Source organism: Carcharodon carcharias, chromosome 4 (assembly GCF_017639515.1).
Source record: "Carcharodon carcharias isolate sCarCar2 chromosome 4, sCarCar2.pri, whole genome shotgun sequence".
NCBI classification, from domain to species: Eukaryota; Metazoa; Chordata; class Chondrichthyes; order Lamniformes; family Lamnidae; genus Carcharodon; species Carcharodon carcharias.
Genome location: NC_054470.1, coordinates 115765475 through 115909653, shown reverse-complemented (window position 1 = coordinate 115909653; position 144179 = coordinate 115765475). Strand labels below are relative to the sequence as shown.

Here is a 144179-nt window from a genome sequence, read left to right as displayed (position 1 = left end):
CAGAATAGCGGCTGCATTTTTTTAACATAGGATGTGGGCATCAATGACAAGGCCAGCATTGACATTTGTTGCCAATCCCTAACTGCCCTTGATAAAGTGGTGGTGAGCCACTTTCTTGAACCACTGTAGCCCGTCTGATATCTGTAGCTATTTGGTACAACTTTTTTTTTATTCATTCACAGGATGTGGTCTTTGCTGGCTGGGCCAGCATTTATTGCCCATCCCTAGTTGCCATTGAGAAGCTGGTGGTGAGCTGCCTTCTTGAATCGCTGCAGTCCATGTGGTGTAGGTATACCCACAGTGCTGTTAGGGAAGGAGTTTAGGACTTTGACCCAGCGACAGTGAAGGAACGGTGATATATTTCCAAGTCAGGATGGTGAGTGACTTGGATAGGAACTTCCAGGTGGTGGTGTTCCTATCTATCTGCTGCCCTTGTCCTTCAAGATGGTAGTGGTTATGGGTTTGAAAGGTGCTGTCTAAGGAGCCTTGGTGAATTCCTACAGTGTATCTTGTAGATGGTACGCACTGCTGCTACTATGTGTCGGTGGCAGAGGGAGTGAATGTTTGTGGATGTGGTGCCAATCGAGCAGGCAGCTTTTTCCTGGATGGTGTCAAGTTTCTTGAGTGTTGTGGGAGCTGCACTCATCCAGGCAAATGGGGAGTATTCCATCACACTCCTGACTTGCACCTTGTAGATGGTGGACAGGCTTTGGGGAACCAGGAGGTGAGTTACTCGTCATGTGATTCCTAGCCTCTGACCTGCTCTTGTAGCCACAGTATTTATATGGCTAGTCCTGTTCAGTTTCTGGTCAATGGTAACCCCCAGGATGTTGATAGTGGGGGATTCAGTGATGGTAATGCCACTGAATATTGAGGGGTGATGGTTGGATTCTCTCTTGATGGAGATAGTTATTGTCTGACACTTGTGTGGCACAAATGTTACTTGCCACTTGTCAGCCCAAGCCTGGATATTGTCCAGGTCTTGCTGCATTTGGACATGGACTGCTTCAGTATCTGAGGAGTCGCTAATGGTGCTGAACATTATGCAATCATCAGGAACATCCCCACTTCTGACCTTATGGAAGGAAGGTAATTGATGAAGCAGCTGAAGATGTTTGGTCTGAGGACACTAACCTGAGGAACTCCTGCAGAGATGTCCTGGAGCTGAGATGACACTAAGTGGCTTGTTCGGCCATTTCAGGTCTTAGGTCTGGAGTCAGAAAAGGTAAGGACGATAGACTTCCTTCTCTAAAGGACATTTGTAAACCAGATGGGTTTTTACAACAATTCATAATAGTTTCACGGTCACCATTACTGAGATTAGATTTCAATTCCAGAATTATTAATTTAATTTAAATTCCACTAGCTGCCATGGTGGGATTTAAACCCATGTCCAGAAAGCATTAGCCTGGGCCTACCAGTGACACTACCACTATGCTACCATCTCCCCAAAGTGGCAGAATACTACAGTGGTGACTACATTTCAAAATACCTCATTGGCTGTAAAGCACTTTGGAATGTACTGTGGTTGTTTAAAGCACCATATAACAAGGACAAATATAAATGCAAGTCTTTCTGCCCTTCTTTCTTTACAAGATGTTTAGCCTCTATACACAGCTTTCCTTACAGTCCTCATTTTCTTCCCAACTTGGCAGGCAGCAGTTTTACTGTTGACTGGAATTGTTTCAGTGCTCTCATCATTACAGAACAACCAACATTTGAACCTTCAGTCACTAAGGGCACATTCACAACAAGGCTTTATACCTAGAGATTTGTCAGAAAAGTCTACTCAATGCACATGGTACAACTTGCTTAAAGCCCTTATCCCTAGACAGTTTTGTACCTTGGAATGACAGAAGATCCCATTTGTATTTGAAAATTCTTTCAAAGAGATAGATATTGTCACATTTATTTGTGAACCAATCAGGTATTGATTTGTGAAAAGCTTTGCAAAGACTTGAATCTGCATCACAGGAGAGCACAAGGGAAAAAATGCACTTACTCAAGGCTGGAATTTGAAGATAAGAGAAAATTCAGACATCTGCATCAGCCACGCCTTCGGCCCTATCTCCTGAACTCCTACTGAGCATGACTAATCAAAAATGCATTCATCGGAGAGCAAACCACAAAGACTGCTGCCTCCAAACAATTATTTTAAATGCTACAATCTTAATATTTTCTTCAAAATGTCCGATGAAATTTTTGTGCTCATTAAGATGAGGAATCACAATACTTGAAAATGAATATTTTCCAATAATTTTGCAGCAGGAGCTCGTGTCGAGCATGGACCAATTGGACCAAATGGCTTGTTCCTGTGCTGCAAAATTCTATATATCTAGGTGCCCAAATATTCCCAGATCAGGTCCTACTCTGGTGCAACAATACACCTTAACCACAAATTCAGGAATTTAACTCACTGCACTGGCATTAATTTATTTACTCTCAGAGTGTGAGCATAATCGGCAAGACCAGCAGTTACAATGAATGAGGAGAGACTGGGAGATGGACAGGTGAACAGGAGAGGGAGGGGACAATTGGGAGAGGGAGGGGGTGATGAGCAGGGTCTGAATGGCGGGGGTCAGTAATACTCTTTGACACTGCAGCAGAGCCAGGAGGACCATTCCTGCAACTCATTGCTCCGCACTTGGGTAAGTCCTCTCTAAGAAGTGGTTTCGGATATATCACCCACTTTGGCTGCAGCAACAAAACACTTATATTAATGGCTTCCAAAACATTTCCAAATCTGAGAAAGAAACTGTAATTCCCCCACAAATTGTATGCTGCCATTATCATATGTGTGTACATTATATATATGTATGCCAAATATTTTATATAAGTTGAAGATATTCATTATGAAGCTTGAAGATCCCACAAAGGCTGAACCAATCAGTGAAACAAATAACTAGACTATACAGATGATGTAGATCCTAATCTTACCTCCTGGTCCTACAGTAGTTGTCAGGGTGGCAATAGGGGTTAGGGCAGTAGGTTATAATTGGTCCTCATCCTTCTGGGTTATAGGGAGAAACATTGGCTAGGGTGTTTATGTCTGGTCAGTTCAGTGACTGCTACTGGAGGTGCATGTAAATCAGAAGATTTGATCCAGTTGTATCATCCATAACTCAAAGAATAGCACTCTCACCTCTGAGCCGGCTCTGGGTTCCTGTACCACTACAAAGAGTTAAGCACCTAATGCAGGCTGCTGCTCCCAGTGCAGAATTGAGGGAGTGCTGCACTGTTGGAAGTACTACCTTTTGGATGAGGTCCCATTTCCCTTCTCAGGTGGATCCTGAGGTATCCTGTAGGCACTTTTTGGAAGAAGAGTAGGTGAGTTCCTCCTAGTGTCTTGGCCAATATTTATCCCTCAACCAACATCACCAAAACAAACAGATTATCTGGCCATTAGAGCAATGCAGTTTGGGGGGTCCTTCCAATGCGCAAAATAGCTGCAGCCTGGCTACACTTCAAAAAATTTACCTCAATAGCTGGAAGATGCTTTGAGATGCTCCTAGGTTGTGAAAGGTGCTATAGGAATGCAAGCCTGTTTTTTTAAATATAAGTCTCATTGCCAACACCAGATAGAAGAAGGGTTGGGGGGAAAACAGGCAGAAAAAAATGGAAAAAGGGAAAAAACAACATACATCAAGGAATGATCAGGTTAGCTGGGATCTGTTCTGAAATTGACAGCAGTTATATAGTTACGGGAATAATGAGAATTAATTGACTATTGTAAAAGTAATCTTCAAATGATGGGTTGTTTGTGCTGACTTTCTTACCACTCAGAAAAATATCATTGAGATAAAAGGCAACAAATTGATGCAACAGGAAAGCTTAGTACATATCTACCGGCTTTGGAGATATTTGATACAGCGCCTATACTCCATTTTACAGAAGCTACCCGATCACAGAAGCTTTAAATAGGAGCTCGTGTCTGCTACAACTCTAAATTGTATTTTTATAAGAGACATCTCATGTAACCGATTGTTATCTTAAAATGTTAAGTATGACGAATATAATTGTAAGTAGAAATATTTCAAAAGTCACTGAAATAAGACATAAAAAAAAAATGTCAAACTTTATTAATAATCTTACATACGTAGAATTTACAGCACAGAACTATAGGCCATTCAGCCCAAATGGTCTGCGCCATTGCTAATACTCCACATGAGCCTTCTCTCACCCCCCTCATCATCTCCCCATATCAATATGTCTTCTATTCTTTTCTCCCTCCTCTGTTTATCCAGTTCCCCTTAAATGCAACTTTTTGGAAGAGTTTAACTTTTTTTTGGCAACTTTAATCAGACTATTTAAGGCGACTTGAGAGAATAGGAATGTGTATTCCGTAGGAAAGACTAAAAATAAACAGTGCTCGTGGTTAGGAGACACACATCCACCCTAATAATGAACTCATAGGGTGGAATTTTATGGCCCCTCCTGCCAGTGGGATTTTCCAGTCCCACCGAAATCAATGGAATTTTGAACGGCTCGCCGCATTTTTTGGCTCTGTCCCTGCCATGATGGGGCCATAAAATTGCAAACATATTTTCCAACTCTTCCTACTTTTCTCCACCTTCAGAAAAGGAAGAAAGGGCCCCTGGTGTAGCTCCAGTTTGTCCATTGATTGAAAACATCGCTCAGCTAGATCAGCAATCATCATAGATATTTGGCTATTAATTTTGCTGTCTTGCACATTAATACTATTTGGATAGCATCTTTGCTAGTGTTTTTAACAACATCATCATAGAGTCATTTTAATGTTATGTTAATTGCATTGTTAAGGTTAAAGATAAACAGGAGGAGGGTATTGACTGAGTAAGCATTTGAGCACATCTAAAAAGGGACTGCTGGGACACTGGGCCAGTTGGTAGGTAGGAGGCAGGTATATGAAATGCTGCATCCTGTAAATAAACCTATCAAGAAAAGGATTTGTGTTTATATTCATACCTCACCATCTGGCTTAGGATCCAGTTAACAGTCATTAGGGCACAGAAGGAGGCTATTCAGCCCATCGAGTCCATGCTGGCTTCCTGCAGAGCAATTCAGACAGTCCCATTCCCCTGCTCGATCCCCAGAGCCCTGCAGGCTTATTTCTTCAAGTACTTACCCAATTTCGTCTTGAAATCATTGATTGTCTCCACTTCCACCACCCTCATGGATGATGAGTTTCAGGTTACTGTGTAAAATAGTTCTTCCTCATATTCCCCCTGCATTTCTTGCCCAAAATCTTAACTCTGTGCACTGTCCCCACCGCCCACTCCCCAAAAATCCTTGTACGATCAGCTAATGGAAATAACTTTTCTCTGTCTACATTGTCTAAATCTGTCACAATATGATTAATAAAATTTGATAAATTGGCCCTGAGAAAATAATTTTATAATCATGGAAAGCTGATTAATTAGTAAATTTAAGTTATATTTTGTTAACAATTCTTAAAAAAATAAGTTTTTCAGAATATCTTAGTTTCTGCCTTACCCCATGTGTGTGTTCCAGTCTTTAATTTGCTCGATGTATATAAATGTTGAAAAGTGATTTAATTTTACTGTTTTTTGTTTCCTGTTTGAGGTCTGAAAATCCTTTAACGTGATCAGCTGCTGGCAGAGCCTGATGACGTTACATCGGCTCCAGCCTGAGAATCCCCAGTGAATTATGCTACAATCCCTTGCAATACCACTGCAGAGTGAGAGAGGTAAATTCTCACCACAGAAATTGCCAGATCTCTCAGCGAGACTTACTTCGAGGTCAGAATCAAATGCCCTAACATCGTTGCTGATCGCAAACTCCAGCCCAATGTCAATTGTATCCCACTAGACTACAATTGAATAAGAGTGCCCCCTACATGGCAGCCTTGGGTCTGGTATCCTGTGAGACGAATGAGTCATTTAAATTACGGAGAGATGCCTGAATTACTTTATTCCCATGAATGATTAGGGACACTATTGCGCAAGTTTTTTTTACTCGTGTACATAAATTTAGGAGTTATTGTTCTGTTACTTGGAGAGTAACCAGGAGTTTGATGTGATTTTTATATTGAAGAAGCAGCATGTCTGCGTTCAGGCCTCAACAGTTCCCAGCATTTAGTAACAACTCAGGTGCTAGGATACAAAGGCACATATCCAAATTTGCCGATGACACAAAGATAGCTGGCATTGTAAGCAGTGTAGATGGAAGCAGAAAATTACAAAGATAGATTAAGTAAATGGGCAAAACTGTGGCAAATGGGCTTCAATATAGGCAAAGATGAAGTCATCTACTTTGAACGTAAAAACGGCAGAACAAGGTACTTTCTAAATGGTGAAAAGCAAGAAACAGTGGAGGTCCAGGTACACAGATCAAACGCCATGAACAGGTAAGAAAAATAATCAAAACGGCTCTAGAAATGCTGGCCATTGTACGCAGAGGACAAGAATACAAGGGGATAGAAGTCGTGCTTCAGCTATACAAAGCCCTGGTTAGACCACACCTAGAGTACTGTGAGCAGTCTTGGGCACCCTACCTTAGGAAGGATACATTGGTCTTTGAGGGAGTACCTGGCCTTCAAGGATTAAATCACAAGGAGAGTGTACAAACTACAATTGTATACCCTGGAATTTAGAAGGTTAAATTTGATTGAAATTTCTAAGGTATTAAAATGAACAAAAAGGGTAGATTGGGAGAAACTACTTCAGCTGGTAGGGGAGTCTAGTACCTGGGGCATAGTCTAAAAATTAAAGCCAGACCTTTCAGGAGTGAAATTAGGAAACATTTCTACACACAAAGGATGGCAGAGGTTTGGAACTCTCTTCTGCAACTGGGAATTGATGTTAGATCAATCGGAAACTTTAAATCTGAGATTGATAGACTTTTGCTAAACAAAGGAATTAAGGGATATGGTAAAAGGTGGGAAGGAGTTAGGTTGAAACAGGTTCGAAGGCTGAATGGCCTCCTCCTGTTGCCACATTTTTAAGGAGGACAGTCCCAGCATCTTGGTCTCTCCACTTAACTGAAGTTCTTCAGTTTTGGATAAATATTTGCAGGAAAAAAGTTACTGGGCTATGGGAAAAAAAACAGGACAGTGGAAATAATTGGGTGGCTCTACCAAAGAAAACAATAGGTCAAACGGCCTCTTTCTGTGCTGCGTTGTTCATAGTAGAAACCATAATGCGGACACACTGAATTCATGGAATATGATCAAATGCCTTTTGAGAAGTTGTAAGGAAAAAAAATTCTGACATTTTAACCTGGGAATTTTACCTGAAAGTATTGAGCTACCTCAGGAGAAGGGGTAGATTTGGAAGATTCCAGTTTCTGTAAGTTAATTTTGAAAGCTACAAAGGCCAAGGCCCATTCAGCCAACAATGAGAAAAAGGGAAATGTTGGGATAAGTCCTCATAATAGTCTGAGGCTGAACCAGACTCTTCACAATCTTTTTGTTGTATTTCATCTCATGATGAGTTTCCAACCACATAACTACACTATCAGTAAAAGCACCTATTTCCACCACTGTAACAATGCCCAGGTACGCTCCTGCCTCAGCTCATCTGCTGCTGGAACCCTTATTCATGACTTCGTTCCTCTAGACTTGACTATTCCAACACATGCCCAGCCAGCCTCCCACATTCTACACTCTGTAAAGTATTGGTCATCCAAATCTCTACTGCCCATGTTCTAACTGACACACAGTCCCATTCAGCCAGTCCCGTTCACCCATCTTCCCTGTGCTCAATGACCTTCTTTGGCTTCCAGTTAAGCAACACCTCAATTTTAAAATTATTATTCTTGTTTTCAAAATTTCTCCAAGACCTCACCCTTTCTGTAAACTCCTCCAGCTCTACAAACCTCCAAAATATCTGTGCACCTCTAATCCTGGCATCTTGAACATCCCCAATTTTAATAACTTGCCTACGGTGTTTATACCTTCAGCTGCTGAGGCAATAGACTTTGGAATTCCTTCCCTAAACCTCTCTGCCTTCCTTTCCTAATTTAGGAGCCTCCTTAAAACTTACCTCTTTGACCAATATTTTGCTTACATGTCCTAATATCTCCTGATGTGGCTCAGTGTCAAATTTTATTTCATAATGTTCCTGTGAAACATTTTAGACATTTCATTACATTGAAGATGCTATATAAATACAAGTAGTTGTTGTTGAAGCGGTGGCTTGGCAGTGTCAAATTTGGGTTTTGAAATTTGTAGGTGGGAGGTGAAAGGGAGGACTAGGGAAGTAAGTAATTGCAAAGTTCTGAGCTGCCAGGAATGAATGCATTAGAGGAGACGGTTTACTAAAGCTTGTTGGATTTTTACATTCCAACAGTTTCACGGTCACATTACTAATACCAGCCTTTTTATTTTTAACTGAATTCAATATCAGAAACTGCTCTGGTGGGATTTAACTCATATTCCCTGGTATAATAATCCATGCCTCTGTATTATTCGTCCACTAACATAACCACTACACCAACATGATTGGGCCTGAACAAAAACAGAATTACCTGGAAAAACTCAGCAGGTCTGGCAGCATCGGCGGAGAAGAAAAGAGTTGACGTTTCGAGTCCTCATGACCCTTCGACAGAACTTGAGTTCGAGTCCAGGAAAGAGCTGAAATATAAGCTGGTTTAAGGTGTGTGTGTGGGGGGCGGAGAGATAGAGAGACAGAGAGGTGGAGGGGGTTGGTGTGGTTGTAGCGACAAACAAGCAGTGATAGAAGCAGATCATCAAAAGATGTCAACAACAATAGTACAATAGAACACATAGGTGTTAAAGTTAAAGTTGGTGATATTATCTAAACGAATGTGCTAATTAAGAATGGATGGTAGGGCACTCAAGGTATAGCTCTAGTGGGTTTTTTTTTTATATTTTATATAATGGAAATAGGTGGGAAAAGGAAAATCTTTATAATTTATTGGGAAAAAAAAAAAGAAGGGGGTAACAGAAAGGGGGTGGGGATGGGGGAGGGGACTCACGACCTAAAGTTGTTGAATTCAATATTCAGTCCGGAAGGCTGTAAAGTCCCTAGTCGGAAGATGAGGTGTTGTTCCTCCAGTTTGCGTTGGGCTTCACTGGAACAATGCAGCAAGCCAAGGACAGACATGTGGGCAAGAGAGCAGGGTGGAGTGTTAAAATGGCAAGCGACAGGGAGGTTTGGGTCATTCTTGCGGACAGACCGCAGGTGTTCTGCAAAGCGGTCGCCCAGTTTACGTTTGGTCTCTCCAATGTAGAGGAGACCACATTGGGAGCAACGAATGCAGTAGACTAAGTTGGGGGAAATGCAAGTGAAATGCTGCTTCACTTGAAAGGAGTGTTTGGGTCCTTGGACGGTGAGGAGAGAGGAAGTGAAGGGGCAGGTGTTGCATCTTTTGCGTGGACAAGGGGTTGTGCCATAGGAGGGGGTTGAGGAGTAGGGGGTGATGGAGGAGTGGACCAGGGTGTCCCGGAGGGAGCGATCCCTACGGAATGCCGATAAGGGGGGTGAAGGGAAGATGTGTTTGGTAGTGGCATCATGCTGGAGTTGGCGGAAATGGCGGAGGATGATCCTTTGAATGCAGAGGCTGGTGGGGTGATAAGTGAGGACAAGGGGGACCCTATCATGTTTCTGGGAGGGAGGAGAAGGAGTGAGGGCGGATGCGCGGGAGATGGGCCGGACACGGTTGAGGGCCCTGTCAACGACCGTGGGTGGAAAACCTCGGTTAAGGAAGAAGGAGGACATGTCAGAGGAACTGTTTTTGAATGTAGCATCATCGGAACAGATGCGACGGAGGCGAAGGAACTGAGAGAATGGGATGGAGTCCTTACAGGAAGTGGGGTGTGAGGAGCTGTAGTCGAGATAGCTGTGGGTGTCGGTGGGTTTGTAATGGATATTGGTGGACAGTCTATCACCAGAGATTGAGACAGAGAGGTCAAGGAAGGGAAGGGAAGTGTCAGAGATGGACCACGTGAAAATGATGGAGGGGTGGAGATTGGAAGCAAAATTAATAAATTTTTCCAAGTCCTGACGAGAGCATGAAGCAGCACCGAAATAATCATCGATGTACCGGAGAAAGAGTTGTGGAAGGGGGCCGGAGTAGGACTGCAACAAGGAATGTTCCACATACCCCATAAAGAGACAGGCATAGCTGGGGCCCATGCGGGTACCCATAGCCACACCTTTTATTTGGAGGAAGTGAGAGGAGTTGAAGGAGAAATTGTTCAGCGTGAGAACAAGTTCAGCCAGACGGAGGAGAGTAGTGGTGGATGGGGATTGTTCGGGCCTCTGTTCGAGGAAGAAGCTAAGGGCCCTCAGACCATCCTGGTGGGGGATGGAGGTGTAGAGGGATTGGACGTCCATGGTGAAGAGGAAGCGGTAGGGGCCAGGGAACTGGAAATTGTTGATGTGACGTAAGGTGTCAGAGGAATCACGGATGTAGGTGGGAAGGGACTGGACAAGGGGAGAGAGAAGGGAGTCAAGATAACGAGAAATGAGTTCTGTGGGGCAGGAGCAAGCTGAGACGATCGGTCTACCGGGGCAGTTCTGTTTGTGGATTTTGGGTAGGAGATAGAAGCGGGCCGTCCGAGGTTGGGCAACTATCAGGTTGGAAGCTGTGGGAGGGAGATCCCCAGAGGAGATGAGGTCAGTGACAGTCCTGGAAACAATGGCTTGATGTTCAGTGGTGGGGTCATGGTCCAGGGAGAGGTAGGAGGAAGTGTCTGCGAGTTGACGCTCAGCCTCCGCGTGGTAGAGGTCAGTGCGCCAGACAACAACAGCACCACCCTTGTCAGCGGGTTTGATGACAATGTCAGGGTTGGACCTGAGAGAATGGAGTGCAGTAAGTTCAGAGAGAGACAGGTTAGAATGGGTGAGAGGAGCAGAGAAATTGAGACGACTAATGTCGCGCCGACAGTTCTCAATGAAAAGATCGAGAGAAGGTAAGAATCCAGAGGGAGGGGTCCAGGTGGAGGGAGAATATTGAAGATGGGTAAAAGGATCCGTTGAACTGGGAGAGGACTCCTGCCCAAAGAAGTGAGCCCGGAGACGAAGACGGCGGAAGAAGAGTTCAGTATCATGCCGAGCCCGAAATTCATTGAGGTGAGGGCGTAAGGGTATGAAACTAAGTCCTTTGCTGAGCACTGAACGTTCAGCATCGGAGAGGGGAAGGTCAGGGGGTATAGTGAATACACGGCTGGGGTTGGGATTGGAAGATGGGGTGGGGACGGAGGGACAGGCAGGGATGGAGGGTCCTAGATGGGTGTTGGTGTCGATGAGTTGTTGGAGCTTGCGTTCCTTAGCACTTGAGAGAAAGAGAAAAAGTTTCTTGTTGAGGCGTCGGATGAGCCGAAGGATAAAATGAAACTGGGGGCACGCGCAGCTTTGAAAAAGGGTACGGCGGTGCTGCTGGAGGGAGAGGTCGAGTGTGTTCATATGGCGGCGCATGGCACTGAGTGTGGATCTCAGAATGTGACGGGAACAGCAGTCCGAGAAACGTTTTATGTCCCGGAGATACCTGTAATCCTGGGTGGGTTCGAAACATGAGGGGTGGAATTTCAGTTGAAATCCATGTGGGGTAAGTCGGAGACGGAGACAGTCACTGAGAAAGGAGATATGGCTGTGAAAGCGGGTTTTAGTAAACACCTTGTCAAACACTAGGAGAGAAATGGAAAGCAATGAAGGTGAACAAGGCAACAGAGAAATCCGGAAATCTTGTCGCAGAGAGGAACAGAACTTCTTCAAGGAGGTAGGCATTTCTTGAAGAGCAGTGGCAGTCAATTAAACACAGAGATAAAAACAAAAAAACTGCGGATGCTGGAAATCCAAAACAAAAACAGAATTACCTGGAAAAACTCCGGGACATAAAACGTTTCTCGGACTGCTGTTCCCGTCACATTCTGAGATCCACACTCAGTGCCATGCGCCGCCATATGAACACACTCGACCTCTCCCTCCAGCAGCACCGCCGTACCCTTTTTCAAAGCTGCGCGTGCCCCCAGTTTCATTTTATCCTTCGGCTCATCCGACGCCTCAACAAGAAACTTTTTCTCTTTCTCTCAAGTGCTAAGGAACGCAAGCTCCAACAACTCATCGACACCAACACCCATCTAGGACCCTCCATCCCTGCCTGTCCCTCCGTCCCCACCCCATCTTCCAATCCCAACCCCAGCCGTGTATTCACTATACCCCCTGACCTTCCCCTCTCCGATGCTGAACGTTCAGTGCTCAGCAAAGGACTTAGTTTCATACCCTTACGCCCTCACCTCAATGAATTTCGGGCTCGGCATGATACTGAACTCTTCTTCCGCCGTCTTCGTCTCCGGGCTCACTTCTTTGGGCAGGTGTCCTGTCCCAGTTCAACGGATCCTTTTACCCATCTTCAATATTCTCCCTCCACCTGGACCCCTCCCTCTGGATTCTTACCTTCTCTCGATCTTTTCATTGAGAACTGTCGGCGCGACATTAGTCGTCTCAATTTCTCTGCTCCTCTCACCCATTCTAACCTGTCTCTCTCTGAACTTACTGCACTCCATTCTCTCAGGTCCAACCCTGACGTTGTCATCAAACCCGCTGACAAGGGTGGTGCTGTTGTCTGGCGCACTGACCTCTACCACGCGGAGGCTGAGCGTCAACTCGCAGACACTTCCTCCTACCTCTCCCTGGACCATGACCCCACCACTGAACATCAAGCCATTGTTTCCAGGACTGTCACTGACCTCATCTCCTCTGGGGATCTCCCTCCCACAGCTTCCAACCTGATAGTTGCCCAACCTCGGACGGCCCGCTTCTATCTCCTACCCAAAATCCACAAACAGAACTGCCCCGGTAGACCGATCGTCTCAGCTTGCTCCTGCCCCACAGAACTCATTTCTCGTTATCTTGACTCCCTTCTCTCTCCCCTTGTCCAGTCCCTTCCCACCTACATCCGTGATTCCTCTGACACCTTACGTCACATCAACAATTTCCAGTTCCCTGGCCCCTACCGCTTCCTCTTCACCATGGACGTCCAATCCCTCTACACCTCCATCCCCCACCAGGATGGTCTGAGGGCCCTTAGCTTCTTCCTCGAACAGAGGCCCGAACAATCCCCATCCACCACTACTCTCCTCCGTCTGGCTGAACTTGTTCTCACGCTGAACAATTTCTCCTTCAACTCCTCTCACTTCCTCCAAATAAAAGGTGTGGCTATGGGTACCCGCATGGGCCCCAGCTATGCCTGTCTCTTTATGGGGTATGTGGAACATTCCTTGTTGCAGTCCTACTCCGGCCCCCTTCCACAACTCTTTCTCCGGTACATCGATGATTATTTCGGTGCTGCTTCATGCTCTCGTCAGGACTTGGAAAAATTTATTAATTTTGCTTCCAATCTCCACCCCTCCATCATTTTCACGTGGTCCATCTCTGACACTTCCCTTCCCTTCCTTGACCTCTCTGTCTCAATCTCTGGTGATAGACTGTCCACCAATATCCATTACAAACCCACCGACACCCACAGCTATCTCGACTACAGCTCCTCACACCCCACTTCCTGTAAGGACTCCATCCCATTCTCTCAGTTCCTTCGCCTCCGTCGCATCTGTTCCGATGATGCTACATTCAAAAACAGTTCCTCTGACATGTCCTCCTTCTTCCTTAACCGAGGTTTTCCACCCACGGTCGTTGACAGGGCCCTCAACCGTGTCCGGCCCATCTCCCGCGCATCCGCCCTCACTCCTTCTCCTCCCTCCCAGAAACATGATAGGGTCCCCCTTGTCCTCACTTATCACCCCACCAGCCTCCGCATTCAAAGGATCATCCTCCGCCATTTCCGCCAACTCCAGCATGATGCCACTACCAAACACATCTTCCCTTCACCCCCCTTATCGGCATTCCGTAGGGATCGCTCCCTCCGGGACACCCTGGTCCACTCCTCCATCACCCCCTACTCCTCAACCCCCTCCTATGGCACAACCCCTTGTCCACGCAAAAGATGCAACACCTGCCCCTTCACTTCCTCTCTCCTCACCGTCCAAGGACCCAAACACTCCTTTCAAGTGAAGCAGCATTTCACTTGCATTTCCCCCAACTTAGTCTACTGCATTCGTTGCTCCCAATGTGGTCTCCTCTACATTGGAGAGACCAAACGTAAACTGGGCGACCGCTTTGCAGAACACCTGCGGTCTGTCCGCAAGAATGACCCAAACCTCCCTGTCGCTTGCCATTTTAACACTCCACCCTGCTCTCTTGCCCACATGTCTGTCCTTGGCTTGCTGCATTGTTCCAGTGAAGCCCAACGCAAACTGGAGGAACAACACCTCATCTTCCGACTAGGGACTTTACAGCCTTCCGGACTGAATATTGAATTCAACAACTTTAGGTCGTGAGTCCCCTCCCCCATCCCCACCCCCTTTCTGTTACCCCCTTCTTTTTTTTTTCCCAATAAATTATAAAGATTTTCCTTTTCCCACCTATTTCCATTATATAAAATATAAAAAAAAAACAACCCACTAGAGCTATACCTTGAGTGCCCTACCATCCATTCTTAATTAGCACATTCGTTTAGATAATATCACCAACTTTAACTTTAACACCTATGTGTTCTATTGTACTTTTGTTGTTGACATCTTTTGATGATCTGCTTCTATCACAGAACTTGAGTTTGAGTCCAGGAAAGAGCTGAAATATAAGCTGGTTTAAGGTGTGTGTGTGGGGGGCGGAGAGATAGAGAGACAGAGAGGTGGAGGGGGTTGGTGTGGTTGTAGCGACAAACAAGCAGTGATAGAAGCAGATCATCAAAAGATGTCAACAACAATAGTACAATAGAACACATAGGTGTTAAAGTTAAAGTTGGTGATATTATCTAAACGAATGTGCTAATTAAGAATGGATGGTAGGGCACTCAAGGTATAGCTCTAGTGGGTTTTTTTTTTATTTTATATAATGGAAATAGGTGGGAAAAGGAAAATCTTTATAATTTATTGGGTGCCCTACCATCCATTCTTAATTAGCACATTCGTTTAGATAATATCACCAACTTTAACTTTAACACCTATGTGTTCTATTGTACTATTGTTGTTGACATCTTTTGATGATCTGCTTCTATCACTGCTTGTTTGTCGCTACAACCACACCAACCCCCTCCACCTCTCTGTCTCTCTATCTCTCCGCCCCCCACACACACACCTTAAACCAGCTTATATTTCAGCTCTTTCCTGGACTCGAACTCAAGTTCTGTCGAAGGGTCATGAGGACTCGAAACGTCAACTCTTTTCTTCTCCGCCGATGCTGCCAGACCTGCTGAGTTTTTCCAGGTAATTCTGTTTTTGTTTTGGATTTCCAGCATCCGCAGTTTTTTTGTTTTTATATATATATTATTATTGCTTCTATCACTGCTTGTTTGTCGCTACAACCACACCAACCCCCTCCACCTCTCTGTCTCTCTATCTCTCCGCCCCCCACACACACACCTTAAACCAGCTTATATTTCAGCTCTTTCCTGGACTCGAACTCAAGTTCTGTCGAAGGGTCATGAGGACTCGAAACGTCAACTCTTTTCTTCTCCGCCGATGCTGCCAGACCTGCTGAGTTTTTCCAGGTAATTCTGTTTTTGTTTTGGATTTCCAGCATCCGCAGTTTTTTTGTTTTTATGATTGGGCCTGATCCTGATTGCCTACATGAAATGGTCAATCTGAGCGTAGAGACATTCTCCATGCGAAAACTGGGGTGCTGCCCTTGTGCAGAGCTCCATCTCACTAAGACTGATTGTAATGTTCAAATAAAACTCTAATACAGCTTTGTGCTAAAGCACTTTAGTCCTGGCTAATAGGTCAGCCATTAGCTAATGTATAGCGCATCGTGTGTGTGAAGATCTGGAGAGTAATCTATGCCTGATTTTCCAATTTCCAGTTACCACTGGCTGTCTGATTTCTCCACACCCCCACCCCCACCATCCGACATCCCTGATGACCTACATGTAGTCACTGTCTTGTGAAAGTAACTGAAAAATAAGATAGGCTGATCAATGTTTCACTTTCCTTCAAGGTTGCGATTCCAATTAAAACTATACAAGTGCATCAGTAAATTTTAGCTACCCAACCAACTTTATCTCTGTGAGATGCTTTGCGTCTGCACTTTAATGAAAAGTCAACAAGTTATATATTATTGTAGACAGAACTGTCTCAAGTCCCACTACTCGGCCATGAGAGAAGAAAACCTTCCTTTGTTCGATTTGTACCACTTGCACTCATCTCAGGTTCAAGTGCAGTTTAACTTGCTCTACAGTATTAAAAGCGTAAGGAAGTTAATCTTTCTGACAACATGTCTGTTAACTAGTGCACAGGCAGGTATCACAATCCGTGTAAAAATATCTCCAGCATCTGCAGAACTTGCTTTAAATTTAGTGTTTAATTCACTGCCACTTCACCTCCAGGAATGCCTGCTTTGAAGTTCTGTTCTTCTCTCTGACAGGATTTCCATTTGTCTCTTTTGCATTGTTCGGCTTCCTTGCTGTCCATCTCCTTCCTGGTATTTGATAAGCCATATACCAAAATTCACTTTCACAGCCACATCTCCTTCCTCAGTTTCACCCCTTTCTTGGACTCACTCAAGTTCTGTCGAAGGGTCATGAGGACTCGAAACGTCAACTCTTTGCTTCTCCGCCGATGCTGCCAGACCAGCTGAGTTTTTCCAGGTAATTCTGTTTTTGTTCTCCTTCCTCAGTGACTGTCTCCAGCTCCCCACACGGATTCCAACTGAAGTTCCATCCTTCATGTTTCGAATCCAGCCAGGATTACAGGCCTCTCTGAAACATACAGCGTTCCTTGGACTGTTGTTCTAGCCGCATCTTGAGATCCACACTCAGTACCATGCGCTGCCACATATATACTTTCTCTCTCTCTCTCTCCAGAAACCCCAACTTACCCTATCTCAAAGCTGTCCCCCATTTCATTTTGTTCTTTGGAGTTCCAAAGAAGAATCACATTGGATTCGAAATGTTAACTGTTTCCCTCTGCTGCCAGACCTACTGAGTTTTTCCAGATCTCCAGCACCCACAGTATTTGATTTCAACATCCTCCATCCCAGGTCCCTGATGGAAAGAAGGAGGACACCTCCGTACAGAACCCCCCCAACGGGGACCTCCGCCACCGGACGGCAACAAGGCATGCCAGGGCGTGTCCGGGCGGCGGGCGAGGGCAAGGAAGTGAAGGGTGTGCAGCAGCAGTCTGTACGGAAAGCTCCTCCGTGCCGTGCTAAAGGACACAGAGGGCATTTCCACGAGGCAGCTCATATTGCAGGGCACCGGCTCCTAAGGGAGGGTTCGGGGCTTGGGGCCAATGTGGAATTCCGTTCGAACAGGGGAACGATCAGACGGAAGAGCCCTGCGCACCTGCGCCACCTTGAGGCCCAGTATAATGTCAGTATAATGCTTTTATTTCAGCATGTAAAAAGAAATTGGGGCAGATTAAAATTAAAGCTAGGCAGTTCAAGGATAATGTTAGGAAGAAATTCTTCTCACAAAGGCATGTGGAAATATGGAATTCTGTCCCCATAAATCTGTTGAGATTATGGCCAGTATTAATTGGATAAATTAAGGTTAAGGATATGTAGGTGAATGGCATTAATTAAATAATTACTTGAACACATAAAGGCTGTCCTGCACTTCAGGGCCTGGAGTGCATCATCAGTCCTGGAAATGACATTTTGATTTTGTAAGTTACTTTTCACATTCTTGTTTTAGTTACAGTGCCCCACCAGCAGCTATCACCTCCTCTGATTTATTGATTTTTAGTTTCATTTATTGAATTTTTGTTTCTTAAAAAGAGCCTATAAAGGATGTCCTTCCACGTGGTTTACTCAAATGAGTATAAAGGGTGTCCTTGCCCTGTTAAGGGGCTTTCAATTAGTTCATTTGTTTATTGATTTTAAAAAGAGCATATAAAGGGTGTCCTTTATAGACCTGAGGGGCCTTCGTGGCTCCTTGCAGACGTTGCCCGTCTTTTACCAGGGCCTGATCAAAGTCTGGAACATGGTCACCTCGCGACACAGCTCTCCCTCGTCAGGATTAGCGGCTATCGTCAGACAGCTGCTGCTCAGGAATCCGCCCTTCCGTCCTTTTCAGTGGCTGCCGGGGTGACCAGGATCAGGGACGTGCTGGGTGGCGGAGGAATGGGCTGGATGCTTCCACAGGAGTTGGCACGTCCGTGGGCGTCCGGCTCGCGGCTGATACCATTCATGTCCTCAGGACGGTCGTGCTCGGCCCCGACATTATACTGGGCCTCAAGGTGGCGCAGGTGCACAGGGCTCTTCCGTCTGAGCGTTCCCCTGTTCGAACGGAATTCCACATTGGCCCCAAGCCCCGAACCCTCCCTTAGGAGCCGGTGCCCCGCAATATGAGCTGCCTCACGGAAATGCCCTCCGTGTCCTTTAGCACGGCACGGAGGAGCTTTCCGTACAGACTGCTGCTGCACACCCTTCACTTCCTTGCCCTCGCCCGCCGCCCGGACACGCCCTGGCGTGCCTTGTTGCCGTCCGGTGGCGGAGGTCCCCGTTGGGGGGTTCTGTACGGAGGTGTCCTCCTGCTTTCCATCAGGGACCTGGGATGGAGGATGTTATATGCAGCAGTCTCCTATAATTATAGAATGTGTCGGTTCATGGACTCCCAAGATACCTGCCCTTTTTGGGGTCTTGTGGAGTCTGTGGACCATGTTTATATTGGGTATTGTAGGCTGCACTCCCTTTTCAGTTATTTAAAAAACCTCAGCAGGTTTGCACTTCAGTCCCATGCTCCTGATCTACAGACACCTGATGTGCAGGGGAGCCGGGAAGGAGGAGGACCTCCTCGTGAACCTTCTCCTGGGCCCGGCCAAGTTAGCCATTAATAGGTCCAGGCAGCGGGTGATCGAGGGGGTCATCCCACCCAACTCTTTGCCCCTCTTCTGCAGCTACGTTCATGCTGGGTGTCCCTGGAGAAGGAGCACGCGGTGTCTGCCGGCACCCTCGAGGCTTTCCATGCCCGGTGGGCACCATGGGTGCTGGGGTGCTTTATCGACCCTCTTAATCACATTTTGGTTTGACGTTTGTAAGTTTCCTTTAAACTTTGTCTTTGGTTTTGCAGTGACCCTAACTTAGGGGCTGTGTTTTATTTTATCCCTCATTTTGTTAATTTAGTTTAGTTGGTGGGCTTTAAAAAAGCTAAAGCGTGTCCTTAATCTTTGCAAGTTTCCTTTGTGGTTTTGTCTCTCATTGCAGTTCCTCTTTAAGGGGCTGCCCCTTCAATTTGGTCATTTGATCTTTTGTTAATTTATCCCCTTTATTTGTTAATTTGATACTCAAAAGATTATAAAGGATGTCCTTGGAGAGGGAGCATGTGGTGTCCACTTGAGGTCTTCCATGACCAGTGGGTGTTGCAGGACTGGAGTGTAACTCTTTCGAGTACAAACCCGTTTCCGATGAAGTTACATTGTTTCATAGTTTGCCATTGTGAGATTTAAACTCTTGATCTTGGGGTTACAAACCCAGTACCATAACCACTTGGCTATTTAGGCCAAGCTAGGGCTGGAGTGTATTATCAGGCCCAGGAGCATTATTTTAGTTGTCAATAATAAAAACAGACAACACTGGGAAAAACTCAGCAGGTCTGACAGCATCTGTGGAGAGAGAAACAGAGTTAATATTTTGAGTCTGTATGACTTAAAGGGTCATGCAGACCCTTAACTCGTGTTTCTCTCTCCACAGTTGCAGTCAGACCTGCTGAGTTTCTCCCAGTATTGTCTGTTTTTATTTCAGATTTCCAGCATCCGTAGTATTTTGCTTTTATTTTACTTGTCAAGTTGCCTTTTGTTTCTTTTTGTTTCAGTGCCCCTTTAAGGGGCTGTTTATTAGTTAATCTGATCATTAATTCATTTGATTATTCTACATGGTGTACTCAAAAGAGTATAAAGAGACATTTGTGCCTGGGTGTCCTTGGAGAGGGAGCATGTGGTGTCAATAAAAAAAAAGTATGCTTGAGGTCTACTGCTACTGGTGGGTGCCACAGGGGCTGGAGTGTTTTTGTCAGTCCTGGGAATGACATTTTAATTTGTTTCCTTTAAAGTTTTTTTACACACTGCCCCTTTAAGGGACTGTCAGTTAATTAATTTGTTTTTAGTTTATTCAAAAGAATATAAAGAGACACTTTCCCTTTAAAGGGTGGCTAATTAGTTAATTCCTTTATTTGATACTCAAAAGAGTATAAAGAGATGCTTATTGACACTGTTGTGATCACCTGGTGCAGAAGGGGGTCGGGAAGGAGGAGGACCTCCTCGTGAACCTGCTCCTGGGCCTGGCCAAGTTGGCCATTAACAGTCCAGGTAGCGGGCGATCGACGGGGAAGTCCTGCTTGATTGTTTACCCCTCTTCCGCGGCTACGTTCGCGGTCGGGTGTCTTTGGAAAGGGAGCACGCGGTGTCTGCCGGCACTCTCAAGGCATTCCGTGCCCAGTGGGCACCGCGGGGACTGGGGTTCTTTATTGACCCCCTTAATCACATTTTGGTTTAAAGTTGTAAGTTTCCTTTAAATTTTGTCTTTAGTTTTACAGCTGACCTAAATCAGGGGCTGTGCTTGATTTGTCCTTCATTTTGTTGATTTGGTTTGATTGGTTTAACTTAAAAGATCCTTTGACACTGAGGAGAGAAGGTGTGTTGTTGGTGTTGCTCCTGCTCCTCAGTGTTTTTCAACCTGTTCCCTGCTGCTACTGCTGCTGCTTTTGGGGTTGCTGCTGTTGCTGTGTTCTGCTGCTGCTGCCGCTGCCCCTGCCCCTGTAGGGCCAAAGGAGAGAGAGGGACACTGTTGTGACACTCCTTCAGTTCTCTGCCCAAAGGCAGATCTGACCTACAATGTCACAATCTCCACCATGGATAGGGCATGGAGGCAGTGACAAATCCACTCCAGCTGGAACAGAGATTGAACCCTGTTCTGCTGGCACCAACCTGATACACATCAGCTGTCCAGCCAACTGACCGCAACCCCCCCCTTCCCCCACAAGGAGTCTGAGTTGCTATGGCAGCATACACTTTTACATGCATGTGGGAAGCATGGAGCTATGGATAGTGATGGTAGAAGCTCCAATTTTCTTTCCATCATACGGCTGACCAGGAACCCTTTCTGCTCTTACTGCCTGCCACTGGTGTGTGTTGGGAGGATTTACAAATTGATACTCAATCTGTTATTAACACCTTCCTTGATTATCAGGCCTGGAGTGGGACTTGAACCTGGAACTTCTCAGAGGCAGGGACGCTATGACGACATCCCAGGACCTCCCCAGTTAGGAGCTATGCACATATAGTGATTCACTTTGTGAATAAGTCTAAAATTGAGTAATGATTGACTTCTGGTCACCTCCTTTACCAACTGGCTGCCAGGAGTTTAACAACCAGGTCAACTGAAGGCTTCAAAACTGAGATTGTTAGATTTTGGTTCAGCAAAGGATACTGAGGGCTACGGAAACAAGGTGGATAGATGGAGTTAAGATATAGATCTAGATCAGTCATGACCTCATTGAATGGTGGGACAGGTTGAAAGGCCTTGAATGGCCTCCTCCTGTTCCTATGTCCCTAAATTTTCTTGTTGCTGCATATTAGCAGATTGAATCTCCTGAGCTAAGTGCATACAGATAAATCATCTGAGGAAGGAAGCCCATCCGATTGTCAATTCAATTTGTCAAGGCACAAGAGCAGTACGATTTTCCCCTGTATGCCCTCAGTTTTCTAAGGAACTAAGGCTGGGATTTTCCGGCCCTGTTGGTGGTGAGGAAGTGCCCCAGCCAGAAGTCCGTTGACTTATGGCGGGACCAGATGATCCCGGCAATGAGCGGTTGAGGAAAATCCCCACCAAACTATAAATTATTTTTAAAAACAGGCTGCATTATCATAGAAAATAGAATAGGAACGGCACAGGATGCCATTTGGCCCATTGTATCCATGATGGCTCTCTGCAAGAGCAACTCGGCAAATCCCACTCCCCTGCCAGTAGCCCTGCATTTTTTTTTCCTCATAGTTACACTCATATCTTATTTTTTTAATATAAAGTCAGCCCTTTGTGCTGATCAAAAGGATGTCAATTTGGAGGAATGGAAGATCTCCACTTTTGAAAGTCAAACCCAAATTTTGCAAAGATTCTACTGAACCTTTCTGGGATGAGTGAGAATCACAAAATTGACCATGCAAGTTAGCATTCTCAGTTTGCAGTGAAGAAAAACTTTGGACATTTTAAGGCTGTTTCAGTGAACAGCACATGTCTCATTATACCTAGTCATTTGATTAACATGGTTCCCAGGCTGGATTAGCATTATACTTAGCGCCTTCTTTCAAGTAGCACTGTTTTCCTATATATGAAACAGATGCAGCTAAGTGGATGGTATGAACGGTGGGAGATGACTGAGGGTGTAAGAATGCAGTAATCCAGAGTTGGAAAAATGTGATTTTGATGATGGACACGATGCCAGGTTCAAGGAAGATATCAGAATTACATAACAGTGGGTTTAGCCTGAGAAGGCAGACAAAGAGGTTCATCACATCAGTATCAATTACATATAGAAACTGGTGCATGATTAAAAGGAAAGCTTTGGTCTTAACTCTGTAACCTCCTCCAACCTTACAGGATCTCTGCATTCCTCCAATTCTGGCCTCTTGTTCATCCACAATTTTAACTGCTCCATCATTGGTGGTCATGCCTTTGATGGCCGAAGTCTGAGGGTCTGGAATTCCCTCCTGAAAAACCTCCACCCCTCTTTCCTCCTTTAAGTCACCCCTTAAGATCTACCTATTTTGATCAAGTTTTTTGTCACCTATCCTATGGGTCATTGTCATACTTTGTTTGATAATGCTCCTGGGAAGTGCTTTGGGATGTTTTACTGTGTTAAATGCACTATATAAACGAAAGTCAATGTTGTTGAACTTCCACTGGTACAACAGGAATATTGATATTTCGATTCCCATTCCTGAAATGTTGAGAAACAGTTGACTTCACTGTGCTTTCAACTTCCAGGCTGGAGAAGAGATTGGGTTGAAATAGAATTTCCATCTGACACAGCAAGTTTTTTTCTAAATTTCTTCTTTTTTCATTTATTCATGGGATGTGGGCATCGCTGGCTAGGCAGCACTTATTGCCCATCCCTAATTGCCCTTGAGTAGGTGATAGTGAGCTGCCTTCTAGAATTGCTGCAGTCTATATGGTGTTGTTACACCCACGGTGTAGTTTCAGGGAAGTAGTTTCAGGATTTTTGACCCAGCGACAGTGAAGGAACGATGATATATTTCCAAGTCAGGATGCTGAATGGTTTGGAGGGGAACTTCCAGGTGGTGGTGTTTCCATCTTTCTGTTGCCCTTGTCCTTCTAGATGGTAGCAGTCGTGGGTTTGGAAAGTGCTGTCTAAGGAGCCTTGGTGAATTCCTGCAGTGCATTTTGTAGTTGGTACACACTGCTGTTACTGTGCGTCGGTGGTGAAGTGAATGTTTGTGGATGTGGTGCCAGTCAAGTGGGTTGCTTTATCCTGGATGGTGTCAAGCATCTTGAGTATTGTTGGAGCTGCACCCATCCAGGCCAGAGGAGAGTATTCCATCACACTCCTGACCGGTGCCTTGTAGATGGTGCACAGGCTTTGGGGAGTCAGGAGGTGAGTTACTGCAGGATTCCTAGTCTCTGACCTGCTCTTGCAGTCACAGTATTTACATGGATAGTCCAGTTCAGTTTCTATCACAGTCAAAGTATCACACTGTCTTTACAGTGCAGGAGGCCATTCGGTTCATTGAGCCTGCACTGGCTCTCTGATAGAGCATTCTACCTAGTCCCACTCCCCTGCCTTATCCCCGTAACCTTGCACATTCTCACTCTTCAGGTAGCAATCCAATTCCCTTCTGAATACCTCGATCGGACCTGCCTCCACTACCTTTTCAGGTAGTTTGTTCCAGACTCCAACCAACCTCTGGGTGAAAAAAAATTTCCTCACATCACACTTACTCCTTTTGCCAATTATTTTGAATCTGTGCCCTCCAGTTCTTGATGCACTCTTGCTAATTACCCTGTCCATACCCCTCAGGATCATGAATGTCTCTATCAAGTCTCTTCTCAGCCTTCTTTTTTCCAAGTAAAAGAGTCCCAACCTCTCCAATCTATCCTCATAACTACAGTTCCTTATTGCTGGAATCATTCTTGTGAATCTCCTCTGTACTCTCTCCAAAGCCTACATACTCTTTCTTAAGTACTGGACACAGTACTCCAGATGAGGCCTAACTAGTGTCTTATACAAGTTCAACATGACCACCTTACTCTTGTACTCAATGCCCTTATTAATAGCCCAAGATACTATATGCTTTAGTAACTGCTCTCTCAACACTCCCTGCCAACTTCAATAACCAATGTACGTATACACTGAGGTCCCTCTGTTCCTGCAGCTCCTTTAGAGGCTCTCCCTTTATTTGATACTGTCTCACCATATTTTTTCTGCCAAAATGAATCAGCTCACACTTCTCTGCAATGAACTTGATCTGCCACTTGTTTGCCCAATCCACCAACATGTCTATGTCCTTTTGAAGTTCAAGATTGTCCCCATCACAGTTGACAACATTTCCAATCTTCGTATCGACTGCAAATTTTTAAATCATGTCCTGCACACCACAGTCTGGGTCATTAATATATATCTGGAAGAGCAAGGGTCCCAACATTGTCCCCTGAGGAACTGCACTACAAACCTTCCTCCAATCTGAAAAACAACCATTAATCACTAGTTTCCTGTCATTCAGCCAATTTCTTATCCAAGTGTCTACTTTCCTTTTTATTCCATGACCTAGAATTTTACTCACATTTGTTGTGTTGCACTGTATCAAATGCCTTTTGAAAATCCATATACACCACATCAACAGCATTTCCCTTTTCAACCTTCTCTGTTACCTCCTCAAAAAACTCCAGCAAGTCAGTTAAACATGATTTCCCCTTAATGAATCCATGTTGGCTTTCCTTAATTATCTTGCACTTGTCTAAGTGACTACTGATTTTATCTCGTACTATAGTTTCCCTACCACTGAGGTCAAACTGACTGGTCTATAGTTGCCAGTTTTATCCTTGCATCCCTTTTTGAACAAGGGTGTAACATTCTCAGTTCTCTAGTCCTCTGGCAGCTCCCCGGTGTCTAAGGAGGACTGCAAGATTACCACTAGTGCCTTTGCCATTTCCACACTCACTTCCATCGGTACCCTTGGATGCATTTTAAGTAAAGATAGCTTTTACTTAACTCCTTCCTCTTGATTGTAAGTTTTTCTAGTGTACCAGTTACCCCCCTCTCTCACCTCAGCATGGGTAGCTTCTTCTTCCTTTGTAAAGACAAATGCAAAGTACTCATTCAACACCTCAGCTGTTTCTCCTGCCTCCACAAGCAAGTCCCCTTTTATTGTCCCTCTTCTTTCTTTTACTCCCCTTTTTTATTTACATGCTTATTGAAGACCTTGGGATTCCCTTTTATGTTCACTGCCAGCCTCTTTTCATGCTTCCTCCTTGCTTTTCTTATTAATTTCTTCACTTCCCCTCTGGTCCTTCTATATTCAGCCTGATTCTCCATTGTATTTTCTACTTGACATCAATAATCCGCACGCCTTTTCCTTTTCGTCTTTACTTCTATCTCTCTCATCATTCAAGGTGTTCTGGACTTATTTGTCCTACCTTTCCCCTTCAGGGAAATATTCTTGACATTGCCTGCAATATTTTTTCTTTGAAGGTGGCCCATTGTTCAGCCACTGTTTTTTCTGCCAACATTTGATTCCAAATCACTCAACTCAGATGCATTCTCATTCTATTGAAGTTGGCTTTCCCCTAATTAATTATCCCTGCTCTGGATTGTTCCCTTCCTTTTCCATGATTAACCTAAACCTTATGATATAATGCTTACTGTCCCCGAGAGGCTCTCCCACTGATATTTGATCCACTTGGGCCAAATCATTCCCCAGAACCAGGTCCAAAAGTGCTTGTCCTCTCGTTGGACTGAAAACATACTGCAGCAGAAAATGATCTTGAACACATTCCAGGAACTCTTGCCTCTTGTCCCTTTGCACTATTCCTATTCCAGTCTATATTTGGGTAATTGAGGTCCCCCATTATGATTACTCTATAATTCTTGCACCTCTCTGTAATTTATTTGCAAATTTGTTCCTTCCCATCCCTTCCACTATTTGGTGGTCTATACACTACACCTATCACTGTTATTGCACCTTTTTCATTCTTTACCTCTAGCAGAGAGATTCCATCCTTGACCCCTCTGAAACATCCTCTCTCTCCAGTACTGTAATGCCATCCTTAATCTATATTGCCACTCCACCTCCCCTCCCCCGCCCCACCCCTTTTCTTCCTTTACTGTCTCTCCTAAACAACTTTCACCCAGGAACACCCAGTCCTGCCCTTCTTTGAGCCAGGTCTTTGTTATAGAAATAATATCATAATTCCATTTGTCAACCTGTGCCTGCAGTTCACCAATCTTATTAACCATCCTCTGTGCATTCACATACATGTGCACATTTTTACTTTTCCATTTATTCTGACCCCATCTAATGACTTCTGGTCAATGGTAACCCCCAGGATGTTGATAGAAGAGGATTCAGCGATGGTAATGCCATTGAATGTCAAGGGGTGATGGTTAGATCTCTCTTGTTGCAGATGGTCATTGCCTGATACTTGTGTGGCGCAAATGTTACTTGCCACTTGTCAGCCCAAGCCTGGATGTTGTTCAGGTCTCATTGCTTTTGGACATGGACTGCTTCAGCATCTGAGGAGTCACAAATGATGCTGAACATTGTGCAATCATCAGTGACCATCCCCACTTCACAGATTTGTTAAGGTGTAGAAGGAGGCCATTCGGCCTATCATGTCTGCACCGGCTCTCTCGTAGGTAAAGGCAGGTGCAAAGTAGTCATTTAACACCTCAGCCATGCCTCTTGCCTCTATGTGTAAATCCCCTTTTTGGTCCCCAGTCGGCCCTAATCCTCCTTTTACCACCCTTTTACTATTTATGTGCTTATAGAATACTTTGGGATTTCCTTTTATGTTAGCTTCCAGTCTTTATTCATAATCCCTCTTTGCTTCTCATATTTGCTTTTTCACATCCTTTCTAAACTTTCTGTATTCAGCTTGGCTCTCAACAGTATTTTCTACCTGACACTTGTCATAAGCACACTTTTTCTTCTTTAACTTAATTTCTATCTCCTTTTCATCCAGAGAGCTTTGGATTTGTTTGTTCTACCCTTCCCTTTGAGGGAACATACCATGACTGTGCCCAAACCATCTCCTTTTTGAAGGTAGCCCATTGTTCAGCTACTGTTTTTCCCGCCAACCTTTGGTTCCAGTCTCTCCAGCTCAGTTCTTGCCCCTTTAAAGTCTGCTCTCTGCCAGTTGACTATTCTTACTCTGGATCGGCCAATGTAATTTTCCGCCGTCATCCTAAACCTTATGATACAATGATCACTGTCCTAAATGCTCCCCCACTGTCACTTGATCTACTTGGCCCAACTCATTCCAACTTCTGACCTTATGATGGAAGGAAGGTTATTGATGAAGCAGCTAAGGATGATTGGGCCTAGGGCACTACCCCGAGGAACTCCTGCACTGATGTCACAGAACTGAGATAATTGACCTCCAGCAACCACAACCATCTTCCTTTGTGCTGGGTGTGACTCCAACTACTGGAGAGTTTTCCCCCCGCTTGCCATTGACTCCAGTTTTGCCAGGACTCCCGGATGCCACACCCAGTCAAATGCTGCCTTGATTTCAAGGGCAGTGACTGTCACCTCATCTCGGGAGTTCAGCTTTTTTGTCCATGTTTGAACCAAGACTATAATGAGGTCAGGAGCTGGTGGAACCCAAACTGGGCATCAGTGAGCAGGTTATTGCTCAGCAAGTGCTGCTTGATAGCATTGTTGATGACTGATGGGGAGGAAATTGTCTGGGTTGGGTTTGTCCTTCTTTTTGTGTACAGGACATATCTGGGCAACTTTCCACATAGCTGGGTAGATACTAGTGTTGTAGCTGTACTGAAATAACTTGGCTAGGGGCACAGCAAGTTCTGGAGCACAAGTCTTCAGTACTATTGCCGGAATGATGTCAGGGCCCATAGACTTTGCAGTATCCAGTGCCTTCAGCTGTTTCTTGATAACATGTGGAGTGAATCGAATTGGCTGAAGACTGGCATCTGTGATGGTGGGGGCCTCCAGAGGAGGCCGAGATGGATTATCCAATTGGCATTTCTGGCTAAAGATTGTTGCAAATGCTTCAGCCTTATCTTTTGCACTGATGTACTGGGCTCCCCCATCATTGAGGATGGGGATATATGTGGAACCTCTTCCTCCAGTGAGTTGTTTAATTGTCCACCACCATTCATGACTTGATGTGGCAGGACTCCAGATCTTAGATCTGATTGTTGGTTGTGGAATCTTTTAGCTCTAAAACTTGCTGCTTATACTGTTTGGCACAAAGTAGTTCGGTGTTGTAGCTTCACCAGATTGACACCTCAGTTTTAGGTATGCTTGGTGCTGCTCCTGGCATGCCCTCCTGCACTCTCCATTGAACCAGGGCTGATCCCTGGCTTGGTGGTAATGGTGGAGTGGGAGATATGCCAGACCATGAGGTTACAGATTGTGTGTGAGTACAATTCTGCTGCTGCCCCACAGTGCCTCATGGATGGCCTTGAATTGCTAGATCTGTTCGAAATCAATCCTGTTTGGCACACACAATGGAGGGTATCCTCAATGTGAAGACGGGTCTTCGTTTCCACAAGGACTGTGAGGTGGTCACTCCTACTATTACTGTCATGGACAGATGCATCTGGGGCAGGCAGGTTGGCGAGGACAAGTTGGTTCCCTCACCACCTGCTGCAGGCCAAATCTAGCAGCTATGAGATTTGGCCAGCTTGGTCACTGGAGGTGCTACTGAGCCACTCTTGGCAATAGACTTTGAGATCCCTCACCCAGAGTACATTCTGCACCCTTGCCACCTTCAGTGCTTCCATCAAGTGGTGTTTAACATGGAGGAGCACTGATTCCTCAGCTGAGGAGGGTGGTATGTGGTAATCAGCAGGAGGTTTCCTTGCCCATGTTTGACCTGATACCATGAGACTTCATGGGGTCCAGCTCGATGTTGAGGACTCCAGGGCCACTCTGTCCTCACTGTACTGGATGGCGATGTCTGGGACATTATCTGTGATTATTATGATTCCGTGAGGATGACTATGTAAGGCTGTTGCTTGATTAGTCTGGGAGACAGCTTTCAATTTTGGTCCACCTGGTTTCATTCCTTGTTGACTTGTGGTTGATTCTGAAATCAAACTAAAAACATCAATCACATTGCTGTGGGGTTTGGAGCCACTGAGTCACTTTATTAGTGAACCAGATGGGTTTTACAACAATTGACATGGTTTCAGACTTTTAATTCCAGATATTTTTATTGAATTCTAATTCCACCATCTGCTATGGTGGGATTCAAACCCAGGTCCCCAGAGGATTACCCTCAGTCTCTGGAATACTAGTCTAGTGACAATACCACTACGCCACCACCTTGGTGTTTTTAAAAAAATAACTGTAACTATTGTAATGTTATTTTGCTATCTGCAGTTGGTAATACAATAACACCCATTGATTTGTGATGTGGGTTCAGGTCATTTCAATCCTGTAACAGGCGGAAACCTGATTGAAGAGGTTAAAACAGGAGAGTTGAGGGGAAAATGGCCACAGATTCAGGAGGTGTCAATATGTTTAAGGTATTAATCACTATGCTGTTTCCTGTGTTCTTAAAAAATGAAAGTACACATTCAGAAACTGTTGCTAGGAGAGATGAGCAGTTCTGATATAGTGCCTACTGCTGTCATTGCAAAATAGACAATACTAATGCAATATATGAAATCTGATTTTCAAAACACAACTCCAGAAGCACAGATTCGCAAACTATAGTCAAATTAAAAGGTGCATTATTAGTTTCCTTTTTTTTCTGAAATCCAGGGTTCACAATGATTTAGTTAACAATAAACCTACTTTCTTAAAATAAGAATGTAAGAAATAAGAACAGGAGTAGACCATAACAGCCCCTCGAGCTTTTCATGGCTGATCTTCTGTCTGCACTTTCCCGCCCACTCCCCATATCTTCTTTTCCTCCGAGACCCATAATCTGTTTATCTCAGCCTTAAATATATTCAGCCACGGAGCATCCACAGCCAGGGCTAGACAATTTCATAGATTCACACAACCCTCGAGTGAAGAAATGTCTCATCTTCTAAACGATTAGCCCCTTACTAAAGCTACACACTCTTTAATAAGGGGGGGGGGGGGGAGAAAGAGAGAGAGGAGGAGGGGGTTAAATCTATGTCGGAGATTTGATTGTTTCAACAAACCAGCCTGTATATGAAATCGACAAAGCAGCTACTGTCTCCTCCAGGAGTGGGTTCATTTAGTCTCCTGCCCTTGATATTTTGTCATACCAGTACTATCGCCTAGAGGGAGTTCGCTCGAAGTATTTGCTGACGATTGCATTTGCAACTTGCAAGGAGGACAACGTAGCTGCAAAACATGGCATCGAACGCTTGCGTCGGGGATGCAACATGAGAGCTGCTGATTTCCCCTCCCCCGCCCCCCACTACCGTTTTTGTACAAACTAATGCACCGATCAAAAGCGGAGAACCCCCCAAAAAACAGAACGATGCAACAACAACAACAAAAAAAAACCCTCGAGAAGAAGTAGTTTCTGAAGCGGGATCCAAATGGCCAAAGACTGGAGATAGGCTTGTTGCAAGAGGCTGCGGTTTTCACATGCAATGATCGCACGGAGATGCAAAAATCGATTTTATATGATTCATGCTGCACTGGTATTCGTAACAATTTATATTAAAATACCTTTTTTTCTCTAAATAGATTAACCCATTCTGTGTCCAGTCTGCTTTTGTATGGTTATGTAATAGATTTTTATTGCATGCTTTAATAAAATTCTGTGTAATGGCGCGTGATGGTCATGTGTTTGATTGACAGGCGTTCAGAGATCTACCTTAATCGCTGTGCCTTTCCTTGTAATAATTCCTTGTTTTGTTTGCAACCAGCTTTTTAACCAAATAAATGTTGACATATGGAGATTGCACATTTTCCAAGTGCTGAAATGATTTAATCAGCTGCAATAATTATAAAATGACAGTGTTCGTCCGCGCAGATTTTCAGTGAGAGAGAGGAGGGTTTAATGAACATATTTTATATTTCAGCCACTGATGAAGTGACTAATGCCTGGATGGAGTCAATGTAATTCACTATGTACGAATGTGTTAGTTTTGCTTACGAACATAACATTAAAATGTCATATCCCTCCCCCCCCCCCCCCCCCCCCCCCCCCGCGGCCCGGCCAACAAAAAGCAACTTGTACACATTTCAATCCTATCTGATCTAGGGGGAAAAAAACATAAAATAGAGCTAACTAAAGATGGTTGGAAATAACTGCCTTTCGATTCTTATTAATGACTTGCATAATTTATGGAGTCTTTCAGTGCAAGAGCCTCCATATTTCACAACCTCTGGCGAGATGACCCTGTTTGTAAAATTGAGAAATCCTTCCCATTGAGAACAAACAGCAGAGGAATTTCCCGCCTAAAGCTTTAACAGGCTTTATTTCCCGTCCCCAGGAGAGTTTTGCATTGCATTCCTCTCGGTGAAAGTTATTTTTTTAATATTCATTTGGTTTGAAATAATCAAGTCATCAATTTTGTTTCCTAAAATTAAAGAATTTCTATTCAAGGACTCTGCCCTGGATTGTAACACATGGAGTGACCATCTTGAGCAATTCCAGTGTTATTTAACAATCCATCTTTCTCAATAATTCACTGCCTGTAATATCTAATATCAACGCAACAATCCTGATATAGTAATAGTAAATAATACAAACACGCTGGAAAAATCTCATTGTTCGGGAAAGCACCTGTGGTTTTTATGGTGGAGTTTGTTCTCCTTATTTTGCAAGTGTTGAATTTTAATTAACTTCCACTGCCCCATGGGTGAGCTCAAAAATGCCCAAATGATACTTTTTGTGCTAGCATTGGCTGCAGGAATGTCAAGGTTGCTGGGTCGGAGCCAGCAAATTTTGCACTTCTGTGGATGCACCGTGAGGTGGCGGCTGCTGAAGGTTTTCTGAAAGTAGGTCACTTTAGTTCTGTCCAGCTAATTCTATGCAGCTAGGAACCCACTTCCATATAGACAGCCTTAAAACATAATTCAACTTAAATCGATTCTGATTTCATGGAAGTGGTATCGAGCAACATCGTCTTCACATCCCCTCCAAATATCCAGCGCAGTTCATCGAGCCCACTTTCCAATGACATTATCTTAACCCAGTGCATGTTTCAATGCAAGGTGCTGGGTTATATTGATGTCCCCCGGCTGAATAATACTTGCTGAAAAATTATTACACCAATAAAGTACACATCATCTTCCAAATTATCTTGAAGTTCTACAAAATGACCCGGAAAAAATCGATTGCGGGCACAGCTGTTTATATTCACAATCAGGTGGTGACTTGTTTGGTTTTGAAACTATTAAACTGTACTGCGGACCTGAGTTCTTGAACAGATAGTTCACTACAGTCAGCTGAATTTTACCCGTCTCAAGATATTACAATGAATGGACAGTGTTTTTTTTCTCTTGAGAAGACAGATGGCAATTTTCCCTCTTATCCTTGCACTCCTCCTATTGCCTATTGGGTCAGCACCAGTCAGTGAGTGTAGTAGCTCTTTCGCATATCCATTAGTCCTCCTAACTGAATTAGAATAAGTGAGTAGATGGCCCAGAGTCCCTTTCGACCTGCTGTGGTTGATGGAGCAGATGGTGAGTGGGCTGAAGTGAAAGAATAATTGGGATGATTATTTTTTAAAGAAAATGGAGAAGTAATTCCTAAATACTCCTAAATGAGCATTAGGACCTTTGAATGGGCTCTTTTCATTTTTGAAATGAACAATCCCTCTATGTCCACTACCAATTTCCCTGTAGATTCATTGATTACCAGTGGAAAGATATGGACTTGAACAGGTAACCCAGTTGATAAATTCATCATAATGTACATTTGAAAATTTTTTTTAAAGATCAGACATTTTTTCTGTTAAAAATACATGTTTTGTACACATTTATTTTCTAGCCACGAGAATTATTAATCTCAGTAAGGAAAATTGCAAGTGTACTTCAAAAAAAATCCAAGCTTTAAAAATTCTTGATGGGATGTGGGCATCAATGGCAGAGCCAACATTTGTTGCCCATCCCTAATTGCCCCTTAAACAGGGTGGCTTGCTAGGCCATTTTATGGGCTTTCACAACAATCAATTCATGGTCATAATTATTGAGACTAATGTTATATTCCAGATTTCTTAATTGAGTTTAAATTCCACCAGCTGCCCATATAGAGATTTGAACCCATGTCTCCAGAACATAAGCCTGGATTACCAGGCTAATGATATTACCTGTACACCACCATTTCCCTCCCAACTTTTGATTACATTTTATTACATGTACTGAAAGTAACCTGTTCTTTTGGAACCACTACTTACCTAGCCTATAATTTAATATCAATAAAAGCCAATTATCTCACTACCAGAAAAAAATACCTAATAAATGATTTTTACAGATATGGAAATAAAGTTGATGCTTGAATTTGTAGTGAACATTTTAATTTTAAAAAACTTATGGGTACAAGAGAATTGTTTGTTGAGTAGTAGCTCCATAGCTTTATTGGTAGGGAGGTGGACTCATTCCAATGGAAACAATTGCCAGCTGAGAACAGGATTGGATTCAGACATCCAAGGCACTGTTATTGAGGATTTATTGCCAGTTCTTGTGTTAGGTTGCTACAACGAGCACTGTGTAGTGGCAGAACTAATGGAGCCAACTTACATTTCAGAAGCATATATCTTGTTACCCAATCAAGAACCAACATTGGTCACATCTGTATAAACGCTTGCACCAGGATCATCCTATCCTATATGCAGATAAAGGAGCACAGTAGCAAGAGTTTGAATCAAGACCTGTTTGGGGGAAAAGGCCAAATATGTAGATTTGGTACTGATGCCATGCAAACCTATTTGGGTATGTGCAGAAAAAAAAAGTATAGTTTCTCAAGCTTTAATGTTTAATGTGTTACACATGCTTAGGTTCTTTAAGTTCTGTTGTGATAAAATTTTACAAATCAAAATGATTATTCAAAGAAATGGTAAATCAACAAACCAAATGTATAACTTGAGCTTCGAAGGAAGGTCAACCCTTTGATTCTAATGGGGTAGTAAAATGAGTATATTAGTTTAGGTTACATTGATTAAAAACTTGATGAACATCTGCTTGGGATGAAAATGGAATTGAAGATCATAGAAAAAAAATACAGACAATGATCAAATGGTGTATAGTGTGAATGCTGGGGTCTTTGAAATGCTCCATCAAGGCAGGCTTCTGGTCAAGGATGAATTAAGTGGGATTGTATTATTTTGCACAAACCAATACTGGGAGGTGGATAACATTGGAGTGATCAACAAGAAGAGTTCCCATTTACAGGAAGGACAGAGTCATATCGATTAAAATTTTTCAATTGAATTCCACCCACACAAATTTAATACTACAATAAGTTGTAAGTAATTTTCACACGTAACTTACCAGTGTCATATTTTTACTGTGGTAATTGTTACCTGTGTAACAAAATAGAAACAATTCCAACATTTTAGCATCCCGGCATGTGCAGCTTTTGTTTATGTTTGAAAGTGTATGATAACCAAAGCAGTCCATTGTGATTTTAGAGGTTTGGAGAACCAAGGTGGGTTTAATTAGAAACAATATTTTCTAGACTTACTCTTTGCAGTTCACACCAAGGGATCCTTATCACTCAATTGGACAATCAAGAGAGTGACCTTAATTTACACTTTACTGGAACAAAGATTCCTCCAATAGCCCAGTCTCCTTTCCTATGTGAGATCTGTAGTTCAATGGTTCTGAGGTGAGACCACAGCTTCCTTGGAATGAACTGCTGGAATGAATCTCAAGGAGGATTATCTGACCACCCCTGTGGCTGAAATAAGGTGGAATGATTTTGCTTGGCTAAGAATTGCTTGGTGTTAGGAATTGGGCATTTAGCGTTGACATCAACGCAGGTTGCTGGCTGAAGATGTAAATTTAGGATGATTACAGGTACATAAAGGTGCAAAGTGGCAGCTTAATAATTTGGAGGCGGGAGTTTGTTGAAGGGATGCAACACAAATAAGATTTTTTAAAAAAAACATTTTTGTCCATGGAATTCATTTCCCTAGAAGGAAAGCACTGCTCATTGTTTTTAAAATAAAAGTGCAGATTTTCATTCAACGTTGGCAGAATTTGGTCGCGAAGTGTATTTGTTGTAGAAATTAACTGGTGGCTGGCTTTGGGAAGGGAATGCTCCTTTAACATTCTGTGATGTGGGTGTGTGTTTCCTACACTTGAAAGCCATCGGAGGCAGTAGCGAGTCTTTATTGCCACCCATGGTTCGCTCGCTCGTTCACAGGCTCTGCTCCTGTTTGGCGCCGGGGAGAGAACTTGGCGTTTGGTCACATTACCGACACACTGAGAGTAGATCGTCAAACTGACTCCTTGCCTGGAGTACAAATTCATCATTTTAAGCAATTGAGAATATATATTTTTTAAAAATGGATATGAAAAGGAGAATCCATCTGGAACTTCGGAACAGAACACCGTCTGATGTAAGCTTCCCAACCGCTCTCCTCACTGTAATTTTGCAACTAAGATTATTTTTGGTGCTAGTTTTGTTGGCGTTACTTTCTTTTAAAAAAATTAAGGTAGCCGTGACCCTTTGGTGACCACATAGTTTCCATTTTGTTTATTTTGTAGCGGTAGCGCCGTCATGTTATTTTTGAAATGCGTGTTCTTGAAGGGGAAGGGGGGGAAATTTAAAAATGTGTATGTAGCCATAAAATATATTTTTGAGTGCGAGTAGAGAGCGGTTTAAGCGAGGCGGGAGTTGCTGTTATGTTGCAGTTTAACTCTTTGAAAGCTGGATTTTTTTCCCCCTCCCCTGGAGGAGCAGAATAAATAAGAACTTTCTACTGTAGTGGGAGGCGTATCTCATCTCAGGACGTGGAGAGATGTTGAAGAGATGGTCTCTCTCTCTCCCTGGAAATTTTGTGCACTGCTTTGGAAGCCATATTTGTAACATACAGTCAAGGCGCCCTTTTAAGAGTATGGGGGAGGGGTATTTAATCTCTATGGAGAGTTATATTTTCCATTTAGAAAAAAAGTTCTTGCATTTTCTTGTTGACAAAGCTCTGTTCTTCAACGAATTTTCCAATGGAGTTCGATTGTAACATCTAATCTAAAAATCACCAGGCTATTTCCACGAATATTTTGTAACAAGGGCCAAATATTAAATATGCAGTTTCGACTTGGGTTATCCAGGGATAATTTGTTACATTAAAAAAAACTTTCAATATCGTCCGATTGCTTCCAAATGCGGAGAGAAAAAGAGGTTGTAGTTTAGTTTATTCATTGTGGGGTCAAATCATTTGCAAAAGGTAGGTTTGCTCAGTGAACTTTTCTTTAAAAAAGAATTTCTGTATCGTTTCTTCTGGCGTAGGAAACGGCGGAACCCGTCACACGCGGCATTCGGTTTCCAACCGTGTATTGCTCAGGAAAACAAGGCGGTTATCTTACAGCCAATAACCAGAACCGAATACACGAGGCTGCCCCAAGTTAATTTTTCTTTTATTTAGAGAATCCGGATTTTTAAATTAAAAAAAATTAAACTAGTGGCGGTGGCAGGGGAGGCAGAATCTCCAGCTCTGTACTTTGAGAGTTCGCCATGTTGGTGGCACGTTTTTCTCACCCAGGCAGCACTTTAAAGTCCTCCAATTCTTGAGCGAGGGGAAAATTGCAATGCAACATTTTTTTTAAAGTTTCCTGGAATTTAATTAGAAGATGGAGGGAGGGACCGTATCTTTTTAAATAAACACAACACATGATTGTATATAATACATGCTGCTCGCTTGTTTGTGGCGAAGCAGCTTTTCTCCTCTGCTGTGTCCAGGCCGTGTGATGATGGGCTGATCACCCGCCTTGACAGTGCTGTGGCAGCCCCGGAGTCCAAGGGGAGGGGAGAAACCTTTCCAGGGAGGCGAGTGAGCGGTTACTTTGTAACCCGCGGGCGGGCTCGTCAGTTTCCCCATTGTTTCGCCCTTATTTTTTTGCTACATCACGTTCCGAAATGGAACCTTCAGAGGCGCCGCTAAACTATACTCAGCGGAATGTATCCATTCTGCAAATGTCGCCGTCTTCCAATCGTTACTTTAAAGGGAAGTGTGTGTGTGTGTGTGTGTGTGTGGTGGTGGGGGGGGGGAGGGAAATGAGAAAAAACTGACGTCACTGGAGAGGAAAATAAAATTGACGTTTTATAAACTCGGCCCTTTTCGTTTTGCTTTTCAAGTTTATCTCTCTGAACCTCTTATTTTTCTCCCTCCCTCCCCCCTCCATACTCCTTCCAACGACATAACACCCTCAAAGTTTGCAATTGAAAGACGATCTACAAAGACTTAAAAAAACATCAGTTCAAGACCATGATCTGGGGACGCATAGTTAGGGCTAGTCAGCGTCTGAAAAGGCGAGGTCAAACCTTTTGGGGATGGAGTTGGCTCGTCAGAACGAATGTGAAGGGAATAAAAGCAAAATACCGCGGTTGCTGGAGATCTGACATAAAAACGAGTGCTGGGTGGGGGGGGTGGCGGGGGAAGCTCAGCAGTTTCGGCAGCGTCTGGGAGTTAACGTTTGGAGTTATGACCTCTTCGGAACCAGTGTAGAGGGATTTGGGAATGAGCCTGTCATTGATTGATTAGTCCTTGACATATTGCACTTTTTTTCTGAAATGGCGCTGTTTTTCAAATGAAGAAATTGTCTTTTTAAACTTGAGGTCTTCAAGCTGGAGCCTGAGACATGGCGCGGCCCAGGAGTGGATCCTGCAGTGCACAGTGGCCATTCCTGACATCAGATTTGTATTTGTTTGTTTGAACATTATTTCTGGAAATGTGTATTAATCAATGTTTCCTTCAAGGATAGGAGTCTCATTTCCTCTTTTAGAGAGCTGGCATTGTCAGATGTTCAGACAGGTTCCACAGGAAGTGTCAATGTTTTCTCTCCAATCCACAGATCTCTGCACTCCTCCAATTCTGACCTCTTGCATATTCTCAATTTCCATCGCTCTGCCATTGGCAGCCAAGCCTTCAGCTGCCTGGGCCCCAAGCTCTGGAATTTTCTCCCTAAATCTCTCTCCTCCTTTAAGATGCTCTTTAAAATCTACCTTTTTCACCAAGCTTTTCGTTTTCTCCTAATATCTCCTATGTTTTGGCTGGGCATCAGATTTAGTTTCATAGCCTTCCTTGAGATGTAATTACAAAGTAATTTTAGTATAAAAAATAAAACAAGTTGTTTTAACTCTTTGTAACCAGGTTTATAAATTCAGCATTGAATGATGCTGAAAAAAGACATTTTTTGTCAAAGCTTTTCATCTTGCACTCATCAGGACAATTTGCTAAAATACCAAATGTAAGGGAAACAACAAATTTATACTCTGCGAAGAGGGTGCTGATTGGTTGGCGATGCTCAAGCTCTGTAGTACAAAATGACTATAAAGTCAACATTGTTCATTTGGATTTCTTCCTTGAATGAAAAAGTTTAATTCCAGCTGCTTGAAATCTGCACCCCTGCCAAAGTTTTTGTGGTTCAGTCCAGTGACTGTATGAAAATAGTGAAGCTGCTAACAAATTTCATAGTGTAAATCATGGCCCCTTTTGCTTAGAGCCAGTTTTGGTCAAACTGTCAAAAATCCAGGCTGATACTTCCAGTGTAGTGCTGAGGGGGTGCTGCACTGTCAGAGATGCTGTATTTCAGATGAGACGTTAAACTGAGACCCCATCTGCCCCCTCGGGTGGATGCAAACGATCCTGTGGCACCATTTCAAAGAAGAGCAGGGGATTTCTCTCCTGTGTACTGGTCAATATCCCTCAATCAACATCACTAAAACGGGCTATCTGGTCATAATCACATTGCTGTTTGTGGGAACTTGCAATGTGCACACTGGCTGCTGTGTTTCCTGTATTACAACAGTGACTATGCTTTGAAAGTACAGTAAAATTTCTGCCATCAGGCACTCGACCAACCGGACTCTCCATTAACCAGAATTCTGAGGTTGGAGCTAAAAGCAAAATACTGCAGATACTGAAAATCTGAAATAAAAACAGAAAATGCTGGAAAAACTCAGCAGGTCTAGCAGCATCTGTGGAGCGAGAAACCGAGTTAACGTTTTGAGTCTGTGTGACTCTGCTCTGAAGAAGGGTCATACGGACTCGAAACGTTAACTCTGTTTCTCTCTCCGCAGATGCTGCCAGACCTGCTGAGTTTTTCCAGCATTTTCTGTTTTTAATTCTGAGGCTGGGCCTGTTTTTTGATTGGAGATACCAAACTCACCGGTAATAGTAATCGATGGGCCTGCCCTCACTTCGGTCTCAGCCTCCCGCTGCTCTACAGCAGCATGTTCCCTCAGTGCCACCCACTCAGCTCACGCACTCCTGCACCTCTCACAAGACATCAGCACCCACGCGCTCATCCTGGAGGTTTCTAGCTGGATTAACAATGGAGAACTCACCTTGCATCCTGGTTAACCGACAGATTTGAATAACCAGCGCCTGCCATTCCCAGAGCATGCTGGATAACAGCGATTCTCCTGTACTTTATTGGTCGTAAAGCGTTCTGATACATCCAGTGTTTGTGAAAGATGCTATCGACATGCAGGTCTGTCTTTCTTCCAAAGTTTATGCTAAACGTAATTGTACTGGTAGGCAGAGGTCCTTCTTGCCCCTGGACAACAGCTTATATAGTGCCTTTGATGTAAAAAGTTCCAAGGTTCTTCACAGGTTATCAAATAAAATTTAACACCAAGTCACATATTAGGGACAACTTGGTCCAAGAGATGGGTTTCTGAGGAACAGCCAGAAGGAAGAACGAGAGGTGGAGAGGTTTGGGGAGGAAATTCCAGAGTGTGGGGCCCAGGCAGCTGAAGGCATGGCCGCCAAAGGTGGAGTGTTTAAAATTGGGAATGTTCAAGAAGACAGAATTGGGGGAGCACAGAGATCTCGGAGGGTTGTAGGTTTGGAGAAAATTGCAGAAGGCATTGGCCATGGAGAGATTTAAGGACAGGAATGAGAATTTTAAAATGAAGGCATTGTTTAAACAGGAGTCAGTGCAGGTCAGTGAGCTCGGGGGTGAATGGGAGTTGGTGCGAGTTGGGACATGGGTTTTGGATGATCTCAAGTTCGGAGCATAGAATGTGGCAGACCAGCCAGGTGTGTGTGGGAATAAAAGCAAAATACTGCGGATGTTGGAAACCTGAAATAAAAACAGAAGATGCTGGAAAAAATTGGCAGGTCTGACAGCATCCATGGAGAGAGAAACAGAGTTAATGTTCCAAATCCGTGTGACGACTCTTCAGAGTGTATTGGAATAGCCAAATCTATAAGTAACAAAGGCATAGATGAGGGTTTCAGCAGCTGATGAGCTGAGGCAGGTGAAGTCGAGTGATGTTACAGAGGTGGGACCAGGTGGCCTTATTAGCAGCATGGGTATGTGGTTGGAAACTCAAGCCAGGATCATATGTGACACCAAAGTTGTTAAACAGTCTGGTGCAGCGTCAGACAGCTGCCAGGGAGAAAGATGGAGTCAATGGTTAGGGGTTGGCTAACGCAATGTAAAATTTTCCAAAATTAATGGCTTGAAGTAGACCATTCTGGCCAGTCTAGTAGATGTCAGCTGAATCTCAGTGGCTAGCACTCCCATTCCTGAGTCCAAAGGTTGAGGATTCAAGTCCCATTCCAGAGATTTGAGCACAAAATCCAGACTAATATCCCCACTGCAGTATTGAGAGAGTGCAGCACTGTCGGAGGTGCCGTCTTTCAAATAAGGTGTTATCCTGAGACACCGTCTCCCCTCTCAGGTGGATGTGAAAGATTCCAAGGATTCCTAGTATTCAAAGAAGATCAGACCAACATTTATCCTCGACCAACATTACTGCAACAGACTTTTAGTGTCGTTATTGCATTTGCTGTTTGTGAGATCTTGCTGTGCACAAATTGGCTGCTGCGTTTCCTACTTTGCAACAATGACTTCAAAAGTACTTCATTGTACCTGTAAAGTGCTTTGGGACATGCCGAGGTCATGAAAGGTGCTATAAAGATGCAAGTCTTTCTTTCCCCACTAGATTCGGTGTCACAATGGCCGTGGTAAAGGGGTTGACACTGAATCATTCTGATGACACCTGCCAATTCCCATGTTCCAGCTGTTCCGTATGGCATATCCTTTTTTATTCTTTTCATCATTAGGTGTGGTGCTGCTGCAGTTCACTCTATTTTTGACAATGCATAGCTTTCTGCTTTATTGGATTGCTGCCACAAATCTCCCTTGTACATTCCCTGTGCTGAGGATGCAAATTTATAGCTCTCAGAATAACTGGTAACAGAAAAATATTCCACCAGTGGGTTTCTAAAATTTTAACTTTAGAAGGAGCTGGCATTTATGTAACACCTTATCACATCTTCAGAACATCCAACAGTATTTCATGTGTGATTAATTCCTTTTTACGAACAAAAGTAAGTTATTCAGCTCCTCAAGTTCACCCAGTGTTTATCCCTAATATCCACACCATCACTAAGATCATCTGTGTCCACCTCTATAACATCACTCAACTTTGCTCTGTCTCAGCTCATCTGCTGGACAATCCCTCATCCCCTTTGTTACTCTAGACTTGACTATTCCAATATACTCCTGGCTGCTCTCCCACACTCAACCCTCCCTAAACTTGAAGTCATCTAAAACTCTGCTGTCTGTGTCTCAATTCACAGCAGATCCTGTTCCCTATCACCCCTGTGCTCGCTAACCTACACTGGCTCCTGGTCAAGCAACGTCTTAGCCTTAAAATTTTCATCCTTGTTTTCAAATCCCTCCATGGGCTTGTCCCTCCCTACCTCTGTAATCTCCTCTAGCCCCACAACCCTCTGAGATCTCTGCACTCCTCTATTTCTGGCCTGTTGAGCATCCCCGATTTTAATTGCTGTACCATTGGTGGCCATGCCTTGAGCTGCCTGAATTCCCCTCCTAAAGCTCTCCACTCCTCTCCCTCTCTCCTCCTTTAAGACACTCCTTAAAATGTATCTTTCTAACCAAGCTTTTTGTTATCTGACCAGATATCTCCTTATGTTGTACAGTATCATATTTTGTTTTATAATGCTCCTGTGAAATGACTTTGGATGTTTCGTTATGTTAAAGGCACTATATGCTGTAAATTTAAGTGTTGTTAACAAATATTACCAAAACAGATTATCTGGTTATTATCACAATGCTGTGTGTGGTATCTTGTGTGTGCAAATTGGCTGCTACGTTTCCTACATTACAACAGTCAGTACACGCTCTAGCATGGACTCTTTGCCTGTTTAAACAGCTAGATGGGAAACTGGATTTCACCATCACTTTTGAAAGTAGACACCATTCCTGAAACCTTGCATTGAAACTTGTTTCTAGATTATATGTTTTAAGACCTGAAGTGAGGCTTAAACCCACAATCATAGAAACATTTTTTTTTATTTGTTCATGAAATGTGGGCGTCGCTGGCTAGGCCAGCATTTATTGCCCATCCCTAATTGCCCTTGAGAAGGTGGTGGTGAGCAGTTGCCTTGAACCACTGCAGTCCATGTGGTGTACGTACACCCACAGTGCTGTTAGGGAGGGAATTTCAGGACTTGACCCAGTGATGATGAAGGAATATAACAAGACCAGAACAGACAAATTAGGAGCATGAGTAGCCACCCTTGAGACCATTCAACAAGACCATTGCTGATCTGACCTTGGCCTTAACTTCACTTTGCTGCCTGTTCCCATAACCCTGACTCACCCATAGCTCAATAAGCTGCCTAACTGAGCCCTGAATACATTCAATAACCCAGCCTCCACTGTTTTCTCAAGTAGAGAATTCCAAAGATAAAGGACCCTCCCAGAGAAGGAATTTTTCATCTCCATCTTGAATGGGAGACCTGTTATTTTGAAACTGTGCCCCTAGGTCTAGATTCCCTCATGAGGGGGAACATTCTCTCAGCATCCGCTCTGTCAAGTCCCCTCAGAATCCTATGCTTCAATAAGATCACCTCATTCTTCTAAACTCCAATAAGTATAGGCCCAGCCTGCTCAACCTTTCCTCATAAGACTACCCCTTCATCCCAGGGATCAGCTTAGTGAACCTCCTCTGAACTGCCTCCAATGGAGGTATATCCCTCCTTAAATAAGGAGACCAAAACTGCACACACTACTCTTGGTGTGATGTCAACAATGCCCTGTACAGTTGTAGCAGGACTTACCTGCTTTTGTCTTCAGTTCCCCCTTGTAACGAAGGCCATTCTATTTACTTGCTGTACCTACATGCTAACTTTTTTGTGTTTCACGTATGAGGACACCCAAGACTCTGTACCACAGCAATGGCAATATATTTCCAAGTCAGGGTGGTCTGTGACTTGGGAAGGCGGGTTGACGGGGGGGTATTTTTCAAGTGGTGGTGTTCCCAGGCATTTGCTGTCCTCCTTTTTCTAGGTGGTTGAGGTTGCAGCTTTGGAAGGTGCTGTCAAAGAACCCTTGGTGAGTTCCTGCAGTGCACCTTGTAGATGGTACACACTGCTGCAATTGTGAGCTGGTGTTGGAGGAAGCGAATGTTTAAGATGGTGGATGGGATGCTAATTCAGAGGGCTGATTTGTCCTGGATGATGCTGAGTTTCTTGAGTGTTGTTGGAGCTGCACTCATCCAGGCAAGGGGAGAGTGTTCCATCACACTCTTGACTTGTGCCTTGTAGACAGTGGACAGGCTTTGGGGAGTTGGGAGGTGAGTTACTCACCAGAGAATTCCCAGCCTCTGACCTGCTGTTGCAGACTTTGGCTGGTTCAATCATGTATAGAGAATGAGGCCATTCAGCCACATCCCTGCTGGCTCTTTGAAAGAGCTATTCAATGAGTCCCCATAGCCCTGCAAATTTTCCTTTTCAAATATTTATCCAGTTCCCTTTTGAAAGTCAGTATTGAATCTGCTTCCACCATATTTTTGAGCAGCACATTTAAGATCAGATTTTTAAAACCTCTCATCTCCCCTCTGGTTCTTTAGAATTTCTTCTTTTACCTTCCAAATTACTTGCTGTACCTTGCTGCAGATTTGGTTCAAACATGGATAAAAGAGCTGAATACCAGAGTTGAGGTGAGAGTGACTGCCCTTGACATCAAGGCAGCATTTGACTGAGTGTGGCATCAAGGAGCCCTAGCAAAACTAGAGTCAATGGGAATCGGGGGGAAAACTCTCCACTGGTTGGAGTCATACCTATCACAGTGGAAAATGGTTGTGGTTGTTGGAGGTCAATCATCTCAGTTCCAGGACATCACTTCAGGAGTTCCTCAGCGTAGTGTCCTCGGCCCAACCATCTTCAGCTGCTTCATCAATGACCTTCCTTCCATCACAAGGTCAGAATTCAGGATGTTCGCTGATTACACAATGTTCAGTACCATTTGCTACTCCTCAGATACTGAAGCAGTCCATGTCCAAATGCAGCAAGACCTGGACAATATCCAGGCTTGGGCTGACAAGTGGCAAGTAACATTTGCGCCACACAAGTGTCAGGCAATGACCATCTCTAATGAGAGAGAATCTAACCATCACTCTTGACATTCAACGGAATTACAATTGCTGAATCCCCCACTATCAACATCCTGGGGATTACCATTGACCAGAAACTGAACTGGATCAGCCATATAAATACTGTGGCTACAAGAGCAGGCCAGAGACTAGGAATCCTGCAATGAGTAACTCACCTCCTGACTCCCCAAAGCCTGTCCACCATCTACAAGGCATTAGTCTGGAGTATAATCAAATACTCTCCACTTGCCTGGATGAGTGCAGCTCCAACAACACTTAGGAAGCTTGACACTATCCAGGATAAAGCAGCCCACATGATTGGCACCAAATCCACCAACATTCACTCCCTCCACCACCGACAAACAGTAGCAGCAGTGTGCACCATCTACAAGACGCACTGCAGAAACTCACCAAGGCTCCTTAGGCAGCACCTTCCAAACCCAAGACTGCAACATCCAGAAGGACAAGGGCAGCAGACACATGGGAGCATCACCACCTGGAAGTTCCCCTCCGAGCCACTCATCATCCTGACTTGGAAATATATCACCATTCCTTCACTGTCACCGTGTCAAAATCCTGAACTCCCTCCCTAACAGCACTGTGGGTGTATCTACACCACAGGGACTGCAGTGGTTCAAGAAGGCATCTAACCACCGCCTTCTCGAGGACATTTAGGGATGGGCAATAAATGCTGGCCTAGCCAGCGACACCCACATCCCGTAAATGAATAAAAAAGAACCTGCATGCTAATTTTTTATGATTCACACAAGATCCCTCTTTACCACAGTGTTCTGAAATCCCCATTTAAATAGCATGTTGCTTTTCTATTCTTTCTGCCAAAATGAACAAGTTCACGTTTTCCCACATTATACTCCACCTGCCAAATTTTTGCCCACTCAGTTAATCTATCCATATTCCTTTGCAGACTCTTTGTACCCAGGTCACAACTTACCTTCCCACCTATCATTGCATTGTTAGCAAATTTGGCTACAATACAGTCGGTCCCTTCATCCAAGTCATTAATATAGATCCTAAATAGTTGAAGCCCCAGCATTAATCCCTGTGGCCCTGCACTAGTCACAGTTTGCCAACCTGAAAATGACCCATTTATCCCGACTCTGTTTCCTATTAGTTTGCCGATCTTCTGGTCATGCCAATCTATCACTCCACATGCTATGAGCTTTTACCTTGTGCCGTAACCTTTTATGTGATACCTTGTCAAATGCCTTTTGGTAACCAAATACACTACATCTGCTGTTACCCTTTATCCAGCCTGCTTGTTACATCCTCAAAGAACTCTAATAAATTTCCCTTTCCCAAAATCATCTGTCTGATTGTATTATGATTTTCTAAATGTCCTGTGACTGCCTCCTTTTTAATAGATTCTAGCATTTCCCCAATGACAGATGTTAAGCTAACTGGCCTATGCTTTCTGTCTCCCGCCTTTTCTTAATAGAGGTGTTACGTTTGCAGTTTTCCAATCCAGGATGACTAAAAATAGAGGGAAAAATTAGTGAATGAGGGAAAGCAAACAAGAAATATAAAAGCAGACAGTAAAAGCTTCTACAAGTATATAAAAAGGAAAAGTGTAGCTCAAATGAGCATTGGTCCTTTAGAGGATGAGACTGGGGAATTAATAATGGGAAACAAGGAAACCACAGAGACTTTGAACAAGTAATTTGTATCTGTCTTCACTGCAGAATCTAGGGAATTTTGGAAGATTGCAACCAATGGATTCACTATATCTGTAGCCACTTCCTTTAAGACCCTAGGATGCGGCCATCAGGTCCAGAGGACTTATCAGCTTTTAGTTTTCTCAAGTGATCGTGATTGTTTCACATTCCTCCCTTCCTTTTGCCTCTTGATTTTCCTCTATTTTTGGGCTGCTTTCTGTGCTTTTTGCTGTGAAGACAGATACAAAATATTTGTCCAAAGTCTCTGTCATTTCCTTGTTTCCCATTCTCACCCCCTAAGGGACCAACGCTCACTTTAACTGCACTTTTCCTTTTTATATACTTGTAGAAGCTTTTACTCTCTTTTTATATTTCTTGCTAGTTTTCCCTCATTCTCTAATTTCTCCTTATTTATTATATTTTTAGTCATCTTTGCTGGTTTCTCGGTTCAAGAAGGCAGCTCACCAGCACCTTCTCCATGGCAATTAGGGATGCTCAATAAATGCTGGCCTGGCCAGCGATGCTCACATCCCATGAATAAATTTTTTAAAATTCCCAATCTTCTGACCTACCATTAACCTTTGCAGCATTGTACACCTTTTCTTTCAATTCGATACTATCCATAATTTCCTTAGCCATGGCTGGTGCATCCTTCTCATACAGTCTTTCTTTCTTTCTCAATGGAATATACTCCAGAATTGAACACAACGGTCTAGCTGAGGCTGAACAAGTGATTCATAGAATTTTAGCATAACTTCCTTGCATCTATACTCTCTTCCTCTATTTATAAAGCCATGTTGTGAGTCTAGATTCAGTAAATGACCATGAAACAGCAATGGTGCGAACTCTGATGGATTTCTTGCTATGTCTTAAACTCTTTATTTTATAAGTAGTGACAAGTAGATCACATTCTTTGCAATCCAAGGAGTGTTTCCTATTGAAATACAATGTGGCACATGGATGGTTATTTTTGTATCCACAGTATAAAGTGTTACCCCACTACCGGCCCTGACCCCCCACCCCCGTCTGCTTCTATTCCTTATTACATAATTAAGAGGCCAGGAGTTGGCTTCTTCCCTCGAATGATGTTGTTTTGTAATTCACCGTTTGATAGTGTCTAGTTTATTTTTACTGTACATACATTTATACTTTAATTTATTATATATTAAAGAGAAAAAAGACTTGTATGCGTATAGTGCCTTTCACATCCTCAGAGCATCCCAAAGTGTTTTTCAGCCAATGAAATACTTTTAAAGTGTGGTCATAATTGTAATGTAGGAAATGCAGCAGCTAATTTACGCACAGCAAGCTCCCACAAACAGTAATGTGTTATTGACGAGACAATCTGCTTTCATTAAAGTGATGATGATTGCACAATAAATATTGGCCCAGGACACTGGGAATAATATTGAATATTTTCTTAAATAGTGCCATGGGATCATTTATAAGGGCAAATGTCTCTTTTGAAAGATGGCACCAGCAACAGCGCAGCATTCCCTCAGTACTGGCACTCCGACAGCATGGTGCCCCCTTGCTTTGGGCCCCCAGACAGCGCGGCGCCCCCTCGCTTCTGCACTGGAGTGTCAGCTTAGGTTTTGTGTTCAAGTCTCTGGAGTGGGGCATGAACCCACAACCTTCTGCCACAGTAACCCAGGCCTGTTAATGTACCTGAATGGAATATTATTCTGTTTCTGTTCTCACATAAATCATCATTATTTCGATGAAACCCTGCAGGGTCTTTTGTTGTGTCCTGGCCAAGATTTATCCCTCAACCAACATCACTAAGACCAGATTACCTGGTCACTAACTCATTATTTGTGGGATCTTGCTGTGCACAACTTGGCTTCTGCTAAATTTCCCTACATTAACAACAGTGACTGCACAATAAGTGTACCTCTTTGGCTGTAAAACACTTTGGGATGTCCAAAGTGTTGCAAAAGGGCCTTGCATGAATGGGAGCATAGTCTCAAAATAAAGGGATGGCCACTTAGGGCTGAGGTGAGGAGACATTTCCTCATAGAATCATCGAATGGTTACAGCACAGGTAGAAGCCCATTGAGTCTGTGCTTGCTCTCCAAGTGCAATTTAGCAAGTCCCACTCCACCGTCCTTTCCTCGTATCCTGTGCACACTTTTCTCTTCAGGTGTTTATCCAATTCCCTTTTGAAAGCCACAATTGTTTCTGCCTCAACCACACTCTCGGGCAGTGCATTCCAGATCCTAACCACTCGCGCATAAGTTTTTCCTCATGTCCTCCCTGGTTCTTTGTCAGGTTGGTAGATGTTTTGAACTCCTACAATGTTGTGAGATCAATTATAAATTTTAAATTTGAGTTTGATAGATTTTTGTCACCTTTAGTTAACAAAATACCTTTAGTTAACAAAATACTTTTACTTATTAAGGTGTATGGGATAGGTGGGTGTATGGAGTTAGGTCGCAGATCAGCCATGATCTCATTGAATAGCAGAACGGGCTCAGACTGAATGGCCACCTCCTGTACTTATATCCCTTACTTCACTTCAGAAGTGATTTTGTACTTGCACCATCCTGTATATATTTTTAGGAGCATTACATTTATTGTAATACTGCTTAGGTTTCCTTCAAACCATGGTATCCAATGGCTCATCTCATTGAGTAGCAGTTGACAGTAAGGTAGTAGCCTTTGCAAAATCAAATTGTTTGGTTACAAAATATAGCAAATAATACCCCTCTCAAAGGCATCAGGTTTGTTGCCATGTGACTGTGCACCAGCAGTTAGTTTTTCCTTCACTTTGGAAGCAGTGAGGTTTATTTATAGCACACCCAAGGCTGAACAGTTAAAATTGGTTAACTCGGTTACAGATTTAAGATCAAACAAAAATAACCTGCATTTATATAGCACCTCTAACGTGGTAACATCTCTGAAGGCACTTCACAGGTGTGTTATCAAACAAAATATGATATGAGCCACAAGAGATTGGATAGCTCTTTCAAAGAGCCAGCAGAGGCATGATGGGCGGAATGGCCTCCTGTGTTGTAAGATTCTATGCATTTGTCACTAGCTAATGCACCCACAAACAGTCCCAGAGCCATACCTGCCTGACGGGCAAGATGGGGCAAATGCCTCTGTTCCATATCTTTTTGCAAATTCCAAATGCCTTCATTTTTACACATGAAGATATAGTGGGGGCATGGCACCTGATCTGAGGATAATCCTTCTGCGGGGATTGTAACAGGATGAAGGAACATTAACAGTCTTATAAGCAGTAGGTTCATTTCCTTGTGGTTTACCCAAAGAAAATTCATAATTGCAGGATTTTCCATATTTGCTTTTTTATTGCTGCTTTAAGCTATCATCTGATAGGTTTAAAATTAACTTGAAGAATGGAGAGAACAGATCCTATTAAAGAAAATCAGTCACTGCAGCATGAGTCCAGTAGGATTTAACTTCTTCAATTCGCTACCTGGAGCCGTGGGAAGGGTGGGATTGCTTTCAAAATTGGAGAATCAGTCATAAATGTTAATGTTATTCTCTTTTCTCTAGAAAAGAGAAGGCTGAGGGGTGACCTGATTGAGGTTTTTAAAATTCTGAAGTGATTTGAAAGGGTGAATGTAGAGAAGAGGAGGAGTACAAAAATGGAGGCCATAAGTGTAAGATAGTCACTAATAAATCTAATAAGCAATTCAGGAGAAACTTTTTTTTATTCTTTCATGGGATGTAGGCGTTGCTGGCAAGGCCAGCATTTATTATCCATCTCTAACTGTCCTGTACTGCAAAATTCTAAGTAGTTCTTAAATCCAGATTAGACGAGATTAATTTCCTATTTTATAATTGCAAGCTTTTGAAGGCATTCTCGATAGCAAGCTTAATAAATCAGTCCAAAGCCGAGCTGTAAGTCACCAGGAAGATAGCTGGTTTGATTTCTGATCTCAGCTGTAGTAAAGTTGACATAAGCATTCGAAGGTTAAGGAAGAGAGTACCCGTCCGGTTTCCTGTTCCTGAGCATTATTGCAAGAGGATAACATGAGGAAGGTTATTTGGGTTATCTTAGGTTTGCATCCAGAACAACTTAAAGAAAAAAGCAAAATATTGCGGATGCTGGAAATCTGAAACAAAAACAAAAATTGCTGGAAAAACTCTGCGGGCCTGACAGCATCTGTGGAGAGAAAGACAGAGCTAATGCCTCGAGTCTGTATGATTCCTCTTCAGAACTAAAGAGGAGTCATAAGGATTCGAGGCGTTGGCACAACCTGAAGAACTCCTCCAGACAGCACCAGTGACAAGCTTTGCTGTAAATGCGCTTGTGTGGATACTGGGTGGGACTGTTGTCAACGCTGTGGAAAAGCAGCCTTGTTTCAAAGGTGAAAGAGTTATCTAGCACTGCTCCACGCACCCGTGGATCTGTAATCCAGCAAAGGATTGGTGTTTTTGGAAAGGAGGAGCAATTTTGTCCCAGCCAAGTGGAGTAGGTATTCTGCTCCAGGCCTGCTCCCTGTACAACTTCAACAAGAAGCCCAGAATGACTCATAAAATCATAGAGTCAGAGAGATCCACAGCACAGAAAAAGGCCCTTCGGCCCATCGAGCCTGCGCCACTCAATCAAGTACCTAACTATTCTAATCCCATTTTCCAGCACTAGGCTGATAACTTTCTATGCCATGGCATCACAAGTGCACATCCAAATATTTCTTAAATGTTATGAGGGTTTCTGCCTCAACCACCCTTTCAGGCAGTGAATTCCAGATTCCCACCACCCTCTGGCTGAGAAAAGTCTTCCTCACATCCCCTCTAAACCTCCTGCCCCTTACCTTAAATCTATGCCCCCTGGTTATTGATCCCTCCACGGAGAGGAAAAGTTCCTTCCTGTCTATCTTATCTATGCCCCTTATAATTTTATACACCTCAATCATGTCCCCCCTCAAACTCCTCTGTTCCAGGGAAAATAACCCCAGTCTATCCAATCTCTCTTCTTAACTAAAACTCTCCAGCCCAGGCAACATCCTGATAAATCTTCTCTGCACTCTCTCTAGTGCAATCACATCCTTCCTCTAATGCAGATTCCAGAACTGTACGCAATACTGCAGCTGTGGCCTAATCAGCATTTTATACAGTTCCAGCATAACTTCCCTGCTCTTATATTCTATGCCTCGGCTTATAAAGGCAAGTATCCCATATGCCTTCCAAATCACCTTATCTACCTTAAGGACCGGTGGACATGCACACCAAGGTCCCTCTGAGCCTCGGTACTTCCCAGGGTCCCACCATTCATTGTGTATTCCTGTGCCTTGTTTGTCCTGCCCAAGTGCATCACCTCACACTTATCCGGATTAAATTCCATTTGCACTGATCAGCCCACAATTTTCGTGTCAACCATCACCCTTTGCTTCCTGCCACTCAGCCAATTCTGGATCTGATTTGCCAAATTGTCTTGGATCCCATGGGCTCTTACCTTTGTTATCAGTCTCCCATGCGGGACCTTATCAAAAGCCTTGCTGAAGTCCAAGTAGACTATGTCAAATGCATTGCCCTCATCTGCACACTTGGTCACCTCTTCGAAAAATTCAATCAAATTGGTCAGACCTGACCCCTTAACAAAACCACGCTGAATGTCCTCGATTAATCCCTGCCTCTCCAAGTGTAGATTAATTCTGTCCCTCAGAATTTCTTCCAATAGTTTCCCCACCACTGAGGTTAGTCTGACTGGCCTATAGTTCCCTGGTTTATCCCTTCCTCCCTTCTTGAATAATGGTACCACATTGGTTGTCCTCCAGTCATCTGGCACCTCTCCAGTGACCAGAAAGGTATTGAAAATTATTGCCAGCGCCCCTGCTATCTCCTCCATAGCCTCACTCAACAGCCTGGGACACATTTCATCCGGGCCTGGAGATTTATCTACTTTTAAGCCTGCCAGACCACTTAGAACCTCCTCCCTTTCTATGCTAATTTCTTTAATTATATCACAGTCCTTCTGCCTGATTTCCATACCCACGTCGTCCCTCTCACTTGTGAACACCGACACAACGTATTCATTTAAAACCCTACCTACGTCTTCAGAATCCACACACAAATTACCACTATGGTCCTTAATGGGCCCTACTCTTTCCCTAGTTATCCTCTTACTCTTAATGTACTCGTAATATAACTTTGGATTTTTCTTTATTTTACCGACCAATATTTTTTCATGCTCCCTTTTTGCTCTCCTAATTTCCTTTTTAAGTTTCCCTCCTACACATTCTATACTCCTGTAGGACTTCTGCTGTTTTGAGCCCTCGGTATCTGCCATAAGCCTCCCTATTTCTCTTTATCCAATCCTGTATATCCCTCGACATCCAGGGTTCCCTGGATTTGTTGGTCCCACCCTTTATCTTTACTGGAATACTCTCCCTATTTCCTTCTTGAATGAGTCCCTCTGCTCTGACACAGATTTACCTAAAGATAGCTGCTCCCGGTCCACGCTGGCCAAATCATATCTGATCTTATTAAAATCGGCCTTCCCCCAATTTAGAACTCTGATTTCTGGCCCATCCTTGTCCTTTTCCATAACAACCTTGAATCTGACTGAGTTGTGATCACTATCTGCAAAATGTTACCCCACTGATACCTCTACCACTTGTCCCGCATATTTCCCTAAAATTTAAATCCAGGACCGCCCCATGTGATGAACTGACTCATCAGTTCACTGACCTTCCACTGAAGGTGCAAGCTCACCATTTACTCTGTGGGCTGCCTTGCTGGCCAACGTCTGGTGCTCCTGCACAGCCTTGTAATGAACTGTTTTCACAGAAATGCTCTTCCCATCCACAACTCCTCACCTTGTTATAAACTCTGGATCCCAACTGAAATGGGTGACAGCAACCACAGGCACCTCATCGCCTTTCTCAACACCATGTTGAGGTGTGTTAGGTGATGGAAGAGGCCACTCGGCCCCTTGAACCTGTTCCATCATTCAATGAGATCATGGCTGATCTGCAATCTAAGTCCATATACTCGTTTTTCCCCATATCCCGTCATACCTTTTGGATAACAACTTTAAACATGAGATTGATAGATTTTTAACCGTTGATTGAGCATCAATTGCCATTTGTGGATGGGAGTTCCAACTTTTAGCACCCTTTGTGTGTAGGAGTGTTCAGCAGAATATTGTGCTCTCACTGGTGGTGAGCTTGAAGGCAGGAAAGTCCTGTAATATAATTCGGAGAGATGGTGGCGTATCAGAAACCCGCTGCCTTCCTGCCTCCCCTGAATTAAGTTCTGGGCGGGACAGCCCATGGTTGACCTTCCCACCCCACCGCCTATTGAGGCCCTTAAGTAGCAAAGTAATGATCACTTAAGGGCCTTGTCTCAATGCTGCTGGTATTGGCTCTGCTGCAAGCGGGCCTGTGGCTATGCAGTGTGCACGTTAGGTAAAACCGTGCATCTCAAACATAACGCTCAAAATTATAGTTTATGGCTGTTGTTTAAAGTTTGCCTCTGGGATTTTTAATTAAATCCGTTTTTAAAAAAAAAAACGTGCATCCAGCTGGTCACCTTTGGGGGTGAGGGGGTCCCTTAATGAAAGGCACTCAGTGCCTGAATGAGGGACTTGACAGCAGGAAGAGGGGACAGAGGACATCTCCCTGCGCTTACTGCTGACTCCCCTACACCACTCTTCCCATGACACTCCTTCAATACCTCCTCCCCACCCCAACATTACTTACCCGTGGCCTGAGTTGCTCTGCATTCCCTGGACTCCAATGCCTGTCCTTCCAGCAGCAACAATGGTGTCCAGTGGTGTTGCTGAGCACAACAGCAGCCAGCTTCTGATTGGCTGGCAGCTCTCTGTAGGCTAGTCATCCGCCCTTTGGGTCTTGATTCTGCCGACGGCCTCGCCATTGCCTGATTGACTTATGGTTCGTTGGGCCTTCCCAAAGACGAGCAGGCCAGTCTCTCACCAGCTCTGCAACGGCAGGCGAGACCCCTGACACCGCAACAAGATTCTGCCCCATTTTTATTCCTGAAAGGCTTGGCTCTAATTTTTAGACTATGTCCCCTAATCCTAGACTCCCCAACCAGTAGAAAAAAGTTTACTCCACTCCGTTGGTTCTCCTTAATATCTTGAAGTCTTCAATTAAATCACCCCTTAACCTTCTAAATCCCAGGGATGCACCTCTAGTTTGTGCCGGCTCTCGTTTCTGATCTACACAAGCCTCCTGCCACGCCTCTTCACCTCCCCTTATCAGCATATCTTTCCATCCCTGCCTCCCCCAAGTGTTTATCTAATTGCTCCTTAAATGCATCAATACTGTTTGTCTCCATGTGATTATGCGTTCCACATTCTGAATGAAGATGTTTGTCCTGAATTCGTTATTGGATTTATTAGTGACTGAATGTTTGAGGACTCTGGGTCTATACTCGATGGATTTTAGAAGGATGAGGGGGGATCTGATTGAAACTTACGGAATACAGAAAGGCCTGGATAGAGTGGACGTGTGGAAGATGTTTCCATTAGTAGGAGAGACTAGAACCCGAGGGCACAGCCTCAGAGAAAAGGGAAGACCTTTTAGAACCGAGATGAGGAGAAACTTCTTTAGCGGGAGAGTGGTGAATCTATGGAATTCAATGCCACAGAAGGCTGTGGAGGCCAGGTCACTGAGTGTATTTAAGACCGAGATAGATAGGTTCTTGATTGATAAGGGGATCAAAGGTTACGGGGAGAAGGTGGGAGAATAGGGTTGAGAAACTTATCAGCCATGATTGAATGGCGGAGCAGACTTGATGGGCCGAATGGCCTAATTTCTGCTCCTTTGTCTTATGGTCTTATTTATTTCCAGTACTTTTACTCTTCCCCACAAGTAGAAACTACTTCTCTAGATTCACACATTGAACCCCTTCATAATTTTAAAGATCTCTTATCAGGTCACCCCACAACCTTGCCTATTCCAGGTTGTGATGTGCCTCTTGAGGTAATTTTTATTACAGAGTGTACCTGTGGAACAAACAATGATGTTTGCTGTTTAGCCTTTCAACTAGGAGCATTTTTGAAGAAAGGGACATGTCGAAGCTTTTTGTCTTGCACTCATCAGGTTGCTTGCCAAGAATACCAATATGGGGGAAGACAACAATTTATACTGTATGTGAAGAGAGTGCTAATTGTTTGGCAAAGTGGCTTCTGGTAGGGGCGTTGTCATGGAGAATGCACCAGTGATGGTGACTGACAGTGAACTGACAGCCAAGCATTGTTTGAAATTTAAACCAGGTAGCTTGACCATGATTGGTCAAGACATTGCCCTGAGTAATGAGTCAGCGAATGGCTGTCACTTATTTTGTTTAGCTGAAACAGGTGCAATGTGTGTACATGTTCTCTGTTTGCAAAGAACAGGGCCTTGTGTGTTAATATATATGGCTTCCACTACACGCAAATGTGCCACACCATGAGCCCGGCTGACAATCTGAAATTGGTGTCAGTGTAATTCTTAGCACGTTGAGGATTATTTAGAAAATGTTGTCCAATCGCAGAATCACATCTAATGTTGGACATTATGTTTTGAGTTTTGCAAGCACAGGTTGGTTGGATAAGTTCTGAACCTTGCCCGTTGTGAACAGCGACTGGGACATGCTGTTTGATACGATCCGCCAGTCTGTGGGACATACGGTCTACACACCTAGCATCACACTGGCACTGAAATTCATACACCACATCACTCATTTGTGTGATGGGCAGAATGTCTTTTTGGCTTTGGCAGCACCTTGTTAGTGGTGAATACCACTAAGTGATCTGAGGTAGTCTGGGCACTTTTCAGGGCCAAAAGTGACGGCCTTAGGCCCGTTCGTGAGTATGCGTGATATACAGCACAAAATGATCCGGTCAGGGTAGCCATTATCCTGCAGGATGCCTTTGATGCTCCTATTTCAGTATCAAGCTTGCATGGTGAGCAAATGGCTCAGGCCCTATGTACAAGGTTGCTGATAAGACCAATCTTATATCACGTGGAACTGTAAGAATCCCAATGTGTATATTGACCAGTGAAGGTGGGCTTGCAGTCAGCCGTGGTTGAGAACCCCCCTGGCAGATTTCTCAACTAGTACATCAAGTAAGGGGAATTCATTTGACTGCTCCATTTCAAAGGTGAATTTGAGCGCAGGATGGAGCCCCATTAAGACATGTAAAGAAATGCAGCTGTGGATTTAAACATAGCAAAGGTATCATCCATATCAGAAATATGCGAGGGGTAGGAGGTTAGGTGTCATTCCATCAAAGACATGTTTCTCATGGAACCCAACAAAGATGTTTGCGAGACTGGGTCTCGAAGGGATCCCTTGGCAACGCCATCTATTTGGATACACACAGGGTGATTAAAACTGAACTCAACTGTATGAGTTGCTGAGTTCATGGGGTGAATTTTTAGGTCAGCGAGTGGGGGCGGGACCCGCTCACCGACGTGTAAAATGATGTGGGGTAACGTCGGGCGGGCGGGAGTTCCAACATCACCTCAACGTCATTTAAATTTTCAGGTCAGCGGAAGTGGAGCCGAGTCAGCTGTGTGCCCGCCAACCTGTCAATGGTCACTTGAGGCCCTTTAAAGAAGTAATTGAAGTAATTAATGGACCTGCCCGTCCAACCTTAAGGTTGGCGGGCAGGCCGGGAGCCCATGGCGGGCTTCAGAAAAAGCATCAAACCTCATCCATGGGCGGGATGACAGTGTCACATGAGGGGACATGTCAAAAATATTTTTTCTCATCTTTATTCAATGTTTGAAACCTGAGCCGACCTCCCTGAGGCAGCACTTAGCCTCAGGGAGATCTGTGCACTCTCACGTGCATTCCTGGCTCAGGGAATCCACTCCCTCCCCACCACCCCCGCCCCCCCCGCCCCCCCGTCCCGCCCATACAGGGAGTGCATAGCGCCTCCTACCTAAAATGGGGAACAAGCCCACTCCCGCACAAGCCACCTGAATGGGATGATCCTGCCCCATAAGTTTGAAGAATACTGAATAATGAATACTGATTCACGCTATGGTGGCAGGTCTAGATCGCCATGATATAGTGCTGCAGCCCACTACCTATGGCTTCCTTAAGTGGAATGTTGGTGAATAGGCTAGCAATGTCAAATCAGCACATGGACCCAGCATTGCCATGGATATGCAAGTCCTGTATGGCCTTTGCAAATGTGAAGGACTCCTTTACTGTGTTTGTGGAAAACTTGGTCAAAACTGGTTGCAACAATTCACCCAACTATTTGGCCAATTCATGTTGTGCAGAACTGGTCACAGAGCGTAAAGAAACATCACTTTTGTGTGTCCCTTCGGCACCCATACATACACAGGCGTAGTGAACTGTGAGGACGAACCCTGTCATATGTATCACACGGTAGCTATCACTCATTGCCTCAAGCCTCAGAGCTGAAGACCAAAAGCTTGGTTAGAGAGATAGCTTTTATTGATCCTCTTAAAAGAAGAAAGAAGTAGGGAGGCAGGGAGATTTAGTGTGGGAATTCCAGAACTTAGGACCTAGGCTGCTGAAGTCACGGCTGCCAAGCGTGCAACAATTAAAATTGGCGATTCGGAAGAATCCAGAATTGGAGAAGTGCAGCAATCTCAGAGTTGTAGGACTGGAGGAGGTTACAGAGATTGAGGGGGTGGGGGTGGAGGCCATGGAGGGACATGAACATAAAGTTGAGAAATTTCAAAATGCGGCTTTGCTTAATTGGGAGCTAATGTAGATCAGCGAGCACAGGGGTAATGGATGAATGGCACTTAGGATGCAGGCAGCAGAGTTTGCATGGATCCGGTTTATGGAGAGTGTAAAGTGGGAGGATGTTTTTCTGACCCTTATTTTGACTCTTCTATCTATGTCGCTACTTTGTAATACTGGAAACCTAAACGCAATAAATCAGGATGCAATTTTGCTAAGCAAAACGCATCAGTGTGGGTACATAGCCACAGCCTCCACATGTACACACTGTAAAGAGTTTTGATAGAATCAATAAGGAGAAATTATTTCCAGTGGCAGGAGGGTCAGTAAGAGGGACACAAATTGAAGATAATTGGCAAAAGAACCATAGGAAACAATGAGGAGCTTTTCTTACATAGTGAGTTGTTGTGGTCTGGAATGTGCTGCCTGAAAGGGCGGTGGAAGCAGATTCAATAAGAATCTTCAAAAGGGAATTGAATACAAAGGGGAAAAAAAACTTGCAGGGACACAGGAAAAGAGCTGGGAAAGGGGGATTATTTGGATAGCTCTTTAATATACTGTCACAGAGTCAGTGGGCTGACTGGCCTCCTCCTGTGCTCTATGTGGGTTGTTTTACTTGTCTTTTTAACAGATGTATTGCAGTATGTGGTGTAGTAAATTCAACACTAGGATTAACTTTGCTACAATGTCAATGCTGGAAAGCAGGTTTGAATTGCATTTAAACCCCAGACACACTGAACCAGTACAAACTAGTACAGGCATGATGGGCTGAATAGCCTATTTCTGTGCTGCAATGATTCTCGGTAAAGGCACAAAAATATAAGATGAATACGTCTTTGTCTGCTTACTGAATTTTGACCCTAGTGTCAGAAAGCTTGTCGTGAGACAGTTTTGTGTTTGGGCTTTATTTTTACAGCAATGGCCTTGTTTGCTAAATCATCTTTGCTTTGTTCCAGGTGCGAGAGCTTGTCCTTGACAACTGCAGATCGAATGAAGGTAAAATCGAAGGGCTGACGGCTGAGTTTGAGAACTTGGAGTTCCTTAGCTTGATAAATGTTGGGTTGATGTCCGTCGCAAATCTCCTTCGCCTTCCCAAACTGAAGAAGGTGAGTCTTGGGCATGGCAGCCATTGACCTGAGTTGGGGGAAAAGGTGTCTTTGTTATGTCATAACAGTGTAATATTTAGGATGTGGTCAGGTATGATTAGCTTATATTTTTATGTGAGGAATGGTCACTCGAGATCTTCTAGCAAGAGGCATCTCAATCCCACCCTCTCTTGTAAGGCCATTAATTGGACCGCCCGCAAAAAAAGAAAGACTTGCATTTCTGTAACGCCTTTCATTGCCTCAGGACGTCCGAAAAGCGCTTTGCGACCAATGAAATATTTTTCAAAGCCAGTCACTATCGTCAGCCCAATTTTCATGGAGTTGGTCATCTCCGGAGCCTTTAAATGGAGGGGTATGAGGGCACAAGGTTATATGAGGGGGCATGGTGGTAAGAGGGGGCATGTTGGGTGGGTTGGGAATGAGAGCTAGAGGGCCGAAGTCTCAATGAATTGAGGCAGGTCTTTTAACCAGCTTGCCTTGGCAAGCTCCATAGTTGCCCATGAACAGCCTCCAGAGGCAGTAGGCCCAACTTGTTCACAACCCTGCTAACCTGAGTTAATATCGTGTGTGTAGGGGTCATTTCCATTGGAAATGTGTCTACTGAGTCAGCAGATTTCCCAGATTTGAGTTTTGCACCTCAATGTTGAAAGTCCAGTCCCTAATGTAGGAAATGCATTTGGGCATAGCAAGCTCCCAAAATAGAAGCGTGACATTAAGCTAATCTTTGTTTTTTTTTTAGTGATGTTGCTTGAGGGGTAAATATTGGTGAGGACACTGGGAGAACTCCTTTGCTCTTGTTGAAAACAATGGCCATGAGATCCTTTACATCGACCTGAATGTGCAGGTGAAGCCTCAATTTTAAGTCTTATTAAAAGACGGTATCTCCAACAGTGTAGCACTCCCTCAGTACTACACTGGGAGTGTTATTTTGGGTAATGTGCTTCATTCTGTAGACTGGTGCTGTAAACACATGATGACTGACTAAAGCTACAGCTCCTGATGGTGACTCCAATCTGTGTATGTGTTGGGGTGAATGGGGAGGATAAAGGTGAATCTGATCTGTTTCTGGAAAATACCACCTGCGTCTATGAAACTAGTGGACGGATTAATAACGCCTCATTTTCATTCGCCCAAACGCCCTCCTCCCCCTTCATTTCCTCCACCCCTTCGTTGAACACCCTCTTCCCCCTTCCCCTCCTACCCCCACCGCCGAGCGCCCTCGTCACCCTTCCTCCCACGCGCCCTCGTCACCCTTCCCACCGCGTGCACGCCCTCTTACCCCCTTCCAACCTCGTGCGCGCCCTCTTACCCCCTTCCAACCTCGTGCGCGCCCTCTTACCCCCTTCCAACCTCGTGCGTGCCCTCTTACCCCCTTCCAACCTCGTGCGCGCCCTCTTACCCCCTTCCAACCTCGTGCGCGCCCTCTTACCCCCTTCCAACCGCGTGCGCGCCCTCTTATCCCCTTCCAACCGCGTGCGCGCCCTCTTCCCCCCTTCCTAGCACGTGCGCGCCCTCTTCCCCCCTTCCTAGCACGTGCGCGCCCTCTTCCCCCCTTCCTAGCACGTGCGCGCCCTCTTCCCCCCTTCCTAGCACGTGCGCGCCCTCTTCCCCCCTTCCTAGCACGTGCGCGCCCTCTTCCCCCCTTCCTAGCGCGTGCGCGCCCTCTTCCCCCCTTCCTAGCGCGTGCGTGCCCTCTTCCCCCCTTCCTAGCGCGTGCGCGCCTCTTCCCCCCTTCCTACCACGTGTGCGCCCTCTTACCCCCTTCCTACCGCGTGCGCGCCCTCTTACCCCCTTCCTACCGCGTGCGCGCCCTCTTACCCCCTTCCTAGCGCGTGCGCGCCCTCTTACCCCCTTCCTAGCGCGTGCGCGCCCTCTTACCCCCCTTCCTACTGCGTGCGCGCCCTCTTACCCCCCTTCCAACCTGCGTGCGCGCCCTCTTACCCCCCTTCCTACCTGCGTGCGCGCCCTCTTACCCCCCTTCCTACCTCGTGCGCGCCCTCTTACCCCCTTCCAACCGCGTGCACGCCCTCTTACCCCCTTCCTACCACGTGCGCGCCCTCTTACCCCCTTCCTACCGCGTGCGCGCCCACTTACCCCCCTTCCTACCGCGTGCGCGCCCTCTTACCCCCTTCCTACCACGTGCGCGCCCTCTTACCCCCTTCCTACCACGTGCGCGCCCCTTACCCCCCTTCCTACCGCGTGCGCGCCCTCTTACCCCCCTTCCTACCTCGTGCGCGCCCTCTTACCCCCCTTCCTACCGCGTGAGCGCCCTCTTACCCCCCTTCCTACAGCGTGCGCACCCTCTTACCCCCCTTCCTACCACGTGCGCGCCCTCTTACCCCCCTTCCTACCGCGTGCGCACCCTCTTACCCCCCTTCCTACCGCGTGCGCGCCCTCTTACCCCCCTTCCTACCGCGTGCGCGCCCTCTCACCCCATTTCCTAGCGCGTGCGCGCCCTCTCTCCCCCCTTCCTAGCGCGTGCGCGCCCCCTTACCCCCCTTCCTACTGCGTGCGCGCCCTCTTACCCCCCTTCCTACTGCGTGCGCGCCCTCTTACCCCCTTCCTACCGCGTGCGCGCCCTCTTACCCCCCTTCCTACCGCGTGCGCGCCCTCTTACCCCCCTTCCTACCGCGTGCGCGCCCTCTTACCCCCTTCCTACCGCGTGCGCGCCCTCTCACCCCCTTTCCTACCGCGTGCGCGCCCTCTTACCCCCTTCCTAGCGCGTGCGCGCCCTCTTACCCCCCTTCTAGCGCGTGCGCGCCCTCTTACCCCCCTTCCTACTGCGTGCGCGCCCTCTTACCCCCCTTCCTACTGCGTGCGCGCCCTCTTACCCCCCTTCCTACTGCGTGCGCGCCCTCTTACCCCCTTCCTACCGCGTGCACGCCCTCTTACCCCCTTCCTACCACGTGCGCGCCCTCTTACCCCCTTCCTACCGCGTGCGCGCCCACTTACCCCCCTTCCTACCGCGTGCGCGCCCTCTTACCCCCCTTCCTACCACGTGCGCGCCCTCTTACCCCCCTTCCTACCGCGTGCGCGCCCACTTACCCCCCTTCCTACCGCGTGCGCGCACTCTTACCCCCCTTCCTACCGCGTGCGCGCCCTCTTACCCCCCTTCCTACCGCGTGAGCGCCCTCTTACCCCCCTTCCTAAAGCGTGCGCACCCTCTTACCCCCCCTTCCTACCACGTGCGCGCCCTCTTACCCCCTTCCTACCGCGTGCGCGCCCTCTTACCCCCCTTCCTACCGCGTGCGCGCCCTCTTACCCCCCTTCCTACCGCGTGCGCGCCCTCTTACCCCCTTACTACCGCGTGCGCGCCCTCTCACCCCATTTCCTAGCGCGTGCGCGCCCTCTCTCCCCCCCTTCCTAGCGCGTGCGCGCCCCCTTACCCCCCCTTCCTACTGCGTGCGCGCCCTCTTACCCCCCTTCCTACTGCGTGCGCGCCCTCTTACCCCCTTCCTACCGCGTGCGCGCCCTCTTAACCCCCTTCCTACCGCGTGCGCGCCCTCTTACCCCCCTTCCTACCGCGTGCGCGCCCTCTTACCCCCTTCCTACCGCGTGCGCGCCCTCTCACCCCCTTTCCTAGCGCGTGCGCGCCCTCTCTCCCCCTTCCTAGCGCGTGCGCGCCCTCTCTCCCCCTTCCTAGCGCGTGCGCGCCCTCTTCCCCCCCTTCCTACCGCGTGCGCGCCCTCTTCCCCCCTTCCTACCGCGTGCGCGCCCTCTTCCCCCCCTTCCTACCGCGTGCGCGCCCTCTTCCCCCCTTCCTACCGCGTGCGCGCCCTCTTCCCCCCTTCCTACCGCGTGCGCGCCCTCTTACCCCCTTCCTAGCGCGTGCGCGCCCTCTTACCCCCCTTCCTGCCGCGTGCGCGCCCTCTTACCCCCTTCCTACCGCGTGCGCGCCCTCTTACCCCCTTCCTACCGCGTGCGCGCCCACTTACCCCCCTTCCTACCGCGTGCGCGCCCTCTTACCCCCCTTCCTACCGCGTGCGCGCCCTCTTACCCCCTTCCTAACGCGTGCGCGCCCTCTTACCCCCCTTCCTACCGCGTGCGCGCCCTCTTACCCCCCTTCCTACCGCGTGCGCGCCCTCTTACCCCCCTTCCTACCGCGTGCGCGCCCTCTTACCCCCCTTCCTGCCGCGTGCGCGCCCTCTTACCCCCCTTCCTGCTGCGTGCGCGCCCTCTTACCCCCCTTCCTGCCGCGTGCGCGCCCTCTTACCCCCCTTCCTACCGCGTGCGCGCCCTCTTACCCCCCTTCCTAGCGCGTGCGCGCCCTCTTACCCCCCTTCCTAGCGCGTGCGCGCCCTCTTCCCCCCTTCCTAGCGCGTGCGCGCCCTCTTCCCCCCCTTCCTAGCGCGTGCGCGCCCTCTTCCCCCCTTCCTAGCGCGTGCGCGGCCCTCTTCCCCCCTTCCTAGCGCGTGCGCGCCCTCTTACCCCCCCTTCCTACCGCGTGCGCGCCCTCTTACCCCCCTTCCTACCGCGTGCGCGCCCTCTTACCCCCCTTCCTACCGCGTGCGCGCCCTCTTACCCCCCTTCCTACCGCGTGCGCGCCCTCTTACCCCCCTTCCTACCGCGTGCGCGCCCTCTTACCCCCCTTCCTAGCACGTGTGCGCCCTTTTACCCCCTTCCTACCGCGTGCGCGCCCTCTCACCCCCTTTCCTAGCGCGTGCGCGCCCTCTCTTCCCCCTTCCTAGCGCGTGCGCGCCCTCCTACCCCCTTCCTAGCACGTGCGCGCCCTCCTACCCCCTTCCTAGCGCGTGCGCGCCCTCCTACCCCCTTCCTAGCGCGTGCGCGCCCTCCTACCCCCTTCCTAGCGCGTGCGCGCCCTCCTACCCCCTTCCTAGCGTGTGCGCGCCCTCCTACCCCCTTCCTAGCGCGTGCGCGCCCTCTTACCCCCCTTCCTAGCGCGTGCGCGCCCTCTTACCCCCCTTCCTAGCGCGTGCGCGCCCTCTTCCCCCCTTCCTAGCGCGTGCGCGCCCTCTTCCCCCCTTCCTAGCGCGTGCACGCCCTCTTCCCCCCTTCCTAGCGCGTGCGCGCCCTCTTCCCCCCTTCCTAGCGCGTGCGCGCCCTCTTACCCCCCTTCCTACCGCGTGCGCGCCCTCTTACCCCCCTTCCTACCGCGTGCGCGCCCTCTTACCCCCCTTCCTACCGCGTGCGCGCCCTCTTACCCCCCTTCCTACCGCGTGCGCGCCCTCTTACCCCCCTTCCTACCGCGTGCGCGCCCTCTTACCCCCCTTCCTAGCACGTGCGCGCCCTTTTACCCCCTTCCTACCGCGTGCGCGCCCTCTTACCCCTTCTTACCGCGTGCGCGCCCTCTCACCCCCTTTCCTAGCGCGTGCGCGCCCTCTCTTCCCCCTTCCTAGCGCGTGCGCGCCCTCCTACCCCCTTCCTAGCGCGTGCGCGCCCTCCTACCCCCTTCCTAGCGCGTGCGCGCCCTCCTACCCCCTTCCTAGCGCGTGCGCGCCCTCCTACCCCCTTCCTACCGCGTGGGCGCCCTCCTACCCCCTTCCTACCGCGTGGGCGCCCTCTTACCCCCTTCCTACCGCGTGCGCGCCCTCTTACCCCCTTCCTACCGCGTGCGCGCCCTCTTACCCCCTTCCTACCGCGTGCGCGCCCTCTTACCCCCTTCCTGCCGCGTGCGCGCCCTCTTACCCCCTTCCTGCCGCGTGCGCGCCCTCTTACCCCCTTCCTGCCCGAGCGCGCCCTCTTACCCCCTTCCTGCCGCGTGCGCGCCCTCTTACCCCCTTCCTGCCGCGTGCGCGCCCTCTTACCCCCTTCCTGCCGCGTGCGCGCCCTCTTACCCCCTTCCTACCGCGTGCGCGCCCTCTTACCCCCTTCCTACCGCGTGCGCGCCCTCTTACCCCCTTCCTACCGCGTGCGCGCCCTCTTACCCCCTTCCTACCGCGGTGCGCGCCCTCTTACCCCCTTCCTACCGCGTGCGCGCCCTCTTACCCCCTTCCTACCGCGTGCGCGCCCTCTTACCCCCTTCCTACCGCGTGCGCGCCCTCTTACCCCCTTCCTACCGCGTGCGCGCCCTCTTACCCCCTTCCTACCGCGTGCGCGCCCTCTTACCCCCTTCCTACCGCGTGCGCGCCCTCTTAACCCCCTTCCTAGCGCGTGCGCGCCCTCTTACCCCCTTCCTACCGCGTGCGCGCCCTCTTACCCCCTTCCTGCCGCGTGCGCGCCCTCTTACCCCCTTCCTGCCGCGTGCGCGCCCTCTTACCCCCTTCCTGCCGCGTGCGCGCCCTCTTACCCCCTTCCTGCCACGTGCGCGCCTTCTTACCCCCCTTCCTGCCGCGTGCGCGCCTTCTTACCCCCTTCCTACCGCGTGCGTGCCCTCTTACCCCCCTTCCTAGCGCGTGCGCGCCCTCTTCCCCCCCTTCCTAGCGCGTGCGCGCCCTCTTCCCCCCCTTCCTAGCGCGTGCGCGCCCTCTTCCCCCCTTCCTAGCGCGTGCGCGCCCTCTTCCCCCCTTCCTAGCGCGTGCGCGCCCTCTTCCCCCCCTTCCTAGCGCGTGCGCGCCCTCTTCCCCCCCTTCCTAGCGCGTGCGCGCCCTCTTCCCCCCTTCCTAGCGCGTGCGCGCCCTCTTCCCCCCTTCCTAGCACGTGCGCGCCCTCTTCCCCCCCCTTCCTGGTGCGTGCGCGCCCTCTTTTCCCCCCCTTCCTGGCGCGTGCGCGCCCTCTTTTCCCCCCCTTCCTGGCGCGTGCGCGCCCTCTTTTCCCCCCCTTCCTGGCGCGTGCGCGCCCTCTTCCCCCCCCTTCCTAGCGCGTGCGCGCCCTCTTCCCCCCCCTTCCTAGCGCGTGCGCGCCCTCTTTCCCCCCCTTCCTAGCGCGTGCGCGCCCTCTTCCACCCCCTTCCTAGCGCGTGCGCGCCCTCTTCCCCCCCCCCTTCCTAGCGCGTGCGCGCCCTCTTTTCCCCCCCTTCCTGGCGCGTGCCCGCCCTCTTTCCCCCCCCTTCCTAGCGCGTGCGCGCCCTCTTTCCCCCCCTTCCTAGCGCGTGCGCGCCCTCTTCCCCCCCCTTCCTAGCGCGTGCGCGCCCTCTTCCCCCCCCCCCTTCCTAGCGCGTGCGCGCCCTCTTTCCCTTTTTCCCTTGCTCTGATGTGTGTACAGCCCTGTGCCCGTACTGGCACACGCGTGCTCCCTCCCCCATGGTGCTACAAAGGCCCACCCACACGCACACTTTTGTCGATGGCCACCCTCTCCCTTCCGCCCCTCAGCAGTGAGAAAGCTTTCTCAGCATGTGCTTCACGCTGGCGCGCGCTCCCTTGCCCCCTGCCGTTAATTGGCTAGCCAGTGCGAATTTGCGCTGGGGGACGATCCAAGGTGGAAGCGCATTTCTTGTCCACTTACAGGCCTGCCGATCGCCTGCGCACAATTAAACATAAGATTCAGACGCTTGTATTTTTTTCAGCAATACTCAAAGTCAATATTTTTAGCTTCTTCACTTGTAGGAGACTGAGGGGATGACCTAATAGAAGTCTTAAAGATTATGAAAGTGTTGGATATGTTTGGTGTAAATAATACATTTCCATCTGTTAGAAGAACTATGATAAGATAGTCAATATAAGATAGTCACTAATAAATCCAATCGGAAATTCAGGAGGAACTTCTTTACCCAGAGAGTGGCGAGAACGTGGAACTCACTACCACAGGAAGAGGTCGAGGTGAATCATATAGATACATTTAAGGGGAAGGTGGAGGGAGAAAGGGAGAGAAGGATATGCAGATAGGGTGGAAGGAATCTCGTATGGATCATAAACACCAGCATAGTCCAGAGGGGCTGAATGGCCTGTGTCTGTGCAGTAGATTCCATGTATTTCTATGTATGAAAATTGTCAGATGTTATGGGGAGAGGGAGGCAGGAACCTGTACCCATCATTTCACTGCAACATGTGACTCAAGCTGTGGTTTAAACAAAATTGTTTCATTAATCTTCACCTTTCGGATTATTTAAGGGACTCCCCTTCCTTTTCAAATCTGTGGGCAGCCTTTATGTTACTAATGTTGACGGGTGCTCAGACAATCAGGAAGATTTAATCATCTGGTATTGTGGCATTGTCTCTATTTGACACTAAAGGCTTTGTGGTCACAAAAGCGAATGTGCAATTTTGGATCATTTCCAAAACCTGACATGTCTTAATTATATCACCAAGATAATGTTCTTATAATTACCAGTGTAAAGTTACTGGATTGTGCTACTGTATTTACCATCAGTTTCCACCCCCCCCCCACCCCCCCGCCCTCAAATCGTGAGCAATTGCATCTCCACAGCTTTAACACGTGAGCGAGATTGAAGTTACATGCTAAACCTCCAATACAACAGCCTGCATTTGTAGAGTATCAAGCAGAGTCAGCCACCTAAGGCACTTCACAGCAGTCTTATCAGTCAAAATTTAACATTGAACCAAGGAAGGCAGTAATAGCTCAGGGGCCTCATAGCTTGGTAAAAGAGCTAGCTTTTAAGGAGCATCTTAAAAGAGGAGTGAGAGAGGTCATGAGGCAGTGAAATTTAGGGAGGGAATTCTGACGCTTTAGAACCTAGGCATTTGAAGGCAGGGCGACCAATGGTGGAATGATTAAAATCAGAGACGTGCACTGCAAATTTACACTAGGTTGGCCAAATTTAACTTCAAAGGCCATTGGATGATACGATTAAAGTCTGACAGCACAGCTGGTAAATAAATAGTGAGAAGTTCAGCAGTCGGCGTTGAAGAATTACTTCAAACAGCTTGGATTCATATAACGCTTTTAACAACCAGAGTGGTTCAAAGGAGCATTATCAATCCACAAAATTGACATTATTATTATTACCCAGTAGAATAGAATATTATTACCCAGTATTTACAACACAACAAACAGTCCACTTCAACCAATTGGATATGTTGATAGGGTGAGATGAAGAGGGGTAGGAGGAGGCTTGTGTGGATCATAAACACCAGCATGGACCGGTTGGGCTGAATGGCCTGTTTCCCTACTGTAAATTCTATACAAAATGCATTAAGTTCAAACTGCAATGATGTTGGCCATGGGGAGTAACCCAATGGGATAATGGGTTTGAGTGATGTATTGTAGTGTGTTTGGTCTCATCTGTGTTAATTCAGTCTGGTATTTACAGGCTGGCTGCTGTTTATCTATTGGTTATAGCTTGAGGTGAAATCCCAAGTTTGCCCGAACTCTTGCACACCTGTGTTTTTCTTTCAACCATGCCTGGTTTTTGAATGTTGCTGGCAAGGCCAGTATTTATTGCCCATCCTTTTTGAAAAGGTAGTGAGCTGTATTATTCTTGAACTGCTGCAGTCCGTATGGGGAATGTGCTCCCACTGTGCTCTTTGGGGGCGGGGTGGAGGGGGGGTTAGTAGCAGGGGGGTGTTTCCAGGTTTTTAAAAACCGGCAACAATGAAGGGACGATGTTAGATTTCCAATCCAAGGTGGTGTTGGGCTTGGAGGGGAACTTGGGGGCGGTGGTGTTCCCTTGCGCCTGCTCCCCCTTGTTCTTCTAGGTGGTAGAGGATGCAGGTTGAAGAGAAAGAAAGACTGGCCATTCCTCCCGCAAGTTTTATAACCTCAGGGCGCCCCAAAACGCTTTACTGCCGGCCAAGTGCTTTTTGAAGTGTAGGTACTGTTGTCATGTAGGAAACATAGCAGCCAATCTGTGCACAGCAAGATCCCACAACTGCAGTTCGATAACAGCCAGGCCATTGGCTGTTTTACTGGCTTTTATTGACAGATTGATATGGGCCAGGTCACCAGGGAGAACTCCCTTGCTCTTCTTTGAAATAATTCTTTGGAAGTTTTATATCTTTTATTATGTTTTTACTTCGTCTCCAATCAAGCAATTCAATTTCCTTCTTGGTTAACTTAGAGACACATCTATGACAATTGTGCAGAACTTTACATGGGAATTTTACATTTATCTGCAGTTGTGTAGTTTCTTCAAGTGCCTTTGCAACCCACCCTCTGTCTATAAGAACATATGAAATAGGAACAGGAGTAGACCATTCAGCCCCTTGAGCCTGCTCCACCATTCAGTAAGATCATGGCTGATCTTCTTGTGTTTTGATTTCCACATTCCCACCTAGCTCTGATAACCTTTGATTCCCTTGTCTAACAAGAATATATCTACCTCTGCCTTAAAAATATTCCATGACCCCCACCTCCACTGCCTTCTGAGGCAAAGTGTCCCAAAGTCACACGACCCTCAGAGAAAAATTCTCCTTATCTCTGTCCTAAAAGGGCGACCCCTAATTTTAAAACAGTGCCCCCTTGTTCTGGACTCATCCACAAGAGGAAACATCTTTTCGACATCCATCTTGTCAAGGCCAATCAGGGTCTTGTACACTTCAATCAAATCACCTCTTACTCTTCTAATCTCCAGCGGAAATGAGCCCAGTCTGTCAAACCTTTCCTCATAAGACAACCTATTCATTCCAGGCTATGTGCCACTACCAGTGTTTGTGTCATGAAGGGTATCATTCTGGTTACATTTAGTATTGGTTAATAATGGATGGGGATCTAAAACCCCTTAGTGAGCCTGATCCACACCTGTCCCCTGTTGGGAGCATCACCTTCTGGATGAGACACTAAGCCAAGGCCCCGTATGTTCTCGTGGGCTTAAAAGATCCTACAGTTCTATTTTGAAGAAGAGCAGGGGAGTTGTCATTGGCATCATGGCTAATATGTATCCCTCAACCAATACCTTAAAAAAAAAAATGGTGGATTATCTGGTCATTATCTCGTTGTTGTTTGTGGAGCTTGCTCTGTGCAAATTGGTCCGCATTACAACAGTGACTACACTTCAAAAATTATTTCAGAGGCTGTAAAACACTTTAGAATGTCATGAGGTTGAGAAAGGTGCTGTAGAAATGCAAGATCCCCCCCCCAAGATTTCTGTAAACGTTTTCCCTTGTAGATTTTGGACAATTCTATTCTTCCAATAATTGTTCTGTTCATCTTTCCTGCAGGTGGTTTACTTAGTTTGCATTTAATTGCCTACCATGCATTTAACAGTAATATGCCCAAATCCTTCACTTGGTGTACGCAGTGAATCAGTCTTTCAAGGTCTCTTTGACCCTGGATGAAGCTTGCAACTCAGTATCCTCATCCATCACCATGACTGCCGAATTCCACCTCTGTGGTATCGCCCACCCCCTCACCTGTTTCAGCTCATCCATGGGCAGCATCTTCCGGTTGGCAAGCGGGAGCGGGGCTCGCTTGCCGATGTGTAAAATGACGCGGGGATACGTTGGGCGTGCGTCCCGATGTCACCCTGCGTCATTTAGATTTGCAGTTCCGGCCTATTAAGGACATTAAAAAACTAATTAAGATGATTAATGGACCTGCCCATCCAACCTTAAGGCTGGTGGGCAGGCTGGAAGCCCTGGTGGGCCTCGGGAAAAGCATCAAACCACATCCGTGGGCGGGATGCGGTTTCATGAGGGTATTTAAATTTTTATGAAATGTTTCAATAAAAGTTATGGACATGTCCCAACTCATGTCACATGAGGGGACATGGCAGGGAAATTTTTTATTACCTTTAATTGAAGTTTTCAATCAGAGCCGATTTCTCTGAGGCAGCACTTAGCCTCAGGGAGATCTGTGCACTCTGCCGTGCGCATCCTGGCCGGTGTCACCCTGGGCGGGCCTTAATTAGCCTGCCCACGTAAAATGATTGGCAGGCAGGCTGCCCGCCTGCACCCGCTCCTGCACTTCCTCCCCCAGCAGGGGGAAAAATGTTGCCCCGTGTCTTTGTTACCACAAGATTCGACTGTTCCAATGCTCTCCTGGCCAGCCTCCCACCTCCCACTCTCCATAAAATCCAGCTCATCCTGCAGCCTGTATCCTAACTTGTGCTAAATCCCATTCACCCGACATCTCTGTGCTTATTGATCCACATTGGCTCCCGGTCCAGCAACATGCCTATTTTAAACTTTTCATTCTTGTGTTCAACCCCAGCGCCCCCATCTCTGTAACCCCCTCCAGCTCTTCAACCCTCCGAGATCACTGCGCTTCTCCACTTCTCCTCTTCAAACATCCCCGGTTTTAGTCACTCCTTCGGCTGCCTGAGCCCCTAACTGCTCCACCTCTCCATCTCTCTCTTCCTTAAGAAAGTTCTTAAAGCCTAACCCTTTGACCAAGCTTTTGGCCACCTGCCATACATAACGTAGCTCCTTGTGTGGGTCAGTGCTAAATCTTGTTCACTAGGGCTTTGTGTGTAACCTGGGAATCTTTAGGTCCATTAAACGGTGCTATATAAATGCAAGTTGATTTTTTAATTCATGGAAACTTTTTTTTTATACATATAATCCCAGCTCGAGCTAAGTGACAACAGGATTTCTGGAGGATTGGATATCTTAGCGGAGAAACTTCCAAATCTCACACATCTAAACCTCAGTGGAAACAAACTCAAAGACATCAGTACATTGGAACCTCTGGTACCTTGCTTTTTTTGTTCTTTCTGTTGTTGAGTCTTTAAAATGTCTGTTGTGCACTCTCTCTGCACCTGCTGGCTGTCAGGATGTTGCAATCTGCTGCTTTCTTTCGCAGAAGGTCAGCAGATTTTTCTAGAATGTGATGTCTATGATGAGTGCCGTTGCACCAATCTAAAGCAAACCACCTGAGTTAAACTAAATATAGACATGGTGGAGGGGGGGAGCAGGTGGATATTACAGCCCCCTGCCAGCCTATTTAAAGGTGGGTGGGCACATAAAATAAAATGGGTGGCTAGTGCACTGCCTCCGTGCCCACCTGTCCCACTTATTACAGTAGGCGAGTGGGGCATCAGGCAGCCCGCCCACCTTTAGGCTTATTGAGACCCTTAACTAGCCAGTTAATGACCAGCTAAGGGCCCATGTCCACCTCTGCTGCCGGTGGGTGGGGGAAGGCGGAAGGAAAGTGGCCAGTCTGCTACCTTTCCTACTGGGGGTAAAAGGTGGGAAGGAAGGATGGGGGTACCTCCTTGGGGGGGGGTCCCCTGTGCCCATTAGGGGCACCCTCCCAAGATGGTGCTCCACTTTGTGCCTCCCCCAACCCGGCCTTTAAAACCAGACCCTCCCCAGCCTCATCTCGCTTGGGTCCCCAAACCCTCACTAATCACACAAGTCAGGAGTGTGATGAATGAGTGCAGCTCCAACAACACTCAAGAAACTTGACACCATCCAGGACAAAGCAGCCTCGCTTGATTGCACCACATCCATCACCTGAAACATCCACCCCCTTTGCCACCGGTGCACCCTGCCAACAGTGTGTATCATCTACAAGATGCGAGAGTGATACCAACTGAGCCACAGCTGGCAACAAGGTGATATCAAAGTGATAGTGGTGATGATGAAATGCTGATGAATACTTCCAGGAGATAAACATTTGGGATGTTAATTCATCTTCAGTTTCAATTCACATCCTGGTAAAATCTTCTAGCTTTTATCTTATTGTTTCAATGTGTCAGTCATGACTCAGTGGCTAACAACAGCTAACACCTTCACCCCTGAGTAAGAAGTTTGTGAGTTCAAGTTGTTGAGCACAATGCAGTACCAAGAGAGTGCTGCACTGCCGGAGGTGCCATCTTTCAGATTAGGCATTAAACTGAGGCTCCCCTCGTGCCCTCTTGGGTGCATGCAGAAGATCCCATGGCACTACTTTGAAAAAGAGCAGGGTAGTTACTACAGTATTGTGACCAATATTTATCTTGAATCAATGTTGCAAAAATTGCAGGAGCTTACTGTTCACAGATTGGCTGCCAAGTTTCCTACATTACAACAGTGACTGCACTTCAAATAGTACTTCCTTGCCTGTTAAATGCTTTGAAACGTCTTGAGGTAGTGAAAGCCATGATAGAAATTTAAATTATTTCCTTCTCTGTCTGTTTATCTGTGTGTCTCTCTCTTTCTTTTTCTCTCTCTCCTACAGGCCATGCTCATTTATAGAATCATTGAGCCATTTACAACACAGAAGGAGGCTATTCAGCCCATCGAGTTCCCTGCTCCCTGCAGAGTAACTCAGTTAGTCCTACTCCCCACTTGATCCTTGTAACCCTGCAAGTTTAGTACTACATCCCTCTTTACCTTCTGCGTTTCTCTACATTTTGGTTTGTCGGTTTCTCTATTCTTCCCAGTAGTTTCTTGTCCCGTTTGAACTTTGTAGAGGTTGCTTTTTGTTCCTTTTCTTGCATTTTGCCCTTACTGCTCCATTTACAATAATTGAAACTGTTGACTGTTACGACCAGAGCCGATGTTACTTGCCAAACACACCAGGCCCCAGAGGGAAACCTGTCTTACTGATCTTATGCTTTTCCTTGTACTTTGAAAATGAGGGGAGAAAGCTACTGATCCCAGAAGCATAGAACTCTAGTAACACCTTTAGGATTTTAAAACGTTAAAGGATTTATTTACAAGAGGAAGAAAAAATACATAAGCAGCATAAGATTAAATTTACACAGTTGAAATAGACTTCCAAACCATCCCCAAAAAAACCCCACATGGTCAGAAGACACAAGTAAACCGCTTGGCAACAGCGTCCTTATGGATTTTTAACCGTAAAAATCCAGTAATATTACCCAAGGCAAAAACTGCTACCACTTTAGTAAAGGTATTCCACGTGACTTCTCACGCTCTTCTACTCTGCTGTGGAAATCCAAAAGAAAGGTTCAGAAACAGACTGCTTCCTGAAACAAAGACTTTCTCTGGTTTGAAAACATGATGGCTGCTTCAAATTCATAACTTTCACACCTTCTCCCAGCACAGACCTGGTCTCAGGACATCTCCCCCACACAGTTACACCACAACTCAACAAAACATCTTTCCTTAAATATCCTTTTCCTCTTTCATCTTAGATTCCATTGTCCTAAGCACCTCTTGGAACCCAACTTTTCCAAAATATAAAAATCTCTCATGTTTTTCTTTTACCTCCACTTTTGAGTCAAATAAAATTTAATAACCTGCTCTTGTTTACTTAAGAAATATTTGTAAATTGTATAAGTTCCTTGTCCCTTCTAAACTCCCTTTTAAAATTCAACAGCTGAAAAGTCAAGTCCCTACTTATCCTATAATGCAAATTTTAAAAGCCAATGTATTTACTTGTAATTCCAACTTCACCATAGTCCCTCATTACAAATGCGTGCATCTTGCTCCTTTACCTTTCATCTCTCAGTTACCACAGGCAAGCTCTCTTTCTTAACTTCCTCCCCCCCCCCCCCACCCTGAGTTTAATTCATCACGGCCACACACACCCACCCTTCTTTACAGAATACCAGCATATTCCCAAAATATTTTTAAAAAAATCTATCTTCACAAGTAATGAGGAGTTAATCCATACAATAGGCTGCAAAGAATTCTCACAATTTATTAACAGCATTGCAAATTATTGTAACTTCTGTGTAATTGATTTGTTTTAATTGTCAAGAAAGTTTTAACAGTGGCATGTTTGGAACATATTTAGGAAGTGATGGCCACTCTTTTACCAGCGATGCAGTTGTATCTGTCTGAATATTCCTTTAAAGGGGTATGCCCCAGGAACATTGCCTCCCTTTCCCCCAGACCCCTTTTCATTTCCTGCCAAGACGGACAATCAAACACCACGGGCCTGGAGTTGCCACTTGGTTTCTCACCGTAATCGGTGGAAAGGATTGTCGAATTTTAAACTTCATTCAGGGCAATTGAGGTTTCCACTAGCTTTTGATCTAGTTCTAAGCACTTCTATCTAGAAGCAGGCCCCGTCCACAAAATTGGCCATGGACTTGGGTCGAGTCACTCCCCATTGGGGGTTTCTGTTAATTGCCCTCGTTTACAAACCTCGGAGGAGACTCTTAAAAACAAAATAGTATTTTTTGGACACAATGTTCTTACGTTGTTGAAGGTTTTGAATGAAACTTTAGGAACCAATGACCCAATGTAAACATAAAATAAGTTTTCTGTTCATTAGGTGGTTGTCTAGTTTTTAAGTCAATTTTGGGTTACTCACAGTTGATGGATTGACACTTTGAGTAAAGAAAACTTTATTTGCGATGAGCTCATTCTCAGCTGAACTAATCAAACTTTACCAAGTTACCGTTCTTAAATATATCGAGGAGCATCTTTTGAAAAGCAATTTTTTAAAAAAATTCTTTAAATTGCACTTAAATGCCATCTGGTTGCACTGGATCATCGCAGATTTTACATTCACTGTGGTGTAAATGATTTTGTGCAGGAACTCAGGGGAGTACTTTTCAAAGCGGACCTAGTTTTGGCCGCAATTTACGCCAGAATCAGTGGGCAGAACCTCTGTTTAAAAACTTTTTGCAAAGAACAGACTGAGGGGTGACCTGCTAGAGATGCTTTAAGATGATGAAATGGCTTGATAGGTTAGACGTGGGGAAAATGTTTCCTGTTGCAGACAGGGCCTGAACTAGAGGCCATCAATGTAAGAGAGTCACTAATAAATCCAACTGGGAATTCAAGAGAATCATCTTTATCCAGAGAGTGATAAGAATATGGACCTTGCTACCACAGGGAGTGGTTGAGGTGAATAGTACAGATACATTTAGGGGGAAGCTGAATAAACACAAGGGAGAAAGGAATAGAAGGGTATGCTGATAGGGTGAGATGAAGTAAGTTTGGGAAGAGGCTTGGGTGGAGCATAAACACTGGCTTGAAGCAGTTGGGCTGAATGGCCTGTTTTTGTGCTGTAAATTCAATGTGATGTTTCCTTCACAGAAAAAGTTAGAAAACTTGAAGAGTCTGGATCTTTTTAACTGTGAAGTGACAAACTTGAACGACTACAGAGAAAGTGTGTTCAAGCTCCTCCCACAGCTCATGTACCTGGATGGCTACGATCAGGAAGATCGGGAAGCTCCTGACTCCGATGCGGAAGCTGATGGGGTTGATGATGATGAGGACGATGAAGGTAACAGAAGTTGTTCTAGGGGACAAACCAGTACAAATGCTAAATTGGTGCACCCTGTAATGATGTGTAAATCTAATCAAGTGCACTTCTGTTTCTCTCTTGTATAGAACGATACAGCACAGAATGAGGCCATTTGGCCCGTTGTGTATGTGCTGGCTCTTTGAAAGAGCTGCGCAATTACCATAGATTGTGGCGTATAAGTCAACTTGGTATATAAGATGACCCCATTTTTCCGGCCCCAAAAATTGTGTTTTTGCATTATAAATTGAACCCCTCCTCCCACTTCACCCTTGCTAAACTTGCATTAGTATTCAGCCTCAATATTTCACCCCACAAATGCATAATTTACTTGCACTAAAACTGGTCGCAGGGGATCAAGCAAGCGATATAGGTTGTACTGCAAAGATCCGTGGGAGATTAAGACATGCCCACATGGAGCAGACCTTGTGTGGTGAATGAAGAAGAGAAATGTGCCTTCCAAGAAAACAAATCAAGTACGAAGCTGATTTCAAGCTAAAATTTGTAATACTCGCTATCTCGTCAAATAACCATGCTGCAGTGAGGTAACCCAGTGTTAATGAAAAACTGGTGTGAGAATGGAAAAAGGAGGAATCTGCCTTGAAGACGATGTCCCAAGACCAAATGTGCCATGAGAACAGCGACCAGCCACTGCTCTGATCTTGAGTAGCGTGTGTCGGAATGGTGTCTCGAAAATCATCAGAATGGTTACTTCGTCACCAGAAATGCAATGTGTGTACACCCTTACGCAGGCTAAGTCAAACCCCCAAGTCAGGCAAAGAAGAGTCATATGGACTGTTTATCTCTCCACAGATGCTGCCAGACCACCTGAGTTTATGCAGCATTTTCTGTTTGTATTATTAAAGATTTCAGACTAACAAATAGTTGGTGTAACCACTTAATAGAACGAAACAGTCTAATGTTGCAGCAGAAGACCAAGAACGTTCGGAGATTACCAAAAGACCTCGATGTGAAAATGACCAGTTTCCAGTGCTTCTTAATCAGACTGCAGCAAAGACACAGTACCCATTGTGTCATATCAGCAACATGGATGAATTTGATGTGCCCAGCAGTCAAACTGTGGAGTGGAGAGGTTTGAAAGTGGATCTAGTGAAAATGACAAGACATAAGAAAGCAGTGGTACCAGCCTGCATGGCTGACAGAGCAGATTTAATGCCTATGGTAATTTTCAAACATAGAACCATGCCAAAAATCGAGTTCCCTGCAGGAGTTTGTGTGCATGTCCATGACCATGGTTGGATGGATGAGGATGGAGTGAACTTGTGGAGTGATTAATGTGTGGAATAGGTGTCCAATCTGCTTCAGAACTTTGTTCCCTCTAGACTTGACTATTCCAATGCACTCCCAGACAGTCTCCCACATTCTACCTTCCGTAAACTTGAGATCATCCAAAACTTTTCCAAAGAAGAGTCATGTTGAACTTGAAACATTAACTCTGTTTCTCTCTCCTCAGATGCTGCCAGACCTGCTGAGTTTTTCCTGGGCTTTCTGTTTTTATTAGCAAAAACGTTTGTGAGGTGCTATGGTTGAGAGTGACGGTTTAATTAAGTGGATGTGTTGAAATCTTCCCAGAAATATATTACAACTTAAAGACAATTGCGTCCTTCTATTCCATTTATATTCTCTTAATCTGAATGACAAGGCAAAAGAGTGTCATTGAAAGGGATTAAAATACATGATGAGGCCTTTCAAGTAATCAAGCTGTTGGAATGGGATCTTTGTCCTGGGCAGCTGAAATAGATTTACACCAGGCTTGTGGAGGTTGTGTGACCTCCCAGTTACAGGCCATGTTAGAAAGTGTAAACTTGCCATGGGTGAATAGTAAGGTTTCCATGAAATAAATTTGAAGATTTTTGTTTAATTACTTGTAGAAGGAGAGGAAGAGGAGGAGGAAGATGAAGAAGAAGATGGAGAAGAAGAACTTGACGATGAAGAGGAGGAAGATGAAGAAGGGGAAGATGATGAAGATGAAGTCAGTGCAGAGGAAGAGGTAAGAACTCAGTGGAAAAATCAAGCCAGTTCTGCTGCTTTTGATTCTTGCTTTTAGCACTGGCTGTGGAGTTTACATTGGTTTTTTTATTAATAATTTTGAGGTTTATATTGAAAAGCTTGGCTTTGGTGTTTTAAGTTGCACTGTTTAAAGCTGGTTAAAATCTTCAGGAATGGGAACTTTTGATTTTTTTTTTTACTTATGGTTTTTGAAAGTAATAAGATGTTGAAATCAGCACAGCAGGTAATGATTAAAGAGGTGAGATTTGTGGTTATTATAGAATCATACAGTCCAGATGGAGACCATTGCATCTGTGCTGGCACTTTGAAAGAGCTATCCAATTAGTTCCATTTCCCTGTTTTTTCCCCAAAGCCCTGCAATTTTTTTCTTTTTCAAGTCTATATTCAAATCCCTTTGAAAGTTCTTATTGAATCTGCTTTCAGGCAACGCATTCCAGATCGTAACAACCTGCTGTGTAAAGAAAAAAATTCTCACCATCTCTACCCTGATTGTGTTTTTTTAGCCAGTTATCTTCAACATGTGTCCCCTGGTTACCAACCCTCTGGCCAATGGAAACAGTTTCTCCTTATCTACTCTATCAAAACCCTTCATGATTTTGAGCACCTCTATCAAATCTCCCCTTAATCTTCTCTGCTTCTAGGAGAACAATTCCAGCTTCTCCATGATAAAAGCAGAAAATGCTGGAAAAACTCAGCAGGTCTGGCAGCATCTGTGGAGAGAGAAACAGAGTTAACGTTTCAGGTCTGTGAGCCAACTTCTCCACACTTAGTAGTGAACTGTTGAACTATAAACTTAATTGACCCATAGAAATATAAAAATAAAATTTTGTAGAAATGACTGGATGATATTCCAAGTGGAGTAGATTTATGCATGATTTTTGCTCATTTAAGGTGAGCATTGGGGAATGGAACACTTTCCATGTTTAGCATTCCTAGGTCAGATGCGACTCTTCCCCAACAATGTGACTTAGCTCTAATGGTGCAAGAGGGGGTGTAACAAGGAACCAGGCTGTCTTGAAAGACCTTGCTTATATGTGTGATTATGTGCTATAAAGCTGTGTCTACTATGAGGTAGATTGTGCCAGGTTTCGGCAGTCGTAAGTAGGACCCTCAATGGCTGTGAATGGGGGTCTTTCATCTGATTGGTTTGTGAAAAATTTGAATCCAGACCCTCGTGTGAAAGCTTAGCGTCTAACCTACTGTAACGCCCATTCTCGTAGATTTATATTTCAAAATTGGTACTGTATGGATAAGTCAATGTGAGGACTCCTGCATAATGTGCAGCTAAATCGATTAATGTTTCTGGTTACTAGTTCCAAGATTCAGTGACTTTCTTTGCCCCATTCCTTTCCATTTCCCATGGAATAAAAAGAGGAGGGTGTCATTGCTGTGGTTCAGTGAAACACTGGTCAGACTTTACATGAAGGACTGTGTCCAGTTTTGGGCACTGCACCTCAGGGAGGAGATATGAGCCTTACAGTGGGTGCAATGCACATTCAGCATAATGATACCTGAACTAAAAATGTTAATATAAGGACAGGTTGCATTGACCAGGTTTGCATTCCTTTGGTTATAGAAGATTATAGAAGATCTAATTGTGATATGATAATGATACCCATCTCTGCCTCACCACCACCTCTCTCGATCCTTCCACTGTTGCTAAATTAGGCTGCTTATCCGACATCCAGTACTAGGTGGACAGAAAATTCTTCTAATTAAATATTGGAAAGATTGAAACCATTGTTTTCAGTCCCTGTTCTAAACTCCACTCCCTAACTATGAGCATATGAAATAGGAGCAGAAGTAGGCCATTCAGCCCCTCGAGCCTGCTCCATTTCAATAAGATCATGGTTGATCTGTTTGTGTTTCAAATTTCACATTCCATCTACCCCTGATAACCTTTGATTCCTGTTAGACAAGGGAATCAATCTAGAGGAATCTATCCACCTTAAAAATATTCAATGACCCCCAACTCCACTGCTTTCTGAGGCAGAGAGTTCCAAAGTTGTACAATCCTCTGAGAGAAAATTTCTCCTCATCTCTGTCCTAAAAGGGTGACCCCTAATTTTAAAACTATGCCCCCTAGTTCTGGACTCAGCCACAAGAGGAAACATTCTTTCCATGTCCACCTTGTCAATACCGTTCAGGATCTTGTATACTTCAATCAAGTCACCTCTCACTCTTCTAAACTCCAGTGGGAATGAGCCCAGTCTGTCCGACCTATCCTTATAAGACAACCCACACATTCCGGGTATTAATCTAGCAAACCTCCTCTGAACTGTCCGCAACGCATTTACAGCCATCTTTAAATAAGACCAAAACTGCATGCAGTAATCAAGATATGGTCTTACCAATGCCCTGTATAACTGAGGCATAACACCCTTCCTTTTATGTTCAATTCCTCTCAAAATAAAGGATAGCATTCCATTAGCCTTTTTAATTACTTGCGGTACCTGCATATTAACTTTTTGTGACTCATGCACTAGAGCACTTAGATCCCTCTACACCTCAGAATTATGCAGTCGTTCTCTGTTTAAATAATAATTTGCTTTTTTATTCTTCATGCCAAAGTGAACAACTTCACATTTTCCCACATTGTACTCCATCTGCCAGATTTTTGTCCACTCACTCAACCTATCTATATCCGTCTGCAACCTTTTATGTCCTCTTCTGACCCCATCCCCCTTCCTGAACACTCTTGTGTAGCTGAACCAGTCTATTTGCAACCTTGGCATCATATTTGACCTGAAATAAATTAGGGAGACAGTGGCATAGTAATACTGTCACTGGACCAGTAATCTAGAGACCCAGGTTAATGCTCAGAGGACATGGGTCCAAATCCCACCACACCAGCTGGTGGAATTTAAATTCAACTAATAAATCTGGAATTGAAAGCTAGTCTCGGTAATGGTGACCATGAAACTGTCATCTATTGACGTTCACTAATGTACTGTAGGGAAGGAAATCTGCCATCCTTATCTGGTCTGGCCTACATGTGACTCCAGACCCACAGCAATGTGGGAGAGGTGGTGGCATAGCGGTATTGCCACTGGACTGGTATTGCAGAGACCCAGGGTAATGCTCTGGGAACCTGGGTTCAATCCCACCGCGCCAGATGGTGATATTTGAATTCAGTAATTCTGATGATCACAAAATCATTGCCGATTGCTGTAAAAAAAAAAAAAACCCATCTAATTCACTAATGCCCTAAAGAGAAGGAAATCTGCTGTCCTTACCTGGTCTGGCCAGACCCATAAGGACGGGCAATAAATGCTGGCCCAGCCAGTGACACCCGCACCCAATGAACGAATAATAAAAAAAAATGTGGTTGACTCTTAATTGCCCTCTGAAATGACCTAGCAAGCCCTCAGTTCAAGAGCAATTAGGATTACGCCCACATCCCAGGAAAGTATAAAATATAATTTTTGACCTTGTTTTGTGCCATCACTAAGACCACATATTTCCAGCTCCATAACATCACCTTGTCTCCATTCACCTGCTGCCGAAACCCTCATTAATGCCCTTGTTACCTGTAAACCTAACTGTTCGAACCCATTCCCGGCTGGTCTCCCACATTCTACCCCCTGTAAGCTTGAGATCATCCAAAACTCTGCAGCCTGTGTCTTAACTTGTACCAGGTCTCGTTCTTCTATCACCCCTGTACTGGCACTCGGTCAAACAATGCCTCAATTTTAAAATTGTCATCCAGGCTTTCAAATCCCTCATGGCTTCACCCCTCCCTATTTCTGTAATCTCCTTCACTCCCACAGCCCTCCAAGATATCTGCATTCATCAAATTCTGGTTTTTAATTGTCCCATCGGTGGTCATGCCTTTAGCTGCCATGGCAAAACTCTGGAATCCTGTCCCTACGCCTCTCCGCCTCTCTATCTCACCTTCTCCTTTTAAGACGCTCCTTAAAGTCTACCTCTTTGACCATGCTTTTGGTCATCTGACCTAAGATCTCCTTATGTGGCTCAGTGTCATACTTTGTTTCATAACGTTCTTGTGAAGCACCTTGGAATGTTTAATATGTAAACGGTGCTATATAAATATAAGTTGTGTTGAGGTGTTTAAGATGGTTAAAGAGTTTGATATGGTAGATTGAGAAACTATTTCCTCTGTTGGAGGTGTGGTGGGGGTGAGTTCAGAACAAGGGGGCAGAACCTTAAAGTTAGAGCCAGGAGTGATGTCAGGAATCGCTTCTTCGCACAAAGGGGAGTGGAAACCTGGAAACTCTTTCCTTCAAAAAGCTGCTGAGGCTGGAGGTCAATTGCAAATCTTAAAATTGAGATTTAAACATTTTTTTGGGGTCAGTGTATTAAAGGTTACTAAAGCAAGGTGGGTAAATAAAGTAGATACAGATCGGCCATGGTCTAACGGAATGGCAGAACAGCGCTGAGGGGATGAATGGCCTTTTCCTGCTCTTCTGACAGCTGTGCCTTACCCTGACCTGGGCGATTTGCATTAGTTTATTTTGCTCCCTATCCAACACAGGATTGTAGAAACAAACTGTTGTCTGAATCTCCAGCTCAAACGCCTACTTTGTTTTGAGGGAGCGCGCTTCAGATTTGTTAAGAGCTGAGAGCATGGATCGTGAAAAGGACACAATCTTAGCAGTAAGTGAAGGTCCAATCAGAAGATCTTACAGCACAGAAGGGAAGGCAGTTCAGCCCGTCATGCTCATGCTGGCTCTTTTCGAAAGAGCCAACCAATTTAGTCCCATACCCCATCTCTCTCCCCATGACCCTACATATTAATCCTCTTCAACCACATTTCCTTTCGAAAGTTCCTGTGAAATCGGAGGGTCCACGTCAATGTTCCCTATAATTTTCTCCATCCATGTGCAGAATTAATTTTGTTTGGTGCATTGATATCCAGGTAATATGTGGATGTCTACCACCAGTGGAAACTTCATTTCTTTAACCTTTCACGTTGTGTTCAGGTAGCTGCAGTGTAGCCAGTCACACCTCATCTGAACACATCTTGCCTCTCTTTCCTATACCCATTACCATTTGCACTATGAAATTTTTGTTATTTAATCTCCCCTGACCTCCATCCCATCACGGACCCTCCCCTTTGATATTCCTGCCCCCTCCCCTCTTGTACTGACTTAAAGACTCTTAATGTTCCTGTCTTTCTTCACTTCTGATAAAAGGCTGTTGACCTGAAATGTTAACTCTGTTTCTCTCTCTGCAGATGCTGCCTCACCAGCTGAGTATTTCCAGCAGTTTTTTATCTTTATTACTAATTAACTTATTAGTTGACCATCGCCTGCAGAGTTTTGACGATGAGAGCACGTTCAGAGGCTCAGTTTATAGAAAAGAAAGAGCTTACATTTATATAGCACCTTTCACCACCTCAGGACGTCCCAAGTTAGTGAAGTAACCCTCCATTAGCACTCCTAATGTGTTCCTAAAATCAGCACGCTAAACAAGAACATGCAAAACAAAAATCACTTTTCCATAAGAAACCATGTAATAGGGTGGGTTACGTTCCTGATCTGTAAAAATCTATTGCTGCCTTGAACCCAACTGTCCCAAAAATCCTCTTAGTAACACACTTATCATCTCTTAATACCTTGCCTCCTGCTCTCCGCCTCTTCTGAATCCCCACCTCTCCACTTCCCTCCTGAACCTGGCTCGCTACTTCCATCCTGAACCCCCTCGATCGCTGCCTCTCCTGACTGGCTGACCCTCCCGCTCGCCGCTTCAGCAAGCGTGAGGGAAATGGTGAGTCGGGAGAGAGTGCAAATGGGAGGGTCAGTGAGTCGGCAGAGGCGGTGAGCAGGAGGCTCAGGAAGGAAGTGGTGTCGGGAGAGGCGGGGAAGGAGTGGTCTTGGGAGGAAAGTGGGAGAGGTGGCCCGGCCTCTCCCAAGCACAGCTGATTCTGTAAATCCTCATGTTCCTGGTCCACACTGGATCCTAACAGCCAATGTGAACAGCTGCATTTCTGCTGAGAGAACATCAAACCTGAAATTGCGCCTCAGAAACAAATATTTGTGCCCACAGATCTCGGGGTCTCTCTAAAACTACTTACTGGTTCTCAGCGTGTCAAACAAACTGCTCGCATGGTGGCTCCTATTCCCCACCTTTCCCCCCCCCACCACCACCTGGAACTCCCGCGCTCTTCCTGCACTGTCATTGGTTGAGCTGCCAGTGAATCAGCTGTTGCCATGTGGCCTGCCCAAATGCATCGATTGGGATCAGACACCGATGGAAATCCGGCCATGCGTGGCATCACAACTTCATAAAACATTGATTGGCGGAGCAACAGAATACTCTCCACATGCCATGTACGCGGTGTTGATGATTAAGTATGTATCCGCGCAGGCATGTACCGTAGAGGGAACTTAAGTCCAGGTACTTAGATCATCAACATGCCTTGAACAGATACAGACAATAACCACCAAAGACTAATAGAATGCTGGCCTTTATATCTAGAGGGGGTGGCAGTCATGCTTCAGCTACACAAAGCCCTGATTAGACCACACCTGGAGTCACTGTGAGCAGTTCTGGTCACCACACCTTAGCAAGGAGATATTGGCAATGGAGGGAGTGCAGGAATTTGCCTGTGTTATCTCTGGACTCCAAGGGTTAAATTACAAGGAGAGATTACACAAACTAGGATTACATTCCTTGGAATTTAGAAGGTTAAGAGGCGACTGGATTGAAGTGTAAGATATTAAGGGGGATAGGGTAAATCAAGAGAAACTATATTTGCTCGTTGGGGAGTCTAGGACTAGAACACAGTCCAAAAATTAGTAAGACCTTTAGGAATGAACTTAAGAAACACTTCTTCATGCAAAGGGTGGTGGATGCTTGGAACTCTCCTCTAAATGACAATTGATGCTGATTTTAAAATTGGATTTGATAGTTTTATATTAACCAAAGGTATTAAGGGATATGGGGCAGAGGTGGGTTTATAGAGTTAGGTCACGGATTATCCATGATCCCATTGAATAGTGAACCAGGCTCAAGGGGTTAAGTGGCCTCTTCTGTTCCTACGCTTTCACCTGTCTTTCAGTGAATTCATTCCAGATCTTAGCAAGCCTCTGTGCAAAGACATTTCTCCAGTTACAGACTCACTTGCCTACATTACTTTCCAAGGAACCCGCCAGATGGAAGTCTGAAAATGGAAGTTCATTTTGAAGTCCCTGTTGGCCATTTTGTCTACTGAATGGACATTTCTGTCAATTTTCATGCAATTTTAATTTGAAGGAAAGATTTCTGTCTTTTCTGGCAATTTGCTCTGTGGAAATTAAGACTTTGGGTAGATCTGTTACAAAACAATGGTTAACAAATAGAGTTCTGGAATGCATTATATGCCCTTATATTATGGACTGGGCCTTTCCAGAATGGTGTTGGGGTTGAGGGATTTCAGTTATGGGGAGAGAGCAGAGATGTTGGACTGTTCTCCTTAGAGAAGTGAAGAGAGATTTGACAGGAATGTTCAACGTTATTAAGGGATCCAAAGAGTAACTAAGGAGAAGCTGTCTCCAGAGGGTGTAACTAGAGGACACAGTTTTAAAGGTCAAAGAGCAGAAGAGAGGTGAGGAGAGTATTCTTTTACACAGCAAATTGTTATGATCTGGAATCCACTACCTGAGAGAGTGGTGGAAACAGATTCTAAGGTAACTTTCCAAAGGAGAATTGGATAAATACTTGAAAAGAAAAAAAAATTCTAAGCTATGTGGAAAGAACAGTGGGGGTGGGGCAGGGAATGGGACTAATTGGATAGAATCTTTGAAAGCGTCAGAATAGTCTCCCATCTGTGTCACATGATTCCACCTCACTGTCTGGCATAGAAAAAATCCAGTGACTAGAGTTGGAAAACACAGTTTGTGCATTGGGCCCCACACAGGCAGCAGGTGAAGAGTCTCTTGAGACCAGCGGTATTTGGAACAGTTTGTGTGCTTTGATCAGCATTGTTGATTTGGCTTGGCAGCCCTGGATGATACAAAGTTGGGGCTACCTATCACGAAGCTAGCCTGAAGATGTAGATCCAGGTTCTACCTAGTTTAATGTCCTTCTGTAGGTAGTTCTTGGGTAATATAATCTGACTGAATTAACACTGCCAGCGATAATTATTGACCATATTGGGAGGGAAATTGAATCCAAGACAACCAATAGATTATTGTGTACATCTTGTTTTAGCTGTGTGACAATTTATTTCATTTAAAAGTACCCCTGGTGAAATTTGAGCAGTGAAGGAGCTACCTGGATGGTGCTTAGGAACCTGGAATTCACTTAGACTGACAGATTCCCTTTTGCATCTATTCCTGTACCTCAGTCTGAATAGGAAACTGAATGGTGCTGCACTAACAGTTGGCGCTATCTGCTGCTTCCCTGAAGAAAGAAAGGCTTGCATTTACATAGCACTTTGTACATCCTCAACATCTCAAAGTGATTTACATATAACCTAGTGTTTCTGTGAAGTGTAGCCATTTCTGTAAAGTATGAAGCACAGCAGTCAATTTATCACATTTCTGTTTGTGGGAGCTTATTGTGTACAATGTCCAGATAGTGTGTTTTAGTGATGCTTATTGAGGGATAAATATTGGCCCAAGACACTGGGGAGAACTCCCCTGCTCTTCTTCAAAATGGTGACCATGGGGGTCTAATGTGGAAAGAGGCAGGAACTAGTCACTTGGGGATGAAATTGTGAACCCTGAGATCCAAATGGAGTTTCAATCACTCTTCAGTCCAGCCAACTGAAATAACTTGTAAGTAAAATATGGTTCTCTGTTTGCAGGAGGGGTATGAACATGATGGTGAGCTTGATGAAGAAGAGGATGATGAAGAGGAGGATGAGGATGACGGTATTATTTGTCTTCTGATTCTTGCTTATTTAGAATGATAGAACTCAGGGGAAGGCCATTTGGCCCATTGTGGCTTTATCAACTCTTTGAAAGATCTATCCAGTTAGTCCTACTCCCTCCTGCTCTTTCCCCATAGCCCTGCATTTTTTTCCTTTTCAAGCGTTCATCCAGTTCCCTTTTGAAAGTTCCTATTGAATCTGCTTCCTTTCACACAGTGCATTCCAGATCACAACAACTCGCTACGTAAAACAATTCTCCTCACTTCCCCTCTGGTTCTTTTGCCAATTACTTTAAATCTGTGACCCTCTGGTTATCAACCCACCTGCCAGTGGAAACCATTTCCCCTTATTTACTCTATCAAAATCCCTCATAATTTTGAGCGCCTCTACTAAATCTCCCCTTAACCTTCTCTGCTTTTAAGAAGAACAATCTTAGCTTCTCCAGTTTCTATGTGTAACCGAAGCCCTTCTCCCCTGGAACCATTCTAGTCGATCTCTGCACCCTGTCCAAAGCCTCGACATCCTTCCTAAAATGCGGTGCCCGAAATTGGACTGAAGACGTCAGCTGAGGTCTAATCAGTGATTCACAAAGACTTAGCATGAACCAAGCGTTAGTTGTAGCCACTTGTTAGGAGGATAGATGGGTCGAGCAGCCAAGCAGAATTATTACGAGCTATAACTTGACATTGGAATCACGTGTTCTGTATCTTGGCACTGAAAACACTTGTGTTATTTTACAGAGGAGGAGGAAAGCACTAAAGGACAGAAGAGAAAACGAGACACAGAGGACGAAGGGGAGGAAGATGATGATTAAGAATCGAAGTGACCTGAAGGACTATTTAGTACTGGATGGGGCATAATGCCCCCCCTCCCCCCCCCCCCCCCCCCCCCCCCCCCCCCCCCCCCACCACCCCCCCCCCCCCCCCCCAACCCCTCCCTCCCTCCCCCAACCCCTGACCCCTACCCCAGATTGATGACTGTTGGATACCTGCACAGCACTGAATTATCACCAAGCCAGCAGTTGCCAATGTCTTGACATTCCTTGTATTTATAAATGCAGTTAATCCATATTCCAAAACCCACATGGAGTAGTGAAACTGGGTAGAATTTGGTCCAATGCTTTTATGATGTTGGGGTTTCTTAGGTTTCCTGCTAAGACTATTTCCATAGCAACGAGAAGGGATGAGTTGATTTGGATAGTCATGTTCATAAATGACTGCCTGTTACAGCGAGGTTATAGCATCGATCTTTATGTAAGTCAAAAAGCTTTGTAAATAAAATCTTAAAATTTTTGGTTTGTTCTTCGATATTGCAATACCATTTTGGGTGTTATTTACAAATGCAAGATGTTTCTAAACTAACAGTTTTTGGAAAGTTAATAAATGGTTTCTTTTAAAAAGGCAGTATTCATTTTGACTATCAGTTTCTGGGCAGGCACAATAAGTCGAGCTCTTGGTGGGTTTCATGCGATGGAGTAGCTGAGCTGTGTAGACTAGGGAGACTTGGTTCAACCTCTGCTCTGTGCAGAATTATTCAATCTCAGCCCAATTGGTAAATAACAGTGCAGCAACATGCCTCAGCAGCCCTCAATGGCCAAGGTTCTCTCCTTGTGATTGTTGTTCAGCATCCATCCCTGCTAAGGGTGCAACCAAGGACAGGAGTGATGCCCAACATGGTCAGATAGTCCCTGTCAAGGCACATGCACAAATAATGGCTATTAAGATGAGATACCTTGGGGTGAACTTCTACTGTGTAACTCTACTGAACAATGAGTAAATGCATTCGGATGGGGAAATGGGGAGAATAAACGAGTAAAACTATTCATAAATCTATCTGTGGATGCCTGGAGATCATCGTATACTTGAGAAGGTATCTCTAAATATCTATGTGCTTCTGCCCAAAATGGGACATTCACCTTAGATACAATAGAATTATTCTGCTGTTAATTTACAGGAGGCGCCTATTAAATAATAATGGATTCTTCGCAATTACAAGGTAAGCCATAAAATGGACAAATTCTAGGAATACCGTAGCTCTATAGGATGAGCTTCCTCTTGTTCTGTAAAAACTCCCCATGCTTAATCACTATGTTTGGTGTTTTCACTTGCCATGCATGTGAATGAATGCTATTCTGACTAATTGTGGTTATGTTTTCTGAGAAGCATTGTCACTAATTTTTCTTAGTTAGTAGAGTTCATAATTGAGTTTTGTTCACCACAGTGATAGGTGTGCCCTGGATTTAATGCTTCCATGAATGCCTTTCAATTTCATTCAAAGCAGTTTTAAAACAGCACTGACTGCCAGAAGATAGTTTAGTTGCTGCTCGCAGTGCACGATTACTGTCCCGGCATCATTTTGCTTTGCAGTTTTAAAAGTCTCCAAAATACTGATTTTTGTTTTTCTGGCAAAATTGAAGCGGGAATCTCAATGTAACAAGCTGAACCTCACATGTGCCAATTTACCAGGAAGTGCGCTGTGTTGGTAAAGAGTCCAGTGCATCACAGTAATTCATCCTACAGAGAACTTATCACACCCACCAGTTATTGGAGTCTTAAGCCTGTCAGACATGTACTCATGGAAATCCCAACCCTTTCAGAGGGGGCACCTCACCGTGTCATATTGGCAGAGTTAATGGTCTGGGTGGACATGGAGGAAGGAAAATAGAAAACAATGTACAATGACCTTGCATCCTTAAACAATCCGATTTATTGATAATCAGATAAGATGCATCCAAAATATGTAAACGATCCCGAGAAAGAAACTATGAACAAAGTAGAGGATTTTGTTTTTACCAAGTTGAAGCCAAGTGACAAATCTTCCTAAAATTAACAAAGCACAACTGTTGGATGATGCCATTTGAACACACAAACTAGGAGCAGGAGTCGGCCACTCAGCTACTCGAGCCTGCTACATCATTCAATAAGATCATGGCTGATCTCACTGTAACCTCAACTCTACATTCCCATCTACCACCCGCCCCCTTGCTTATCAAGAATCTATCTAGCTCTGCTTTAAAATTGCCACTCACCCAGGGTTGGTGGGTCTCCTATGGGAGGTTCCTATTGTTCACAATGATCTGGTCATTTTTTTCTTAGCCTCTAGAATTAGTTTGTATTTTATTACTTTGGGATGTCAATATTATTAGAAACTCTTTTATTTCATTAGTGCCTTTGGGTCAAAATCCTGGAACTCCCTCCCTAACAGCACTGTGCGTGTACCTGCACCACATGGACTGCAGCGGTTCAAGAAAGCAGCTCACCATCACCACCTCTAGGGCAAATAGAAATGAGCAATAAATGCTGGACTAGCCAGCAATGTCCACATCCCATGGAAGAATTTTTTAAAAAACATACTTGGGGGACTGAATTTTAATTCTGGGGTCCAGACATTGATGATGTGACCATTTCCAATTCCTCACCCCATCCAGGCCTAAGCCCAATGACCAATGTGATATTGGAACAATTGGTCAATCAGTGGCCAGGGTTTTATGCTGGCTGTCCACTTAAGGACAGTGGGTGGGCTCCTGACGCTGGGATCCTATGGGAGATCCTCCAACCCTGAGTCATTGGCAGCCCCACCATCAGTGATGGAAGCTGCTGATGTAGGTAGGAGAGAGTGGGGGTGGGGACTCCAGATGGAGAGGACCTCTGAAAACTGTCAGCTGAGATGGGTTGGGGGAGAGAGTCAGTTTAAAATGCTTCTGGACCACTGGCCCCTCCACCCCCTTCACTCTGCCGCTGGGAAGCCACTTCTGTGCATTGTCTGGGCTTTGGTTGCTATGGGTAGCCCATCAGCCAGCCTCAGGCATTGCCTTAAACGGCCCTTTAATTGTTTCAATAGTCTACCACTGCTTGTGAGCGGGTAGCTGTCACTCAGCCTCTTACTCCCACCAGCAAGTTCCAAAATGGGCCAGAGGTGGGAACGTGCCGGAAAACTGGCATGTCGGCTGGTGATGGAAATTGCAGCCTCACCCACCTTCAGCCCTGCCCCTTCCCAAGATTGAGAATTTTACCCAAGGTGTCCCAAAGGTTTAACAGCCACTTAACTACTTTTGGTGTAGTCAATGTTCTGATGTAGAAAATTCGGCAGCCAATTTGCACACAGCAAGATCCCACAAGCAGCAATATGATTTAATAATCAGACAATCTGTGTTAGTGATGTCAATTAAGGGATGGCTGCTGGCCAGGACTTCGGCAAGAAAGCCCCTGCTCTTATGGGATATTTTACACCTATCTGAGAGGGTAGACAGGACCTTGATTTAATATCTCATTTGAAATTAATGCTGCACAGGGAATATCAGTCTTGATCTTGATGATGTACTCAAGCCCTGAAGTGGGATTTGAACCATCTACTTTCTGACAGAGGTATGTGTGCTGCCCACTTGAGCCACAGTTGACACCTTTAGCTAATATTTTCTGATGGTCCTGGAGGATGCAGAAACATCTTTGTGTTAAATAGGGTTAATGAGAGATGGAAAAAGTGAAAATCATTTCCCCTCACAACCACCCCCCCACCCCAAGTGCCGTCGGCCTCTGATAAGCCTGATTTTCAGGTTTGTGATTTCTTATGAATAAAGAGGCAAAATATGCAATTTTTAATGTTTTAAAAAATAGTCTTAAGCTGCTTTTAAAAGAAAAATAATGTGCCTTTGTAAAGCACTTCTTGTATTCTAGGGAAGTTACGAAGAGATATACAAACCAATTACTTTTTTAGTCTAATCACTGTTATGTAGGCAAATGAGACACTCGATGCATGCACAGAAAGCTCCCTCAGACTTCAAATGAGATAAATGACCAAATAATCTTTTTATTTTATTGACATCGGTTGGATGGTAAATGCCAGGCAAAATTCCACATTATTCAAAATAGTACCACAGGGTCTTTCACATCCAGCAAGCAGGCTTCGGCTTCAGTTTAACATCTCGTTCAAAACATGTCTTCCCCAGAAGTGTAATAATTCCTCAGTAACGCACGGGAGTGTCAGCCTGGGTTGTGTGTTCAGATCCTATAGTGTGATTGAACACAGGCTTCTGTCTCTGGAAATGAGGTGGAAACCAAAATGCAAAACCAAGGTTTTCACAGTCCAGTGGGCATTGCATTGAGACTTCAGCTTTCAATGGCTTTTAAGGTTATTGCAACTCTATTGCAGTTCCTCCAATCAAGGAACTTCCAACTGCGGAGTATGTTGAATGATGGAATCTTTGGGGTGGTGTTGGTGCAGAGGGAGAGCAGCTAACAGTGTCTGCAGGAGTAAAACTGCCTGCTTTTCCTGGGCATGAGGGATCTGTCCGAGAATATCCCCAAAGGTTATAGACACTGTGTGAAGGTACTGTGATCTGAGATACGTATTTTGTTGAGGTGGTGTTCAGAGTCTGAAGGTTGTCAAACTTAGTTAAATTGCACCTTTGGTACTAATGTTCAATAACCACCACATCACTAAACCCATCAATTCCTGTTTGCTCCTTTACCTAGTTTGATGTTGCTGATTTGCCAGTTGTTTGGCTATGGATCTGGGGCTGGAAATTATTCATCCCTTTCTGTCTGTTGCCACACGAAGGTGGACTGATATTGGGTCTGTCCATAATGTTCACCTCTCATGAGAGAATGACCCACCATATGGGAGTGTAGTGCTGGTAATGAAAGGTTATTGTCCTCACTGTTGGATATGCCCAGGAGAACACTTTGATCTTGATGCAAAATGATAGTGTGTGTATGTTTATTCTGTGCCAAAACTCTGCTATTTAAGCATTCTTAAGGAACCTAAAAATTGAGATATCTGAACTTTAGGAAAAGATACTGACAAATACAGATTTTGCAGTTGTCTTTTTTGAAACAAATCTGAAATCTGTAGGAATTGATTTGCACAGTTTGAAATGAGAGATGTGCTACTTGTAATTGTGCCTTCTGTTACAAGACACAAGATACAGCATTGATGATTTGTTATTTGGATTTGTTTGAAAAGTTTTGGAGAGTTATTAAGGAAAATAACAATGATGGTAAATGATTCATTTCTAAATTTCAAATGGTTATGGTTTAAATTAAATTTTCTGCCCATCTTCCTTCTAGACTACTGTCTAGAATTAATTATCAGGGTTTGAATACTAACCTTTGTTCAAATTGAGTTTAATGATAAATTTGAGTACAAACCCTCCTCACTGCAAAACAACATTGGAAAAACATTTTGGGCAGGATTATTTTGCTCAGTGTATGGGTGCACGCTCGACACGCCTAAGCGTGAAATAAAGTGTGATGACCTTGGACGAGCGTGCCGATGTCAATGTGCACTCTCACGATAGTTTGTTCGGTGGGTGTGCACTGGATCCGGCAGCGCGCCCGCCAACAATTAAAAGGCCTGCTCAAGCCACTAAGTTAACAATTGTGCTGAATTTTTCACTGACCACTCAACCTAACGGTTGGCGGGTAAGCGAAAAGGCCAAGCGGCCTTTGCATTTTTTAGGAAACCTCATCCATGGGCGGGATGAGGTTTCCTAAAGCTAATAAAAAATAAAATGAAAATTTTACACTTGAATTAAAAACATGTCCCTGCTCATGTGACAGAGTCACATGAGGGAACATGTTTTATGACATTTTTATTTTGGTCATTTTTTTTAAACAGCGTGCCTCAGGGAGATTGTAGCGCTCTTTTGTGCGCATGCGCGAAGTGAGCACTAGGCCCACTGGCCCTCCTCCCCCTCCCGCAGAGGCAGCGCTGCCGCTCGCGTTCCATGCTGGGCTTGCCTTAATTGGTCCGCCCGCGTAAAATCGCAGTACAACGCCGATCATGGGCAGTGGTCATCTTCCCAACAGCCCCTGCCCTCCCCTGCCAAGCACCCCTGCCAAGGGCAAAATTCTGCCCCATAGATGGGTTCAAAAGTAGATTTCCTTAAGGAAAACCTAATCAACTCTCTAACAGCTCATGAATGCAGGTTCGCTAGGAATTTTGGAATATGCTTACACTGAAGCTATTTATATTGAGAAACTCTTGGACGGTATGAGCAAAACGTGCATGGAGGGTATTACGAAAGAGTTAAGTTCTAAAAAAAATTTATTGTGAAATTGGGACAAAGTGTTTTTCAGTAAAAATCGTTTTATCTTTTCCGGTTGCTGATGCTTAGATTAACTTGGCTTTCACTTTTGTGCTTATTATCTTCATTTATCAACCATAAGCAATTTAGTAAATTGAGGGTGTGGAACTTTATATTTAACTTTTCACCAACTTTACAAAATTGATTTAATCAACAGGTAAGTTGGAGGGATATATTTATGGTTTGAAAATGGCAATTGACTGAGCCCCGCCTTCAAAGAAACACAATGTCCACATGATTCCCAGTTGCATGGCTTATCTTAATTGCAATATGTACAGGAAGGCATTATTTGATGGAGGAGTATTACTGCAGGTTTCTGCAGATAAAGATGTAATATAATCACCTTAAACCAAAAGGGAGGAACTTGGAACATAAGAACACAGGAAGAGGAGGAGCCTATTCGGCCTCACGAGCCTGTTCCGCCTTTCAAATGGGATCATGGCTGACCTGCGACCTTATTCCATATTTACTTCGTCTTTACCCCATGTTACAAAAATACAAACCAGGAGCAGGAGTAGGCACTCGGCCCCTTGACCCTGTTGTTATGGTTGATCTGATTGTAACCTAATCCACATTCCCACCTACCTCCAATAACCTTTCACCTCCTTGTTTATCAATAATCTATCTACCTCTGCCTTAAAGATATTCAAAGATCCTACCTCAGCCACCTTTTGGGGAAGAGAATTCCAAAGTCTCACAACCCTCAGAGAAAAATTTTCCTCATCTCTGTCTTAAATTGGTGACCCCTTATTTTTAAACAGTGACCCCTAGTTCTAGATTCTCCCACAAGAGGAAATATCCTGTCAAGGCCCTTCAGGATCTTATATGTTTCAATCAAGTTGCATCTTACTTTTTTAAACTCCAACAGATACAAGCCAACCTTTCCTTGGAAGACAACCTGCCCGTTTGTCAACACTTTTTGGTTTACAAAGATCTATCAAGTTCACATGTAACAATTGATCTGGCATCAATTACCATGAACAGATCTTACTTTGTCCAAATTTCTTGATCTGGTTTGCCTTTCCATATTTGCATGAGAAGCCCGCCTTTTCAGCCCTTTTCAATGATGTGAGCTTAATAATTTGAGCAGTATGCTTCAGAGAGTCCAAATTTTGGGTCACTTTTTATTCTAGACTGCCCTGCTCTCTTGTAGTGTCAGTAGTGAATGTTTATTGGAGAAATTGAGTAGAATATTTTTTAATATGTAGTGCTTTGGCACAACTCTTTGGGAATGGGTCAGAAGAAGAGTGTTAGTACTCCAAGCGAAGTGAAGATAAATAAAAAGCTCACTTTTTTGATTTATTGCACAATGTGCTCATTGAATCTGATTTCAGTAACAAGATCAGCTCTCTGTAACACTCAATGATCACTAGATATGTATTCGGATGTATCACTGTTGGGAGGGGGGAAATGTTTTATATATAATATATATAGAAAATGTATATTTCTTCCTCGTAAGGTGTGGATGAACTTGGATCAATTATTTATAGGTAGGAGGCAGATTCAAAACCCCAAAGTTCACCTGTGAATTAGCATGTCAAGCTTCAAGTGTAAAACACCATGCCTATGTCTGAACTCTTTCTGCAGTGAGAGTTTGAAGGGATTTGTGTTTGGTATTTTAATTTTTTTGTCATATAGAATACTGAAGCAATGCTTTTGATGATAAACCTTTGTGTGTGCATGTTTTTGGTTATCTCTTTGCATTATCTGTCAATTGTAGCCAGCAGACTGTGATTAAGTGCACTTGAAGCCGCACTGGGGTCTATGGCTTTACTTTGGTGCAGGATGTTCCTGTTTATTGCACTGTTCTTGCTAGGCAGGAAATGGGAAGGAAACAAATGTGACAATTTAATCCTGCAGAAGTACCAATAAGAATCACAACAGAATCCAAGGAGCCCATAAAGACCAATGACAGTGATAAAGAATTTTATTGAAATTGATCCTCCTATTTCGGCCGGTTGTGCATTCCCGATTTCCTTTCCTTCATCATTGGTAGCTGTACCTTCAGCTGCCTGGATCCTAAGCTCTGGAATTCCCTCTCTACGTCTCTCTTTTCCGTTTAAGATGCTCCTTAAAACCTACCTCTTTGGCCGTACTTTTATTCACCAGCCCTATTGTCACCTATGCGGTTCGGGGTCCAATTCACCCAATCGTGTTTCTGTGAAAAGGCGTGAGTTGGTATACTACATTAAACGATAATAATGTTCTCGCTTCTCTAATCCTGATAAAATTTGATATGTAAAACGTATTTTTTTAACTTGCCTTCCAGCATTTGGGTTTTAATCTGGTTGTTACTCCTTAGCCGATTTATCGTCTTGAGCTTGCTCTTTGTGGCTGCAGATACAGTTTGGAAGATAATGTGAAGTTTTCTATCTGAGCTTGGGTACAGACTCCATTATGACAGAGGAGCACTGTACAAATACAATTGTTGCTTTGTCTTGTGACTCAGCTGCTGCTGCCAACTAAGCTTAAGTTTTTTTGTCTTTAAGTGGAATGGGTTGAAAAAGTGCACTCCTCCCACTCCATAACTCCCCTCCTCTCTGTCCCCTCCCTCTCCCCAGACCTCCCTTCCTCCTCCCTCTCCTTCCAATACTCTCCTTAACTCCCCTTCTCCCTCCCTCCAACTCCCTCCCACACTCTCCTTAATTCTTCTATACCTTCCTCCCCTCTCTGCCCTTCCCTCCCATTGTCCCCACCATGTCCCCTTCTCCTTCCTTCTCACCATTCTCCTGCTTCCTTTCTCCCTGCCCCTCCACCCCTTACCTACCTCTCCCCCTTCCTAACCTGACGCCACATAACACAATGATACACAGACTAATTATTTGCTTTTGATCTTATTCTTTTAGTGAGGTATAAGATTATAAAAAAACTTATTAAAATATCTAATGTACATGAAGTCAGAGTACCTGTGAAGTCAGAGTTCCTTCCTTCCTCTCATTCCTCCCCCCACCCTCTGTTTCCCTCTCTCCCCTCCTTCTCTCCTCCCACCCGTACATACTGAGCTCTGCACCTTGTCGTGAGGGATGATGATAGATCCCCACTCACTCTTCATGTATGGGTAAGTTGTTGTTGAGCGAGTGTCATTGGGAAATTGACTGATAAACATCACAGCTGAGTCCAATCCAGTCACTATCCCAACAGATGCTGGTACACAATTCCCAGCAGAGATTCCCAGCTGGATAGTAACTAGGGAGCAAAACACTCCCGGCCCCTCCCCATGTCTATCCTCCCTTTCTTCCATCAAGAGATTCTGGAACCCCCTCCCCCACCCCCTCACCTTCCCAATGGCACCAGAACTGATGACGTGGGAGATTTTTATCTGTCCTTTATTGTGGCCGGCTGCAAGGTCCCACTCCCACCAGTCAACCAGGTGGTGGATCTGTCTGGGGTGAAGCCCTGCTACTAAAATCAGTTGGGAATCCAAACTCTATGGGTGTTGCCATCTGTTTTGGAGCCTCATGCCTACCATTCCTGCATGTCCCCTCCCCACACACTCTCCCTTCCAGGGCAGGGGCCATGACTGTGCCAATGTCATGAGTGACTTCTCTGGACAAACACTTAATCTGATGCCCCACTGACTAACTGGGTTTATGCCTGTCAATTGTAGAGGACATTTTCATTTGCAGGATGCAAGAGAGACGTTACAAGATGTGTCAGCTTAACTGTGAATAAAGGTTAAAGCCCCATTTAACACATTTCACACTCTGATCCCCTGTGGACCAGTCAGGCTGATACATGGGAAGCTTTTGTTACTTCGTCAGAGAGTTTTGTAGATTTATTCTTTCTGTAGATATTATTCTCAAGGGTTTTAGTGGAATGAGTGCTGATCTCATTAAAACATAGAGAATTTATTGAGGAGTTTGATAGGAGAGTTGCTGAGAGGCTGTTTCCCCCTGACTGGAAGCCTCGAACACGGGATCACAGTCTCAGAATAAGGGGTTTGTGAGCCTTTGGACTTCTCTCCCCCAAGAGATGTCCGGACGCTCAGTTGTCATGTATATGTGACAGATTTTTGGATACTAAGGAAAGTGATTGTGGGTGTTTATTACCTGTTAGTAAGAAAAAGAACTAAAGTCTGGTGCTTATACACATTTTTAAAAATTCACTCATGGGATACGAGTGTCGATGGCTGGGCCGTCGTTTATTACCCATCCCTAATTGCCCTTGAGAAGGTGGTGGTGAGCTGCCTTTTTGAACCGCTGCAGTCCCTGTCGTGTAGGTACACCCACAGTGCTGTTAGGGAGGGAGTTCCAGGATTTTGACCCAGCGGCAGTGAAGGAACAGCGATATATTACCAAGTCAGGATAGTGAGTGGCTTGGAGGGGAACTTGCAGGTGGTGGTGTTCCCATGTGTCTGCTGCCTTTGTCCTTCTATCTGATAGAGGTCACAGATTTGGAAGGTGTTGTCTAAGGAGCCTTGGTGAGTTGCTCTTATTTACAGAGACTCACACTGAGCAGAATTTAATTCCTTCTCCTGAGGCATGTTTGGGGGTGGGAACGGAGTGGGAGGTGCACTCTGCCTTCCTGCCTCTGCTCTGATTAAGTTTGGGGTAGGAAGGCACTTAATCACACAGCACAGGAGGCCATTCCACCCATCGTGCCTGTACTGGCTCTTGGAAAGAGCTATCCAAGTAGTCCTACTACCCCTTGCTCTTTCCCCATAGCCCTGCAAATTTTACCCCTTCAAGTATTTATCCAATTCCCTTCTGAAAGTTCTTATTGAATCTGCTTCCAGCGCCCTTTTGGACAGTGCTCTCCGGATCACTGAGTAAAAATATAAAATTCTCATCATCTCCACACTGGCACTTTTGCCAATTTATCTTAATACTGTCCCCTCTGGTTCCTGCCTCTCTGGCTTCTGAGTGTTTTGTCTTGAAGAATTAAATGATCAACACCGTTATGTAACATCACCAAATGAAAACTTTCTTTTAAAAAACTTGAAAAGCAAAGTCTACTGCTGAGAAAATGAGAGAAATAATTGTGCTTGTTATGCTAATAAAGGGTGACTGCAATCGAACAACGTGTATAGGAGAATTACTAGCTTGGTTGAAGGGTGTTTACTCATCTCTGGTAGAAGACTGAATTTTTTTTAAAATGCATATATACATATATTTATATTTATATATGTGTGGGTGTGTTGTGTGTGTGTGTATATATTTTTATATGTAGATATATATGTAGATATATAAATTGAACTGTATAAAATGATGCTCTGTACATTTTCTGATAGACATCTGAACGTCTTTCTGAAAATGAATTCTTTGTAATTTCCTGTTAAATGCAGCTATGGGAAAAGGGTAAGACTTGCAGACTGAAAATCAACAAATTGTAACTGGGTGGGATGAAATTGCAGGTTGCTGTTGTATGAATAGCTGCAAATGAAAGGATGTTATCCCATCATCTTTGTGCCAAAGCAAACAAATTATTTCTGTTATCATTGAAGAAGATAATTTGTCTGCAATACAAATAGTTTGTAAATATGTTTGGAATAAAATCTTCTGAAGTACAGAATACAATGCCTTAACAATGTGAGTGGGCTGGTAGAAGGGGAAGTGGCTATTTGGACTCATTATGGCTTCTCATTTGGTTTCTGTGTCGTGTATACACCAGCATGGACCAATGGGTCGAATGCCCTGTTTCTGTGTTCTAGACTTTATATTACAAACGAGTTATTAAGAGATTAATTAAGAAGATCAACAACGGTGTGTTTCCATTATCACCTTATTTAAGGAAGGATGCAAATGCATTGGAAGCAATTCAGAGAAGGTTTACCAGACTAATACCTGGAATGGATGGGTTATCCTATGAGGAAAGGTTGGACAGACTGGGCTTGTATCCGCTGGAGTTTAGAAGAGTAAGAGGTGACTTGATTTTTTTAAAATTCATTCATGGGATGTGGACTACACTGGATAGGCCAGCATTTATTACCCGTCCGTAGTTGCCCTTGAGAAGGTGGTAGTGAGCTGCCTTCTTGAACCGCTGCAGTCCATGTGGTGTAGATACACCCACAATGCTCTTGGGAAAAGAGTTCCAGGATTTTGACCCAGCGACAGTGAAGGAACAGTGATATATTTCCAAGTCAGGATGGTGAGTAACTTGGAGAGGAGCTTCCAAGTGATGGTGTCCCATGTGTCTTGCTGCCCTTGTCCTTCTGGATGATAGTGATCGTGGGTTTGGAAGGTGCTGTCTAAGGAGGCTTGGTGAGTTCCTGCAGTGTATCTTGTAGATGGTACACACTGCTGCTACTGTGCGTCGGTAGTGGAGGGAGTGAATGTGGACGTGGTGTCAATCGAGCAGACTGCTTTGTCCTGGATGGTGTCAATCTTCGTGAGTGTTGTGGGAGCTGTACTCATCCAGATAAGTGGAGAGTGTTCCATCACACTCCTGACTTGTGCCTTGTAGATGGTGGATAGGCTTTGGGGAATCAGGAAGTGAGTTATTTTTCATACAATTCCTAGCCTCTGACCTGCTCTTGTAGCCATAGTATTTATATGGCTGGTCCTGTTCAGTTTCTGGTCAATGGTAACCCTGAGGATGTTGATAGTTGGGGATTCAGTGATGGTAATGCCATTGAACATCAAGAGGTGATGGTTGGATTCTCTTTTGTTGGAGACGGTCATTGCCTGACACTTGTGTGGCGCAATGATGGATCATCCACTTGGCACTTCTGGCTGAAGATTGTAGCAAATCCTTCAGCCTTATCTTTTTCACTGATGCGCTGGGCTCCTCCATTGTTGAGGATGGGGATATTTGTGGAGCCTCCTCGCCCAGTTGTTTAATTGTCCACCACCATTGACAACTGGATGTGGCAGGATTGCAGAGCTTAGATCTGATCCGTTGGTTGTGGAATCGCTTAGCTCTATCACTTGCTGCTTATGCTGTTTGGCATGCAAGTAGTCCTGTGTTATAGCTTCACCAGGTTGACACCTCATTTTTAGGTACCCCTGGTGCTGGTCCTGGCATGCCCTCCTGCACTCTTCATTGAACCAGAGTTGATCTCCTGGTTTGATGGTAATGGTAGAGTGGGGGATATGCTGGGCCGTGAGGTTACAGATTGTGCTCGAGTAAAATTCTGCTGCTGCTGATGGCCCACAGCGCCTCATGGATGCCCAGTCTTGAGTTGCTAGATCTGTTCGAAATCTATCCCATGTAGCACAGTGGTAGTGCCACACAACACTAAAACATATAAGATCCTGAGGAGTCTTGATAGGGTGGATGTGGAGAGGATGTTTCCTCTTGTGGAAACATCTAGAACTAGGAGTCACTGTTCAAAAATAGGGGGTCGCCCGTTTAAAACAGATGAGGCAAAAGTTTTTCACTCAGAGGTTCATGAGTCTTTGGAACTTTCATCCTCAAAAGGTGGTGGAAGCAGAGTCTTTGAATATTTTTAAGGCAGAGGTGGATAGATTCTTGATAAGCAAGGGGTCGATTCGTTATTGGGGGTAGGTGGGATGCAGATTTCCAGTTACTATTAGATCAGCCATGATCTTATTAAATGGTGGAGCAGGCTTGAGAGGCTAAATGGCCTACTCCTGCTCCTTGTTCAGATGTTCGTATGTTCCACTACAGATTGTGACGATTATTAAAAGTAGATTTAGAAATAATCATTGTTTCAAGACCTAAAAAGTGAACATAGTAATAGGAGGAGGCCATTCAGCCCCTTGAGCCTCTTCTGCCATTCAATTAGACAATGGCTGATCTGTACCAACTCCATCTACCACTCTTGATTCTATATCTCTTAATAGCAAAAATCTGTTTCAATCTTGAAAATTTCATTTGATTAGTAGCCTTTTGGGGAAAGAGAGTTCCAGATTCTTGCTATCCTTTGTATGAGAAAGTATTTGTTATCTGGTTTCATTCCTAGACAACCTGGCTGTAATTTTAAGACTATTCCCTCTTGCTCTGGATTCCCCAATCAGGGGAAATAGTCTCTCTATAATTACCTCTGAAAGTGGATGGTGCTCGTGTTAGTTAGTCGACAGGTCTGTAAACAATATAGCTCAAAAACTGAAGGACAGATTTTGACAAATCTTGGTACACAGCGTATGGCCCAAGGAAGAAATGATTAATTTTTGGTGAAAATTCAGGTCTGGATCCTGGAATTTTTTTGAAGGATACGTTAACATTGGTAGATACATTTCACTTTTTTTTAAAGAATAACGTGGGTTGTTTTACCTCGAATTGCATTGGTTGTTTTAGAATGTTGCGGATTGTCTCTGCTGCTGTGGTGGAATTTGTTACAGCTGTCAAAAAAAAAACGTGAGCAGAGTTTTCAGAGCAGGTTGTTGGATGTGGATTGGCTTGAAGCTTCCTAGGTGAGGTGCAAGTTCTTAATAAAAAGATTTCTTTTTTTCAGCTTTTGTAGTTACACCGCATCAACCAGGCAGGGAAAAACCTTGAGGTTAGGAGCTGCATAATTGCAATGACACTGAATTAACACAGCTTCACGGAGGTATACCCGCTACTGAATGCCCTCTTCACTTGTTACCCTATTGATTCTGCTCAATATGGAACATAGACTGTAATATCTGTACAAGATCGTGATGACATGTTCAGAATCTGTTTTGAACCCTGTGAGATTGTTAACCCAATGGAATATGGAGTCAATCTCGGGTTGTTACAATCTGATATGATAAATGTTCATTCTGAGTTTACAGTTACAAGGGTAACATGACGATAAGGCAGGATATCTTATCTCTGTAGGTCAATACAATTTGAGTTGTTTTCTTTTTAGACAACAACCCAAAACTACCAAGAGATTTCACCCATTTTGTGAAGTATTGTTGCAGTTATTGGTGCCAATTTCAAGCACATGCACAAAAATTATAATGGTAATTGTTTGAGTAGAGTTATTCTCTTGCATATTTCAGCAGGAAAGGAAGAGCAGGAGAGAAATTGAATAGGATAAAAAGTAGATAAACGGGAAGTGCTGAAGTCTGGCAATGTCAAAGTAGAACAGTCACCTGGACTGAATGAGTTGCCTCCTGGGTTGCTGAGGAAGCACGGGTAGGAATTGCACGAACTGGCCACAATTGTTCAATTCCGTTTAGATATGGAAGAAGTGCCAGAGGGCTGGGGATGTTGCAAACGTTATACCCCTGTTCCAAAAAGGGGGAGAGGGTTAAACCCAGCAAACTAAGGCCAGTCAGCCCATCGTCGGTGGTGAAGAAACTTTTAGCGATGATAATCCAGGCCAAAGTTAACTGGCACATGGAAAAAAATATCAGTTAAAAAATGAAAGCCAGTGTGGATTTGTTAAAGGCAAATTGCACTAGACTGACTTGATCGAGTCATTTGAGGTAACGGAAAAGTTGATGAAGCTGGTTTATTCTGTGTATATGAACTTTCAAAAGTACTTGTTGGGCAAAGTTGAAACCCATGGGACTAAAGGGACAATGGCTGCATGGATACAAACTTAGCCAAGGGATAGAAAGGAGAGGGTAGGAGTGAACAGTAAAGTACATAGTTGTGTTTCCCAGGGAACCAAACCCAGGACCACTGCTTTTTTTTTGGATATATTAATACCTGGACTTGGGTATAGAGGGCATAATTTCAAACTTTGTAGGTGGCACAAAACTGAAAAATGTAGTAAATAGTGAGGAGGATCAACTTCAGGAGGACATAGGCTGGTGAAGTGGGCTGATACATGGCAGGTGAAATCAACACACACAAGTGTCATTCATTGTGATCGGAAGAATTGTGGGGGGACGGGGGGAAGGTGGGGGACAATATTAACTAAGTGGTATCGTTGTAGGAAGGGTTGCAGGAACAGAGACACCTGGCGGTGAACATACACAAATCTTTGAAGGAGGCAGGACAAATTGAGAATGCTGCCAAAAAAGCCTACGGGGTCCTGGGCTTTACAAATAGAGGCATAGTGTACAAAAGAAAGGGAGTTATACTAAATGTTTCTATCACAAGTTAGGTCCCAATTGGAGTATTGTGTCCAATTTTAGGGACAACACTTTAGGGAGGATGTCAAGGCATTGGAGAGGGTGTGGAGAAGATTTGCTAGAATGGTTACAGGGATGAGGGACTACAATGTGGAGTGTTTGAGCAGCTGGGGTTGTTTTCCTTGGAACAGGGAGGTTTGAGGGGAGGTTTAATAGAGGCGTTCAAGATCATTAATGGGTTTGGGAGGGTAAATAGGGAGAAACTTTCCAGTGGTAGGAGGGTCAGTAACCAGAGGAGACACGGTTTACAGTAACTGGTAAAAGAACCAGAGATGCCATGAGAGAAGAAAAAAATGCAATGAGTTGTTGTGATCTGGAATTCACTGCCTGAAAGGGTGGGGGAAGCAAATTTAAAAGAGAATTGGACAAATGCTGGAAGTGGAGGCTTTGCAGGGATATGAGGAAAGCATAGGGGGATGGGATTAATTGGATAGCTCGTTCAAAGAGCAGGCACAGTGGGCGGAATGGTCTCCCCCTGCTCTATATTGTTATCAGTTAAATGATTGTACATACCAATCACTGAATATTGTGAATGGAGCAAAACACATTTACTTGTCGTGATGCTTCCACCAAGTGCTGCTGTGTTGTTGTGCTCTCTATTTCTGCTTTCACTGTATCTTCGGTTTTGACGAAAGGCGATTAACCTGAAACAATAACTGTTTCTCCCTTCACAGATGCTGCCAGACCTGCTGAGTATTTCCAGCATTTTGAGCATTTAGGAACAATTCGTTGAAGGTTGCTGTTCTGATGCACAGCAGCACCACCAGCAGACACCCAGTGGTACCGCAGGTAGGAACAGCACCACCAGCAGATGTTTGCTGAAAATGCTGTAGAATATAACACTCATTTGATCACACCCATCTTTGGAGCCAGGATTATTCTCATTGGAGCAAAGAGGTAAAATAAGAGATTTAATAACGTTGATCAGAATCATAAATGAGTTCTTCTGGCAACAACAACTTGCATTTAGAGAGCAGCTTTAATATGGTCAAATATCCCACAGTGATTCACAGGAGCATTATCAGGTAACATTTGACCCTGAGCCACATAAGGACGTGTTAGGTCAGGTGACCACAAGCTTGGTAAAGAGGTAGGCTTTAAGAAGCGTCTTAAGGGTGGGGGCAGGGAACAGGTCTGGAGAGAGAATTCCGGAGTTTGGGACCCTGGCGGTTGAAGGCATGAAGGCCGCCACTGATCTAGCCAATTAAAACCAGGGATGCTCGCTAGGCAAGAATTGGAGGGGAGCAGAGGTTTTGGAGGGGGCTACAGGGGATGGGGAATGGTGAGACTGTGGAGGGATTTGAAAACCAGGATGAACATTATTTCAGCTGAGGTGTCATTTAACCGGGTACCAGCATAGATCAACAAACACAGGGGTGATGAGTAAAAAGGACCTGGTGCAAGTTAGGATTATGGGCAGCAGAATTTTGGATTGACTCAATTATCTTAAATGTGTGTTGTCTGGTTACTGAGTTTTTGCTTATTTACTCTATCAAAATGCCTCATTTTTATTTATCAAGCATATCAGACACTTGGGGTCACCTCCCCTCACATTCAGAATGATACACCGCAGAAGGCCATTCAGCCCATCATACCTGTGCCAGTAATTTTGTTCATTAAAAGCCTCATCTTGTTACAATTATGAGGTTTGTAAGATTATTACATTTTGGGACTGCAGCTTTAAATTTGGGGTAAACTAAGGGGGTCATGTGACTTGCTCTGCAGCCTGCCTTACAGTAAATCTGGGTGGTTTGATTGTTAGAGATCAAAGGAAAGCTTAGATTGTTTACTGGGAAAGTACAAGTTATTTACGCTTGGAGACAATGGCAACAGTCTCTGAGTCTCCCAAATCTCCAGAAAGGTGTTGTAGGTAGTGGCTTGTAAACAGTTGTGCTATAAACTGTCCAGTTACTTCTAAGGTGCAAGAATGTTGGGGTCAAGAATAGCTAATCAGCATTTCTACATGGGTGCAAGGTTATTGTGTTTCATGTTGCCATGGGGAAGAGGGCAGAGGAAGCCATTTATGAGTGAGGTTACTGGCTTCCCTACAATTCAATGAAAATCACAGACAGCAGTTCCATGTGGTCAGCAGAGAGGGGAGACACACTTGGGGTATCTCAAAAGAGTAATTAGTATAATTTCATTTTCCATACTCTATGTTGATGAGTTTTGCCTTTCTATTTGACAAGATTTTATAATAAACAAATAAATTTGAAAGAAGCCTGGTTACAGTCTCTTTTATTCTGGGTACCAGTAGTGAAGGTAAACAATTGGCCAAGTTGGTGAGTAAATTGAACTTTGACTAATGGTAGAACCTATGGAGTAGTGTAGTAAACCAACTACACACTCGTCTCTTCCTGGTCGTTACACAGGTGGTTAAGATCTGGAATGCAGTCCCCAAGAGTGTGGTGGAGGCAGGTTCAATCGAGCCATTCAAAAAGGAATTGGAATATGATCTGAAAAGCAAGAATGTGCAGGGGTTACGGGGAGGAGGCAGAGGAGTGGCACTAGTTGAATTTCTCAGCACAGACACAATGGGCTGAATGGCCTCTATCTGTACTGTAACTATTCTGTGAATGAGGACCAGTTGCATAGACTAAGCCTGTACTCCTTTGAGCTCAGAAGATTGGTGGGTGGTCTGATCGAGGTGCTAAGCTGATTAAAGGAGTTGATGGAGAGAAACTATATCCTCTGTTGGGGGTTGAGTCCGGAACAAGGGGGCAGAGCCTTAAAATGAGAGCCAGGCCGTTCTGGGGTGACGTCAGAAAGCACTTCTTCACACAAAGGGGAGTGGAAATCTGGAACACTCACCCTCACAATGGTTACAATGGGCTGGATTTTCCATCCCTGCACACCACCGTGATCGTCTCGTCCTGCCACAAGTCAATGGACTTTGGGCTGGGCCATCGAATCTCCAGCCTCAAGTGGGCTGGGAAATCCTGGCAAATGTGTCAATTGAAATTCAACATTACAGATTAAAGGAGTTATGAACGGCAGACAAATGGAATTAGGATGCAGATCAGCCATGATCTAACAGAATGGTGGAATGACCTCAAGGGGCTGAACAGCCTCCTGTTCTTATGTACTGTCCTTTTAGGCATAAATATTCACAAATGAATACTATGGAGATAGTACGTGAAGCTTTAAAAGCTGTAGTAAGTTAGATTGATTGTATCAAATTTGTGTATACAAAGTCAATTTGTGAACGGCACAATGTTATTCAAGAGTCAACTAACTTTTTTTTAATGTTACCTTAAGCATTTAATAATGTTTGTGACTTATTTTGATTGGTAGTATTTAAGGTATAAAATAATTTTTAAAAGCATTTACATTTCAACCAAAGTACTGCACACAAGAACTTGCCGTTAATACAGATGGGAAAATTAATACATTTTCTTGTTCCAAGAGTCCTCATGCCCTTTACTTCAATTCCTGTTCCAGTTTAGTTAGTCTTTTCTCAAGGATTTTAAAGTTCACCTTGTGCATCATCAGAAATTGTCCATTCAGGTGAAAGACCGGAATGTCATACTTGTACCTCTCGAACCAGACAGAATTTTCTGGAACCGTGATGTCTACTTCCTGCAGGATGAACTAAGAATTAAAAGATAATCACAGTTATTATTGTTGTATTTCTATGTTTGCTTCATACACATTTACCAATCTCACACAGGACTGGTAAACTAAATGTAAGTTTGTTTTATTTGAAGATGTAATACAGGCTTGCTCATCAGACAGATTTACTATAAAGATTCAACACCTATTGTTAACAGGAAAGTACAGCTGCAATTCCTTCACACCACATGCTGCTAGTTAAACTGAAAACGCCCTCAAAATCTGCTGGTCAGATGGTTTACATTCTGGCTACTTGCTCATGAGCTTATTCTTTCTTGAAGCAACATCACAATAATCTGAAATGGAATTTAAGGGGAAGCTAGATAAACACACGAGGGGGAAGGGATTAGAAAGGTATGCTGATTGGGTGAGGACATTTGTGTGCAGCATAAACATTGGCACAGACCAGATGAACCAAATGGCCGGTTGCTGTGCTGTAAAATTCTTTATGTAATCAAGGGTAAAGTTAAGATGGCAGATTGCATAGATAAGGCTTGCATTTATTTCCTTGAATATAGAAGATTAAGGATTGATCAAATTAAGGTGTTTAAAATGGATTGAAGGATTTGATAAGGTAGATAGAGAGAAGTTGAGAAGAATATTAGTGTTATTGTTCAAAATTATCTACCTCCCTTTTATATCTGATATACCAGAAAAAAGGCTGATTGCTCTCTTTATTTTTAAGGCTTTGTACCTATGGACCAGTCGGGTTGATGCAACCAGCACTGGCAGTTTTAGCATGTCCTGTTGGGGAAAAAGTACAACTCAAATTATAAAAAGAAGCAAATCCCAGAGATGTTTGGCCAGTAGCTGAGAGAGCGATCTAGTGATATCTCAAATGGGACCTTTCACCAGAACCAGAACTGTATTTTTTGGGCAAGTGACAATCATAGTATACTGCTGCATGCTCTTGACAAAGCTGTGTGAAAACAATGGGGAATCAGGAAAGCAAAGAATAAGATATGGCTGAACAGTGGAAAGTAGCAGGTATTGAAGTGCAGTGTTAGTGGGGATATATATGCAGGTTCAGGAGAGTAGGGCCAAGAGGGGAACCCTCATTATTTCAAATAATCTATAATTTAAGACACCATCACAAAAGGAAACTGGATCTATACTTGAAAGGGACAACTTTTGCAGGGTTATGGGGAAAGAGAAAGGCGGAATGGGACCAACTTAGATGGTTCTTTTAAAGAGCTGGCACAAGCACGATGGGCCGAATGGCTTCCTCTTTAACAACAACACGAATAACTTATATTTATATAGCAACCTTAACACAGTAAAATGTCCCATGATGCTTCACAGGAACATTTCAAAACCAAATATGACGCCAAGCCACATATTAGGTCAGATGACCCAAAGCTCGGTCAAAGAGGTATTTTAAGGACCCTGAGTAAAATTAGGAGAGGGGTGAAATATAAGCTGGTTTAAGGTGGTGGGGGGGGGGTGGTGGTGGTGGTAGAGGCAAGCAAGCAGTGAAAGGAGCAGATAATCAAAAGGTGTCACAGACAAAAGAACAAAGAGGTGTTGAAGGTGGTGATATTTAAGAATGGATGGCAGGACACACAAGGTACAGCTCTAGTGGAGGTGGGGTGAAATAAGACTAACGGCATAAAAGGTATAGTTTTAAAAATAATGGAAATAGGTGGGAAAAGAAAAATCTACATAAATTATTGGAAAAGACAAAAGGGAAGGGGAAGAAACAGAAACCGGGTGGGGATGGAGGAGGGAGTTCAAGATCTAAAGTTGTTGAATTCAATATTCAATCCGGAAAGCTGTAAAGTGCCTAGTTGGAAGATGAGGTGCTGTTCCTCCAGTTTGCATTGAGCTTCACTGGAACAATGCAGCAAGCCAAGGACAGACATGTGGGCAAGAGAGCAGGGTGGAGTGTTAAAATGGCAAGCGACAGGGAGGTTTGGGTCCTTCTTGCGGACAGACCGCAAGTGTTCTGAAAAGCGGTCGCCCAGTTTGCGTTTGGTCTCTCCAATGTAGAAGAGACCGCATTGGGAGCAACAAATGCAGTAGATTAAGTTGAGGGAAATGCAAGTGAAATGCTGCTTCACTTGAAAGGAGTGTTTGCGCCCTTGGACGGTGAGGAGAGAGGAAGTGAAGGGGCAGGTATTGCATCTTTTGAGTATGCATGGGGAGGTGCTGTTGTTGGGGGTTGAGGAGTAGAGGGTGATGGAGGAGTGGACCAGGGTGTCCAGGAGGGTACTATCCCTACGGAATGCCGCCGGGTGGGTGAAGGGAAGACGTGTTTGCTGGTGGCATCGTGCTGGAGTTGGCGGAAATGGCGGAGGATGATCCTTTGAATGTGGAGGCTAGTGGGATAATAAGTGAGGACAAGGGGGACCCTATGTTTCTGGGAGGGAGGAGGAGATTCCTCTGACATCTTACGTCACATCAACAATTTCCAGTTCCCTGGCCTCAACCGCCTGCTCTTCACTATGGACGTCCAATCCCTCTACACCTCCATCCCCCACCAGGATGGTCTGAGGGCCCTTAGCTTCTTCCTCGAACAGAGGCCTGAACAATCCCCGTCCACCACTGCTCTCCTCCGTCTGGCTGAACTTGTTCTCACGCTGAACAATTTCTACTTTAACACCTCTCACTTCCTCCTTGTGTGTCCTGCCATCCATTCTTAGCACATTCTCTTAGATAATATCACCACCTTCAACACCTCTTTGTTCTTTTGTCTGTGACATCTTTTGATTATCTGCTCCTAATACTGCTTGCTTGTCCCTACAACCATACCCCCCCGCCCCCACCTTAAACCAGCTTATATTTCACCCCTCTCCTAATTTTACTCAGTTCTGTTGAAGGGTCATGAGGACTCAGAACATCAACTTTATTTTTCTCCACCGATGCTGCCAGACCTGCTGAGTTTTTCCAGGTAATTCTATTTTTGATTTGGATTTCCAGCATCCGCTGTTTTTATTTATCGAGGTATTTTTAGGAGCTATCAGACCAGGGATCCAGAAATTCAATGTGAGCTGAAAATAATCTGTAGAGATAGCAAAACAGGTGGCTGAATCTGAGGTGGCAGCCTTTGAAAAATCAGTTGAATCAAATAGGGAATGGGGAAACACAATGGTAGATTTAATTTAATATAGACCAGTGTTAAGTCCTACACAAGGAAGGAGATTCACAAAAGGGTGTCAACATGTCTAACTATGAAGCAGAGAGAGATCTAACATCCAGCAAATAAAGCACTTTACTATATAACTAAAACAGCACAATACAAGTTAGAAGTATTGTAGTCATGATCAAACATAAGAAATAGGAACAGGATTAGACCATTCGGCCTCTCGAGCTGCTCTGCCATTCAATAAGATCACGGCTGATCTGTTTGTGTTTCGATTTCCACATTCCCATCTACCCTCAATAACCTTTGATTCCCTTGCCTAACAAAAATCTATCTACCTCTGCCTTAAAAATATTCCATGACCCCACCTCCACCATCTTCTGGGGCAGAGAATTCCAAAGTCACACAACCCTCAGAGAAAAGAATTTTCCTCATCTCTGTTCTGAAAGAGCGACTCCGAATTTTAAAACAGTGCCCCCTAGTTCTGGACTCACCCACAAGAGAAAACATCCTTTCCACGTCCACCTTGTCAAGGCCGTTCAGGATCTTGTATACTTCAATCAAATCGCCCCTCACTCTTCTAAACACCAGTGGAAACAAGCCCAATCTATCCAACCTTTCCGCATAAGTCAACCCACTCATTCTAAGTATCATTCTAAGTATCAATCTAGTTTGAACCACCTCCAATTCATTTACATCCTTCCTTAAATAAGGAGACCAAAACTGCACACACTATTCGAGTTGCAGTCTCACCAATGCCCTATGTAACTGAAGCATAACATCCTTACTTTTATGTTCAATCCCTCTCGTAATAAAGGATAGCATTCCATTACCCTTTTCTTAATTGCTTGCTGTAACTGCATATTAATTTTTCGTGACTCATGTACTAGAACACTTAGATCCTTCTGCACCTCAGAATTATGCAGCTGTTCTCCATTTAAGTAATACTCTGTTCATTTTGGCAGGAAGAACAAAAAAGCAATTTCACATTTTCCCACAAACTCCATTTGCCAGACCTTTGCACACTCACTCAACTTATCTATATCCAATCGCAACCTTCTCACATCCTCTTTACAACATACTTCCCACCTATCTTTGTGTCATCTGCAAATGTAGCTACTATCTCATCACTCCCCTCATCGAAGTCATTGATGTAAATCATAAAAAGTTGAGTTCCCAATACAGACCCGTGAGACTCCACTTGTCACATCCTGCCAATCCGAAAAAGACCCATTTTTGCATACTCTCTGCTTTCTGCCAGCCAGCCAATCTTCTATCCATGACAATGTTATCCACTACACCATGCGCTTTTATTTTCTATAATAATCTTTGATGAGGCACCTTATCAAATGCCTTCTGTAAATCCAAGTACAGTACATCTACAGGCTCTCCTTTATCCACTGTGTATGTTACTCCTTCAAAAAACTCCAATAAATTGGTTAAACATGATTTTCCTTCCAAAAAACCATGCTGACTCTTCCCAATTGCCTTGTGCTCTTCTAGGATTCTGATCAGACTGCACTTTTAACACAACACTCTCCTGGTCACCCTCCAACCTTGTATCCCATGTAAACTTAAGCTCATTTGAAACTCTGCTGCTCATATCCTAACTCACACAAAGTCCTTTTCACCCACATGCTCATTGACCTCCACTGGCTCTTGGTTTCACACTTGATTCTAAAATTCTCATCCTTGTTCTCAAATCCCTCGAGGGTCTTGCTCCCTATCTCTGTAACCACGATCCTTAAGGAAATCTCTGCACTCCTCAAATCCTGGCCTCTTCAGCATCTCCGATTTTAACTGCTCTACCGTTGGTGGCCAGGGCTTCAGCCACCTGGGCCCTGAGCTCTGGAATTCTCTCCACCTCTCCTCCTTTAAGATGGTCTTTAAAGCCTACCTCTTTGATCAAGCATTTTGTCATCTGTCCTAATATTTCTTCATGAGGCTCACTGTCTAAGTCTGTTTGGTAATGTTCCCGAGAGACGTTTTGGGGCATTTTACTATGTTAAAGGTGATAAATGAAGGTTTTTGTCATAGGTCTGGTCACCAAAACTTCAAGGGAGAAAATCAAACCTTTGAGGGTTATGCAGTGAAACCATGAGACTACTCATGGCAATTCACACCAAGGGCCATGATTTTTCTTTAATATCCATTCACAGGTTGTGGGTCTTGCTGGCTAGGCCAGCATTTATTGTCCATCTCTAATGTTGGGGAGCTACTGCGTCGAACTGCTGTAGTCCCTGTGGTGAATGAATACCATCTTTCCTAATGGTTTAATACACCCAAGTGGTTTGCTTGACCAGACTGGATATGAACGGCAGATTTTCTTCCCTAAAGGACAAGAGTGAATCAGATGCGTCTCATGGTCACTATTACTGAGACTAGCCTTTAATTGCAGATTTATCTAACTGAATTTTAATTCCCCTGTTGCTGTGTTGGGATTTGAACTCATGTCTCTAGATCATTAGTCCAGGCCTCTGGACTACTAGTAATATCACCACTACACTACTATACTCATAATGAAAATTTCCAATGTTTGAAAAGTGAAAATACCCAGTGGATTACTGAAAATGGGATTTTTTATTGTATTCCAGAGACGTTCTCTCAATATTGAAATCCAGTGGAAGGCACCAAATCCACTTTAGAAAAAACTTGTATCATTTTATGTACAAGTGAGTTATTAATCTTGAGTAAAAGAAAATTATTAACTGTTTACTGTTAGATGAGATTCCACAAACTGGTAGCAGGTGTGCTAATAGCTACACGAACAACCAATTTAAGATAATCAGTTGAGCTTGTAATGTGGCTCATTTACACTTGCTAGAAGTGATATACATAGGCAGGGACCCATTCTCTGCAAACAAAAGGAATATGTTCAAGCCTTGTGCCTTTTTTGATTACCAGGGAGATTGAGGAACCTATACTACCCCATTGCTTTCTCTATGGCAATGCCTTGGCTAATCAGAGTCGACTTGCCAACCAATCAGAACCCTTTTATCCTGTAGTATAAACTGTTGTGATTGTTTGAAATTTGGCATTCCGGTGTTTGTCCTGAGGAGTGCAAGATGAAAAGATTCAGCAACATCTGTTTTTAGCAATATTCAAGTTCTGTACCAAGCGACTGATCAACAACTGTCTAAAACACTGAAGATGAATACTTAATCATTTACTTTGCTTAAAGGACCTGGGTTAATTTTGAAAAGTGGTTATTGTATCTAATTTCATACCCTGTGTCTATATGGCTCCAATGCCTCCTTGGCTTCTTCGCAAAGTGTGCAAGCATCCTAAGGAAATAAAAATTCAACCTGCGTGTTAGTGAATAACTATCTAACTAAAATACAATAAAATATTCCAGTGACTTAAACTTTTGCTTAACTATATTATCCACAAGTTTGTACCAGACTGTGCACGATTGAAATACTAACAATGATAATTTGCACTTTTCACTAAACATCCTCAAAATGATTCACAAGTGATGATTTTCCAAATTATTCATGAATGAGGATCGTCATCACACAGCTGATTAGTGAGGGCGAAATGTAAAGGGCAAATTCAGTTGAACCCTTGTTAACTTTGCTTAAACGATATGACAGCTAAGAGAAATTTCTTTTTTAAAAAACTACAACCGATTCCACATGAATGTTGGTTCAATTTGGGCTGCTGTCACCTGTGTTAGTGAAATAAAGTACAGTTCTCCCATCTGCGTCATGTATTCAGCTGGACTTAAAGTTGAAGCTGTTTGTACTAGGCCAGAACAAAGTAACATCAATGCCTTCCCTTTGCCCCAGAGCAGATTATAAACTTTTCAAGGTGGATAAGCCAACTGGTCAGATTAGGAGAAAATGATTCAAAAGGGTGTGCAATATTCATTGTTTAAAACTAGAAAACCAATTTTGTTGATGCACCTATTCTTCAAATCTCCAGTGGAAGATTGAAGCTCTGCCTTTAATCCATTGTCCACCCAAATTATGAGGAAGTGGGACTGATTGGATAGTTCTTTCAAGGAGCTGGCACAGGCACGATGGACCAAATGGCCTTTCTTGCTGTACGATTCTAGGAACTATAGTCAGTTTGTACTGTACCTTGGTAAATAGCGATAAAACTGGAAGATCCTTCTTGAGTGTAGACGTTCTTCTTAATAAAAATTCCAAAACAGATTGTGACGGTTGCCCAAATCTTATACAGTGAAGTAAATACATTGCTCCAGTGTGCCACTGAAAGTAATTAAAATGTCATTAGATGGTGCATTATCAATAACATAGGACATTTCACCAAATCAAACTTCCAACTTTCTCCTCTAAGTGGACATGTTGCTTTAACATAATAATTCTCACAGGTTGTGCAGGGAATTGGTTCTGCAAGATCTTTAAAAATCAAAATAGCTCCTGGAGTGAGAGATCTTGCGGTGTGACCCATTAGTTAGACTTTATCCCGCTGCCTTCAACTTTGGAATACTTTGGCACTGTAACTCACTAAGGATGAGAGTGGTGAGGGCAACAGGGCATCTGGGACCTCAGTCAACATTGGGACCCACAGTCTACCTCCTTAACCAATGAGATTGAAGGATTGAAAGAGAAACAGAGGAATTATGGAGAAAAAATTCTGGTAAATTAGACTGAAATCAGGGACAGAAAGAGAAATAAAGAGAGGGAAAGAAAGATTGGATCGAGAGAGATGAAAAGAAGACAAAGGAAAAGGAATTTTACATTTTAAAATCTATCTGTAGGAATGAGATTCCAGTTAAATTGTTCCCTTTCTAGACCATATAGATTGACATTGCATTAACAATTATCACATCATTAAAACAGTGCTTACGCTGTTCATTACCAGCTGTCACTTTGTGGCAAGTTTAATAGGCAATTAATGTGCAAATTCGGTAAATTCTTGAAAATAATGAGGAAGCTGAGAGTGAGTTGCTGTTTGCATGAAGCAGGAGGAGTGGAGTAAATCAACCATCAAGTTCTAGAAATTCACAATCTGTGTATCTTTTCATCCCCTGAAAACGCCAGGCAATTTGCATACTAATAGCAGCCTGTATCATTAACACACCACTAATGTTCCTACCCAGTGACCATAACAAAGACTCTTTAGAGGTGAAAGTCCTTGTACAAAACTTTTATTATGATCTCTGCAGAAACCGACTAACTTTAGAAATTTGAACTTCCAGTTAATATCTGAAGAGATGGCATGACAAGATTTCACAATTTAAGACTTCACTGTAACAAAAGACAAAAAGAACAACTGACTAAACACTATTGATATAGGCAACTTACACTTTACACTCAGGAAGGATTTGCCAGTTTTAACACTCGTTACCAAGGTACAGTATAAGCTGATTCCAAAACAGAACATTGCCATTTTTCTTTTAGCGCAATTGAAAACACACTTCACAGATGTATTTTACACTGTCCTTTAGGTAGACAATCAATTCTCCCAGAACCAGTCTAAGGTGATTCTTAGCTCTCAAGGGTTTACTTCTGTTCTTTTCCTTTCTCAGCTTGGGAATGTTTAACATCAGAACTGTCTTTCACAGTGAGCTTTTTTTCTCCAGAGGTTCTTCCTCTAACGCAGGCAGGCTAGGCATATCCTGCAGGCTCATTTGAGCTCCTCATGAATTCAGTCTTTTCAACCCGAGTGCAAGCTCATTTGTGTGTGGTGAAACACAACATCTTGCTGCCTATAGTTGCTCTCTCTCTCCTGGATCCTGGCAGGCTAACCTTAGCTGTGAGCTTTCAGGAATATCTTCGACCCCTCCCCCACCGAAGCTCATTTGATGAATCACATGGGCCTTATATCCAGGTGGAAATGCTGATTAACTATCCTTTAAAGTAAACTATTTACAACCTGACATCCTCAACGCGTTCCTGTGACTTTGGAGACGCACTGTCTAACCACTGTTAGCACACTGGCTGCTATTGTTGTCTCCAAGCCTAGACGCCTTGCACCTTCTTCCCAACAAAACAATGTGGGCCCTCTTTAACCTCTAATCAAAGTACTCAAACTTGTTGTCAGATTTCAGAACAGGTCACATGACCCCTCATTTTTTTTTACCTTAATGTCACAGTCCCAAAACATAACAATCTTATAAAGCTCATAATTATAACAATCTAACAAAGAAAATCTACACTGGTTCAAGACAGGAAATCTGTTTTGCACTCACTTATTTTTTGCTAAAATTAACGCCTGGAGGATTTGGACCTCAAAGTGAACAAATGTACAAGATATTTTGCAATATTTAAGGCATCAGTCTTGGTTCATTTGCTGAATCAGAGGCCAGCAGTCAAGTCCCACTTCGAAGACAGTAGGCTGATACTCTCTAGTATTGTACAGAGGGTGTCGTACTGTCGGAAGTACTGCCTTTCAGATCGGATGTTAATACAAGACCCATCCCCACCCCCCTGCCTTGCCCGCCCCCTCCCCCGACCTGCCCACCCCACCTCACCCTCCCCACACCCCCTCCCTCCCCAACCCTGCCCACCCCCTCCCTCCCCAACCCTGCCCACACCCCCTTCCCCCACCCTGCCCACACCCCCTTCCCCCACCCTGCCCTGTCAGGTGGCATGAAAAATCCCATGGCAGTATTTTGAAGTACAGGGGAGTTGTCCCTGGTGTTCTGGCCAATATTTATACGTTAATCAACATGCAGCGGTTCAAGAAGATGGCTCCCAGCCCCTTCTCAAGGGTAATTAAGCATAGGCAACCAATGCTAGCCTTGCCAGTGTTACCCCCATCCCACAAAGACTAAAGAAATCAGTAAAGCCGATTAGCTGGTCATTATCAGATTCTGTTTGTGGGAGCTTGCTGTGTGAACCTTGGCTTCTGTGTCTCCTACTATAGTGGCTACACTTCAAAAGTACTCCATTGGTTATAAAGCTCTTTGGTGGTCATGAAAGGTACTTTATAAATGCAAGTCTTTCTATTTTTTACCCCTCAACCAACATCACTGAAACCACAAAGTGGCTTAAATTTAGGGTTAGTGACAGGAGCCCACACATAAATCTGACCATATTAAGAGAAACTCAGAAGCATAGTGAGGGAAAAAATATCAAAATAGGGAAAACAGGAAAATCGAAGCCCCAGGTGATAAATCCCTTGTGGAGGCATGGGCATTGACAGACGGAGATGGAGGATAAGCCAACAGTGATCTTACCATTCTAAAAAACAAAGCAAAATACTGCGGATGTGGGAAATCTGAAATAGAAACAGGAAACGCTGGAAAAGCTCAGCAGGCCTGGGTTCAGCCTTTACAGCATTTCCTGTTCTTATTACCATTCCAAATATCATCTGTAACAGGACAGTAGCCACCTGCAACTCTGCTGCCACTACACGCAAGAGCTGAAATAAAATGCTAAGTTCCTGGGGAAATGCACCCAAACAAAAAACAAACACTGAGCATGGCCACATTTCAGATTTCAGTCTCTCCAGGAAGGTTATTTAAACATGCCCCCCCACCCCCCGGTCCTCTGCTGCTGAGCCAGTTGCCACTACAGGTACAGGTAATGCAGCAAGAGCTCACTCAGGGCTCCCTGCTCGCCTGTCAATCAGCAGCAGCCGGCTCGGTCCATAGTCATTTTCCATCAGCCCCCACCCCACTGTAAAATCAACCCCTTCTTGCTAAGCCATGGCCACCCTCTCCCCTATATGTAAGCTGGGGGTATCGGCGGTTTGCTGCAGAGCTTCATCGCATTTTTGAAGTGTAGATTTTCTTTTTACACGTGTCTAAAGCACAGATATAACTGAAAACGCAGCGGAAGGGGAGAGGAGGCGGGGAGCCGATGTTCGCGCGATGCTGCTTCCTCAGTCTGGGCATCGCCGAATGCTCTGCATTTCTGAAGAATTGAAGGGTTTTTGCTGACCTCTTGATACACACGGAGCGGGTCAGAAAACCACAACACCCCCGTTACCAGCCGGAATGTTCCTGCGGCTCCGGCCATGTGACATTGGGTCTTATGACACCAGATCACATGACAGCCGCTTGGCACTTTTTGCAAATGTTTGGCGCGACTTATATTTGATAGCGAATGCAGCTCGCAAAGCTGAGGATACAGCCCAGGAGCAAAAGCAGTTTTACTCCCGTTACCCATTTTCAAAACCTGGGGAGTAAATACTTTGGGTCGAGCACCTTGTAATAATAAAACTCTCGTTGAAACCAGGCCGTGCAATCCCTGTGCTGCACTTACTGCCACGTATTTAAAGCAGCATTAACTCATTCCACTGGGTTGGTAACCACAGGGCACAGTTTTAAGATATTTGGTAAAAGAACCAGAACAGAATGATTTTAAGATAAAAATAAAATACTGCAGATGCTGGCAATCTGAAACAAAAACAAGAATAGCTGGAAAAACTCAGCAGGTCTGACAACATCTGCGGAGAGTAACAGTTAACGTTTCGAGTCCGAATAACTCTTCATCAGTTCTGATGAAGAGTCATACATAATGTTTTTAACACAGTGTGGAATACTCTACTTAAAAGGCTAAGCGCTTCCACTGGAAGCAGATTCAATTATAACTTTAAAAAAATGCAACTCTTTCAAGCCATAACTTTTAAAAGGGAATTTGAAAAAAAATACTTGCAATGCACTTGCAGGGCTATGGGGAAAGAAGAGGACAGTGGGACTAATTGGATAGCTCTTACAAAGGGCTGGCCCAGGCACGATGGGCCGAATGGCTTCTTATGATAAAAACAAAATACTGCAGATGCTCGAAATTTGAAATAAAAACAGAAAATGCTGGAAAAGCTCCTGGCAGCATCTGTGGAGCGAGAGAGACAGACAGAGTTAACATTTCCAATCCATATGACTTCTTCAGAGCTCTGTACTCGAAACGTTAACTCTGTTTTTCTCCCTTTACAGGTGCTGCCAGGAGTTCATCCAGCATTTTCTGCTTTTATATTGGCTTCTCCCTTTGATGTATGATTCAACGATTAACATTCTTGACCATTACTTTAACAGCTAAGTAGCCATCTAAACATTTGAACTTGCTGCAAAGTGACCCTTGGGTTGGTTTTTTAAAGATGTATTCTTTCACAGGATGTGGGCATCACTGGCTGGGCCAGCATTTATTGCCCATCCCTAACTGCCCTTTAGTAGGTGGTGGTGAGCTGCCTTCTTGAAAGCTGCAATCTATCTGGTGTAGGTACACCCACAGTGCTGTTAGGGAGGGTGTTCCAGGATTTTGACCCAGTGGCAGTGAAGGAAGGGCGATATAAGTCAGGATGGTGAGTGACTTGGAGGGGAACTTGCAGGTGGTGGTGTTCCCTTGCATTTGCTACCCTTGCCCTTCTAGGTGTTATAGGTAATGGGTTTGGAAGGAGCCTTGGTGAACTCCTGCAGTGCATCTTGCAGATGGTACACACTGCTGCTACTGTGCGGTGGTGGAGGGAATGAATGTTTGTGGATGGGGTGCCAATCAAGCGGGCTGCTTTATCCTGGATGGTGTCCAGCTTCTTGGGTGTTTTTGAAGCTGCACTCATCCAGGCAAGTGGGGAGAATTCCATCACACTCCTGACTTGTGCCTTGTAGATGGTGGACAGGCTTTGGGGAGTCAGGAGGTGAGTTACTTTCTGCAGGATTCCTAGCTTCTGAACTGCTGTTGTAGCCACAGTATTTATATGGCTGGTCCAGTTCAGTTTTAGGTAATTGTAACCCCCTGGATGTTGATAGTTTACCATATTAAAGGTGCAGGACAAATACATGTTGCTGTTTTGTTGAGATGTGCAAAATGCAAATTCTTACAGGTGAGTGCTGATTCACCAGTTTCCTACTGGTAAGGTTAAAGAAACCCTACAACATGGGCTAAGCTCACATAGCAAAAAGTGAAGTTAACATTTGTATTAAGTATTAAACAAAGTGTCAATATTAACACCCAATTGTCAAATCAAATTTCGATGGATTGATGCTTTCAAAGATTTTGGGAGTTTTATTTCACGTAACAACCCATTACAGAGTCAGTTACTGGGGCATCAGCAGAGGGTTCAGGAGAAAGGCTGTTAGCTTTATCATTCATATATCACAACACAAAGAGCAGTCTGGTCCTTCATATCTGCTAGTTAGGAATGTAGGAACAGGGGGAGACCATTCAGCACCTCCGGCTGGCCTCTCTATTTAATTAGACCATGGATAGAGGTTTCATGCTTAAGTAAAAACAGTGATGCTGGAGAGGCCCACCCTATGAACAGATTAACTGGTTATTTATCTCACGCTATTTGTGGGATCTTGCTATGCATACATTAGCTCCAGTGTTTGTCACATTACAATGACCTGTGTCTTGCAAAGAAACAATGTAATTGACAGTGATGGTCTTTGGGACATCTTGAAGGTGTGCAAATCCCCACAATGTTTTTCTGCACGTCTGATTGCCCAGCCTTTCTCCCCTGTGGCACTTAGAACAATTGTATTTTTCTTTAGGTCAACTGTGGCTCAATGGGTAGCACTCTCACTGCTTAAATCAGAAGATTGTGGGTTCAAGTCCCACTCAGAGACTTGAGCACAAAAATCTAGGCTGATGCTCCCAGTGCTGTCCTGTGGAAAGCACTGCCTTTTGGGTGAACTGTTAAACCAAGTCTCTGTCTCCTCCCTCAGGTGGAAAAAAATAAATCTCATGGCCACGATTTTGAAGAGAAGAGGAGCTCTCCCTCTTGTCCTGGTCAATATTTATCCCTAAATCAACATCACAGACACAGATTATCTGGTCATTATTACATTGCTGTTTGTGAAAATTGGCTGCTGCATTCTCCAATGTTACATCAGTGACTAGACTTAAAAAGTAGCACAAAAACAGAATTACCTGGAAAAACTCAGCAGGTCTGGCAGCATCGGCGGAGAAGAAAAGAGTTGACGTTTCGAGTCCTCATGACCCTTCGACAGAACTTGAGTTCGAGTCCAGGAAAGAGCTGAAATATAAGCTGGTTTAAGGTGTGTGTGTGGGGGGCGGAGAGATAGAGAGACAGAGAGGTGGAGGGGGTTGGTGTGGTTGTAGCGACAAACAAGCAGTGATAGAAGCAGATCATCAAAAGATGTCAACAACAATAGTACAATAGAACACATAGGTGTTAAAGATAAAGTTGGTGATATTATCTAAACGAATGTGCTAATTAAGAATGGATGGTAGGGCACTCAAGGTATAGCTCTAGTGGGTTTTTTTTTTTTTATTTTATATAATGGAAATAGGTGGGAAAAGGAAAATCTTTATAATTTATTGGGAAAAAAAAAAGAGAAGGGGGAAACAGAAAGGGGGTGGGGATGGGGGAGGGGACTCACGACCTAAAGTTGTTGAATTCAATATTCAGTCCGGAAGGCTGTAAAGTCCCTAGTCGGAAGATGAGGTGTTGTTCCTCCAGTTTGCGTTGGGCTTCACTGGAACAATGCAGCAAGCCAAGGACAGACATGTGGGCAAGAGAGCAGGGTGGAGTGTTAAAATGGCAAGCGACAGGGAGGTTTGGGTCATTCTTGCGGACAGACCGCAGGTGTTCTGCAAAGCGGTCGCCCAGTTTACGTTTGGTCTCTCCAATGTAGAGGAGACCACATTGGGAGCAACGAATGCAGTAGACTAAGTTGGGGGAAATGCAAGTGAAATGCTGCTTCACTTGAAAGGAGTGTTTGGGTCCTTGGACGGTGAGGAGAGAGGAAGTGAAGGGGCAGGTGTTGCATCTTTTGCGTGGGCAAGGGGTTGTGCCATAGGAGGGGGTTGAGGAGTAGGGGGTGATGGAGGAGTGGACCAGGGTGTCCCGGAGGGAGCGATCCCTACGGAATGCCGATAAGGGGGGTGAAGGGAAGATGTGTTTGGTAGTGGCATCATGCTGGAGTTGGCGGAAATGGCGGAGGATGATCCTTTGAATGCGGAGGCTGGTGGGGTGATAAGTGAGGACAAGGGGGACCCTATCATGTTTCTGGGAGGGAGGAGAAGGAGTGAGGGCGGATGCGCGGGAGATGGGCCGGACACGGTTGAGGGCCCTGTCAACGACCGTGGGTGGAAAACCTCGGTTAAGGAAGAAGGAGGACATGTCAGAGGAACTGTTTTTGAATGTAGCATCATCGGAACAGATGCGACGGAGGCGAAGGAACTGAGAGAATGGGATGGAGTCCTTACAGGAAGTGGGGTGTGAGGAGCTGTAGTCGAGATAGCTGTGGGTGTCGGTGGGTTTGTAATGGATATTGGTGGACAGTCTATCACCAGAGATTGAGACAGAGAGGTCAAGGAAGGGAAGGGAAGTGTCAGAGATGGACCACGTGAAAATGATGGAGGGGTGGAGATTGGAAGCAAAATTAATAAATTTTTCCAAGTCCTGACGAGAGCATGAAGCAGCACCGAAATAATCATCGATGTACCGGAGAAAGAGTTGTGGAAGGGGGCCGGAGTAGGACTGCAACAAGGAATGTTCCACATACCCCATAAAGAGACAGGCATAGCTGGGGCCCATGCGGGTACCCATAGCCACACCTTTTATTTGGAGGAAGTGAGAGGAGTTGAAGGAGAAATTGTTCAGCGTGAGAACAAGTTCAGCCAGACGGAGGAGAGGCGACACCCACAGCTATCTCGACTACAGCTCCTCACACCCCACTTCCTGTAAGGACTCCATCCCATTCTCTCAGTTCCTTCGCCTCCGTCGCATCTGTTCCGATGATGCTACATTCAAAAACAGTTCCTCTGACATGTCCTCCTTCTTCCTTAACCGAGGTTTTCCACCCACGGTCGTTGACAGGGCCCTCAACCGTGTCCGGCCCATCTCCCGCGCATCCGCCCTCACTCCTTCTCCTCCCTCCCAGAAACATGATAGGGTCCCCCTTGTCCTCACTTATCACCCCACCAGCCTCCGCATTCAAAGGATCATCCTCCGCCATTTCCGCCAACTCCAGCATGATGCCACTACCAAACACATCTTCCCTTCACCCCCCTTATCGGCATTCCGTAGGGATCGCTCCCTCCGGGACACCCTGGTCCACTCCTCCATCACCCCCTACTCCTCAACCCCCTCCTATGGCACAACCCCTTGCCCACGCAAAAGATGCAACACCTGCCCCTTCACTTCCTCTCTCCTCACCGTCCAAGGACCCAAACACTCCTTTCAAGTGAAGCAGCATTTCACTTGCATTTCCCCCAACTTAGTCTACTGCATTCGTTGCTCCCAATGTGGTCTCCTCTACATTGGAGAGACCAAACGTAAACTGGGCGACCGCTTTGCAGAACACCTGCGGTCTGTCCGCAAGAATGACCCAAACCTCCCTGTCGCTTGCCATTTTAACACTCCACCCTGCTCTCTTGCCCACATGTCTGTCCTTGGCTTGCTGCATTGTTCCAGTGAAGCCCAACGCAAACTGGAGGAACAACACCTCATCTTCCGACTAGGGACTTTACAGCCTTCCGGACTGAATATTGAATTCAACAACTTTAGGTCGTGAGTCCCCTCCCCCATCCCCACCCCCTTTCTGTTTCCCCCTTCTCTTTTTTTTTTTCCCAATAAATTATAAAGATTTTCCTTTTCCCACCTATTTCCATTATATAAAATAAAAAAAAAAACCCACTAGAGCTATACCTTGAGTGCCCTACCATCCATTCTTAATTAGCACATTCGTTTAGATAATATCACCAACTTTATCTTTAACACCTATGTGTTCTATTGTACTATTGTTGTTGACATCTTTTGATGATCTGCTTCTATCACTGCTTGTTTGTCGCTACAACCACACCAACCCCCTCCACCTCTCTGTCTCTCTATCTCTCCGCCCCCCACACACACACCTTAAACCAGCTTATATTTCAGCTCTTTCCTGGACTCGAACTCAAGTTCTGTCGAAGGGTCATGAGGACTCGAAACGTCAACTCTTTTCTTCTCCGCCGATGCTGCCAGACCTGCTGAGTTTTTCCAGGTAATTCTGTTTTTGTTTTGGATTTCCAGCATCCGCAGTTTTTTTGTTTTTAAAAAGTAGCACTATGGCCGTAAACTGCTTTGGGATGTATTGATGTCTTGGACAGTGTATGATAAATGCAAGTCTTTCTGTCTTTTCTTTAGTGGGCCCCACCATCATTTAGAGTATTTTACAACTTGTTATTCTGCTGAATGAGAAGCACCTACTGCATTACGTTGTCCCAGTTAGAGTTAATTAAAACAAAAAGTGCTGGAAATATTCAGCAGCTCTGACAGCGTATCTGGAAAGTTAAACAGTTAATATTTCAGATCAATGACCATTTGTCAGAACTGGGTTAGAGTTATGCAGTGATAGGTAAGTGGTTCGCATACTCTCTTGGTGTAGATAACAAGTATCTCCTTTTGAATGAATAGGCTTTCTTCTGAGTTCCCAGGAGCCGTGACATCAGCAATTACCTTGGTACACCAACTGGTGGAGCCCTTGTTGCATATTTGAAATGATAATGCATCCAGTTAGATCATAGCTTGGCCCATTATTTGTGGCACCATTAGATTGCTAAAAGTAAGGGCTGAACATTTGGCTCGGTGAGTGGGCCTAAAATGACACCTGGTGACGTTGGGCGTGCGTCCCGACATCACCGCGCATTATTTAGACTTTCGGTTCGGTGGGCGCACAGCCAACTCAGCTGGGCGGCCGCCGAACTGTCAAAGGCCTGTTAAGGCCATTAATTAACTAATTAACCCCATTGAGAAAGCTGCCCATCCAACCATAAGGTTGTCGGGGGGCAGGCGAAGAGCCCAGGTGGCCTTTGCATTTTTCATGGAACCTCATCCATGGGCGAGATGAGGTTTCATGAAGGGTTTATAAATTAAATAAATTTTCCATTAAAGTTCATTGACATGTCCCAGCTCATGTCACACTGTCACATGAGGGGACATGTCTTAAATTTTTTTCTTCTTTATTAAAATTTTTAAAACTTAAAACGTATCTCCCTGAGGCATCTCTATGCCTCAGGGAGATTTCTGCGCTCTTTTGCGTGCATGTGCAAAAGAGTGCACACCTGACTCAGGGAACCCCCACCCGCCAGCACAGGGAGTGCAGAGCGCTTCTGGGTGTATGTCACACTGGGCGGGCCTTAATTGGCCCGCCCACGTAAGATGGCAGTGCGGACCCCATTGGCGGCGCTGATTGGGTCTGTGTCCACCCGCACACAACCCCTCTGATGGGGGGAAACTTCTCTCCTAAGAGTTAGTACAGTTTATGCACAAATTTGTTTAGAAACGTTCTGCCATTTACTTTAATAAATACAAAACCATTATCTCCTGATGAAGATGTATTGAGACTAAATTGGATAGTGTTTTTTTCAAAGGGGTGCAGCAGCTCATTAGATACCATTCTGTCTCAGTCGGTTGGACTGTTGCCTCTGAATCACAAGGTTGTGAGTTCAAGTCTCACTCCACAACTTGAGCACAAACGTTTAGGCTGATGCTCCAGCGCGATACTGAGTGTGTGCAGTTGGCGATGCCATCTTTCAAATGAGACATGAAATCTCTCTACACTCACAAGTTGGGGTAAATGATTCTATGATATTGTTTTGAAGAAGAGCAAATGAAGTTCTCCCCAGTGACCTGGCCTATATATACCCCTCAATCAACACCACATAAAAAAAGTCAGATTATCTGGTCATTATCGCATTGCAGTTTGTGGAAGCTCGCTGGGCGCAAATTGGCTGCTATGTTTCCTACATTATAACAGTGACTACATTTCAAAAGTACTTAATTGTCTGTAAAGCACTTTGGGAACAGCCCGAGTTCCTGAATGTCGCTGTACAAATGCAAGTATTTTTCTTCCATCCATGGGAAAGCATCAAATTTGTGTCACAAACAATTGTGTTTCTGTATATGTATATATCAGAAATGGTAGATACATTGGAATGTGCCAGATTGAAAAGATCCGTCTTGCCATTCCCAGATTTCAAAAGATGACTAACCTTTATTTATCATCGCTCTTAATGGAGATTGTGACGTAGTGATAAAGTCATTGGATTAATAATCCAGAGGTGCAGGCTAATGCCCTGTGGGCATGGATTCAAATGGACCACCACAGCAGCTGGTGGAATTTGAATTGCATTAATAAATCTGGTCTCAGTAATGGTGCCATGAATCTATCATCAATTGTCATAAAAACCCATCTGGTTCACTAATGTCCTTAAGGGAAGGAAATCTGCCATCCTTACCTAGTCTGACCAAGTGACTCCAGACTCCCAGCAATGTGGTTGATTCTCAACTGCCCTCTGAAATGGCCTCGCAAGTCACTCAGTTAAAGGGTAATTAGGGATGGGCAACAAAGGCTGGCCTTGCCTGTGACACCCACATCCCATGAAAAATCAAATATTTACCCAGCTCTTATTTGAAGATTCAGTTTTAGCTATTGAATATTGTTAGTCCCATCTTAACAGGGTTGGCACTTCTGGTTGGATAGATTCCTGAAAATTTAATCAATAACCTCCCCCTCCCCCATTAGACTGCATCATTGAATCCTACTTTCCACCATTGGTCACTCAGCACATCTAGTCTCATGATGCTCCACCTTCCCACGCCAAATGGAAAGCGAATGGACTCTTCATACCTGATTGGATGATTCTTGACTGTCAATCAACTGCCCTTTTATCCCATTGCCAATGGTTTTACGACTAATAAGCAAGACTGTTGAAAGAAAATGGAAAACAAACACAATTTCTTGAGTGCCCTGATGAATTTTCTACAGAATTGCTCTCCGCAATGACCTGGAGATTAATCTGCAATTCTTGGAGACTCCAGGGCGATTCTGGTGGGTTGGTGATTCCGTATCTATAAACACTCCCTCCATTAATCTGCTGCAACTGGGTTGCAACATCGTTCTCACTCACAATTTATATCCGAGAGAGCAGCATGCCTTCTCCACATTGACATTGCATACACATGGACTCTGGTGTTTGTTCAGCTACTAAAGATCTCTTGAGAAATGGGCATGTGAGTTGTACCTCAAAACTTGCTGATGTCATTCAAATATTGAAGAACTTGGAGAAGTGGAGGTATGCAGTTTCACATTGACATTTGCTTTAAGTATTAAAATTGCAATAATCCATTTCAAAATGTATGAGACAATTCTTTGACAAAAGGGTATGTCCATTTTAATTGTGTAATTTGGCTATTCTGCCTATAGGTGGCACATTGAGGAGCCATTTCAATAATAAAAATGCTCGCCTGAAACTGGGTCAGGGAAACCTCACATTGACCTGAACACATGTTGTAAGAATGACAATGAAAGATAAGTGCTCTTTATACAGTAATAAATGGACAAAATGAGTAAATTGTAATCCCAATATTTGCTTACAAAAGTTAGTTTGTATTTTAGCTCAGATTTGGTAAGTTATTGGAGCAAAGAGCTATTGGAACATCTGAAATTTCTGTATCTCTGTTTCCGCCTTTCTGCCTTACAGCCCTCCAAGATCTCTGCGCACGTCCCATTCTGGCCTCTTTCAGACCCTCAACTTCTTTTGTCCCACCATTCGCTGTCGTACCTTCAGCTGCCAGGGCCCTTAGCTCTGGAATTACTTCCCTGAATACCACTGCCTCTTGCTCCTTAAAAGCTACTTTTTTGAGCAAGCTTTTGGCCACCTGTCCTAATATTTCTGTATGTGGCTCAGTGGCAAATCTTTGACAATTGTTGCTTTGAAGTGCCTTGGGACTTTAACTATTTCAAAGTTGCTACATAAATACACAGGGTAGTTGTTGAAATGGCCTCTTGCCCATTTGGCAGAATTTTGCCTGCTGCACCACCAACTCAGCGTATCCATTAGGCAGATTTCATGGCCATCTATTTGAGCTGCTTTATCGGATTGATATATTTTTTTCCCCTCCACTAATCCGCTTGCCCTATCTCTCCCCGCCATATCCTCACTGACCCTGGATGCTAGTACCTTTTTCCCTGAAAGTGGTATCTTGTTCCTCTTCCAATTTCTCTCTCCCCTAACCAAACTTGACCTGAATACTGCACTCAATTGGGTCTGCCTGTGGAAAATGCCAGGCAACCTCAGCCAAGAAGGGATGTGTAAAATATTCGGGTGCAAATGTGGTTGCATTAATGTAATGAAAAGATGCTTACAAAGAATTATAATGTACCACCATCTCTCCTCTGTATTTTGAGTGTTGAAGCATTATTTTATAGTTAATGTGGTGATTGTTTAGATTATTTGGTAATTTGTAAAGCTGCCAAGCTTTTCAATATGAGGGAACTATAATTTTCATGAAGCCTGATGCCTCATGGTGCCTTAATAGCAATTATTTGGAATGTCCGTATCCTTTGTGTTTCTCTCCACCAGCCCCAGCCCATGGACAGGCTCAGCAGTCCCAGGGTTGCCAATCCTCTAGGACTGTCCTGGAGTCTCTGGTGTTGAAGATTAATCTCCAGGATTCCGTTGGGAGCAAAAGCCCGGGAGAAAAATCACAGGAGCATTAAAAAAATGTTTTATAAATAATTTTCTTACAAAAGTTTCATTTATTAATCAAAGTATTAGCAATGAGAGAAAGATTCAAGATTCATCCAATCAGGTAATGAAGAGTCAGTTCAATTTTTTATATTCATTCATGGGATGTGAGAGTCATTGGCAAAGCCAACTTTTATTGTCTATCCCTAATTGCTCTTGAGAATATGGTGGTGAGCTGCCTTATTCAACCATTGCCAGTCCATGTGGAGTAGGTACATCCACAGTTCTGTTAGGGAGGGAGTTTTCCAGGATTTTGACCCAGAAACAGTCAAGAAACGGTGATATAGTTCTAAGACAGAATGGTGTGTGACTTGGAGGGGAACTAATTTTCCAAATGGCCATGGGAAGAGAGGGCAATGAAAGGATGGACGTGTTGGGCAACCAGTGAAGTGAGTTTGGGGGGCATGTGTGTTATGGCACGGCCAATGGTAAATGCTGAACTGCTCAAATCCCAAAAAGAAACTTGAAACAACTGCCACAACTGGTTTGCAATTTGTATATTTATTTTGAGCTGAGTACCTTGAATACAATAGTAATAAATCCACTGAATCTTATTGGTTTTCTTTACAAAATGAAATTAAACATTATTAATATAAGAAATAATTTTAAGCACATACATAGGTCTGTGAATTACTACTATGATAACTCCTAGCTCCCCTAGTGAATCTGATTCCCAGTTACACTTCCATTAAGACCATAAGACATAGGAGCAGAAATTAAGCCGTTTAGCCCATCGGGTCTGCTCTGCCATTCAATCATGGCTGATAACAGGCAACAGTATAGATTTAAACAGACCCAGGCAAAGCACACACCCTGAACAGTCAAATTTAAAGTGAGTTTTCCTCAGCTTCGATTCCTTGTTGACAGCAACTTGAGGTTTTTCACACTTGTGTTAGATCTTAAAATGCCTGCCTTTACACACAGTCTTCTCTCCTTTATACATATTTTCCCCTTTTAATGCAAATTCCCATTGTTTCACTATATCTTTGGACCTTACCTCTCTAAAAATGAAAATCTACCACAGTACTAATTTTACCAGTAAAACCAGGAAAAATAATCACTCTAGGTGTAACATTTCACCCCTTCTCTTAAATTCAAGCTACTCTGGTATATTTAAAAATGCAAATGTTCCCTTTATACTTTGCACTCTAAAACTTCACCCATGTTTACCTATTTAGCATTTCAAACCTAGCTTGTCTTCATACATCAAAGCCTTCAGACCAGCTGTCTTTAATTCAGTTATGTCCCCCCCACCCACCCCCCACATACACACACACACACACACACACACATACACACACACATAGGCCCATAGACACAGACCCCACTATTACTCTACAATAAATTACAATAACATGATGAATATTATTATACCTTCCTGACAATGTGGACAGTTGGAGGTAGGAGATCATGTGATGAAATCAGCAGGAATGCATCCAGCCAGAGTTGGTAACTCTAGGCAGATTCACCCTATCTAGCGGTGCTGATAACAGTGCCTTGAAACCATCAATGCTAGTCTTGGTCAGATTGACAGGTAGCATACAAAAAGAACCTTGTCAAAACACTCCATTTGGTTTTGTCCTAAAGATGCAGAATGCATAAGTTTAAATATAATGATGAAAAATAACAAGAAGTATGTGTCATATTTGAAGAAAGGAGAAGAAAGAATAAGCATTGACAAGCATCACATATGGATGCATAGTGAACATAAGAAATGTGACCTGGAGCAGGCCCTTTGAGTTGGATCCACTATTCACTAAGATCATGAATTTCACCTTTCTTTAACCCCTTTAGTGCCCAAAAATCTATCAACCTTTGTCTTGAATATACTCAATGGCTGAGCATTCACAGCGCTCTGGAGTAGAGAATTTCAAAGACTCACAGAGAATAAATTTCTCCTCTTCTGAGTCCAAAGTGGCTGGCCCTTGATTCTGAGACTGTGACTTCACGTTCTAGGTTCCCCGGCCAGTGAAATCATTCTCACTGCATCTACACTGTCAACCCCCTGAAGAATTTTATGTTTTTCATATGAGATCACCTTCTCATTCTTCTAAACTTTGGAGAATATGGACATAGTTTACTCAATCTTGCCTCACAGAACAATCTCTCATCCCAGGAATCAGTTGTGTGAATCTTTGTTGCACTCTATCTAAGGCAAGTATTTCCCTTCTTAGGTGAGGAGATCAAAACTGTACACAGTACTGCAAGTGTGGCCTGACCAAGGCTGTACTTAATTGCAGTAATAATTCCTTACTCTTGTGCTCCAATCCCTTTTAATAAAGGCTAACATAGCTAACATTTGCTCCTAATTGCTTGCTGTACCAGCTTGTTAACTTTCTGTGATTCATGCGTAATATTTTTCCTACTAGTGTGGATATCCTCATACTTCTCCATGTTATATCCCATCTGCCATGTCTTTACCCACTCATTTAACCTGTCTATACCCTTTTGCTGCCTCTTTACGTCGTCCTCGGTAGGTAGCTATGGATGACGATCAGCGTAAGTTACAGTATCAGATAAGTTTGATTTAGTATACTTAACCTGATTTGATTCAGCAAATGCAACAGCATGAAACAATGAATCATAGCTCAACAGAATGATGCAGTTAAGAAAGATGGATTATAATGGTACATACATGCACAGACCAACGTTCAGTCAGTTTGCAAACATTTTATAGGCAAAGTCCCTTTTTATCGAGACAACCTATGCATAAGACCATAAGATGAGCTGCTGCCTAAACTGCACCACCAGCCCTGACACCGCTAGTTAGTTCAGTAAAGATTTACCATCTCCTTTAACTGAAAAAAGGCTTCCTTCAACTGAAGGGAGAGAGCACAGACAGATTGAGGAATGAATTACGTCAAATTTCTTCCCTACAATGACACAATCATGAAGCTCATGAGCTGAGAAGCCACAGACAGCTTGATGACACACCTGCAGCAGGCGAGGAGTGGGTTACGCACTTGCATAAGTATAATAACCTACCTTTTCTAAGTAAATATATTTCATCAGATGCAAAACAATGAACATATTGTGCAGGGGAAAATGCTGTGTATTGTCTGTGCAGCAAGATATCTTAAGTATGTGTAGTGATATATCATGCGCCCTTTCCTTGTTGCACAGCCCCTGAGGTAATGAGCCAGGCTCTCATCACACTTCACATCATTACCACTTCAATCAGCCATGAGCTGAAAGACACTCTTTTTGGCTTTACGAGAAACAGCATGGACTAAATTACTTTTTGAATGTGGAAGGTAAGAGAACTTGAATTTGTAAAGTGCCTTTCACCGTGTCACAACATCCCAAAGTGTTTACAAGGTGTAGTCACTGTTGTAATGTAGGAAAAGAGGCAGCTCCCACAATCAGCAGTGAGTGTGCTAATAGCTGGATAATTTGTTTTTAGTGTCATTGGTTCAGGGCTAAATATTGGCCAGGACACCTGGGAGAACGCCAATGCACTTCTTCAAAATAGTGCCTTGGCATTTTTTATGCTCACCAGAGGGCAGGCAGGGACTCATTTTAAGATCTGAAAGATGACACCTCTGAATGTGCAGTACTCCCTCATTAGGAGTGTCAGCCTAGGTTAGCTCAAGCCACAACCCCCGAGGTGGGAGTGCTATGTAAATGAGCCGTATGGCTGACACTTCTGATGAGCTGCAGATGGCCAGTGAGAAAAGCCTGGTTGCTGCGTAGAAGCGGCATTGCAACAGCAGAGGCTCTGATGAACCACTGGTGGTACACTTACCTCTGAGTGAGGGTTGTGAGTTCAAGTCCCACTCCAGAGATTTCAGCCCCAAAATCAAGTTGGCCACTCCCAGCACAGCACTGGAGAAGTGCTGCACTGATGGAGGTGCAGTCTTTTGAATGATATGTAAAACCAGTGCCCTGTCTGTACTCTTCGAAGGATGTAAAATTCCCTATGGCGCTATGTTAAAGAAGAACAATTTGTTAACTCGTCTATTGAGTCCCGCATTTGAAGTCTGGGAAGAGTGTCCTCTGCAGCCACAGTCACTGGGAAGCAGTCTGGGAAGAGTGTCCTCTGCAGTCACTGTCGTCGGGAAGCAGTCTGGGAAGAGTGTCCTCTGCAGTCATTATCACCAGGAAGCAGTCTGGGAAGAGCATCCTTTGTTGTCACCGTCACTGGGAAGGAGTCTTTGAAGAGAGTCCTCTGCAGTCATTGTCACCGGGAAGCAGTCTGGGAAGAGTGTCCTCTGAGTCACTGTCGATGGGACGCAGTCTGGAAAGAGCATCCTCTGCAGTCACCATCATCGGCAAGCAGTCTGGGAAGAGTGTCCTGTGCAGTCACAGTCGTCGGGAAGCAGTCTGGAAACAGTGTCCTCTGCAGTCATTGTCAACGGGAAGCAGTCTGGGAAGAGTGTCCTCTGCAGTCCATGTCACCGGGAAGCAGTCTGGGAAGAATGTCCTCTGCAGTCACCGTCGTCGGGAAGCATTCTGGGAAGAGTGTCCTCTGCAGTCACCGTCGCTGGGAAGCAGTTTGGGAAGAGCATCCTCTGCAGTCACCGTCGTCGGGAAGCAGTCTGGGAAGAATGTCCTCTGCAGTCACTATCACTGGGAAGCAGTCTGGGAAGAGCCTCCTCTGCAGTCACCGTCACTGGGAAGCAGTCTGGGAAGAGTGTCCTCTGCAGTGACTGTCGTCGGGAAACAGTCAGGAAAGAGTGTCCTCTGCAGTGATTGTCACTGGGAAGCAGTCTGGAAAGAGTGTCCTCTGCAGTCATTATCACCGGGAACCAGTCTGGGAAGAGTGTCCTCTGCAGTCCATGTCACCGGGAAGCAGTCAGGGAAGAGTGTCCTCTGCAGTCACCGTCGTCGGGAAGCAGTCTGGGAAGATTGTCCTCTGCAGTCACTATCGCTGGGAAGCAGTCTGGGAAGAGCGTCCTCTGCAGTCATTGTCACTGGGAAGCAGTCTTTGAAGAGCGTCCTCTGCTGTCACCCTCATTGGGAACCAGTGTGGGAAGAGAGTCCTCTGCAGTCATTGTCACCGGGAAGCAGTCTGGGAAGAGTGTCCTCTGCAGTCACCATCGCTGGGAAGCAGACTGGGAAGATGGACCTCTGCACTCACCGTCGCTGGGTAGCAGTCTGGGAAGAGCATCCTCTGCCGTCACGGTCATCGGGAAGCAGTCTGGGAAGAGTGTCCTCTGCAATGATTGTCATTGGAAGCAGTCTGGGAAGAGTTTCCTCTGCAGTCACCATCACTGGGAAGCATTCTGGGAATAGTGTCCTCTGCAGTCACCGTCGCTAGGAAGCAGTCTGGGAAGAGTGTCCTCTGCAGTCATTGTCACCAGGAAGCAGTCTGGGAAGAGTGTCCTCTGCAGTCATTGTCACCAGGAAGCAGTCTGGGAAGAGTGTCCTCTGCAGTCACCGTCGTCGGGAAGCAGTCTGGGAAGAAGGTCCTCTGCAGTCACTGTCGTCGGGAAGCAGTCTGGGAAGAGTGTCCTCTGCAGTCATTGTCACTGGGAAGCAGTCTGGGAAGAGTGTCCTCTGCTGTCACCATCACTGGGAAGCAGTGTGGTAAGAGAGTCATCTGGAGTCACCGTCGTCGGGAAGCAGTCTGGGAAGAGTGTCCTCTGCAGTCATAGTCATCGGGAAACAGTCTTGAAAGAGTGTCCTCTGCAGTGATTGTCATGGGGAAGCAGTCAGGGAAGAGCGTCCTCTGCTGTCACCATCAGTGGGAAGCAGTCTGGGAAGAGTGTCCTCTGCAGTCAATGTCACTGGGAAGCAGTCTGGGAAGAGTGTCCTCTGCAGTCATTGTCACCTGGAAGCAGTCTGGGAAGAGTGTCCTCTGCAGTCATTGTCACCAGGAAGCAGTCTGGGAAGAGTGTCCTCTGCAGTCATTGTCACCAGGAAGCAGTCTGGGAAGAGTGTCCTCTGCAGTCACCGTCGTCGGGTAGCAGTCTGGGAAGAGTGTTATCTGCAGTCACTGTCGTCGGGAAGCAGTCTGGCAAGAATGTCGTCTGCAGTCACGGTCGTCGGGAAGCAGTCTGGGAAGAGTGTCCTCTGCAGTCAGTCACTGGGAAACAGTCTGGGAAGAGTGTCCTCTGCTGTCACCATCACTGGGAAGCAGTGTGGTAAGAGTGTCATCTGGAGTCACCGTCGTCGGGAAGCAGTCTGGGAAGAGTGTCCTCTGCAGTCACAGTCGTCGGGAAACAGTCTGGAAAGAGTGTCCTCTGCAGTGATTGTCATGGGGAAGCAGTCTGGGAAGAGCGTCCTCTGCTGTCACCATCAGTGGAAAGCAGTCTGGGAAGAGCGTCCTCTGCAGTCCTTGTCACTGGGAAGCAGTCTGGGAAGAGTGTCCTCTGCAGTCATTGTCACCTGGAAGCAGTCTGGGAAGAGTGTCCTCTGCAGTCATGTCACCGGGAAGCAGTCTGGGAAGAGTGTCCTCTGCAGTCAACGTCGTCGGGAAGCAGTCTGGGAAGAGTGTCCACTGCAGTCAACGTCGATGGGAAGCAGTCTGGGAAGAGCATCCTCTGCAGTCACCGTCGTTGGGAAGCAGTCTGGGAAGAGTGTCCTCTGCAGTCATTGTCACTGGGAAGCAGTCTGGGAAGAGTGTCCTCTGCAGTCACCGTCGTGGGGAAGCAGTCTGGGAAGAGTGTCCTCTGCAGTCACCATCGCTGGGAAGCAGTCTGGGAAGATCATTCTATGCAGTCACCGTCGTCGGGGAGCAGTCTGGGAAGAGTGTCCTATGCAGTCACTGTCGCTGGGACGCAGTCTGGAAAGCGCGTCCTCTGCAGTCACCTTCATCGGAAAGCAGTCTGGGAAGAGTGTCCTGTGCAGTCACAGTCGTCGGGAAGCAGTCTGGAAAGATTGTCCTCTGCAGTCATTGTCACCGGGAAGCAGTCTGGGAAGAGTGTCCTCTGCAGTCCATGTCACCGGGAAGCAGTCTGGGAAGAGTGTCATCTGCAGTCACCGTTGTCGGGAAGCATTCGGGGAAGAGTGTCCTCTGCAGTCACCGCCGCTGGGAAGCAGTCTAGGAAGAGCATTCTCTGCAGTCACCGTCGTCGGGAAGCAGTCTGGGAAGAGTGTCCTCTGCAGTCACTATCGCTGGGAAGTAGTCTGGGAAGAGCGTCCTCTGCAGGCACCGTCACTGGGAAGCAGTCTGGGAAGAGTGTCCTCTGCAGTCACCATCGCTCGGAAGCAGTCTGGGAAGAGTGTCCTCTGCAGTCACTGTCGTTGGGAAGCAGTCTGGAAAGAGTGTCCTCTGCAGTGATTGTCACTGGGAAGCAGTCTGGATAGAGTGTCCTCTGCAGTCATTGTCACCGGGAAGCAGTCTGGGAAGAGTGTCCTCTGCAGTCCATGTCACGGGAAGCAGTCTGGGAAGAGTGTCCTCTGCAGTCACCGTCGTCGGGAAGCATTCTGGGAAGAGTGTCCTCTGCAGTCACCGTCGCTGGGAAGCAGTCTAGGAAGAGCATCCTCTGCAGTCACCGTCGTCGGGAAGCAGTCTGGGAAGACTGTCCTCTGCAGTCACTATCGCTGGGAAGCAGTCTGGGAAGAGCGTCCTCTGCAGTCACCGTCACTGGGAAGCAATCTGGGAAGAGTGTCCTCTGCAGTCACCGTTGCTAGGAAGCAGTCTGGGAAGAGTGTCCTCTGCAGTCACTGTCATGGGGAAGTAGTCTGGAAAGAGTGTCCTCTGAAGTTATTGTCACTGGGAAGCAGTCTGGGAAGAGTGTCCTCTGCAGTCACCGTCGTCGGGAAGCATTCTGGGAAGAGTGTCCTCTGCAGTCACCGTCGCTGGGAAGCAGTCTGGGAAGAGTGTCCTCTGCTGTCACCATCACTGGGAAGCAGTCTGGTAAGAGTGTCATCTGCAGTGATTGTCACGGGGAAGCAGTCTGGTAAGAGCGTCCTCTGCTGTCACCATCAGTGGGAAGCACTCAGGGAAGAGTGTCCTCTGCAGTCATGGTCACTGGGAAGCAGTCTGGGAAGAGTGTCCTCTGCAGTCATTTTCACCGGGAAGCAGTCTGGGAAGAGTGTCCTCTGCAGTCATTGTCACCGGGAAGCAGTCTGAGAAGAGTGTCCTCTGCAGTCACCATCGTTGGGAAGCAGTCTAGGAAGAGTGTTAACTGCAGTCACTGTCGTCGGGAAGCAGTCTGGAAAGAGTGTCCTCTGCAGTGATTGTCACGGGGTAGCAGTCTGGGATGAGCGTCCTCTGCTGTCACCGTCACTGGGAAGCAGTCTGGGAAGAGCGTCCTCTGCAGTCATTGTCACTGGGAAGCAGTCTGGGAAGAGTGTCCTCTGCAGTCATTGTCACCTGGAAGCAGTCTGGGAAAAGTGTCCTCTGCAGTCATGTCACCGGGAAGCAGTCTGGGAAGAGTGTCCTCTGCAGTCAACGTCGTCGGTAAGCAGTCTGGGAAGAGTGTCCTCTGCAGTCATTGTCACTGGGAAGCAGTCTGGGAAGAGTGTCCTCTGCAGTCATTTTCACCGGGAAGCAGTCTGAGAAGAGTGTCCTCAGCAGTCACTGTCATCGGGAAGCAGTCTGGGAAGAGTGTCCTTTGCAGTCATTGTCACTGGGAAGCAGTCTGGGAAGAGTGTCCTCTGCAGTCACCATCGCTGTGAAGCAGTCTGGGAAGAGCATTCTATGCAGTCACCGTCGTCGGGGAGCAGTCTGGGAAGAGTGTCCTCTGCAGTCATTGTCACTGGGAAGCAGTCTGGGAAGAGCATCCTCTGCAGCCACAGTCACTGGGAAGCAGTCTGGGAAGAGTGTCCTCTGCAGTCACTGTCGTCGGGAAGCAGTCTGGGAAGAGTGTCCTCTGCAGTCATTATCACCAGGAAGCAGTCTGGGAAGAGCATCCTTTGTTGTCACCGTCACTGGGAAGGAGTCTTTGAAGAGAGTCCTCTGCAGTCATTGTCACCGGGAAGCAGTCTGGGAAGAGTGTCCTCTGAGTCACTGTCGCTGGGACGCAGTCTGGAAAGAGCATCCTCTGCAGTCACCATCATCGGCAAGCAGTCTGGGAAGAGTGTCCTGTGCAGTCACAGTCGTCGGGAAGCAGTCTGGAAACAGTGTCCTCTGCAGTCATTGTCAACGGGAAGCAGTCTGGGAAGAGTGTCCTCTGCAGTCCATGTCACCGGGAAGCAGTCTGGGAAGAATGTCCTCTGCAGTCACCGTCGTCGGGAAGCATTCTGGGAAGAGAGTCCTCTGCAGTCAATGTCGCTGGGAAGCAGTTTGGGAAGAGCATCCTCTGCAGTCACCGTCGTCGGGAAGCAGTCTGGGAAGAATGTCCTCTGCAGTCACTATCGCTGGGAAGCAGTCTGGGAAGAGCCTCCTCTGCAGTCACCGTCACTGGGAAGCAGTCTGGGAAGAGTGTCCTCTGCAGTGACTGTCGTCGGGAAACAGTCTGGAAAGAGTGTCCTCTGCAGTGATTGTCACTGGGAAGCAGTCTGGAAAGAGTGTCCTCTGCAGTCATTATCACCGGGAACCAGTCTGGGAAGAGTGTCCTCTGCAGTCCATGTCACCGGGAAGCAGTCAGGGAAGAGCGTCCTCTGCAGTCACCGTCATCGGGAAGCAGTCTGGGAAGATTGTCCTCTGCAGTCACTATCGCTGGGAAGCAGTCTGGGAAGAGCGTCCTCTGCAGTCATTGTCACTGGGAAGCAGTCTTTGAAGAGCGTCCTCTGCTGTCACCCTCATTGGGAACCAGTGTGGGAAGAGAGTCCTCTGAAGTCATTGTCACCGGGAAGCAGTCTGGGAAGAGTGTCCTCTGCAGTCACCATCGCTGGGAAGCAGACTGGGAAGATGGACCTCTGCACTCACCGTCGCTGGGTAGCAGTCTGGGAAGAGCATCCCCTGCCGTCACGGTCATCGGGAAGCAGTCTGGGAAGAGTGTCCTCTGCAGTGATTGTCATTGGAAGCAGTCTGGGAAGAGTGTCCTCTGCAGTCATTGTCACCAGGAAGCAGTCTGGGAAGAGTGTCCTCTGCAGTCATTGTCACCAGGAAGCAGTCTGGGAAGAGTGTCCTCTGCAGTCACCATCGCTGGGAAGAAGTCTGGGAAGATGGTCCTCTGCAGTCACCGTCGTCGGGAAGCAGTCTGGGAAAAGTGTCCTCTGCAGTCACAGTCGTCGGGAAGCAGTCTGGGAAGAGTGCCCTCTGCAGTCACCGTCGCTGAGAAGCAGTCTGGGAAGAGCATCCTCTGCAGTCACCGTCGTCAGGAAGCAGACTGGGAAGAGTGTCCTCTGCAGTGATTGTCACTGGGAAGCAGTCTGGGAAGAGTGTCCTCTGCAGTCACCATCACTGGGAAGCAGTCTGGGAATAGTGTCCTCTGCAGTCACCGTCGCAAGGAAGAAGTCTGGGAAGAGTGTCCTCTGCAGTCATTGTCACCAGGAAGCAGTCTGGGAAGAGTGTCCTCCGCAGTCACCGTCGTCGGGTAGGAGTCCGGGAAGAGTGTTATCTGCAGTCACTGTCATCAGGAAGCAGTCTGGGAAGAGTGTCCTCTGCAGTCATTGTCACTGGGAAGCAGTCTGGGAAGAGTGTCCTCTGCTGTCACCGTCACTGGGAAGCAGTCTGGTAAGAGTGTCATCTGGAGTCACCGGCGTCGGGAAGCAGTCTGGGAAGTGTCCTCTGCAGTCACAGTCGTCGGGAAACAGTCTGGAAAGAGTGTCCTCTGCAGTGATTGTCACGGGGAAGCAGTCTGGGAAGAGCATCCTCTGCTGTCACCATCAGTGGGAAGCACTCAGGGAAGAGTGTCCTCTGCAGTCATTGTCACTGGGAAGCAGTCTGGGAAGAGTGTCCTCTGCAGTCAGTTTCACCGGGAAGCAGTCTGGGAAGAGTGTCCTCTGCAGTCATTGTCACCGGGAAGCAGTATGAGAAGAGTGTCCTCTGCAGTCACCGTCGTTGGGAAGCAGTCTAGGAAGAGTGTTAACTGCAGTCACTGTCGTCGGGAAGCAGTCTGGGAAGAGTGTCCTCTGCAGTGATTGTCACGGGGAAGCAGTCTGGGATGAGCGTCCTCTGCTGTCACGGTCACTGGGAAGCAGTCTGGGAAGAGCGTCCTCTGCAGTCATTGTCAATGGGAAGCAGTCTGGGAAGAGTGTCCTCTGCAGTCATTGTCACCTGGAAGCAGTCTGGGAAAAGTGTCCTCTGCAGTCATGTCACCGGGAAGCAGTCTGGGAAGAGTGTCCTCTGCAGTCAACGTCGTCGGTAAGTAGTCTGGGAAGAGTGTCCTCTGCAGTCATTGTCACTGGGAAGCAGTCTGGGAAGAGTGTCCTCTGTTGTCAAAGTCACCCGGAAGCAGTCTGGGAAGAGAGTCCTCTGCAGTCATTGTCACCGGGAAGCAGTCTGGGAAGAGTCTCCTCTGAAAACTGTCGCTGGGACGCAGTCTGGAAAGAGCGTACTCTGCAGTCCCCGTCGTCGGCAAGCAGTCTGGGAAGAGTGTCCTCTGCCGTCATTGTCACCCAGAAGCAGTCTGGGAAGAGCGTTCTCTGCAGTCCATGTCACCAGGAAGCAGTCTGGGAAGAGTGTCCTCTGCAGTCCATGTCACCGGGAAGCAGTTTGGGAAGAGAGTCCTCTGCAGTCACCGTCGTCGGGAAGCAGTCTGGGAAGAGTGTCCTCTGCAGTCACTATCGCTGGGAAGCAGTCTGGGAAGAGGGTCCTCTGCAGTCACCGCCACTGGGAAGCCGTCTGGGAAGAGTGTCCTCTGCAATCACCGTCGCTAGGAAGCAGTCTGGGAAGAGCGTCCTCTGCTGTCACTGTCGTCGGGAAGCAGTCTGGAAAGAGTGTCCTCTGCAGTCATTGTCACTGGGAAGCTGTCTGGCAAGAGCGTCCTCTGCTGTCACCGTCATTGGGAACCAGTCTGGGAAGAGTGTCCTCTGCAGTCATTGTCACCGGGAAGCAGTCTTGGAAGAGTGTCCTCTGCAGTCACCATCGCTGGGAAGCAGTCTGGGAAGATAGTCTTCTGCAGTCACCGTCACCGGGAAGCAGTCTGGGAAGAGTGTCCTCTGCACTCATTGTCACTAGGAAGCAGTCTGGGAAGAGTGTCCTCTGCAGTCATTGTCACCAGGAAGCAGTCTGGAAAGAGTGTCCTCTGCAGTGATTGTCACTAGGAAGCAGTCTGGGAAGAGTGTTATCTGCAGTCATTGTCACCGGGAAGCAGTCTTGGAAGAGTGTCCTCTGCAGTCCATGTCACCGGGAAGCAGTCTGGGAAGAGTGTCCTCTGCAGTCACCATAGTCGGGAAGCATTCTGGGAAGAGTGTCCTCTGCAGTCACCGAAGCTGGGAAGCAGTCTAGGAAGAGCATCCTCAGCAGTCACCGTCGTTGGGAAGCATTCTGGGAAGAATGTCCTCTGCAGTCACTATCGCTTGAAGCAGTCTGCGAAGAGGGTCCTCTGCAGTCACGGTCACTGGGAAGCAATTTGGGAAGAGTGTCCTCTGCAGTCACCGTCGCTAGGAAGCAGTCTGGGAAGAGTGTCCTCTGCAGTCACTATCGCTTGAAGCAGTCTGGGAAGAGCGTCCTCTGCAGTCACCGTCACTCGGAAGCAATCTGGGAAGAGTGTCCTCTGCAGTCACCGTCGCTAGGCAGCAGTCTGGGAAGAGTGTCCTCTTCAGTCACTGTCGTCGGGAAGCAGTCTGGTAAGAGTGTCCTCTGAAGTCATTGTCACTGGGAAGCAGTCTGGGAAGAGCGTCCTCTGCTGTCACCGTCATTGGGAACCAGTCTGGGAAGAGTGTCCACTGCATTCATTGTCACTGGGAAGCAGTCTGGGAAGAGCGTCCTCTGCTGTCACCATCAGTGGGAAGCATTCTGGGAAGAGAGTCCTCTGCAGTCATTGTCACCGGGAAGCAGTCTGGGAAGCGTGTCCTTTGCAGTCAACATCGCAGGGAAGCATTCTGGGAAGATAGTCCTCTGCAGTCACCTTCGTCGAGAAGAACCTGGGAAGAGTATCCTCTGCAGTCACATTCGTCGGGAAGCATTGTGGGAAGAGTGTCCTCTGCAGTCACCGTCGCTGGGAAGCAGTCTGGGAAGAGCATCCTCTGCAGTGACCGTCGTCGGGAAGCAGTCTGGGAAGATTGTCCTCTGAAGTCATTTTCACTGGGAAGCAGTCTGGGAAGAGTGTACTCTGCAGTCACCGTCACTGGGAAGCAGTCTGGGAAGAGTGTCGTCGGCAGTCATTGTCACTGGGAAGCAGTGTGGTAAGAGTGTCCTCTGCAGTCAACATCGCTGGGAACAGTCTGGGAAGATAGTGCTCTGCAGTCACCTTCGTCGGGAAGCAGTCTGGGAAGAGTGTCCTCTGCAGTCATTGTCACTGGGAAGCAGTCTGGGAAGAGCGTCCTCTGCTGTCACTGTCACTGGGAAGCAGTCTGGTAACAGTGTCCACTGGAGTCACTGTCGTTGGGAAGCAGTCTGGGAAGAGTGTCCTCTTCAGTCATTGTCACCAGGAAGCAGTCTGGGAAGAGTGTCCTCTGCAGTCATTGTCACCAGGAAGCAGTCTAGGAAGAGTGTCCTCTGCAGTCACCGTCGCTAGGAAGCAGTCTGGGAAGAGTGTTATCTGCAGTCACTGTCGTCGGGAAGCAGTCAGGGAAGAATGTCCTCTGCAGTCACTGTCGTCGGGAAGCAGTCTGGGAAGAGTGTCCTCTGCAGTCATTGTCACTGGGAAGCAGTCTGGGAAGAGCGTCCTCTGCTGTCACCGTCACAGGGAAGCAATCTGGTAACAGTGTCCACTGGAGTCACTGTCGTCGGGAAGCATTCTGGGAAGAGTGTCCTCTGCAGTCATTGTCACCGGGAAGCAGTCTGGGAAGAGTGTTATCTGCAGTCACAGTCGTCTGGAATCAGTCTGGAAAGATTGTCCTCTGCAGTGATTGTCACTGGGAAGCCGTCTGGGAAGAGTGTCCTCTGCAGTCATTGTCACCGGAAAGCAATCTGGCAAGTGTGACCTCTACAGTCACCGTCGCTAGGAAGCAGTCTGAGAAGAGTGTCCTCTGCAGTCACTGTCGTCGGGAAGCAGTCTGGGAAGAGTGTCCTTGGCAGTCATTGTCACAGGGAAGCAGTCTTGGAAGAGTGTCCTCTGCAGTCACCGTCGTGGGGAAGCAGTCTGGGAAGAGGGTCCTCTGCAGTCACCATCGCTGGGAAGCAGTCTGGGAAGAGCATTCTATGCAGTCACCGTGCGTCGGGAAGCAGTGTGGGAAGAGTGTCCTCTGCAGTCACAGTCGTCGGGAAGCAGTCTGAGAAGAGTGTCCTCTGCAGTGATTGTCACTGGGACGCAGTCTGGCAAGAGTGTCCTCTGCAGTCACCGTCACTGGGAAGCAGTCTGGGAATAGTGTCCTCTGCAGTCACCGTTGCTAGGAAGCAGTCTGGGAAGAGCGTCATCTGCAGTCACCGTCACCGGGAAGCAGTCTGGGAAGAGTGTCCTCTGCACTCATTGTCACCAGGAGGCAGTCTGGGAAGAGTGTCCTCTGCAGTCATTGTCACCAAGAAGGTGTCTGGGAAGAGTGTGCTCTGCAGTCATTGTCACTGGGAGCAGTCTGGGAAATGCGTCCTCTGCTGTCGCCATCACTGGGAAGCAGTCTGGTAACAGTGTCCTCTGGAGTCACTGTCGTCGGGAAGCAGTCTGGGAAGAGTGTCCTCTGCAGTCACAGTCGTCGGGAAACAGTCTGGAAAGAGTCTCCTCTGCAGTGATTGTCACGGGGAAGCAGTCTGGGACGAACGTCCTCTGCTGTCAGCATCACTGGGAAGCAGTCTGGGAAGAGTGTCCTCTGCAGTCATTGCCACGGGGAAGCAGTCTGGGAAGACAGTCCTCTGCAGTCATTGTCACCGGGAAGCAGTCTGGGAAGAGTGTCCTCTGCAGTCATTGTCACCAGGAAGCAGTCTGGGAAGAGTGTCCTCTGCAGTCACCGTCGTCGGGAAGCAGTCTAGGAAGAGTGTTATCTGCTGTCACAGTCATCTGGAATCAGTCTGGAAAGATTGTCCCCTGCAGTGATTGTCACTGGGAAGCAGTCTGGGATGAGCTTCCTCTGCTGTCACCGTCACTGGGAAGCAGTCTGGGAAGAGCATGCTCTGCAGTCATTGTCACCTGGAAGCAGTCTGGGAAGAGTGTCCTCTGCAGTCACCGTCGTTGGGAAGCAGTCCGGGAAGAGTGTCCTCTGCAGTCATTGTCACTGGGAAGCCGTCCGTGAAGAGTGTCCTCTGCAGTCATTGTCACCGGAAAGCAGTCTTTCAAGAGTGTCCTCTACAGTCACCGTCGCTAGGAAGCAGTCTGGGAATAGGGTCCTCTGCAGTCACCATCACTGGGAAGCAGTCTGG

At 45.4% G+C, this 144179-nt stretch overlaps 2 protein-coding genes across 3 annotated transcripts; one reads left to right on the top strand and one right to left on the bottom strand.

Moving 5' to 3' along the window:
- Positions 1-30328: 30328 nt before the first annotated feature.
- Positions 30329-87704, top strand: anp32b (acidic (leucine-rich) nuclear phosphoprotein 32 family, member B). Of its 2 annotated transcripts, none has more exons than XM_041186158.1 (7): positions 30329-30780; positions 58945-59094; positions 71394-71516; positions 75768-75957; positions 77868-77986; positions 86759-86825; positions 87565-87704. In XM_041186158.1, the coding sequence occupies exons 1-7, from the start codon at positions 30730-30732 to the stop codon at positions 87636-87638; spliced, it is 774 nt and encodes a 257-aa protein (XP_041042092.1). In that variant the 5' UTR covers positions 30329-30729; the 3' UTR covers positions 87639-87704. The 2 variants fall into 2 exon arrangements, with proteins under 2 accessions (XP_041042092.1, XP_041042091.1); XM_041186157.1 differs by lacking the exon at positions 30329-30780 and adding an exon at positions 35412-35652.
- An 18379-nt stretch (positions 87705-106083) lies between these two features.
- c4h5orf63 (chromosome 4 C5orf63 homolog) lies at positions 106084-134076 on the bottom strand. Its single transcript, XM_041185322.1, has 7 exons — positions 134028-134076; positions 127048-127124; positions 118412-118591; positions 114638-114769; positions 113783-113839; positions 107339-107452; positions 106084-106317 (listed from the first exon to the last, which is right to left on the bottom strand). Exons 1-7 carry the CDS (start codon positions 134074-134076, stop codon positions 106282-106284), a joined length of 645 nt encoding a protein of 214 aa, XP_041041256.1. The 3' UTR covers positions 106084-106281.
- Positions 134077-144179: the final 10103 nt, after the last annotated feature.

Excerpts from the sequence above, each read along its gene's own strand:
- anp32b (XM_041186157.1), top strand. The coding sequence starts at position 35,599 with ATGGATATGAAAAGGAGAATCCATCTGGAACTTCGGAACAGAACACCG. Across the intron at positions 35,653-58,944 it reads GGAACAGAACACCGTCTGAT|GTGCGAGAGCTTGTCCTTGA; the intron begins GTAAGCTTCCCA and ends GCTTTGTTCCAG. Across the intron at positions 71,517-75,767 it reads TCAGTACATTGGAACCTCTG|AAAAAGTTAGAAAACTTGAA; the intron begins GTACCTTGCTTT and ends TTTCCTTCACAG.
- c4h5orf63 (XM_041185322.1), bottom strand. The coding sequence starts at position 134,076 with ATGACCGTGACGGCAGAGGATGCTCTTCCCAGACTGCTACCCAGCGAC. Across the intron at positions 114,770-118,411 it reads CGCTCCGTGTGTATCAAGAG|TGGCACACTGGAGCAATGTA; the intron begins GTCAGCAAAAAC and ends AATTACTTTCAG. Across the intron at positions 106,318-107,338 it reads AATTTCTGATGATGCACAAG|ATCATATTCCAATTCCTTTT; the intron begins GTGAACTTTAAA and ends CTTGCTTTTCAG.